This window comes from Orbicella faveolata, unplaced genomic scaffold, assembly GCF_042242905.1.
Source record: "Orbicella faveolata isolate gen_17 unplaced genomic scaffold, um_ofav_v1 contig_25, whole genome shotgun sequence".
Taxonomy (NCBI): domain Eukaryota; kingdom Metazoa; phylum Cnidaria; class Anthozoa; order Scleractinia; family Merulinidae; genus Orbicella; species Orbicella faveolata.
Window position 1 is genome coordinate 30231926 of NW_028301553.1, and position 142775 is coordinate 30374700.

Here is a 142775-nt window from a genome sequence, read left to right on the forward strand (position 1 = left end):
AGACACACCTTAAGGCTTGTTCTTCCAAGTCGGTTAGTAATATTCGTTCGAGAAACAGAGTGACAGTAGCATCACTGTTTTCATACAGAAAATAGAGTTATTGTTTCAAATTGAGGTAAGTGCCGTGACGGAGTACTATTTTCCTTCCGAAGGAATAAAAAGGGCTACCTTTTCTGTGAAATATGAATAAATGTGCGTGCGCAAAATAAATAGATAAAAGCGCAAATCAAGAGCCTGGTGCAAATATATTTTAATTAAGGGCAAGGGTTTGGTCCTCAAGGCGGACCCGTTCCCCAAACAAAACGACTTTGCTTATCGCTTTAAGGAATGCATAGACCTATAACTCGGTAGGAAATATGAAAATGAAAATATTTTGAACATTTTCAACCCCTAAAAAATGCCGACTTAGGGAAATAAATCAGATCCAGCTTCTCCCAATCGGAGTTTGTGTCTGGAAATATGTTGTCTGATTTATATAGGAAATACCATCTGTAAATGGGAATGCCACGGATAAACTTGCTGCTGTTAGCATGCTGTTATTGATATTGATAAGGCGGAACAGTGGTGATCGACCGTCAACCACCGCCCAACGGTACCTTTCGGAAAGCACAATATATCTACCGCAAAACATTAAAAAAGAAACAATTTTTTCCTGGGTAAGAACGGCTAAGATATACTTAGATTTTTTGAACCTAAAACGCTCTTAACATTTCTTGTGTTGCGTCTCACTGACGTGTCCTGGAACGTACAACCGAGCGCATACAACCCCAGATCTTTGCTTTGAAATCAGAACCGAATTTACAAGACAAGCTCAGTCTACGGTTATGTTAAAATATCGGTCCTTAAAGGCATTTGTTCATTAGCAATTTAGATCAGTGTAAACCTTCATCCAGCTTAGCTACCCGGGGGAGTTACTCCTCGACTATTGTGGTAGGGGTGTGTGGCCCGAATCTTGAAACCCTTGAATTACTCTATCTCAGACAAAAATCTGCGACTTTGCAAACCCCTATTTCGGACCTGAGCTAAAACTCGATACCCCATTCCAGTCTTCTAATCAATGATCATAGTTTATTGCTCTAAGATATGACCGAGTAACCAGAAAGGGCTTCTATTTACCGGCAAACAGCTTGAGAAGGATTACATATTGGCCAATGTTGATAAGGAAAAAAATAAGTTTCTTGTAGAGTGAATAACATACCCTATTTCACCAAAATGGTCAAATCTGTGTCCATTTTCAGATCAAAACAGCTCACTGAAAACCGTACCCAGTTAGGGCGGCACATACCTATATATAGCCCATATGGCCCATATAAGGGAGTTCCCTCCACCCCCCTACCTGGGCTTAGCTAAGACTTTCGACCATGAATTCAATACTCACCGTTGTTTATCCGAACACATGCCTCGGCTGAATATCAATTAGCTACCCTGCGACGCCCTTTCTTGCCGACTGGATTTTGACGGTGTACGTTGACGCCATTCCGCCCGTAACGCCGGTCAAGCTACGTCTTTTCCATCGGTCATGTGACTTAAATTAGTCGTACGTGGTTTTCAAGTTGCGCTCCGCTTGGAAAGTAAGATATGCAAAAGGCACTCATTTCATTTGCTTTTACATCAGTTCCTTTTAAATTCTCGTTAATTGTCGAGTGCTTTGTACATGAGCAGCCGTGAGCCTCTGGCTCAAACTTTAACATTAATAAATTGATTGACCGATCGATCGATCGATCGATCGATCGAACGATTGATTGATTGATTGATTGATTGATCGATTGATTGTCTATACTACGAGCTTTATGGTCTCTATTTTTTGTCCGTGCTTTTCGTGTCCTCTTTCGCATGAAACACTGAGCCTTTACCGAATTAATACTTGCCAGAAGCTAGAAGAGAGAGGAGAAAGGAAAAGAGAAATCTAGAGATAATTAAATAACAACAGCAAAAAAAAAAAAAAAAAAAAAAACAGTAAGGATAAGGAATAGATTGTTTTCGACATATTAAAATTCAGCTTGGCAGCGAGGCCTAGAGGACATAAACAAAGGAAACTGAATGACCATGTTTATTCATTTTTTTGTTTGTGTTCTCAATATCAAACTAAATTTTAATATACCGAAAGTGGCCTATTGCTCGCGTACCATGATAAGGCCTCGTCGTAATGTCCGCCGGTCACGTCTCAACTTCCGTAAAAAAATGTTTTCAACGATACTAAAATAATTTGACCGACATTTTAGGTATGATTTCTTGTTGTAGAACCCTATTGATCCGATCTTGTACAGCCGACCTCGTTGGCAAAGCAAGCTGATCGATGGAATCATGCAAAATATTTTCTTTTTACTTGAGAAAAAGAACAGTGATAACACAATTCTGTTTGCAATGGCCTAGGTCACTCCCAATCTCGACATACATGTATTGGCTCAGAAAGCGTCTAAATTCCACTCGCTGATTATGATTATTGAGTCTGATATTAGCTGATATTGCTATAAAGTATTTCCGAAGAAAAAATATCTGTTCAAAGGTCGTCAACTCTACCCCCTCTTGTGCACTACGTGACTCTGATTTTGACCAATGAGGTGATGTTGGAGTGTTTTAAAAACCTGGCTTAGTGCTGAAAGGAAACCAGCCATCTCTTTAGGAGTCCCAGTGCCGTCCATGATCATATGCATTGAGTTCTATACCAATGATTGGTGTTTATAAACGTTCCATCGGTTAACTTAGGCATAGTATTCCTCGGTGGAATGTCATTGCGGCTACCTCGGCCTGATCTGGTGGTAGATATATATTAACATCACTGCGTATTTAATAACCCGCTCAACCGGGACGTAAAAACAGCGTTTAGCCATCGGCGCTCTTTAAAGAAGAAGTAAGAATTCCTGCAGAGCCCTTGAAGGATTGCAAGCAGTTATCTCCAATGCTACAAACCTATCTGAGTTTCGGATTGTGCGACTATTTCAAAGACTATAGCCTCTGTTTGATATCTGACAAGGTTAGAAAACATAAAACTTTCTCTCTGAAATATCAGTTCTATGTTGATATATGGCACATGCATAAGACGTGATATATTGAAACATGCTTTACTGACGAGTTGTTACTTTTATTGACTTGCAGTGATTGTTGCCAACCGATGTGGAGAACTAAAGTACTGGTGACGCATTTTCAAAACGGATAAAATCTCACTGGAGCTATGGCCGCTTAAAGTCAAGGTAATGAGACAGTGTATAAGCATGCGCGGGTATGTGTTCTTTATTTGTTTTTATGCCTGTATCACTACAGAATAACACATTCAAGAATCATTCAATGAGCTTCAATGAGATTCCCTAACATGAATCGGTTTGGTTCATTTTGGGCCGCGAGAAAATTACCCGCCTACTCCTGGCTTTTTTATTAAAACCGAGATCAAACCAGCAACACAATTTCACGAACAAAGGTTTGATATATATATATTTCTGTACAGTACAGCTCGAAGACTGTTAACTCTACAGGCCTCCCGTGGTGATGCAGTGTACTTGAGATGACTGGAGTTAAAATGTGACAATTCGATTTGCGTGGGAAAGCAAATCAGTATATAACATTATTTTGATGCGTCACTGAACTAAACGTTATTTATTGTAAGGATCAGACTTTTCTGCTTCAAACATGCAGAATAATTTTTCAGCATTGCAAATAAGTCATTGTTCAACAAGGAGACGAGTATGTAACTTGAAAAGTGGAGTGTTGTCAAATTTTTCCGTTGCTTCGCAGCGATTGAGTCAGACAAGAAATACTGTAATTTTAAAAGGAGAGAAAAAACAAAACTATAGGGAACGTTTTGTCGGAAAAGTCAACATTTTACACTGTGGGACCAGTTATTTGTCTTTCTCGAATCTTGCACATATTTGACCTTCAATGGAATAGAATTGAACCACTGTTCCTCCTAAAAATCGTGATTTCCGATCAGAAAAAAAAAAAATTGTTCGGCTTTCAAATGTTAAGCCGACTCAATTATTTTGTTTTTGTCCACGCGCCAAGAACAGAAACTACAGATGGTCATAATAAGCTAAGCCTCCTATGGACCTCTAAAAAATTATAGCTACTGTAAGACACAAGACTGCTAAGGAACGAATTGTAGGCACATCTTTAATTGCTAGCAACTTTGCCTGCATCTCGAATTTAGAACTTTCACTCGATTTCAATAGCATATATTAGTTATGGTGCCTGTTTGAAAGGATACAGCATAAAATCTGCTTTAAACGCTATATTCAAAAGTTGCAGAATTTCCGAATATTTGCCTGAGAAAAAAAGCTCTCGACCTCAGGCCCACAACTTCCGGAAACATTTTACAAAAGCAAGTAACTTCTACGACAATTATCCTGTATTCCCCTCATATCTACCAACATATGCGCGCTTGGCAGAGTAAATTTTAATTGCCGTTCAGTCAGTATGCCAATGAGGAGATTAGGAAAATCGTCCTAAATTCACGTGTAAGAAAACTCTGTTCTACCACAAGAGAGAGCAAGCGGCCTCTGAATGAAATATTTACCATCCTACCACACATAACATGCAGCCACAAGCCTGAAGCCACAAAGTTTTCTATTCTATTCATAGCAAAAGTTCTATTTTGAGCTCATCAAGTAAAAATAAATTTTGTCGCACAATATCCCTCGTGTAATCGTGGTACCCAAATGAAAGTGTTCATTGAAACGCGTCTATGAAAATAAGCGAAAAATCTACAACTATATTTAGACGAACCTCTCCTAACTGACACCCTGATCATACGGTTAGCTCTTTTTTGCTTCCATTTTAAAGCCCAAACGAAGCCAGGCTAGGACTGTTTATAATGCGGAAGCATCTATAACAACGACTCTCTGTCTACTAGTTTGGCGCCTTCGGCGTCTGTGGTAAAATAATTGCACCTTTTCAATAATTTTAGTTTTCTTCACCAAATTGGCACTGGAGTAGCTACGATCAGTTCAGCTCAGTACGGCGTGTAAGTAGACAGAACTGAAGGTTGGAATACTAAATTTATTCAATCTATTGTATTACAACATTTCGAAGGAAATCTTAAAGTTCTCAATCAAATTTTAGATCCATTCGAGATTTATAGTACACTTTCATTACCTTTGCAGAAACTGGCTAGGCGACTAGTTCAAGCTTTGTGGACCATCTAGATCTTTTCCCTTTTTCAATAATATGGTTTGCGGTAACAGAACTTTGTCGGTGTTATGTCTGTTAGGCACGTCGTCTACTTAGTGCTCCAGTCCTCTTACGTACACGTGGGAAGAAATAAAAGCTTTCCCATGGATTGGCCAAGTCTTAACGCTGACTTCTTGGTAGGGTAAAATATTTGTCTGAAACAATTATCTTCTCCGCCAAAGGGGTGTACCTCACGTAAACAAGGTATGTCGTCAATCTCACAAGGTATTTGATGCTTGATGCATGCATGTCTTTTGCGAGAACCAAAAATCATAGTTTAACAATTTGGAAAACAGGTACATGTAAGATACGATACCTGGGAACAATTTTGGTATGCGGTGTTTCCTTACTCGGAATTTGTCATGTTTCCATAGCAGCTGTATTCGACAGTCAGGCTTTTCCAAAGTTCCAAAAATCTTCTGGCAATTTGTGCTGCTTTTAACGACTTTGGAGTCATATTTGGTGGTTTTCTGGAAATTGGTCTTCTGTGTCTCATCTACTATATTGACAATTATACACAAAGTATAAATAACATACAAGAACATCGACATAAAAATAACAAAATATATAGATTATGATTTACTGACAAAGAACCGGATATTTCTTAACCATATTTTGATTTCATTATCATAAATGTCTGTCTCTGTATGTTTTTGGTTTTCCTTTCCCTTCTCGACAATGTGTTTGAATGGCACTGGCCGCATTTCACCAGACTCAGAGCTATATATGCATATATCATATTAGTGCGAGGAACTAGTGACGGATTCTTGCTGCTAAGGATTCTCTGTTCTGCTCAATAAAGTGTTCTCAAATGACGTCACGGCAGCCATATTGGTGTCCCAAAAACAAAGAAACATTGGTTTCCAAACCAACTCTTTAAGGAGTTGAACTTTTTGCATAAATAAGCACTTTCGTTTGCTCCAATAAATTTGCATGTCTGCTGGCCACTCGATTGAAAACTCTCCATAACACCTGCTCTTCAATACCCCCAAAATAGTTTATCCAATTAAAATCTAATTATGGAAAGCGTTGATTTAGAATGCCAAGCTAGCCCCCAAATAACATTTCAACTGTTCAATATTTTAACGCAAGCATGCGGTATATAGAGAGACAAGATTTTGATAGAATCTGAGACCAAAAGCGACTAAATCTTAAGCTAAATATGTTAAATTTTGGTTCATCCCTTGAACTGCAGTAATTTAATCCCCAATGGAGAGAACATATAGATGATGACATATTGCTTTTGGATACTAGCCTTTTCAGCCTCCTTCTGAGCACAAAAGAGTCTCTTTTTCCTTTTTGAGCTCGATGAATAGAAATGGCAACGAGAACTATTATTTAAAAGTGCAACGTAAGTGCAATCTTTATAATAAGATGGAAATTCAAGCCTGTTTACCCCTCTTGGGGATCCAATCAGGATTTGCTCACAGCAAGGCTCTGAAACCACATAAGCCAACCACAATATAAAATTTTCCTTCAGCTGCTTACTTTACGAATTGATTTATCGGTTTACAAATAACATGCTGCGAAAAATCACGCATCATCACTTTTTAATAGCAGCAAAATTCAGTATTTTTGCGATTTGCTTTCCTTTTCTAACGCTTGCCTGGCTTTCCGAGTGAACTTCAAGAACCACATATGAATTATACTCGAGGTGATTGCGGCGACTTGCATGATGTCCGAGTTTTATCAGTGGAACCCTGGAAAATTTTAGTTCGGCTGAATCCAAGTTCAGTGCTGTCTTTCAGAGGTAGGTTGTTAAACGCTCAGTACAGATGCTTCAAACGTTTATACACCAAGCTTTCAAAAAGTAGTTTAACTGCTTTGATAATTCACGTTTTGTCCTGTATGCAGGGAATTTCTTGATTTTTTTTAGCAACATGTATCGTCTCAAATTGTTGAATTTCTGTTAACCGAAGGCGTCACTTAAACTTGTCAGAATACGCCGCAGTTTACACAACATTAAAATTATCAGAGTGAAGAATGATCATCGCAGTTAATTTTCCAATTTAAGCAACTGGAAAGAAGAAGCCTGAAAAAATCAGGGCTTCAACGTTGAAGCCCTGATTTTTTCAGGCTTTTTCTTTCCAGTTGCTTAAATTGGAAAATTAACTGCGATGATCATTCTTCACTCTCATCTACAACCGCAGTTCATATATGAATTATTTCATATAAACTTCACGTCATTAAAATTATCCTTGAAATTTTGAAAATTCAACTTGAAAAATGATAAAAAAAGTTATATTAGATCAATTGAGTTGCTATCGCAGAAAGTGTCAAATCTTACCAGGCCACGTCTGTCAATGAGTTTACTTCCGTAGAGACACAGGAAAATACTTTTTACCCAAATAATGTTTTGTTTTTTAATTTGTTAATATATTGGATGTAAACTAATAGGTGGAAATTCTAATTTTCCACACGTAAATAGCCGAGAAATAAAATCTGATATTGATGCAAGGAAAGTGTATAAAATGAATGGAGCAGCAATATTTTGAATTTTTGCCTAGCACAGTCTGAAGTAAACCTGATTGAGACATCAAGCCATCGCAAGAATTGTACAAACTACTATTCGCTTGATAGTAGCTAGACTTGAGATGTCGTTTCCTTATCGATAAGAACTGTAAATAATAATCAGTTCTTTAATTATTTCAGTCATTTACAGAGACAATCTACCGTTTGCCATAATCGCATACGGATTCTACAAGCATGCAGACTGTACAAGATGACGGCAAATTTTCAACTGGTTTTGATTACATATTTAAATTGTGGTTAGACCCATGCTGGTATTTTTATGAAATCTCTTAACAAGCTTTTCAAGACAGGTGTGACAGACAATTTGAGAAACTGTGAATGCTTTCTTGGCGAAACGGAGGTTTCAAATTAAACAAGGAATGTTTCTAAATATAAAAATCAAAGTGCTCTATGAACAAACTCGTGAATCTCTCAGTAAATAATGATTGATATGAGCTGACGTTTGTTTTGTATGGAATTATTCTTTTCATAAAAAAAAAAAACAACCCACTAATGTTAATACAACCAGCAATGATCCAAGCTTCTTTAACTGAAAATAATGATTCTGACAGTAAACTTTCGTAAAGATATTTTTTCTTGACTTTATGCCCACTGTAGAAAGGTGATTTAAACTGACTGCTTACCAACGACGTACGACATTGTTGGTAGATCTACACCAACCCTTTCGTGTCTTAAATTGACGATTTCCTAGTCTGCACAGCATAAAAATCACAGCTGGACGAGTGGTAGTTTTTATCAAAGGCAATAGAAATTCTAAAGTCTAAGTCGTTAAACTTATGAAGCTCTTTCCGCATATTATTCTCAAGAAACGTATGCAAATTATTTTATCGATGTAGTGCTTCGTTTTGCAAATGAATCGTGAACGAGTTTCTGAACTGTCCGAAGTGTTGATATTTTTCTATATTACTTTTTCTTTCGTTTAAGACTTCATAGCAGGTAAAGGTGATAGCTTAGTAGTTTCGTAATGGAAACAAATGAAATTGATGTTAGAATTCAATTTACTTCTGTCCATTTTCATTTCAAATAAAGAGGAAAATTTTAGAAACTTTAAGGTTACAGTATGCCTTCGGGTCGGCAATTTTCTTCAAATTTGGATTTTTGGGTCAAAATAGTGGTCGAAGAATAATCTCTAATTTCTGAAAAGAAAATTTGAAAAAGGCTAAATATTGGCGGAGAAATGGCGGTTTTACCTTTTCACCGGAAGTAAAAGTTTACCTCTTTATTGACAGCCCTATGGCGCGTATGCAATCAACCGAGACGATTTTCGCGGGAATTACCTATATTACCTATATGGATGTCACGAATTGACTACTCAGTTGATCAGCATTGTTGTTCTGACTACCCAGCATTTTTTATATTAGGCGTGTCTCTATTAAGTTATAAGTAAACATAAACCATGTTTAAACCATGGACCGGTTCGAAAATGCGAAAACAGCGAAGAACGAATGAAAATACATCAATCAGTGAAGAAGCGAAAGTTCGCCACGCGGATGAAGCTATAGTTATCGTATAAGGCGGGCAAATAGTCGTGGTAAGAGAAAAGAAAGGTTCTGTAAAAATTTCGGAACTTGACAGCAATAACAGGGATGCTGACAGAGACTCTTCTGATGAGTCCGATATCGACGAATCGTCGGACTCATTGAAACCATTTGAAATATTATCCATGCACAGTTGCCCACACACAGTTGCTCTCCGCGCTGTCTTTTGTTTGTTTCCTTCGCTCAGCCACTCTAGCGTTCGTATCCTTTTTAGTCTTCCCCATTTTACCAGACTAGCTTCAAGAAAAACCGAGCTACAGAAAAATTATCTCTCTGCCTTCGGTTCCTTGAGCGCATTGCGAAACACAAGAGTTTTTAGAGATTCGCGCGTAAATTTCACCAGGAGGTTAACGGTAGTAAAGTTTCCCTGCACTGATTGGCTTAGTTATCTGAGAACCCAGTTGAAGGCGTTTGTGGGCGGAGTTTGTTTGCGAAGCAGAAAATTTTTCTTAGCGCTGTTTTCTCGAATAAATTTTTTCACTTAAAGCAGACACTTTCAAGAGTTATAACTCAAAGGGAATTTGTTCAATTGCTCTTAAATTTGGACAGTGGCTAGTTTAACATATAAACTACAAAAGCGTGTCTGGGAATTGTTAATTTCGAAATACTTTTTCTTCGAGAGCAATTTTTGTACGATCACTCCACATTTTTTTAATCCTATTTCGAAAATGTTCTGTAACTTTTTACTGCAATCGAATATGCCAAAACGCAGACACATTTTTTAAGCGCTTTGGGCCCTGAAACCGAGGAAAAAATTAAATTGGCGAAAAACGAAATTCGCTATGACTTGTAGCTTTCGAAAGAAGATTCGGGTGCTCGCATTTAGTGGTCGTGAAAAATTCGACAATTCATTTTCTTTCAAAATTCTTGGTATAGTTTGATACCCAGCTCCATAAGCTTTAATTTGATATAGGGGTTTAGGTATCTACAGCTTAAACTGCACGCGCTACATCGCTTGCGCGCGAGACATCCCTGAAGGTATACTGTAACCTTAAAAAGTATTGAAACAGGCCGACACTCCCTCCCATAGGGATTTGAAAGAACACGAATATGGTCGGTGGCTGCATGCTAAGTATTAAAATTTTGTTCAAGTTTTTTTTCCAGAATTACTCGGTTACCAAAACCGCCCATAAGTTATTCTAACAACACTTTTTTTCCGCCTCAACGAAACAAACTGTGCAATGATCGACAACTCGTGGGACACTTTATCCATTTGCAGAGAAAAAATCTCTTTTCCTTGCCTTGACTCTTACGGGAAAAGCATGTCACATGTGGCGTACTCAAAATTATTCAGATAATAACATACAGGTCACTTAGTTCTCGCAGTATTTTCATAAACAGTCGACAATCAGCCGTTATTTGATGCTCTCTTCTTGCTTGCTGAAGTGAAATTCAGTATTCCATTTGATGTATGAAAAACGAAAACCGGCTGTCAAAAAAAAAAGCTGTGAAACAAACTGTTCGATGATCAAAAACTCATGGCAAGTTTCATCTATGTACAAGCAGAAATTCTTGGTCTACGGGTCTTCATTCTTACGGGAAAAGCATGTCACATCACGCACAGTTAAAATTACTCTGACAATGACATACAGGTGGTTCTATTTTGACAAACTCGTCCTGTCACTAAGTTCTCGCATTCTGTTCATAAACAGTCGAAAATCAGCTGTTATTCTATGCCCTTTTTCTCCTCGCAGAAGTGAGTGTTATTCCATTTGATGTATGTAAAATGAAAAGCGGAACCTTTTGGAAGTTGAAACGAGGCTTGGCAACTTGTTGGTGCAAATTTGCATGAATCAGGAAAGTTGCAGGTTACATCGAACAAACTGGCAATCAGAACTGGAACGATCTACCGCAAACTTTGCAGTGACCTCGTCAAAAGGACATCTGGTTCATTAACTGTAAACCTAAGAGCATGAATAGCAATTCTAACGGCTGAAAAAGAGTTCATTTTAAAATCAATATAGGCGGTTCTACCTATAAGGCGCTTCACGCTTATTGAATAAATTCATTCTTAATATTCATTTCCACCTGCACCTTAATATTTCTGCAAAGGCCAAAGAGTGACAGATCTAGAAGAGAACCCTTTTTAAAAATTATTGGGTGAAAGTGGTGGGAATCGTCCCTTCCTCTCGCCCTTATATTAAGAAGGATTCGCCCCCGCCAATTGAAGTAGCCGGTGAAGACTTTTTGCAGCTTCTGTCACTACTCTGTGCAAAATTATGAGAGCTGTAATCAAATTAAAATAGTAAGTGCAATTTGGAGCAAGGCTAGGTAACTTAACCGCATTAGACATCGAAAAAACTTGTGTAAAAAGCTTTACACAACAGTCACTCTATTTTTTCAATTTTCAATTTTGACAAATTGCTTCAAAACACATGATTTTCACAAGTTGGTCCAAATTAAAATCGACCCTTGATTAAACATAATTGTGTGGCTACATAATGCATCAGAGATCGATATGAAACATTGTCATTGAAGATAATTGCGCGAGTGTCTTTCTAACTTTTGTAGGGCATATACCAAATTTATCAAACGATGGCTTTATGTAGCATATAATTCACAGGCAGCGATGCGGAGAGCTATTTTGCGTTTTGAAAGCCAAAATCGACCAATTATTTTGCGTTTAAGATCGCCTGTGTCAAAGACAAGTAGATAAATGAGAATGCAAATCAACTAGAACTTCATTATGGTTTGTGTTAACTGTCTAACCAACTGTCAGGGATCCTTTTACAGTTGAAAGAAGAGAGTATAATTTAACTGCACTTTTTTTTTTTGAATTGTGTTTATTTGGTAAAATAAATACAAGATCACTTACTGATTGTCGTAAATCTTTTATTATTTCTCATTTCTGCCGGCGAGTAGGGTACAAAAAGGGAAAAATTATACATATACATTCTCCTTATCTCCCGTCTACAATTATTTTCTTACTCAGTTGAATTTTTTTGGTGGAAAAAAAAGTTACAAACACTATTTGGTTTTACTCCGGAAAAATTATAAACAGTATATAAAGCAGAAAGAATAGTTATTTACATTTAATAATACTCAGCTAGGTAGCAACGCAATATCTTTGCCGCACATGTTTAAAAGTGAATTTACATTTAAAATATCGTGGCCTCAAAGGGAGAGGTTTTGTTTGTTTGTGTTTTTGGAGAAATAGGGAACGAGTAATTGCAAGTAACATATTTATCTGGAGAACCAATTCTCTCTGTCCATTTGATCCCAAAGGAAGCTGTCACTTATAAGGTAAATTAAAAACAAAAATGAACAACACCCTATCTGACGACAGCAGAATATTGACCTAAACATTAATTACTTGGACGAGCGCCAAACTGACTACATAAATAATTTTAAACGAAGAACGTTTTTTTTTATACCTATTGGCCTTCTGTCACTGATGAAGCACGCAGCACCGATAGAGATAAAATATAAAAAAAATAGCGACTTGACGAACAGGTGAAATTTTAAGTCCCGTTGAAACAAGTTTTTGGAAGGTGAGTCGATCTTCATATCATCCTAATATTTATAAATAGCATCCGGCAGCTTTATTTTTCTTTCAAACCGAGAGAGCATCTATTTTGTGGCAAACATATATTTCGCCCATTGCCGCTTTGCATTTTTCCTTAGCCATTTAATTTGTCCTCGGTTTCGTGATTTAGGCCTTATGTTGTAGTTATATAGTTAGCGGCGACTGCCACAGAGTTTATATTCCTATACCTTCTAGATTTGGAATTTCATTAATACTTCAAATAGCTTGCACTGAGCTAAAACGAACGCCAGTTTGCTCGAAAAGGTAGTTAACAAATTGCATAAAAAATGAATAAAATAGTTAGCAACTTGCTCGTCCATTTTCTTTCATCGCATATTATACCGTAAAATATTTATTTATGTGGTTTCGGCTGCAAAATGTCTGGAGCTAGGCTAGTGCTTCGTCGTGGTTTTGCTCTAGACGCTATTTTGTACTGACAGTTCGATTCAATTAAATTATTCAATTATTCCTGAAAAAGAGAGTCCTTGGATAGACCAGAAATTGTAAAAATTGCATCTCTATTGTATTTAATATGAAACTATGAACCTTGTTTGATTGTTTCAATGTTGGCTATTCGTATCGAGCTTCGTTTACAGGAAACAGTTCAGTCCTTCTTGATGTTGTGAAATTGTCAATATAACTGATGACACGATGATTTTTAACTACAGGAAAGAATTGGTTGTCCAACAAACTGAATTAATGTTAAGTACCGAAAACTCTGAATAAGTTTAGTAAGGCAACACTGTTTCTTGTAAAATAACACTTGCTAGCAATTAAAACATTTCTTTTCTTGTGGCGGATCCATGTCACCTTTGGGGCAAGGAGAGAGGTGTCACATAAGCTACATCGTTAGGGTGTTAGAGGCATTCTCTTGATCTAAGGTAAAACAACGACAATAACGTAACGACAAAACATTCAATAGAGTTATTATTCTGTTTGATTTGAGAATGTCATTCAAGGTAAATATGGCGCCAGTGTTCAAGAGGCACAAATCACAAGGAAATGAATATAAGATTGCTTTCGCAGGCCGTTATAAAATTTCTCTTACCCTATTGACTCTTAATAAAAAGAAAATTAAGGTTGTAAGTCTGGCGACACCATCATACCATCTCATTAGCCGAGACCTAATATACACACAGCAATTATTATAGCAGACGTTCTCTGTCTCGAACTTGTACAAAATTATCTAACAATAAGTCTGAAAGACCGCACGGAAACTTAGTATTTGCATCACGTTGTATAAGTGAATTAAAGTCAGAACAATAGCTTATCTTTCTCTGCGGAAGTATCGTTTCAATTAATCTCAGAAACTTATGCTTCCCTTTCTCTAAATCATCAAAACAACAGGCTATTTTTATCTGCTATAAGTAGTTTACATGTAACATTCCTATTTTAACACAAGTGTACTAATGAAAGGAATAGCTAAACGCACGTTTGGGCAACTGCAATACATTCTAACTTAACTTCTCTTTAAAATGTACGTATTTCTTTTTCCCTGAAACAGAACCAATTTCTAGCCTTTCTTTCTTTCCTTCTTTCTTTCTTTCTTTCTTTCTTTCTTTCTTTCTTTCTTTCTTTCTTTCTTTCTTTCTTTCTTTCTTTCTTTCTTTCTTTCTTTCTTTCTTTCTTTCTTTCTTTCTTTCTTTCTTTCTTTCTTTCTTTCTTTCTTTCTTTCTTTCTTTCTTTCTTTCTTTCTTTCTTTCTTTCTTTCTTTCTTTCTTTCTTTCTTTCTTTCTTTCTTTCTTTCTTTCTTTCTTTCTTTCTTTCTTTCTTTCTTTCTTTCTTTCTTTCTTTCTTTCTTTCTTTCTTTCTTTCTTTCTTTCTTTCTTTCTTTCTTTCTTTCTTTCTTTCTTTCTTTCTTTCTTTCTTTCTTTCTTTCTTTCTTTCTTTCTTTCTTTCTTTCTTTCTTTCTTTCTTTCTTTCTTTCTTTCTTTCTTTCTTTCTTTCTTTCTTTCTTTCTTTCTTTCTTTCTTTCTTTCTTTCTTTCTTTCTTTCTTTCTTTCTTTCTTTCTTTCTTTCTAGCCTTATGTCAAAAAAAGAAACGTAGCAAAATATTCAGTCTAGCTCACAACAACAACAAATTTAAAAAGCAGACAAAGACCGGATGGTAATTTTAACATTGCTATCATAATAGCTTAGAATAACGACTTTAATTATGACTTCAAGTAATAAGTTCAAACATTTCTCCCCGGCGAAGTGGTCAGTGAAACCTTTGATAAGCATTTAAAGACGATTTTTTTATACACTGTTTGTCGGTGTATCTATGAACATGCCGACAAATTTTCGAAAGGATATCGAGATATGATATTGTCAGGATAACTAGAAAACAAATGTGATATCTCGTTTGATCGTGTCAGTGGCTTGTATGTCAGAGCATTCACTGAGGCGCGAATCTTTGTCTACTGGTGTAAGTTATATTTTGAATGCTATATCATTTTGATATTACCATTATTTAATATTGATCTAATATTAGTTTTGTCCTCGAACGTGGATAACAGTTTTATTCATTTACTTATTTATTTTCTTATTTTAAAGGCAGCTTCAGGAAATTCAAAATAACTCTGTTTTATTACGTTCTTGGAGCACTTTCTTGATCTCAGATTGAGGAACTGCATCACGAAATTCAAATAAATCTCTTTTACTACGTTCTTACAGCTTTTTCTTAATATCAAATTTCCAGAACAGCCGTAAAAGGAAACAGAAATAGAAAACAAAAACACTATGCTTTCCGTCTTTAATCTCGTGAACACTAGATAAAACTTTATTTGTTTTTAATTCGATTAATTAATTTTTTTATCTAAGTACCTTACATTTGGCGCCACATTATACTCTAACATGAAAAAAACAAAACTCACGTGTCTTCCTCGGGATAAAGTTACACTGACTTTTTTCCATTTAAATAACAACAATAAAAAACACTGATCATTCAGAAAACATTCGAAGAGTACATAAGTTTCCTTATTTGGCTTATCCTTGAAGACAAGATAACAGTTACAGAAAAAAAAAAAAACACACACACACACACAAGCAACTAAAACGGAATCGGAAACATAAAGGAAATAAAAAAAAAAGTTTCCTTGGCCTATAATAAGGTCACCCGTTTAATAAAGTCAACCAAAAACGCATTAATTTTCCCGGAACAAACAACTTTTTAAGATTAATATTTCCTGAGATATCATGTCAAAGGCTTGTTTGGATGGCAAGGAATACATGGAAATAATCATGGTATACTGCCATGAAATACTGCCTATGAAATAACTGCAAGAAATTGGTATGCCAGAGGGCCAACTTGTCAGGCATCGGACTTACACTATTTGTAATTAGGTCTATAGCAACATTTGGTCCTTTATTTTTACATTGTTTCGTTATTATTCAGAAAAATATAAGAAAGAAAAGGACAAAATTGAGCCGGTCACGTCTGTTTACACATAGAAATGTCCATCTGGAAAAAACCCAATTTTCAAAATAGCTGGCCACCTTTATGAATAGATAATTCTCGTTTTTTTTTTTCCCATCTGATATGAGTCACGTCTTTTCTGCGCACAAGCTCTAAAAGACATTACTCGTCCATTACCCGTAATGTAGGGTTTTTGCTAAATGGATTTTGTGTTACGAAACATGTAATAACTACATTATCTTTTGCAATACGGTATTTCTGCCTTTTGAGAGTATATAAAGGCCAGACACAAAAACAGTTTCGCCTAGACTTGTTGACTTACGTAAGTAAGCACTATCCTGACACTTCTGTACCACTGAACAATACAGAGTAACAAAAGAGAACGACGTTGACATTTCTTATAACCTAAGGTAAGGGCAATATATTAGTTTTTATATATATAGCTTGACGTTCAATACGTGAGAGTCAAAAAAGAACACCATCATCACGACGCAGGTGATAATTTTCTCAGGTCTTCTACAAATTGTCTAGGGTAAGTAATAACATGGCACTCTAAACTGATCTAAACTCATCATCAATCACAAGCAAAACAAAACAGCTTTAAAGTGAATCACAAAAAACAAAACGGTCGTGGAAAAAAAACTTAACATCAGTTTTGGATGTAGAAATTAAGTATTACGTTTTAGTAAAGCAATGAGAGCACTATCACAGCACTATTGAGATTCTTCAGAGTGCACTTGTAATTGAGACCTCTTTATGACACATCATTTGTTCCCTGTTCTTGATTATTTCTTGACTATTTTTGTATTATTTTTCTTCCTTTTTCGCTTTTTCGTACAAAAAAGTTACATCTAAGAGCAAAAACAAGATGGATGGCAAAATAAGGAGACAGAACGTAAATAGAAATAACACATTTTGTTTGCGCAATTAGCGGAAGAAATCTATATAAAGGTGCGAAAATAAATAACAAGAACAACAAAATAGTGCCATAAAGAAAAACTGTTAAAATTAGTTTAGCCTCAAAGGAAAAGAGTAATAACGTTTTGGTGTCAAAATGACCTACAGTCACTGGAAAAAAATTCCACTTGTGTTGAAGGATTTTGGTCGATGATGATTGGCAAACAACACAGGTACTTTCATTGTATACTGTCGATGGCAAAATTATCATAACTATAACGGGTACAAAATATTCACTTTGTGGGAAGCTATATTTAGATCTCATACTTTTGTACAATTTCTTCTTTGTTTTTCGCATCTTTCTGAAATTACCCTCGCGTAGAATTAATCATGCAGTGTTCTTTCGGTTATGTTACCTATGTTGTGTTTCATAATATTTCCATTTCCAAGGCTTACGTACTTCAATTTAGATTTACTGTCGGTGTGAATTATTCAACTCTTCTGTCAAATTGCGTTTCCTAAAAAGTGAGATTCCTACCTGTAGAAAACGTTTATGAGAAAATCTGAATCGATCGAAGTTGGGCTGTTTGAATTTTTCAACTATTTGGAATGTTGAAAAACAAAAGGAGAAAATAATACTGTTACTCTACCGACCCAAACATAAACATCAAACAAAAACATGTAGTATCAAGCTAATCTTGGTAATTCCAATCGGTGTTTTAAATTTTATTTCATCATTTTTTCATTTTTTTTTTGTTACCTTTTCAGAATATTGTCATAATTTTGGCCTCTTTTATTGTGCTCTAAAGTTACAATTTTGGCGGCAGACTTGGTAACTAGCTTAATTAAATTGACGTAAATCTTATTTTGCCGGCCACTTTAAATAAACTGAAATTGGAAATTAAAACAAACACTAAAGAAAAAAGAAATAAACAAGTTACAAGCTGGAAGTGTGCCGTTATATGTGGAAAGAACGTTGCTTTTTACTGCCGCTTTAAGGGGAAATTAGACAGTCCTCATTTGATTTCAACTAAAGCTGAAACACATAAGGCAATAGTAGTAATAAACAAAATAAAAGACACCATTATTTCTTTCGTTTTTTTAAAATTATTCATTGTTGATTTTGTAAACATGAGAAGTACAGTGTCAGCGAAACCTTTGAACAGCATAAACTTGAAATTAAATCACAAAATAACAAACATCGAGAAACCACTCATCACATACTAAGCGACTACTTGTCGCCACTAATATAATACTAATAAATACAAACCTGCCCGCAAGCTAGACAAGAGAAAAGAACATCTCAATCTAACTATCATCTGTCATTTTATATTCGTTTTTCCAACCACCTTCAAGCGAGTAGCGACTGATATTTTATTTTGTTGCATTTAACGCTTCCCCTTTAAGGTAGCAGTGTATTAAATAATCATTACTTGAATCGCAATACGTGATGCACTTAATCACAACAAGTACACACAACCGATCAATTGAGTTTGTACGTGCATGTCTTGTTTGTTAGGAGTCTGCGGGGGCTTTTCATAAAATACAACGTCAAAGAAAGATAACGATAAGTAACAATTGGACGGCGAAGACATGCACAAACAGACGATAAAAAAAACAAAAAACAAAAAAAAACCAAAAACATTGAACAGGAACTGATTAAGTAACAATCAAAATACTATACAGGCAAAAACTAACGAGTTAGTTTTTGCCTGTATATGTTTATCTAAATCACTGTTGATTAGAATCAAAATAATAGCGGCTAGTTCACCGTGAGGAGACTTTAGGGCTGAATAGAACTGACACAATTAAGTTTGTGTGCTTTTTTTCTTTCAGAGAGAAGTGACAAATTTTTTACAAGCTTATCACGAGATCATTGCTGTATGCAATCAGTGTTTGCATCTTAACTGAAGAAGAAAAAGATGAAAACAAGATTTAATAGTTCTGGTACACCGGGAGAATTCCCAACCCTAAATTCATCAATGACAAACTGGAACACGGCGACAACGCAGGATTCCGAATTGATGACGGCAGATTTGAGAGCGCTTAAGCTGACTCTGTACGTGATTATCTTCCTTGTAAGTGCAGTCGGTAATTCTCTTGTCTGCACAGTTATTTTACGAAGGAAAAAGATGAAAACAGTCACAAACTACTTCATATTGAACCTAGCCATTGCGGACTTGACACTGACTTGCATCTGTATTCCTTTCGATATTCCCGTGCAAGAAATGAACAACAAATGGCCATATGGGGCGCTGCTGTGTAAAGTTATATACCCACTACAAACGTCGGCACTTTTTGCATCCATATACACCCTAACGGCTGTCAGCTTATCGCGTTACTGGGCGATAAACCACCCACTTCGTCAGCAGCTTACCATCAAAAACGCCAAATGGATCATCTTCGGAATATGGATTGCGTCGCTGATTTCGGTCACACCGTACACGAGCGTCTTGAAAAAGAACGATGAATCAGGCCAGTGCGACGAGAATTGGCCTAGTGCGAGTGCAAGAAAAACTTACACGGCTTGCCTATTTGTCTTTGAATACCTCTTCCCGTTGACCGTAATTGCGGGTGCATACGTCAGCATCGGTTGGGAGCTTGCCCGACGCGCAAGGAACGGCAATCGTTACTTGCAAGATCTTCAAGCGGACGAAGCGAAGAAAGTCGTGCGCATGCTTAAAGTAGTGACGCTGATGTTTGCGGTGTGCGTTTTGCCAACCAACGTTATGTGGCTTTGGCTGGACTTTGGCAACGCTGCTCAATACGATAAATTCTGGGACCTTGTTGCTTTCTGCAACATAATAACGTTTGCAAACAGTGCAGCCAATCCAATTTGCTATACCATCCTAAACGAAAGCTATCGTAATGCGTTCAAAGATCATCTGTCAAAAATATTTTACAAGATCGTCGGAAGGCCTACTGGGGTTCGAGAGGAATTTGCGAACATCGCTGAGGGCCAAAAGAAAACTCGAACTGCTACAATGAGTTCTGCTTTGTTATAACCATAAAAAAGGTCTGCTTTTTCTTTGTCCTTGGGCCCTGCTATGAAATCCTCACATTCTGTAAGACACAATCCATTAACATTTGGCATTTCATGCCAGCCATCGGTGCTACCCTCTGTACACCCCCAGGAATTCTTGACTGCTGTACATTCAACTTATGAATATTCGTTTTTAACATCGTGGTGGACACCGTAAAGCGTAATTTGATGAGGTTGTTTCTTTCAGTCTTATGCATAATCTTACTTTATTATTTTTATTATTATTATTATTTTTTTAGATCAGCTCTGTAAAAAGAATACTGACCAGGGCGTCCGTACGACATTTTTTGGGGAACTAAGTCGTGTTGCCAAGCAATATATTGGCACTTAGGATTTCTTCGTGGACACAATAGCGTCAAATTTCACAAACATGTGCCGACCCAGTTTTAGGTTACAAAACTCCAAAGGCTTTACAATAGGGACTCGTACCTATCTCAGGAGATCATGGTGCGAACGAAGAGGGTTTAAAATTTGTGTGCTTAATTGAAAATTATGAATAAAGAGAGACTTGATAATTATATGTTATATCTTCTATTATCTCAGAGCTTTTAAGCTTTCAATAGTAACTAAAGTTTTAATATGGTAGAAAATGTACTGTTCTATTTACAAATTGATTGTAATTTGATGGAATTTGCGAAAAAAATGTTCTTTTCCTTTCACTCTAGCTCAATATTGTTATTTATTGTCCCAAAATATTGTCAGAATGGTTTATAAATTGAATCGCAGTACTATCCGGGATAAATTTGTTTGGTCTGGTAAGAAGTAACTGTTGAGTAGCAATCCATCTTTCGCAGAATTCGGTTACAGCGGTTTTCACTTGAGTGTTGAAAGTAATTCGCTTTTGCTTTGGTTTTCAATAACCTCGTTTAGCAATTGGCTAAAAACTCGCCCACTTTGCCAGCCAATCAGAAGTAAAACCAATCCTGACTCGCTCGAGACGTTTTCCCGCGCTTAGCGTCAGCTACATGTATCTGCTTCGATTTTTGATTGGTTCACTGGAAGCTCTGTCTTGCTTGTGTTTGGTTTAGCGACACTCAGTTAAAAACTGTTCTAGCTTTGTCTGACATTTTTATAGGTCTTGCTTTGACTCAGATGTATGGAAAGCGCAGTCAAACTTAATGATTAACACCAACCTTTTTCCTATTATATATCTTTAGAAATACATACAAAATATTATACTAACTATAATTACTGCTTAAAAACAAACAAACAAAAAAGAAAAACAACAACAACAACAACAGCAACAACAACAAAAAACACCTCCTAAGCATCCTAAGCATCTCCTAACCTCCTAAGCATCTCCATTTTGTTTTAAGTTTCTCAGTTCAGATTTTTCCTCCCTCTCATTCCTATTACAGTAACCTGATTTCTAGAATTTGTTTAAGAAGTGCTATTCATTTATATAACAACTAAACTGTTGATTGGGTTAGTTTTCTTTTCCGAGACACTTTCCCCTTTCCCTTCATTCACTGTTTGTCAAAGCAACTTGCCCCGACAGAAAGTAATTCAAACCAAATATTGAAGGTGAGGGAACGAGGCACTAACTGACGTGAGTGTCGCAATCTTGAGAGGAGGGTGTCCGCGTTTAGTTTGACGTGGATTTGGATGTGGATTTTTGGTACGTTTAATAAACCCCTCATTTAGGGAATTCCTATAAAATGTTTAGTTTTCAATTACACTCTTTGCCTCTCTCATAAACGTGATGTCGGCCGGTTGGAAAGAGTGAAACCGACTAAAGAAATATCAGCAAATTAACAAATGAATAACTCCAGGAGAGCCTTGATTACCGATGTCTTCCCTGTAACTGTCATTTTGCATCATAGACGTCGTTATAAGGGTTGATGTTTGATGTAGATGTCAGAGTCATTCGAAGATGTACACGAAGCGTAATCAACTTAGCAACACCCTGTTAGAAAGGCAACGGCGCCATTTTTCCGCCAAAACGCAAATGAAAATTGCTGCTGAGCACCTCAATGACTTTTCACGCAGTAATCTAATCTATTTCCTACATGTATGTCATAAATCGTATAGACCTCTCACTCCTCTGCTTTCATGCCATCACTTTTACGACAAAACTTGCATAAACAACGACAGCAAAACTTAAGAAACGTCAAAGTGCAAGTAACAATAAACAAAACAAAAAGTGCAACGTCTATTGAATACTCCCGGTACCATGGCATGTTGAAGGACTGGACTCGAAGGTGGGATGCTCCGTTATGCCTATGCACAAATTCTATCCAATCACCTGTCAGTTCCAGGGGGGTCCGACGTTGGTCTTTTATGAGACGAGAGACACGTGTAGCATTTTGCTTGAAACTGTGGAGAGAGCGACAGCATGTTAACATAAAAAAGAAATTTCTCCATTTTGTAAAACAGTTATAATGTTCGTTGATTAATGTAAATGCATCTACTGATGACGTTAAGGGGAATTTGACAGATAACTTCAAGGAGCATTGACGCAAATTCCAAACGCTTCTAAATTTTTGGAAACTATTCAGCCCCGAGTGCCTTTATAAAGGTTGGTTTCAATATTCTGAAAATCAAAATTTTCTTACTAACATTATACACAAACAAAGTTTAAACAACGTTAAAGCGAAGTTTACATAAATTTCAAGATAGCCATCAGTAGTATAGTAACACAACACCAAAGAGTCACTCTAAGAACTTGTCGTGTGTCATCAGTCAACAATGCTGGCGATCCGCCCAATAACGCTTATTACTTGCCGTCAAGGATAAGGTTTTGCATTCATTTGGTTGTGTGGTTAGTTGGTTTTAGTTGGTTTCTGTCTCATTGTTCATTACTTTTTATTAACAGTGTAAGGCAGCGGTGTCAGGCAATTTTAATTGGAATAGCTTTGACAACTTTCTTTGATAGCTAGTTTTCGTGGCTTTCCAAGAAGAGACGTAACTATTACACAGACCAAGTTAGACGACTCATAAACAAAGTCTTCAGGGAGGTGCGTTGGACGTTTGATATTAATATATATATTTTTTGGATAATATACCTCGGCTCAGACAAAACTCGTGAAATAGACGTGTACAGCTCGTCTTCAGTAACGGTATTCATATCTACCAAAGACCCATGCCCGCTCGTGTGATCTGCCCGGCATTTTCAGGTTGATCACTCCACAAAGGGAAGCCAACAACAGGTACACCATGGTAGGCAGCCTCATAAATGCTGTTGTGACCAACGTGAGGAAGGAACAACCTTGTTTTGGCGTGTCCAAGGATATCGTTCTGTGGAATCCAGTCGACAGTCTTGATGTTAGACAGTTTAGTGCTCAAAAGGCTCTCTGTTAAGTTGAAAAATAGTGAAATCAAGTGTAACATCCCTGGACGCTAGTAATAACAAAAACAAACTAGTAAATGTGGCTTTACTCTGTCTTGATGTGCAAACACAAAGGAAAATTTAAAAAAAAATGTTCAGAGGTTAACGAAAATGTGCTCTACTGCAATTCAGCCAACCTTTTTAATTAATTGTATCATTTTTTGACATAAATGCTGAAGAAATGTATTTTCCTTTTAAAGTGCAATTTTGAGTTAGTTTGTAAGGGAGGAAATTAAACGTTAACACGGCAGAAAAACTGAGCTAGAAGCATAGAAATGGTCCAGAAAAATGGACTACGATGTGACGTTTTGCTCTATAAGAAAAATCATACTAAGACACTTTCCGAGAATGGATTTTTCGCGACATACATTACATTAGGTAATCGAATTAAACATTGGTGATTACTAAGTTGATGTGATATTTTTTAAAGCAATGGAAGTGGAGGTTGCGCTGAAAGGTTAAGCCCCTGGTGTTAAGGCTACTATTTTGTCATGATGACAATCAGTCTTTATTCAAGAGAAGGTAGTTGGTGATCGTACATAGAAATGTCTTATCCACATACAGTCATCTGGTTACCAAACAAGAACTATCAAGTAAAGCGCATTGGTAATTTACTACTTTAAACTGCAAAAACAAAGCACTTTGATTATGCCAAACTATCTTATATATTTTTCTAATTTCATTTTCTAAAACTGAAAATAGAAATACCTTTAATCTTCCACAAGACCTTCTGCTTCATTCTACCAAGCACTATAGCTAACATCCTCAACGTTTGCGTTGGCAAGGTAGATACCATCGAGCCGAAGGCGACCACAACAACACCATCATCTCCAGAGTTCGTCATAAAGCTCTCCAGCTCAGGAGGAAGGGTTTTAGCAGGTCGAGGTAAAAGTGGTCCTGTTACTATTAACGCTGTCATGAGTAAAACAAAAGAAAGAAAATGAAAAATTACTTTGCAGGAGTAGCGGAAAGCAAAAGCGGTTTGTCAAGAATGGTTAGCCACAACCTCTTTTCCCAACACCTCTGGTGCACTCTGATAAGGTCATGCGACTTGTTTAAACACGACGTTCAGGTCATCAATATATATGAAAAATAACGTTACATTGACGACACTGGGCGATCACTTACTCTTCATCTCTCTCTCTCTCTCTCTCTCTCTCTCTCTCTCTCTCTCTCTCTCTCTCTCTCTCTCTCTCTCTCTTGCATAGAGTACGTCACGAAGACGCTACAGACGATGTCCTGCATGGTCGAATGTGGATGTACAATAGAATCTTCCCTTCCCCCCACCCCCAAATTCATGTCGACCGGTTTTCGTACTTGTATGATTTTGAATACAAGGAGCTTTCGTTATCCTTATCGATATCGCATCTCTTTCAGAAGATGTCCAGGCCAATTGCTCCAGCTTGGATTTTTTCGTTATGACTTGCAGTGTGAATACCCCAACTAAGGCCACCCAGGGAAATTCTTTTGACATTGACCACTTAAAAAAAGCATAATACGATTATATACCACTTTATAACAGCTGTTGAGAGGGACAATTTCTGGACAGCATGCATGTTATTTCTCAACCAAGAGTAATAGTATCAAATGTGGCCGGTTATTCCCCCTCTTTGATCGATTTTAGCCATGCCTGTATATTACTTCACTCTTGGAAAAGGAAACAAAAAGCAGAAATTAAAATAAATACTATTACAGTACTAACCGGGTGTAAGAGGCCTTGGGAAATCCAAAGCAAAATGACTTTGGACAAAAACCACTTCTGCTTTCCCTAACGACTCCCCCGTGCTAACATCTGGTTTAATATTATACTGTTCCTTTACTTTGTCCATGGTAGGAAACATGAATACTCGGCCAATGATATTAGCCAATAAAAACCCTGCAACGTTGATCAAACGTTCAGTAAAGGTCATGTTGTCGTCTAGACCAGTAAACGGTTGAGGGGCATACGATAAAGGATTAGAGCTCTTGAAAACTGGCAACATGGCGTGGGTTAGACCTGACGGGCAAACCAAGACGAGTTTCACATTGAAGAACTCTGCTACAAGTCCACTGCAACATTGTTCATTCTTAATTTATGTAGTATTACATATATCATTTGGTTAAAATGGATCCGCTTAAATCATAACGTGCGCCTTTGCACAACTTTCCTCCCTACAATCTCGTTGTATAAATATTGGCCATGCATGAAGTAATTTCTGCAACCTCGAAGAGATGAATTTAGAATTAAAATATATAAACAGTAGAAGCTGGCATTTGCGTTCTTCGATATGAAGACCTATCCAAGAGCTTTATTTTATTTACTCGTGATTTTTGAAGCTAAACTCTACTTCGGAGATTAATCGGTAGTTTCTACCGCTGCATTATTGTAGGTGCTTCCATTTACAATGTTTTTAGTCAAATGCTATTTTTACGCAAGTAAGCGAAGTTAACCCGGTGATAAAAGACGATTCAGATTAGGCAGGAGCGAATTAAGACACAGAGAATGTAGAAAATATTATGAGCACGATAACAGAGAACATCGGTTACTAAATGTGTGAACAAAATATCAAGCTATATCAGTGAACGGCCATACCTTGAGTCCTCGATTTGCAAGTTCTTCGCCGATGCGCTTGAACAAGAAATAGTGACTGCTTCCAAACAAAGGAGTAAGGATAACATCTTCTGCTTTAGTATAGCCAGGAAAGCAAAGAGAAGCGCACAGAAATGCGACTGAAAATCCTAGATTCATTCCAGTGGACGCCATTTTGTCATACTCTTGCAAATCACGCAATACGCCTGTGTTACGTATATGGTTTGTCTTACCATATTTGGAGTAAACATGTGCGTTCTAGTTCTATGTAGCTTACATGAAGTACGCATTAAACGAGTTGAGTTGCATTGCAAATGGCGTCTTGTCGTGCCATCCGTAACATGGTGTCAGAAGTGTTTTGTTGATCTTATGGCGAGCGGCAGCGCTCAAGATTACGTCTTCTGGTTGATATTCAGTCAAAGCAGTCACTGAAGCGAAACGAAGCGACAATTCCTTGATTTACGGTACATACAGCGAATTTCAACATCGACCACGTGCGTTGAAACCCAGCGAAACGATGTCAGACACCGAACAAGATCCTCCACCACCAGCTCCACCGCAAGCTCCACAGCCTACTCCCCCGCCTCAAGTCCTCAGTTTTCCTTCAAATTTTCCAGTACCAAGCGCTATGGTTTGTCGTGGAGATATCACGAGCAACTGGGAATTTTTTAAGCAACAATGGCAAGATTATGAGGTAGCAACGGGTTTGGATCAGAAGAGTCAATCGATCCGATTAGCAACCTTCCGTTCTGTTATGGGAAAGGAGTGTCTGCAAATTTTCCTGAATCTGAATTTTGGCACCGAAGTACTGACGATAACTTCAGCATTGAAGGCGCTGGAAAACTATTTCCTACCAAAGAGAAATGTCGTCTATGAGAGGTATGTCTTTAACTCTTGCATTCAAGTACCCGAAGAAACTGTTGATTGCTATGTCAATAGATTAAGAAAACTCGCAGCATCGTGTCAGTTTGGAGCACTTGCAGAAGAAATGATACGTGACCGGCTAGTTATTGGTATACAAGATAAGGGTACAAAAGCTAGATTGCTCAGAGAGAAAGATTTGTCTTTGGATAAAGCTCTTGACATGTGTAAATCAAGTGAAATAACGAATAAGCAGCTAAAGTCGATTCAAAAGGATGAGAAACAAAACAATGAGGAACTGAACTTAGTTCATGTGAAGCGTAAACCGATGCAAGGCAAGATGCCTTCTCATCCGAAGAAACCACCAAATCCAAAGAAACCTGACAAAAAATGGAAATGTAAATATTGTGGCCAACAAAAGAAGCATGCCAAGCAGACAGAATGTCCAGCTTATGGTCAACAATGTCGCAATTGTAAAAGAATGAACCACTTCGCCAAAGTGTGTCAGGCAGGCAAAGAGAAGGTTCATGTCGCTGAAGTGGCAGAAGGTTACGAGTCTGAGGAATCATTATTGAAGATAGAAGAAATTACTGCAATTAATGGTAGTGGTAAACAGTTGACATCCAGTATTACCTTTGTGATAGAAGAGCAGTACAAAGAGCAACTAGTATGTCAGTTGCACACTGGTGCAACTTGTAATGTGATCAGTCACAGAAATTTAGTTCAGCTGTTGCAGAATGGTGATCCCCCCTTGTCTAAGTCCAATGCCCAGCTAAAGCTATTTGATGGTAGCTTGATGAAGCCTGTAGGTGAGACCACACTCACAGCAGAGAGAAGGGGCAAGCGTCTGGACCTGAGATTCCAAGTTGTTGAGAGTTCTAACAAACCCCTCTTATCGGCTGAGGCTTGTGAGCAGTTGGGACTTCTCAAAGTGGATATAGATCCTGAAGAGTCCATTCATGTCCTGAAAAGCAGTAGTAACCTGACCAGAGATCAGATTCTTGTTCAGTACAAAGATGTTTTTGAAGGGTTAGGCCATATTGGTGATACAACCATTATCACAGACCCCAGCGTAAAACCAGTGCAGCATTCTCCGCGCCGAGTGCCAGTTCCCCTGCGTGATAAGGTCAAGGCCAAACTTGATGATCTGGAAAGGAAAGGAATCGTGGAGAAAGTCACAGTACCGACCGACTGGATTAGCAGTATGGTGGTTGTCGCAACACCAAATAAGATTAGGATTTGTTTGGATCCTAAAGATCTTAACAAGGCAGTCATCCGTCCAAAGTACCAAATGCCTACTCTATATGAGTTGTTGCCCAAGCTTAGCAATGCCAAAGTGTTTAGTACCTTAGATGCTAAAGATGGGTTTTACCAGGTTGGATTAGATGAGAGCAGCAGTCTCAAGACAACATTCTGGACTCCCTTTGGGCGTTACAAGTATTTGAGGCTACCCTTTGGTATCAACCTGGCTCCAGAAGAGTTCGAATGCAAATTGCATGAGAAGCTTGATAGTCTTCCCGGTGTAGAAGTGATAAGAGATGACATATTGGTCATGGGCTATGGAGAGAATGATGAAGAAGCAAATCGAAATCATGATGAGAACTTGATTCGTCTGCTAGAGCAAGCTCGAAAAGCCAATCTGCGTCTAAACAGCAGCAAGTTGAACCTCAAGAAGTCTGAAGTCAGATTCATGGGACACTTGATCACCAAAGATGGGTTACAGCCAGATCCTGAGAAAGTGAAGGCAGTTCAGGAAATGCCGAGACCTACATCCAAGAAGGAACTCCTGAGTCTCTTAGGATTCGTTAATTACTTGGCAAAGTTTCTCCCTAGGTTATCAGAGGTCGCCCAGCCACTGAGAGAGATGACAGCAAAGGATGCAAAGTTCATCTGGTCCCAGCATCATGAGACAGCATTTCAGGAAGTGCGAGAGCTTGTAGTCAAACACCCTGTGCTCAAGTATTATGACCTTCAAGAAGAAGTCACAGTGCAATGTGATGCGAGTGAATACGGGTTAGAAGCAGCTTTATTACAAAACGGCCAGCCAGTTGCTTTTGCTTCACGGTCCCTATCACAGACTGAGAGGCAATACGCTCAAATCGAGAAAGAGTGTTTAGCGATTGTCTCCTCCTGCGAAAGGTTCAGTCAATACCTCGCCGGTCGTAAAAAGATAACGGTTGAGTCAGATGACAAACCCTTACAGTCCATTTTCCAGAAGTCAATCCTCTCTGCTCCATGTCGACTACAAAGAATGATGTTGAGGCTACAGCGCTTTAACCTAGAGGTTAAGTACAAGCCAGGTGCACAGATGTATGTTGCCGATCACTTGTCTCGAGCCTCGCTTGCTGTCAAGAAGGAGATGACAGACAACTTTCAAGTTTTCGCTCTTGAACTGGAAACACTTACTCCCTTTGATTCCATCAAAGTGGCTCCAGAAAGGTTAACTCAGCTGCAGAAGTGCACAGCACAAGACCTCGTCTTAGAGAGCCTGAAGACCACTGTTCTAACAGGATGGCCTGAGAGAAGAGAGCAATGCCCAGTACAAGTTCGTGACTACTGGAACTATAGAGAAGAGATTTCACTCCACAATGGTATTCTATTTAAGAGTCAGAGAGTGATTGTCCCCAAAGCCATGAGGCCAGAGATGCTCTCAAGAATTCATTCAAGCCATCAAGGAGTCGCATCATGCCTAAGAAAGGCCAAAGACATCGTGTTCTGGCCTGGAATGAATTCAGAAGTCAAAGCCCTGGTTGAGAGATGTGCTGTCTGTGCCGAGTTTCAGGCTAGGAATGCTAGTCAGCCAATGCAGTCTCGTCAACTTCCAGACAGACCTTGGAGTAAAGTGGCTACAGATTTGTTCACTGTTAGTGGAAAGAATTACCTCACAGTCGTTGACTATTACTCAGATTTTGTAGAAGTTAGTGAACTTGAAGATACCACCTCACGTGCAGTTATACAAGTACTCAAAGAACAATTCAGTAGACATGGAATCCCGGACACTGTTGCCTCAGACAACGGATCACAGTACAGCAGTCAAGAATTTCACGAGTTCTCACTCAGCTGGGAATTTAACCATGTGACATCATCACCACACTACCCAAAGTCAAATGGGAAAGCAGAGTCTTCAGTGAAGACAGTTAAACTGCTATTTAAGAAAGCGGACCGAGATGGGAAAGATCCATGGCTATCGCTACTAGACTACAGGAACACACCTACTGAAGGTATAGGTTACAGCCCCGCCCAGAGGCTTATGTCGCGCCGAACACGAACTCTCTTACCAACAGCGTCAAGCCTTCTCCGTCCCAAAGTAAGCGCACATTCTACAGAGAAATTAGAGCGGAAAAGGCAAAAGGCGAAGTTCTACCATGACCGTCATGTGAAGCAGTTACCTGAATTAGAGATTGGACAAGAAGTCAGAAGTGCACCCCTGCGAAAGAACCAAACGTGGAAACCAGCTACTTGTGTCGAGAAACTGTCAGACAGGTCATATGTAGCCCAAGCAGGCAGTGAGACCCTCCGAAGAAACAGGCAGTTTCTGAGACCTGCAGCAGAATCCTCGACACCAGATAAGCAAAGCACCAAGGTTAGCTCACATGAGTCAGGAGTAAATCACAAGGAGATACCTTGAGTACCTGAGTTACCTGCTATACCTACTAGGCCTGACAAAGATTCCTTGAATGAAACTGTTGCTGAAGAGACTAATGTTCCATTGTTAGCACCTCAGAAGACAAGAACCCGGACTGTTCGTCCCCCTTCAAGATTTAAAGATTTTGACATGAAGCGTTAAGCAAAGGCTAGACCTTGAACACTTTAAGTTTGTTTTAGCAAGCTCGGATAAACTGATTTAGTTTGACATAGAACACTTTCAGAAACAAAGTGGATTTGTGTAAGTTTGTTTTAGGCTAGTTTTTGCCAGATATTTGTTTATTAGTTTTTCTTTTTTTAAAGAAAGGGAGATGTTACGTATATGGTTTGTCTTACCATATTTGGAGTAAACATGTGCGTTCTAGTTCTATGTAGCTTACATGAAGTACGCATTAAACGAGTTGAGTTGCATTGCAAATGGCGTCTTGTCGTGCCATCCGTAACAGCCTGTATCACGATGTGCTTTGTGTGCTTGTCACTTTGTAAATAATTTAAACGCGTAAAAAAGTTGGTAGTCTAGAGGAATTTGGATTGCCTTGTGCTTGCTACTAATATACATATCTTTTAATTGTTTATCTTCAGTTGTTAGACAGTGAACAAGATTACAACATCATCCTCCCTAAAGGAAAATGATCATGACGGCTGAAAGTCGACCATAATTTACCAACACCTGCATTAATTTCCTATCTCCACGACCTGCTCTCGTCTGGCCTTGTAGCACAGTCGGTAAAACAAAGATGAGCTGCCACACCGACAGCACCAACAGCTGCCACGAGTCAGCATGCTACCACGAGTCAGTATGGCTAAGATCTAAGAGCAGCTAGCTTCCTCAAATACATACTGAACGTTTTAAAAAATAGTTTTAAACAACAGGTTGTGTTTCGAATATAAATAAGCAATTTAGTTGTACCTTTTTATCATCAGTTTTACCCGTTTTGAATTTGTAAAGCGCTTTTTGGATAAATTCTTAGTCATTTTATCTTTTATTAATTGTAACACTTAATATGTATTTTTCTCCTGATTTTTATCAAATGAAGAAAGACATTATTTAATTATTTATTTTAATCCGAAGTCGTATTGAAGTTTGAATCCTGCCAAGGTCAAATATTTCTCAGTTTGTATCTTGTGGTCCTCCATTTCCATTTTCGGGGGTAGCACTCAGAGAAAAATTATTGGGTTGTTTTACTCTGAGTAACTCTGTGCTTTCCATCTTCTATTCCAGTGCTGACTAGCGCAACTTTGTGATCATTATGGTGCAGTTAAGCAAAAATCAGAGATTTTCTACTTTCTGTCCTTTTAAACCTTTTTCCCATCGTAACTTCTGATTGGGCAACTGGCCGTTTTCCACCTAGCTGACGTTATATGTATTTAAAATTCAAAAGAAAAAATATACATGTGTGTGTTTCGCTCATAAGTTGATCGTATTTGCATCTGCAAATACGACACGTGTAATGTTATTTCTTGAACCTTGTTATATCATATTGTTAGAATTCTCCACAACAGGGAGTTCACATCACATGTAACAACAGCAGGTAATTAACAATGGAATTGGGGGCATGGGAAAGAAATGCATTTGTTTTCTACCAGGAAACCGGTAGATATTATTTCCCTCGGATCTCAAAGTTTCCCTCAGCTTCGTCCCGAGAACCTGTCATAAAGTGCTAAATTTAAATTTACTAAGTTCGGTGATCCTGGCGAGTTGAATCTGAGAAGATAGATAATCTTAAACAAGACTAAGGCATAGTAAATAGCGTTTATTAAGAAGGCATTTGCAATTATTTCACTTTCATAAGTTGAGCACTTTCACAACACCTAAAACACCTAATGTTTACCCTGTTAAAATAATTCAATCCCGCGATATTTCGAACTCTTAAGGGAAACTATTAATAGTTCGAGACAGTCTGGGTTGTAGACAACGGATAGTAAATGACTGGAAAAGCCAGTACCAAGGAAAACGATCTGAGTTCAAGATAACCGCGCTTGAGATGACGAAGTTCAAATGTAGCCACATGGTCCAAAGCATTATACCGGCGCGCTCTAAGAACGTAGCTATTAAATTGCTAAGATTACTGACTTTTGTGTGCTATTTACAGACAGTACTTTGCAAAGGAACTATCAAATAACAGTCTCTTTGGCGTCAACCACTAATATCTCGCCATATTCCACAGCCTGTACGGATTTTTTGTCATTTCCGGTCAGACTGCGTAACCGGGTCCTGGTGTAGGTTATCGTGGTTTCCGCCATGCTTTGAAAAATCTTTGGATCGCAGGTGAAATACAGTTTGAATTCTTCCCTGAAATTCTCGTGGCAAATTGTGTACGCCAGGGGATTTGCCGCACTGTTGGCGAACAAAATGATGTTAGTAAAAGCAACCATATCCCAGAAGTGAGGGTAGTTTTGCCCATTGCCGAAATCCAGCCAAAGCCACATCACGTTATTGGGCAGAACACAAATGGCAAAGAGGAGAGTGACGACAATGAGCATGCGCACAACTTTGCGAGCCTCGTTTCGGTGTGCATTGTGTAGAACGGCATTTACCGCCAAAGCGTTTTTCACGCTTGAACAGGCCCTTAGCTCCAAACCAATTTTTAGATACGCAAGTGTGATCACGGTCAAAGGCAAAAAATATTGCAAGACAAAAAGCGATGCAGTGTAGGTTTTTCTGTAGCCAATTCCAGGCCAATATTCTCTGCATTCCATGGTAGCCTTATCCAGGTTTAAGACCATGACATAAGGTGCCGTCAGTAGAATACACACGGTCCAGATGATGATTATAACAACCATGGCGTGCTTTTTCGTCATCTGCTTTCGCAGAGGATAAACGATTGCCCAGAACCTATTGAGGCTCACTGCAGTTAGCGTAAAGATAGAAGAGAACATGGCCACGGTCTGAAGCGGGTATAAGACCTTGCAGAAGAACCGTCCGTAAGGCCATCTGTAGTGATTCTCTTGCACGGGAATATCGAACGGAATACAGATGCAAGTGATGGCGAGATCCGACGCTGCGAGGTTCAACACGAAGAAATTCGTGACGGTTCGCATTCTCCGACGTCTTGCGATCACCACGCAAACCAAAGTGTTACCGATGACACTTATAAGGAAGATGACAGCGTAGAATGACAGCTTTATTGCCTTGAAAGCGGGAGTTTCGCCAGAAGTCGCCACTGATGCGTTGTCGCCGTTAGCTGGTTTAAAATAAGAGCTGCTGTTGATCGTAGATGCGTTATTTTCCATATCGCCGAGCCCTTGAATGCTCGGAGTCAACGCCTGAACCGTTAAGCTATGGGATTGTTTAGGACTGTTAATGTCTGATCTCTCCTCCTTTTTCCAAGAAGGCTTATACGACTCTGTGCAGTGACAAAGGTCTGGAGTCTTGAGAAAAATTTAGAATTTCCGCAATGAAGAGTTCCGTTCAAATTCGCGCCAAAGGCCACCTCGACGAGCTGATCAAGGTTGCGTGGCACCTGTAAATTTATAGAGAAAACAAAAGAGAAAATCATCAAAATTATTCATCATCTGAAGAACACATGCAGATTGGCACATTGTGTGCTGCTTGGTTTTTCTATACCATCGCAATAATGAACAAAATGTTACCATTAATAATGAATGTTAAATCGAGACAAAAACCACACAACTCACGTACACATAGCTATTAAGAGTCACACAAACGAGAAACTATTGTTTTGACAGGGAAACCAGGTGTTAAGTATAGATAATAAATCAATTCTGACGTTCTTCTTTACTTCCTGAGGTGAAAATGTCTAGAAAGCAGGAAGCAGTATTTTGTTACAAGTTAATAATTCCAGAGAAAGAAGAGTAGTTTTAATTTTTAATACTCGCATGTAGGTAAAGTTAATTAAAATAATTAATATCAACCGGCAGACAGATTGAGATAAACAATATGGCTATTTTCAACCATTTGTTTTCAAATTAGTCTCATTACTAACTGTGCCAAACAGCTCAACATATGTACGTTTTAAATAGAAATTTATATTTAAATATAGCTTTGAACGCTACGAACAATATTATAAACTGAAATCGTGTTATATCTCACAACTGTGTTCAGGTTTTCTTTAATGGCTACTGCTAAAAGTTCTGATGACAACAAGGGATCAAAAAATGCATTACTGCACGGGTATGAATGTATAGATTAATTTCAAACTATTTCCCGCGAAACGTCATAACATGACCTTGAACGGGTATTAAAAATACTTGTTGGATCAAAACAAAACAAAATGAATGTGATATTTAAAATGAGCCGAAATTGATTGAAGTCAGTGAAAGAATCTGCTGGAATCCATTTAGGACGCGAAACCTCATAAATTGTCGCTGAACACTTCAACTGCGTGTTTGATAAAACTGGAAATTATGAGAAGAAAAGAAAGTTTCGAAACTAAGCGTTACATTCCATTTTGACGAACAGAAAGGTCCTATTGGAATCGCGTACCTTTGCTCCGAAATACATTTCATTTTCAATCTGGTTTGCTAAGGGAGGGGGTGGACTGATGAATTTAGGGAGGGGAGGCATACTAAAAAATATGGTTTCAAGGCGGAGAGGGCCTAAAAATATGATGTTAAAAAATTAGCATTATGTGTATTTCCGCCATCTACAATATTGCAATATATTCTGCCAGAGTGCCTAACGCCCTGTCCTCACTTGCGACGCAAGCATATGCATAAGCATTTCCATAACATGTGCCTTCTTCTTTTGCTTATGCTTATGTCGGTGTTACAGTGAGGACATTTTGGCATAACTGATAAAGTGCTCGCTGATTGGCTGAAAGTCTTTCGCTTATGCTTATGCTCCTGCTTATGCTTATTCCATCATGTCATAACTGGACACAATAACGACAGAGCAGAAGAAGAACGCAAGGTTTTGATATTCTTACGCTCATACTTATGTCCGGCCGTCCTCAGTAGCGCATAACACCTTAATTTACAGCGGCTGTAAACTAAAGCAATTAATTATGCTTATGCCCTGGTTATGCTTATGCTTGCGTCGCTAGTGCCGTGGTCTGGGCTAAATGTACATTGGAATCACGATTTTTCGAACCTTCAAGGGAAACGAAAATTTGTTCGCAAAATCCGATAGTTCGAGAAATCGGGGGTAAAATTACAGCGTTTGGCTGAGGAGGAGAAACGACTTTTGGTTCGAGTTTATCGGCAGGTTCGAAAACCTGAGGGTTCGAGAAATCGGGATTCCCATGTATAACCTGGCGCTCGTGATACATGTAATTGATAACATCGTTTCGTTATGCACCATTCATAAACAACTGTCGACAACTGAATAAAATTGCAAACACAACTGTCAACATTCAAGTTTCATAGGCATCAACTGATAGGCGAGGAAGCTAATTCAAAGAGAACTACGCAAAATGTAATCTTAGTATTAGAATTTCTATCAGACAACATCGTATTTTTCTATATGCACTCGCATGGCCCTCTTAGATGCCCCATCGAAGAAGAAGATTAAATTACACTCAGACTACCGTCTGTTGTTTGAAAGGTGGATAAAGCTTATGTGCGGGCTTATACCCACTGGGTAAATCACTATCAAGCGGATAGCGTGGTTTGTTTTGTTAACACGCACTTATCCACTGAATAGCGTTACTGATCCAGCCTTCCAACGACTGGGACCAGATCTCTACATGCAGGATTCTCACGATCAAGGAACTCACGATCAAGGAAATCAAATAATGAAACATCATGCCATCTAACAAGAAAAAAGTAGTACTTTGCCAAGATTCCCGAAACTAAGTGATATGCCAAAAGTTGTGTGGCTTAGCTCCACCTACATTTTTAAGTATCCGAAGCACGAAAAATGTTCCGCGACTTGATAACCTAAAATGAAGCAGCATAAAAAAGAAATAAGAAATGAAATTCATTGCTCAAAGTTATAACAACTTCCGTAGCAACTTCATAAGCCAGTGAAATAAACTTTGGGTTTAGTGTCGATTTGCGCTTACTATTTGGTATGCAGATTACCTAAGAACATTGGCATTCAGTCAGAATCAACCCTATTAGTGGCAAACCCTATTACTGGCAATGTGATCTTTTTGATGATAGCGTTCTAATACATGTCTGTCAATTTATGTGTCGATGAGCGCTCAATTTTAAGACATGTAAAGGCAGTTGCCGAAGATTATATGGAGATATAAAAAATAATTTTTACACCCTGGTTTAAGCTGACTGCCTCAGATTTATTCACTGTGGTTCAAGCTGACTGCGTCATATTTATTTGCTGCCGGAGGCTCGATATTACAAATACATGTGTTATCCCAAAAATAGCCACATCCAGGCGTTCAGTTGTTGGGGCGCAGCGCGAAAAACAGCGCGCGAAAAAATAACATTTTGCGCGTTTCGCCCCAACTAACTGAACGCCTGGAAGAGGCTACCCCGAAAAATCAAAGCATAACTAAAGCGTGATGACAAAACGAGAATGAATGAAGGCGACTCCTGTCCAGAGATAAGCCATTATTAACACCAGAGTGAATCAAAGTATGTACTGGCCAGCACCCTGCTCAGCAGCCCTCTTTCAAGAGGTTGATGAAAACGAATGAAGTAAAATAAATTGTATCTATACCGTACATTAAACTGATAAACTTATGCGAGGTCTTTGACAATGATCACTTGATCAACGTAACCAGCTGTTAGCGCAGATCAACAAAGTTTAGATCATTTTAGAATAGATTGCCTTCAGATATTTCACCTGTTTTTAAAAGGAAAGAATCTTCAGTTATAAAGAACGTTTGTAGGACTCAAACATGCAGCACTGAAAAATTTATGAGTAATTGCCGATATGTGATAGTCTTCGTTCGCGAAGGAGGCGAAAGCCAAAGAGAAGTTATGTAATCTCAAGGATTTTTTTTGTTGTTAATTATCTTGTTGCACCTGGTGAGATAGCCATGTTAGAAGTCACTGACTTTCGATCGATTGCCGGCAGAACACAACCAGCCGTTTGTTTAGATATAGTAAAATTTCCAGACTGCTCAGAATCGACTGGGGTGGTAGTCTCCTTAGTCGAGCACGCGCCTGAATTCCTTTGGTAAGTCCTAGGTACGTGACTCAAAAGCATATTCCACATAGTTTCTCTGAGCAATAAAATTGCATGTTTAGGGATAGTTACTGCCTCAAGCTACAGATGGCGAGAAAAACATGATCACCTCATGGCGCTCAGAAAATTTAAACCATACCCCTTTTAACCAGTTCTTTACATATTTCGATGTGTATTGTCAGCCATGCTTTCAGTGGCAAAAAAATACGCTATTCCGTTCCGATCTAAACCGCGTCCAACTTAAAGTACTTAGAAAAAGGAAATGAGTCGAGAGAACTTAGCGGGGACCATAATTAAATGCACTTGAATTTGACGCCATGAAAGAAAGAGTTATTTGTGGGAAGGCGAGCAAATATTTATATGGAGATGTAAAGTGTTAGTGCCAAGGGCCTAAATTGAAAAATAATGGAATCATCACAGCTGGTTTTTGCTCCGGTTCGTTGAGCAATTGCTAGATTTTCTATAATCAAGCTTAGCGTTAACCAAGGAGAGGTTTTCAGTAAGGAAACTCAACAAAATATATCTCTTCTACATATACAATCTTCACCATTTGTTGAGTAGCATGCTTTAGACTAGGCGAAACTATATGCTGGCCAAAGTGCCCACTTTATTTTTGCCATTGAAATACGTCACTCCATAGAATTTGCTTTTCAGTTTGACCGGGAGGTGCTGGGTGTTGCTTTGAGTATCAAAAGCTTGCCAATTAAATCGTTTATCCCGACAATAATCTATAGTTCTGCTGAATAAACGTTGTGGGGTCGTTACATAACGCAGTTCATGATGCAAATCAGTAAGTAATTTTTGTTATCGCCGTTTGGAAATCGCCTATGATTGCAAAAACGTGGTTTGCACCTGAAGCATTGTCCCTCTGAGCAGGAATTGCTTATTTGCGCTGGACTTGAGCAGAAATTTAGCCTTAGAAAGCAAATTTATAACTCACTGAAAGGCAATTGCAAGCCCTTTGAACTCGTCTGCCTAGCAAGCTGTCTCGGTTATGTTAATCAAAAACAGTTACTCACCCGAACTGGAAGAGGTAGCAAAGCAAGATATATTTTTTTTCTTTTTTCGGTTACTTACCGGTAAACAATGGTCCCGTGTGGTTCTTAGAGGCGTTAAACTGCAACAAAAGGTAGCGTATTCGAGTTGAAAGTCATGGTATTCATTGGGCGTCTAAAATGCCTTATGTTTTGACGTGACTGAAATAGCTGAACTCTCGACCAACTTTGAAGTTGTTGAAAAACGAATGCCATTTGATACGTACCCCATTTATATCGACGTCCATTATCAAGAGATCTGTGATAGAGGAAAACAAGATTGTGGTGGATACGTGATAATTTGGTTCGGAACTTAATTTCACGGGAATGTGGGCCCGAGAGCTTTGGCCACCTATCGTCATTTCGAGTGATTCCTGCGTTCATTTTACGATGTACAAAGTTCTGCTTGTGAATGCGTCATTGAGAATAATTATAATATGAAAATTGATTTTTGAAGAGTAGGTTGTGTTTACAAATACATTAAATGGAACAAGATCCCGTTTACACATGCAAGCTTCGTTGCTATTGTTGAACTGTTGGTTGATGTCTTTGGCTAATCCACAAGTGCCTGTGGGTTATGACGTCATTACATTGAAAGTAATTTTGGACGTCTTGTTTCAATTACTCAGCACTGAATTGGTATGCACAGGAATTTTACGAGTCAAGCATGTATTTATGACAAAAATCTATTTTCTTCTTTTTATTTAAGCAATTTGAATAGCATCTATCTGGGCGAAAAAGGTCACTGTAGACCTGTAACCGACTGCCAGGTAAATAAATCGTGAATTTTACCTATCATGCTCGTCTACTTTGAGTTCCGGGCCGGTGTGGTTTCACTTGTATCAGCGGATATATAATGTTATTTTTCTGCTTGATAATATCTAGTTAATTAGTAGGGATAACATGAAAATGGAGAGATCTTTTATTTGTTTCTAAAAAAAGAAACCCTTTAAGTAGGAATAACAACACTATCAAGATAGGGTATTTGTTTTGGCAATAATTATACAAATAAAAAGGCAATCAAGAACAATATGCACAAAGGGTAGAAAATATCACAAAACAGCAATACACACTTTCTTTCAATCGTGGTTCTAGTGATTTTCTTTAGTACGGGCGTGTAGCAGCACATTCCATGTTACATTGTCAGACAGAAAATACAAAATTACCCGCTGGTTCATACATGACTTAGGGTTACTGTGCATGTTTTTGATTAGATATGTCTTATATGTTCTTATAATATTCTCCGTGATTAATGTGCTAAAACTTTCAAGGTAGACTTTGTAAAAAAAATATTCTAACCTTTATTCCTTTCAGTTCGCCCTGTCGCTTCCTTTGAGGCGGACTTGCGCTCGCAAACTCGACGAATAACTGCCAAAGCTAAGTTCGACCTTGGCCAAACCTACACCAGACCAGTCTGCTAAAGCCTTGATGAGTATCTTTCATGATCATGATTAATTTGCAATCAACGGAATCCCTAAGTACAATCAAGTGAAGTGGTATCGAGTAAAACCGCTCAAGTCGTCAAGCTAAGTCGTTATTTCAAGTTAGTCCACTGGATTCATACTCCGCTAAAATAACACACAACTGCGAGACTCCGTGAAATTCGATGAAAAGTTTGCAAAGCTCGTGGTTTGTCAAGGTCAATTCGCTACCCCTTTAGTACAATGCAATCTGATCATACTGTAGAAGATATCTTTGCCCTTTAGAATATCATTTCACGCAATTGCAATACTGAAGACCGGTAGCTGTAACTTTACGCGCTCAAATTGGACTTCCCGTTATCCTTTTCGCTCCCGATTGAAAGAGAAAAAGCCCAGAAGGGATGAGAAAAGAAGATCACGCTGAATTCCATGGATGAGAAATAATGATAACAACTGACGGAACTAAGGCCAAAGTTTATTATATATAGCTGATATTTCATTTGCTCCTGTGGCATAAATCGACAAGAGTTTCTTTGAATTCTCATCTTCCTTAGTCCGATTCAAGTCTCGTTGCTCAAGTTGTGGCGTGCCAATGGCTGAACGAGGAAGCCTTCCTTGTTGCAATCTTGTTCGTTCAAGCAACTTACAATCGCTAAGGAAGAAGCTTGACAAAGATAACGTTTTTCTGTGTACTAATTTACCTTCAATCATGATCACTGACAAACACCCGATGCTTGTCCAATTTATGTCGCATTACTTGCAATCTCTCCCACAAAGTCTTCTTTTTTGGCATTATCTTCTTCAGGCTAATATTTTGTTCATAGGTGAAAGGACAGGTTAATACTGTTTTCTTTGTACCCAATAAAAACATATCAGCAGTCATTACAAGCAATAATTATATTTGCATATGACAAGGTCGGTTTTCTTTATACACTAATATCATTTTCAATTTAGTTAACAGGTTTTCGTTTATCATGATTGGCTAATACCGTTTATTTCAAGTACCGAGGTAAATATACTCTTGGTTCCCAGGATATTTAGCATACTACCAAAAATGTAAACTCTTCCTTTTTCAAGCTAAATGTCTTTTTTTCACACCTGTCCACCATATCGATGATTAAACCATAGTCCCTTTTAGAAAAAGTCTGAACAATAATGCGAAATGTCTATTCAAATACCCCTCAAGGGAGAAGGCTCCAAAGGACCGCATTAAAGATTGCTTTTAGACAACGATCATGAAACACAAAACTCTCATAAACCCAAAGCTTTAGAATGTTCATTTCAAAGTCTAACTTCTCTTATCATTTATATGTTCAAGAACACGGCATTATTTAATATTAATACTACTACTTGTACTTCTAGTTTAGACGCGATACAGCTAGTCCATGTTACTTAAGACTCAATTTTGGCCACTTCATACATGTAGCTTTGCATTCAACATCACGTCGGCAACCAAAGACACAATTACTTAAGCTTCACAGTCCTACCTTTTCTCTGCAACTTAACCGTTGTGGATTACATCGACGCGCTCTTAAACCTTCCTTTGACGATTCTCTTGCAGATTCGTGGCGTAACAATATCCCTGCCGTCTTATCTTTTAAACACTTTAAATTGACACAGGTGATTGCGCATGTCTTGTGAAACTTCATATCAATTATGTCAATTCAATTATCATCTTGTAAGAGTTTACTAATTTGTACCTTATGAAAGAGTGGGTTGTTATGACTACAAAGGTAACACAGTTACATGTACTTCTAGACGACAAAGATGTTTCTTCGTTATAAGTAAAAAAAATGGAAATAATAGAGAAAGAAAATGCTATATTTTCAGAGCTGCCTCTTTAAATTTTAATATTACTTAAAGACTTTTTTCTACCCTCAAAAGAGACCGACATAATACTATATTTACAGAGATGTCTCTATGCTTTTTAACAACTCTTTTTTTTTTTTTACTTCAAGAAGAGCGACAGAATACTATATTTACAGAGTTGCCGCTTTGAATTTTAATTTTCCGTTAAAACGCGGATGCATTAAAAAGAGAAACTACACAATTTTGAGCAAATTAGCCTGAATGTCCGCCTGCAGGTGAGTGATGAAACGAAAAAGCTTCTAAAAACGTGGCGCATCTAGCCCTTTATCCTCATTCATGTCGGGTAGCACACAAAATTTACTAATTAATTGCCACAGCGATAGTAAACACAACAATGATCTGAGCCCACAATTGTTGTTCCTTGCACGGAAGATTTCATTTAAATGCTAAATTTGGCTAAGTGACAGTCTAGTTCCATCGGTTTAGCTTAAATATTTATGTTCCGAAAGACGTTCATCTCATGCCGAAAGGGTTGAAATGTATTTCCCCATTCGCAGTGTCTAATTACTCTAATCTTAAAAAAAAAAAGACTGAAGTTATAAGTTTATAGTATCTTGCTCTTCTCGACAAGCTGTCTGAACTGGATGGCTTGTGGAAATTTTTTCCCGTATTTGTCTTTTGGTATTTCCTCAGAAGCACAATAGGCTTGATAAGTCGACACGCTCTCCATTTCCTTCTATGAACCATATCTCATTCCGCGTATGTGGTGAGCACGCTACTGACTCACTGGTTGTCAGAATTCCTTTCAGGTTGAAACTGATTTTTAGTAAGGCTACGCGGTCGGCTTCGTTATTCGACCACAATACATAAACTAATAAAAGAGAGAAAAAAATTAAAAAAATTAATAGTCATCGTTAACTAAAAGACGGCTTTGTTGATATGAAAACACAATTTGTAAACACCTGTCATTATCAGTAACGTGCATATAGTTAATATCGCAATTTCTTCAAAACATTAAAAACGGTAAAACGCTTTAAAATCATGTGTAAACAATATATATATATATATTTATCACATACGGGACAAAAATTACTGAATGCTGATTGGCTGAGACAGAGGGCATTTTTATTCCTCGATCACGAGGGCACAAAGAGGGCATGATTACTTGATGCTGATTGGCTGAGCGCGCCTGCATCAAGTTGGTTTCTCGCTTCAAACGGATTTTGAAAAGGAATTAATATTTCAGAAACGTATCGCTTCTGAGGGGGTTTATTTCATCATAAGGAGAAAGAACATCGACATGCAGCAAAGCGCAGTCTTTTGGTGGAAAAGCAAAGGATTTTCCATCCAAAAAATGCATGGATTCCCAGCCTGAGTTGGGATGGCCGGTGTCGCACGAAGCATAGGGTTACAGAGCTTCACGACCGCCAAACTGAACGTTAATTTCTTCGTTTCGCTTCGGGTTGCCTCATTAGTATCACAGGTTGCCTTACTGGCGCAAAAAACAGCGTAAATTTTGCTGGTAAGTTAAGTCGCAGTGGAAAGGCGATTGAGTTTTGGATTCAAGAAGTTGTTAGACCTCGTTTGGACACTTGTTTACGTCTTTCATCGATCGATGAAGAAGTTTCACGCCGTTGCAAGCTTCGCAAAAGAGGTGAATAAAATTAGATTGCTTAAAGTTTTATTTGAAAAGAAATTGCTTGGAGTGAATTGAACTTGCTGTGTTTTGCTTACTATAATAGAAGGCTTCTCCCGTTCTACTGCTAGCCTGTTCTTTATGAAAACCGGCGAACCTGTTTACGTAACGGCAAGACCTTGAAAGTTTTCCTTTGAACAGAATTTTGCCCTTTTATGTGATAAACAAGTAAACGCCAGTACCCTCGGGCAATTAAGGATTAATTTCATTGGTATTTTCAAAGTTTTTTCAATGTCTTCGTCGCTTTGCGACTCGGGCAATTTTGTGAAAACATTGAAAATACGCGTGAAATTAATCCTTAATTGCCCAAGGGCCCATGCGATTACATAGACTTACAACTCAAACGAAAGTCCTATAACTTTTATAGCACTTCTTCCCTCGACAGTCATGAAATGCCAATAGATTATGTTAAATATATTTTACAAATGTGAAAATTTCAGATCAGGGTGAACGAAAAGGGAAGAAAAAGGCCCTTTTATGTTCATAACAGAGTAGAACTCATTTTAGCCCTTCGACTTTTCTTTTGGCTTGTAGCATTGTCCACAAGTTCTATTTGAACCCAAGTAGAACTTCTGGAGATCTTGCAAAATATCTTGGACAGATGATCTTTGAACGCATTGCGATAGCTTTCGTTCAGGATCGTATAGCAAATTGGATTGGCTGCGCTGTTTGCAAACGTTATTATGTTGGAGAATGCGACAAGTTCCCAGAATTTATCGTATTGAGCAGCGTTGCCAAAGTCCAGCCAAAGCCACATAACGTTGGTTGGCAAAACACACACTGCAAACATCAGCGTTACTACTTTAAGCATGCGCACTACTTTCTTCTCCTCGTTCGCTTGGAGATCCTGCAGGTAGCCGTTCCCGTTTTTTGTGCGCCGTGCAAGCTCCCATCCAATGCTGACGTATGCGCCCGCAATGACAGTTAGTGGAAGCAAGTACTGGAACACGAACAGGGAAGCTGTATAGGTTTTTCTTGCACTTTTGCTCGACCAGTCCTCTTCGCACATGTCTGTTTCACCGTCCTTTTTCAAGACGCTCATGTACGGTGTGACCGAAATCAGCGACGCAATCCATATTCCGAAGATGATCCATTTGGCGTTTTTGATGGTAAGCTGCTGACGAAGTGGGCGGTTTATTGCCCAGTAACGCGATAAGCTGACAGCCGTTAGGGTGTATATGGATGCAAAAAGTGCCAACGTCTGCAGTGGGTATATAACTTTACACAGCAGCGCCCCATATGGCCATTTGCGGTTCATTTCTTGCACGGGAATATCGAACGGAATACAGATGCAATTCAAAGCCAAGTCCGCAATGGCTAGGTTCAATATGAAGTAGTTTGTGACCGTCTTCATCTTTTTCCTTCGTAAAATAACTGTGCAGACAAGAGAATTACCGACTGCACTTGCAAAGAAGATAATTGCGTAGAGAGTTAGTTTGAGCGCTCTCAAATCAAATGTCACTGATTCGGAATGCTGCATTGCCACCGTGTTGGAGTTTGTAGAAATTGAAGAATTTTCGGCAAGGAATCCTCCCTGTACAACAGACTCATTAAATTTCGTTTTCATCATTTGCTTATTTAGTTAGGTCGTGAACATCGATCGCACAAGGGTTAAATGAAAAACGTACAATTCCGAAAGACCACCTGGAAGCCAAAGAAAAACAAATATGTAAATAAAATAAAGTAAATAGGTGCTAGCCGCTAGTAGTTTGATTGTGATTGAAATAATTTTTATTTTTTTCTGTATAATATTCTCTGTATCATTAAATTTCCTATTCAGTGCCTTTTAAACCTTTTTCATCGTTTATTTGTATATTTCTTTGTCGTTCCCTTGTAAAGTGTCTATATCTTACTTTGAATGACATGTCATGAAAAGCTCCCAGCGACTAGCTATATGCGATAGGCGGGCAATTGGTAGTCTGGTTCCAATGATTTACTTTAAATATTTATATTCCAAAAGACAGTCCCATGTCACAAGCGTTGGCATATGTGTACAATTCCGCAGAGACAGTGTTTAATTATTTTCTTCGAAAGCATGTACGAAATAATTTCATAGCATCTCGCTTTTCGGAAGGGCTACCTGAATTGGCTTACTTGTAAAAAGCTTTTCCTCATCTTTTGTTATCTTCCCAAGTATTAATCCTTAGTCAGTACTATTCTTATTTCATTCTAGAAGCCATCTTTCTATTTAGTTTGTGTTAAGCACGCTATGACACTCGCTGGTTGTCAGAATTCCTTCCAAGACAAACTTGATTTTTAGTTAACCAACCCGGTTGGTTTTCGTTAGTCGACATACAGACGTACACCAAGCAAACAGTTAAACAGCGAAAAGGGGAAAAAAGCAATTAATGTTATTTGAAGGATGGATTCGTTTTCATGAAAATGCAAATTGTAAACACCTGTTCCCATGCAATAATGTGCATGCATGTAATCAACATCAGTTTTAGTTCCCCAAAACATTAAAGAGTTAAACATTTTACAATCATGATTACTACTCAAATTTACAATGAAAGGGGTCTGAAGCCTACAAATAAAAAAGATGTCGAGGCCTTTTATTATTTTCTACTCGTAAGGCGCATTTCTCTCGTTTTCTAAGCGACAGCGGATGTTACGCTGGGCCGATTGCTGGTACTTCATCTTTCGCGGAAAAAAGAATAGACGACAGGCAAACAATGGAAACGGATGTTAAATGAATATTCTGGAGAAAAACATCGCAGGTAACCAAACCAGCCTCACTAACTCGCTCCCATCCAGTGGCGGATCCAGACCTTGAGCTAAGTGGGGAATGGAGTGTTTTGCTTGCCCTGCCGGCTTTTCTTCCTCCTGTGATTTTTTTTCTTTTTTTATCCAAAGTAAAGGGGGGCGGAGGAGGCGGGCCCCCGGGTTCCCTCCTCTAGATCCACTGCTACTGCTATCGAGGTTCAGATGCGATGCTCATAGACACAGAGACAGCTTGGGTAGGCTGGAAGCGAAACAACCGTCTGACAGCAGTCAATGTAGAGAATTGTCATGGATAGTGATTATTATTATTATTATTAATATTATTATCAATGCTAGTATAAAAGACCAAATTAAATGCATGCCGGGTGGAGGCAATGATCGCTGTGTTTTCTTAACTAGCCGAAATAGCAATGAATACGCATAAGCTGCTTTACATGAACATCTGTACTGATGTCTCTTATACTCGCTTTGGTGAGTATCCCCGCGATTAATCAAATTCTATAAATATATATTATTGTTAGAGGCATCTCTATTCCTATGCCCGACACGCCGAACAAAATGCTGTAAAACTATAAAAGATAAAGGACAAATGAGGCATTGAATGATACAGGAAAACACCTGAAACAGATATTAAGAATCCGGGGGGACCCACTTATCCGACAGCTCCTTCCCGTGATAGCGTAAAGAGGAATACCGACATTGCAAATAAAACATGCATGTAGATGATTAAATTTATTTCATGTCTGATAGTAATCATAATCATAATCATAATCATAATCATAATCATAGTCACGAATATTTATACAGGATAGCCCTTCAGTGCAAGAGTACTGTTATCAAAGGGGTCTTGTCTAAATAACATAATATAAGGATAAAAACTAAAATAAGAAAAGAATGACTTCATAACTTATTAACTACAATATACAAAAAATTGATCTAAAGACTCCCTAAATAGTACCCTAATGCTAATTTGGTTGACTTGTAAAGGTAAAGAATTAAAAACTGAAGCGCCTAAAAAAGAACTGCGCCAGAAGCGACTGTATTCATTCCTAGAGCACGTACACAGGCTAAACCTAACGAACACCCAACCAGGCGCAAGGAAACAGATCATAGGACACGACAGAGGGTGACACCTGCTAAACGTAAATACCGTAGTTTCTCCCTCAAGCGTTGCCTTTCAGTTCGAAATTAACCGACTCATTCAACCATTCTTAAGAAAGCAATCATAACTGATAAACTTAGAGAAAGCGGAAATACTTCACTTGTCGAACCAAAAGTAAGATTATACAAAAATGAGGTTTGTTCGGTCACATCGATCGAAAAGAAACGAGTACCTAAAATAAAAATATGCGAATAAGAGAAAAAATATGGTATTAAAAGAACGAATGGAGCATCGGCCATGAGCTTACAAGCGAACTTAATGATATCTCATGTAAAATAACGAAGTGGCCGGAAAGAAAATTACAACTCCCGTTGTATACAGAAAAAGTAACAACTAGTTGAAGACTCCATGCTGCAAAATGTCTGGCTTAACAAAGTAATTTATACTTACAGTCTGTATGTTTGTGAGGCGTAACGACTGGAGGTAACTGCAAAGTGGTAAAACACTTAAAACCAAACATGAAGACGTTTACTTGAAAACAGGAACACAGATTATATAAAGATTGGCTAAGACAAAGTCTTAGCGACTGACTTGTGTTAGCATGTAATGTGATCGCAAAAAGTTAAAACGCTGTGAGGTGACAAGCTGTACAGCCAGGAACTGCCAACTGTTTGATATGCTTCATGTTAGAACTTCCAATTGTCAACGAATCTATTATTACATGTACTTAACAGCTGCAAAAGCGTACGCGACAATGTCGAAAAGTATTATGGGTAATGGCTGCCAACGGTTGCTTGATTGAAGCTAAAGGCATTTCACCATGACAGAGGGACACAGCACAAGCACGTATATTTATGCTTTTTCTTCCTGAAGCTCAAACAACGAATGCAAAACTATTACTACCCATAATTGGCATAATATTAATCGGTATTGTCGCATTCGCTTTTACGCTTGTGTCGGAACAACCTTTGTCGAAACAGCTGTATAAAACAAGAAGTTATTTTTAGTCTCAGTGCCATGATCGCGCAACCAATGCCCAATTAACGGTCATCGGATCGCGTCCGTCTAAATCCAAAATTGAAAATTTAGAGAGTTAAGAGAGAGAGAGAGAGAAAAGAAAAAACAAACAGTTTGTTTTGGACTACCGCACTGTGAGCACTGGAAATAGTTTTCAAAGCGCTGGGCCGGAAAATTGTACGTGCTTCTCCGAAGTTAAAATAGATGTCGTGCCATTTCCCTGCATGAATGATTAACTGAAAGCGCCAGGACTCGCATTTATTAACCCGCTTGAAAGTCGTTTCTCGGAAAGTGCCGAACGGATTAAAGCGAAAAGCATCTCTTTCGAAACGTATTTATTTAAAGCGCAGGACAGCTAAAATATTTGTCTCTCGTTTGTTAGAAAGTGCTGTGTAAAGTTGTCAGGTTTGTAGGTCCGCAACGTTTTTATCAAGAGAGGTCTCTTTCGAAAGCATTTTCAAAGCGCTGGGCAGGACAATTGTCTTCTATGCGTTTATCCTAAGTTTACTTCGAGAATAAGTCTTATCATTTCTCAGCTGCATGCATGACTGATGCACGTGAGGCGGCACGGCAGCTGACAAGAATTGCATTTTAACCCTGCTCTAAGACTATTTCGCGAAAAGTACTAAACGGACTAAAGATCTCTTTGGAGAGCTCTTTCAAAGCGCTGAACAGTTAGAATTTTCCTTCCTTTTTCCTTTCGAATTGCGATTTAAATGCGGAACATAAATAAAATGAATAAAAATCGCACTCCTGATGATAATAGCTGAAAAAAATTAATAATGGAAAAGATATAAATATATACTCGAACCTCCCGTAAGCGACCACCCCAAATGTCAACCCTAGGTGGTCGTTTACGGGAGATGGTCGCTTACGAGAGCTTAGACCATACTGGGTCAAAATTTTGCCTCATTAGCATATGGTAACTGCGGAGACTTAAAATGCTTTATTCATTGGAAAAGTTAATTTCGAGAGAAAATCCGATTCTTCCCATCAAGATATTTCCATCCCCTGTACTATCCGGATCGCGACAATGTTACAACACCTTATCATCCAGTCTCCGCTCTATTATCTGATTAGTGGTCGTCTACGGGAGGTTAAAAACAAAAGAAATTTCAAGCTTTTAGCTCTAAAGTTGGTCGCGGTCGCTTACGAGAGCTGGTCGCCTACAAGAGGTTCCAAATATAGTGATTTGACTCGGAAACTTTAGGTATTTTGGAAAACTGGTCGCTGAGTAGGGGTGGTTCCTTACGAGAGGTGGTCGCAACCGGAGGTTCGACTGTACTTAAAATACCTGCAGGTATATTCTGCATATCAAATTTTTTCAAATTTATTACACTGCGTGCAGTCACGTGTATTTGTGTCAAAAATCTGTTGGGGACAATGGTGCAGGATTAAAAATTTCTTTTTATTGTCAAGGTCTGACCGTAAGGGAGCCATATCAATGAGTTTGTAATTTAATGTAGCTGAATATCCAATGAAAGTTCTGATGTGGATTCTATTATCACTAGTGATCCATTCGCCCAAGCCAATTGATTATTAATATTATCATTTTCGAATACAGCTCTCTGCCTATTGAATTCATCACTTTGCGAAAATTTTGACAACCTGTTCACCACCTGCTTACCAATTGATTCAAATCATTTCCATTATGCAATATACTTTATGGGATTTATTTTCTACTAGAAGATTTCGGTTCTAATAGCCAACAAAAATGTTACATAAGTCTACAGTTCAAAACTACAGTTTATATTGTGCGAGTATAATTGCTTCCTCCCTCCCTCCCTCCCAAATATATGAAATTAAGGCTTCAATCACGGTACTGTAAATGCAGGCATAATTAACGGTAAGGTAGGAAAAGGTAAAGTCTGCAAACGAGCCAAGTTACCCACCAGGCCGATGCTTATCTCCAGCATGAAGCGACCAGGAGTATTCTAGTCCACCCTGTTTGAGATACTATTCTATCGCAGGGTTACCCCACAGCATCAAATTCTCCTGTACCCATATTATACAACTGGGTGGCCGGGAGGAGGCACTGTGAGAGTAAAGTGTCTTGCCTAAGAACAAAACACAGTGTCCCCAGCCAGGACTCGAACCCAGACTGCTCGATCCAGAGCCGAAGCGCACTAACCACGAGGCCAGCGCACTTCCCAATTAAGGTTAAGGAGAAGTTAAAGAATACAAAATCAATGGCGTAACATAAATATTGAGAAAGAAAAAGAAAATCAAATCAGATGACAATAATGACACAACATGTTAATGATTTGACAAAGGAGGAGAAAATTTCTTGTCTTGTTTATTTTACTCTATTTTTAAACACCTTAAAAGGACTTTCTTGATTTCCTTTCTGTAAGCGTCGTTCATCATCGTGTAAAACAGGGGATTCAGAGCACTGTTAGCAAATACTACAATGTTACCAAACGACAAGAGCTCCCAGAAGTAAGAAACGTTTTTGTCAGCTGCCCCGAAGTCTAGCCACAGCCACAGGATGTTATTAGGCAAGACACAAGCAGCAAACAGTAATGTTACGGTTGCCAACATCCTTGCGACCTTTCTGGCTTCCTTGTAGTGAACTTCGCGGATAACACTTTTCCTCCGCGTTGTCGTTTTTCGTTTCAGGTCTAAAGCAATACTGAGATGTGCGCAAGAAATAACTGTCAGTGGGATCACATACTGAAGAAAGAACAGTGACAGCGTGTAGGCCTTCCTTGACCTCTCACTCTTCCAGTTCTCTTCACAACTTAACGTCGTAGGGTTCAGCTGGAGGGTGGCAATATAGGGACACACCGGAATGAATGATGCAACCCAGATCCAAAGAATCCCCCACTTAACTCTCTCGACTTTCAGTTGTTGTCTAAGCGGATGTACGACGGCCCAGTACCTCGAAAGGCTCAATGCAACGAGAGTGTACACAGAAGCAAACAAAGTTTGAGTCTGCAAAGGGTATATAACTCTGCACAAAAACGCACCGTAGGGCCAATAATAGTCCATTTCTTGTACTGGGATATCAAACGGTATGCATATACAAGTAAACACAAGGTCCGCGACTGCAAGATTCAAAATAAGATAGTTCACGACGCTCTTCATGGCTCTTCTCCTTAATATAATGAAGCAAACGAGACCGTTGCCCACCGCGCTCGTCGCAAATATTGTGGAATAAAGAATCAAAAGCACCATTTTCCAGTACTTGAGAAATTCAATCTTTGAAATCACATCATCAGCTGATGTGGGAAAGGTTGAGTTCCTTTGCAAAGTCAGGTGTGTTGGCGAAATTTCTCCTTGTGAATCGGAAGTTTCATTAGCCATTGGTAGATTACCTCCAAATATCCAACCAGAGGATATCGAACCTGGGGAAGATACAACTTTTAATTACGTTTGCACCTGAAGTAAAATGGTATTTCTACATTATGAAAACAGAACTATGTAATTATGAAAACAGAAATGAATCTTAACATTAAAACAAGTTCCTTGCCTTCCAGGAATCGTTTTCATCCATTCAGTTATATTCTTTTACATTATTTTGCCCCCTTACTTTTCTTAAGCCTGTTCGGTAGTACTGTTCTCCCAATCGTCCAAATTGTATTCCTATGTTCACGCGCACCAAACAAGAAATGTTGTTAACTCAATGCAATACTTGCTGAAAACAAACAAACAAAAAAAAAGCGCTAATTGCCAATAAAATAGATTCCGAACCATTAACCTAATTTCAACGAAAGAAAAAAAAGATAGTAAATAATTTCGCAATTGACAACTGAACAATGATGTTGTACATTCTTTATTGACACAAAGCAAATTTTTGCATTCAAGTATTGCGTATGAAAAAAATAAAAGGTTAGAAAGAAATACACAGCTGAAGAAATCATTCAGCGATGACACCAATAGATCAAATTACAATATGGCTGTGCGGTTAGTTATTAGGCGGCATAAGGAGGCGCAGAAACTGATCCGAATAGATACGCTTGAAGGAGAAAACTGACAAATTCAGTGCGTTCAAGGTTCCTCTTGAAACGTCTAATGATTGATCACGAGCTGCACGCTCACTGTCCAAAACTCGGTTTCTGATTGGTATTTTTACCTGGGAAACTGACCGAGCCCAGTTTCGAAGCAGTGTCAATTACACTTGAAAACCCAATTTCAAAGAAACATCACATTTCCCATGGCCAGCGAAAATGGTTTCGGGATCCGTAACCGCGCGGCTTATGTTAAAATATAAAATATAAAGACGTACAAATAATGAAACTCTTCCCGTGCCCATTAGATGTCTGGATTTATTTTAGAGGACATACTAATTGTTGTCTGGTATCAACTTGCTAGAGAGAAGAGGCTTCCCGGGGGCTTGTAGTTCGACTAACGAACGAGAGCTAGTTATTTACTATTAAAGCAAACGAGTGCAACAATCTAGATATTACTTCTCATGTTGCTGAGGTAACAGGGTACGGTCTGAGGTAAAACTGCATTAAGTATCACTAGCGCGTTTTACCAGAAAATGGCAAAAACGAAGAAAATGAAAAAAAAAAAAAAAAAAAAAAAACGAAGAAGAAAAGAGGTTGAATTAAATATAGCATGGTCAACATTTCCCTTCATTCAATTGAAGATCGATAGTGGCAAGAGACTAGATCATAGCCTCTTGATAGTGGGAACACATTGACTTTTAAGGTCTTAAACGCAAAAAAGTCAGATTATCGTCGGCCGGTGTTAACAAGAAGGCACTGAGGTACATGTACTTGTATTGAAACAGGTCCAAACCCACAATGGCCTTCTTGTAATGGCGGATTTAAATGCTCTGAATCATGCAGCAAAGCAGCCGATTGCAAAACTTGTGTTTTCTTTTGAAATTCATATTCAACGCCGGTTTTGGTAACCGGGAAAATTTCTCACAAGCTCAATGGAGGACAATGGATAGGCAAAATATACGCCGTAAACCGTAACATGGCGGCTCACTCGCTCTTCGTCAATCTCAATTTCTTGAAAAGAAAAAAAAAAAAAGGACCAAATAAGAGCCTTTTTTTATGTTTGTGTCAGCTTAGTAAATTTGTTTTAATCGTACCAAAAAATATTATATATTAACATATTTTAAATTAGCGTGTCAGTTTCCTTGGTTTGGTAACTGCTAAATTACAGATTCACTCTGACCTCATTTCTCATGACCAAATAAACCTAAAATTCAGTTTGTTCAGTGAATAAACAACGGAAAACAAATTAAGCAAGAAATCTAATGGATTTATTAAGAAAAAAAGACCTGTCATTAGTATTCATTTCATCATTTATTTGACCACTGTAATCAGTAAACCAACGTTGTAATGTAAGATGCCTCGTGTTCTACTTATTGCCGTTTCGTTCTGTGCCACATATTAGGTAATAGATTATTATTATTATTATTTTTAAAAGTTTTACCAATATTAGGTTAGGATAAAAGGGATTAATTCCAAGATGTACGGCATACTAAGATTTTCTTCTCTTCGCCCTGTTTAATCAGCTGAGTGCGAATCGCGTTAGCGATCATCTTTGCCTAACCTTGCGGCCATCAATATTCTCAGTTGAGAAAACCTCAAAAATGATAAAATGAAGAGAGGAAACAAATTTCCCTCCAGTTCCTCCTAGTTTCAAGATGGGCCTGAGAGTAGGTTACTCTTGTAATGAACATCATTGAACTACAAATATAGTAAACTGATTTTAAACCATTAGTGACTCACGTGTTAAAGATGTGGGTGTTTTCAGAATTTGTAGAAGTCCTCCAGCGACTCAGTTACCAGTCAACACAGCACAACGGACTGGAGTAAGCCGATGTCTTCGCAATCAGCTGACTTTTCAACTCGACCTCTTAAGTTTAAAATGCTACGACATTAACGACTGGAAGCAACTTGACGTATTAAAAAATATCGCGTGTCAGGTTATCTCGTATTGCCATAAATGTTTGTGCTCGAGCTAAGATAAAGCGACCATTGTCAAACTAATGGAAAAAACTCTAATAGTCTCAAAGTATATATGTAAAAAGGCAAAAAGAACGTACAACTCCAAGAATTGATTCCAACCTGGATAGCCAAAAAAGTAATCATGACACCATTAAATTTAATTACTTCAGTCATGCTTTTCCTCTTGTTTTGACGACCAAAGTCTTAATAAGGCAATTTCTGAATTCCTGCCTTTATATTAAAACAATATCACCTGAGCTCATCTGATAATTATGACATGGCTATTTTCAAAATACTCGAATCCCACAAAAACTCGCTGAATAATTTCATGATTGAATATTTTAACAATGTTTTTATTTCATTTTGACAGAAAAAAAAAATGAAACTACATGAGCTCATTTCACATCTTTACAACTCATTGAAACGCTTTTCCCTGGCTATGAAACACTGGGTGATTTAGTTTTTTTTTTTTTCTTTTTAATCAAAAATCGACTGTTGTTACTTCCAATGTGGTTTCGTGATCCTGTTAATTGTAAACAAAGAGTAATTGTCAAAATATGTCAAATCATAAAAAAATATATTACTTTATGATCCAGTCATTTAAGATAACAAATCTCTTTGTTGAAACATCCGCTTCAATATTTGTAAAAATTGTGACAATAAATATTTGCGTTTTTATCAGTCCATCTTTATACATGCATTAGCTCTCAATGTCCGTTCCCTTTACCTCGTCTTACCACCTATGAGATCACTTAGTATAACAACTGCGTCTTGATACACCCTCTATAATTTAGAATTAAAGAATAATTATTCAAAATATGGTTAATCACACGGTGACGAGTGAAATGAGGAAATAATTTTACGCGCGTTTTGTCAAAATTCTACTAACTTTCCTGACCATTAGGCGAGGGAAATTATTATAATTTTTACACAACGCACGTGACATTATTTCTTAAATTCTCTATTATACCATTCGATTACCTTTTAATATTATAGGTGATAAATTACGCTTGCAATTCTGAGTTTCTGACTTGTTTATTTACTCTGTGTTGAGAAATTTCTCGCCAAACTTTGCCATGGCAATATAATTCTATAATTTCAAATGTGAAATTATAAAAAGAAAATTGCTGAAATTTTTCTCCAAAATTAAGGAGTTATTTGTCACCCATGATGATATGACAGTAATATAACTTAGTTTGAATTGTGCCATTTCATTCTCGCAACGAATCAATAATATGTGCCTCTACTGCACCCTATTGTAATTAGTTTGGCCGTAGGTGGGGATCGCTATACTTGTCATCGCTTGTAACGTGACTTAATTTGCCCTTTCTCAGGCTGCCTTACAAAATTTCCATACCTAAGTTGCTCTAACAGCATCGTGACTTATGGTGAAATTTTGTCCAGTTCTTATTTTTCTACGCTGATTTTGAAATACTTCAAGCTAAAGTCAAAAGAATACTTAACTCGACCAATCGAAAGATAGAACAACAATCATTATCAGGCTCAAAAGTTAAGAGTGCCAAAATGAAAATAAATAAATAAATAAATAAACAAATAAATGACAATAACCAAATGAAAAAAAAAAAAAAAAAACAATTATGTCGATAAATGAATAAAATAGCTACAATTTGCAAAAATCGAGCCCTTGTGCAAGAGGCCAAATTTGAAAAGAAAAATAAAGAACTTTTAAAAAATGAAATAAATGAATAAATAAATGGAAGTTCAAGTTGGAATCTTTTCAAATTTTTAAAATAGAACCTTGCAAGAGAAGGGTCATTAACGTTTCCAACATCAAAAAAAGAAGCATGATTTGGTATACCATGATTCGAGTTCTTGGATCACTGGAATCAATATGATCCTGATCCGGATAAAACCCAAACAACTACAATGACTTTATTTACTCGTACATTTACAGTTTTTTTTATATATCAGTGAAATGTAAAGGCAAAGAAAAAAGTGTCTGGAGACTCAAGTAACCAAGGGTTTTCTAGTCAGGCTCCAGTTATTACGTTTCTATGGAGATTTCAGAGAAAAAGGCTATTAAGAGAATGAGATATGTACATAAAATTGGAAAAAAGGAGCATATAGAAATATTACTTGTTTTCAGAATGTTGCTCAGACAGTAAATAAAGTTTCAGATGTTTCGAGATGTTGAAGGTATTGAGATCTTTAAGATGAGTAGGGATATTGTCCCAGAGAATAGTCGCTGTATAAGCAATTGTTTGTTTACCAGAATTGGTACGCACTTTAGATATGTATAGTTTTTGTCTAGATGCATATCTGGTGTAGTATCCATGTACTTCACTGACGTATTAAAGAAAGGGACTTACCCTCACGGTAGCACTCGAATATATAACTTGAGGTGGCCATTTCTCTTTAGTATTCACAAAAGCGTTTGGAAATATCGCTTAAAACAAGAATGCAAAATTAGAAATGACAAAAGTCTAGACATTTATTGTTTTTGTAAGATCGCACTCTCTCAGCAGATGTACTAATGTCATGTCATACTACACACGACGGCGGCACACAAATATCGGATACGGGTTTTCCATGTACCGCACTGAGTGTTCCAAAACTCCAAAAACGAAAGTCATTTTGACTTATTTTGAAAGACTTTATCAAAGAGTCTCAATACACTGTGTTGTCATAAGATAAATGCTTTCTGGCCAAGTTGATCCAAGAAAAGCTACTTGTGAATGATCGTCACGCCATCACATCCAGTGCTGCTGCGCAAATCGAGCCATACAAGTGGATGGTAAGCTATATATCTTAAAATCTGGTAAGAAAACCTTTCTTTTGTGGCATATTTTGTTTTAATGAGAGCATTGACCACCTTGCAGCATACGAAAAGCACTGAAGATAACCGTAAGTTCAAAGGCCATAACGCTTCATGGGAATACTGTACATGTGTTCAGAAGTCACAGATTGAATTTCCCCAAATTTCATTTCCCAGAATGACAGAGGAAGCTTTACGGTTTCTTTCAAATAACATTTTCACAGTGGAATCTATGTGCAGGTGTTATTTTTGTCGGGAAAGTTGCAAAAAACGAACTTTCTCGTAATGTTGATTAGGACGGTAAATTTGCATAATAACAATGGTTTGAGGGCTTCTCCAAGGGCAAAAGTTCAAATATCGCTTTAAATGAAAAACGTAACTCGAGATGCACTAGATTTTGCATTTTCTAAAATAGTTTAGAAGTGGCTTCCCTGTGACAAAGTTTGGGGACTCAATTCCGTCTTACACGCCAATCCGTGGTTTGTAAGTTGTTTGTAAGTTTGTAGGCTCGTAGTTTTTGTTTTGTTTTGTTTTCTTACTGTGACTAAATAAATAAGAAAGAAGTAACAACAAAAAAATCGATGATAACCAAAAGATCACCATCTCTATAGCTCTAAAATTCTCGCCTTACAATTATGTGGAAAGATGGGCATTCTGCTTATCAACATGTTAATTGTCAAAGGAACTTAGTCTGTCTTACTTTTCACGCAACGAGCAGACCATTACATCCCTCTAACACGTCGATCGAGACATTTTAGTTTTAGTCTTACATTCGGACGTCTGTGTCTCAGGGAGCTCGTATAAATAATTTTCTGCACTAGGTACACTTGTTGAAAAGATGGTTAAAACTAATTTAGGATGAAAAGTTGATGGAGGATTTTCTTTTTGTACATATATCTACATGAGGACGTGCAATAGTGTTTCCCAAGTTGAAGAAAAATTGACGTATAAAACTAGGAGACAGAAAATATCAGCAAAACCCCAAAGAGCTAAATACAATTCGAAATAAAAGCTATTCCTGAATTAAGTAAATCGTGCTCTAAACATGCGGGCCCTGATTGGCACAAGTTATTTTTGAGAATGTGCTTCAAATCACATATTCTTGTGGTAGTTTTCTTGATTTTGGTTACACTGTATTTTGGATTAGTCCTCGAGAGTTAAGGGTTATACATCGGTTTCTGGTGCGTTTTTCATCATTTTCTTTAATTCTCTTCCTTTCATCGAGCTTATTCGAGTCCATGTAGTGGTGTAATAACTTGCGCGTTGGGCTCTCGAAAACGAAGACCGTTCCAGTATTGATTTAAAAATGTTACGGTCGCACGAGACATAATGTCGGAATTCCTCCCGAAAATTATCGTGGCATATCGTGTAGGCTATTGGATTCGCAGCACTGTTAGCGAACAGGATAATATTGGTGACCGCGACCACGTCCCAAAAATGTTCGTATTCTTCACCATTGCCAAAGTCTAGCCATAACCACATAATGTTATTAGGCAGAACGCAAACTGCAAAGAGAGCTGTTACAACAATTAGCATGCGTACAACTCGCTTCCTCTCGATCTGATGAGATTTGCTGAGGTCTCTGTTAATACAAGATGTCTTCCTCTTTTTAATACATTTGCGCATCTCACGTGCAATTTTCAAGTAGACCAATGTGATTACTGTCAAAGGGACCACGTACTGAACCAGGAAAAGTGACAGTGTGTACGCCTTTCTGTAATTAACATTCACAGGCCAGTGTTCTTCGCAGCTCACCGTCTCTTCGTCAAGTCGCAGCACTAAGATGTAAGGAAGCGTGACCAAGGCCGATAAAAGCCATATTACAGAGATGAATCCCTTTGCATGCCTCTTTGACATTTGGTTTTGCAAAGGGTAGACAATGGCCCAATAGCGGTTTAGGCTAACGGCCATCAGGGTGAAGATTGACGCGAACATAGCCATTGTCTGAAGAGGGTAAAGAAGCTTGCAAAGAAGACTTCCATACGGCCATTTGTAGTTGTTTTCTTGGACTGGGATATCGAATGGAATGCAAATACAAGTAATGGCGAGATCGGCCACTGCCAGATTTAATATGAAGCAATTTGTCACGGTACGCATTCGATGCCTTCTAACTATTACAATGCAGACAAGAGTGTTGCCAATAACGCTGATAAGGAATATGATTGCATAAAAGAACAGTTTGACGATTTTAAACTTGGCACTCTCGGTTGACGATAAGGTGACTGACGTCGAGTTCTGCAAATCATTCGAAGAATTTCCTCTGAAGTTTATATGTACCATAGTGTTTGTAAATATTGCTTCCATGTAAGGACAACTTTGACTCTGATGTGGACTTTTGTAAAGCGAACTTTCGCTGACGCTGCCTATGACAAATTTTGACGGCGTGGACTTTTGGAAGGGGAGCTTTCGCTGACGTTGCCTGTGATAACAAATTGATATCCAGTGCTTGTTTAATTGTTAAAATGTTGGTCCAGTGATTTTCCAGTTTATGCGACTTCACCTGCTCTTTCACGAAGTATTTAAAGTCTGAAACAGCTAAAAGAAAACAAGAAGAACTGTAAAATAATAATAATAATAATAATAATAATAATAATACAAAAAACTTGTAAGATAATAAGCAGAGGTCATTATTTCATTTCCTAGTGTTTAACTTAAACTTCGGAAATGCGTAGATTTAACTGATTATTTCAAACAAGTTATCGGCACGTAACATTTCAGTTATCTCGATCGGTTGATTTAACGCCATTAGATAGCAGAATTAAGATCACGCAGTCAGGGGATTAAAAACAACTGACTGTATTCCTTGAGATCTCTCCCTATTGCTTTTAATAGCGGCTTTAACGGTTAGCATCAGTGCCAGTTACATAGAATTGCCTTGCGCAGTTTTGGCCCACTTGCTGGAGTTTCAGTAAACTTTTGCGAGCACTTTTTAAAATGACCTTCTGTTTGTAAACGTCCCTGACACATATAACAAGTTCTTTGTTAATCTTGCAGCTCCAACGGTATGTAAAGGACTCCTCCCGGACTAAGCAGGTTTTTTGATTGGCTGTGCATGCATCAGCTAATCCAATTTTACGATGTGGGAATTGTGTGGCAGAAGTTAAAGTTTTTCAAGCAGCGCAGCTCTGTTATAGTTAATGGCCGAATATAAGCTTATTTATCTTGTAAAATCCGTATTAAATCACTCTGATATCTGAGCGTGACATCTGTAACCCCGGCCTATAATGGAAACAACGCGTCCCGACTTTTCGAATTTTAAGGTCAACTTGCAATGCCTTGAGCGTTAACATCTTGCATAACTGATTTGATGCCAAGGCTTGTAATGATATGCGGAAATCCTTTCTAACACTTTGCCTTTTCAGTGGCATGAATAAACTTCAGACAAAGCTTTCTCAAAGATCTGAAAATGCACAAAAAATATATGAAAGTGTGTTTTTTTTCTTTCTTTCTTTCTTTCTTTTTTTGCCATTTTGGACTTTTGCGCTATTGATAGCGAATAGATTGACATGGGCGTTGCTGATGAAACCAGATATTAATTCATTTCCACCTGATTAGCATCATCCTGCCTTCGCGGGTTCTATTTCTCGCCGCTTATCGGTGTTTTGGCTGTTTGTTTCTTTTAGGTTTCGGGCTGCTGCGGTTTTTTCTTCATTTGGTTGTTATCTCCGCAGTGGCACGTTTTTGAATCAAGACAGTAAAACGATTAAGAAATTAGGACAGTTCCGAAAATACTCAACAAGGTTTAAACCGACTCAAATGGGTTGCTTGCGCCAGCCTCAAGTACTCCGTTTGCTGTGTTGGGTACAACTCTGTAAGTAAACGGCTTTTTCGCTTTGAATATACTTCAGGGCTTTTAGCATCGCGAGCGGGGGGTCATGGCCCAGTTTTCATAATGCCAAGAGGACAAGACTAAAAATGGTCGAGTTCCAGCAAAATTTTATATCTAATTGCATAGAACAGAAACAGGAAACTGTTAATCGTGAAATCATGAAAAGCCATATTACAAGCGATTAAAACCTCAATGCTGGAAGATAGGAACGAGAAAAGCAATCGGAAAATGTTTGTCAGAAACAGTGAATCAGTTTTCCTTGTTGTTGTTGTTGCTATTGTTTTTTTTTTTTTTTTTTTTTTCAAAAAAGCCATGGGCCATAATGGCTGTTTTGAAATGCTTTCTGTCAATTCTCTCAAAGAAAAAAAAAAAAATAATAATAATAATAAAAAAACAATATTACAATATGGTAAAGCGAGTTTGCTGGACTCAAATGTTATATCAGTGCCGAAAATTCGCGTTAAGACATCTTTTCTTAGCATTGCGTGATCGCGAGGAAAATCACTATGTCTGTTGGCCAAACGTACCCAAATTTACTGCATACGAGATATCTACAGCCATGATTAGCTTTGAAGTTTAGTTAAGTATTATCCTTCATTCGAAGGCTCAATAGGATTCCATTGATTACCCTGAGGTAAACTGATGCAAGCAGAATGTATTACTCGAGACTACTTCATATAAGCGTAAGTCTCTTAGACTGACATTGGATCAAGTGAAACCAAGCAGGGAAGGAATAAGTAATCTCGATATCCATGTTACTAGTTGAAACGCAATTAATCTCTATATTTAGTTTTCTTACTATTGTTCTACTTACCTTATAGACAGCAGATCCATTAACAGCCAAACTTCACCGTCAAGGAAACTCTTTCTTTATCACAGTGATATACTTCTTTGTGATTCTTCGAGAAGATAACCTGTGAGACTAATGTTTCGTGATTTACGTTAGCATTGCTGCAATCAATGACACTTGGTGATGCACATGGTATGTCGGTTGAAGGGAAACCTGGGTGCTGATTTATGTAAACAGCATGCGAGATCGAAAGGGCAACCTACAGATATAGTATTCATTTAATTGGTATTTGAATTTGAGCCACTTCTAAATGGGAGGAAAAAAAAAAAAAAAAAAAAAAAAAAAAAAAAAAGAAGAAGAAGAGAAGAGCAATCAAAGCCACAAACCGAATTTTTTTTAAACACATTTACAGTTAATAATAAGCTGTAGTTTAACTCTTTTTTCTTTTTTTGCACTTCCAAAGCATTCTTGAAATGTCTTTAATTAATTTCCACTTTAGCTTAAAATAAATTACAATGCTCGCTTTTAAAACATTTTTATTTGCTGTCCTTTTCCGTTCCATACAACGAGTTCAAAACAAACCCAAAACAGAGGCTTTTTTTTCCTCTTATTCAAGAATAATCATGACTCTGAGCTCGACAAAGTATGCGGAGTGATTTCGGGACGGAGTTTAAGTCATCTTACATGCTAAACGATCTGACGCAACGAACAGCAAACAACTGAATTAGGTGAACGGGTGCAGCTAAAGGTTTGATAGCTGTCACAAGGCCAACAACAACAACAACAACAACAACAACAAAAACAGGGAAAACAAATTGAGGGAAGAAGACGGCTTAATCAAGATCGCGACTTGGCAACATGGTTCATTAACATAGAGGTACGGATTGATGATAGAGAAGGAATGCATTTTTGATGGCTAATTAAGGAAAGCCATAGTTTATGAGAGGGGTTATCGCTACAGTGAATGGAAAAGCTGGAGATATCTTCAGGTTTCAATTAGGATCGCTAAACAAAACAGGTAATATTTTCGTCCCGTCGCCAATGAGCCTGCGGCGCAGCATTTGAACTGGGCTTAAACGTGTTTTTCACAAAAACAACTACAACGCTGACTTTATTAGACGAAACATTTACCGACCTAGTGAAGCTGCCGTTACGAACAGGAACCCTATACCTGTTACTACAGTGACTATACCTTACATTAAGGGCACTTCTGAGACCATCTCACGGATCCTAGAGCCCTACAACATTCGTGTAGCCCACAAACCTACAACTACGTTACGACACTTACTGACCAACGTGACAGACAGAGACGAACCTAACAACAGACAGGGCGCAGTTTACAAGATCAAATGCTCCGACTGCCAGGCTTCCTACATTGATGAGACTGACAGAAACCTCAACACGAGACTGACTGAACACAAACGAGCCACGAGAAATGGTGATGCCAACAATCACATTGCTGTACATCATCAACTGACAAACCACAACATTGACTGGGACTTTGCTCAGTGCTTAACCTGCAGCGCAAACTATTTTCAACGACTGACTCTGGAAAGCTGGTACACTAACCCAGAACAAACGCCTCTTAACAGATGTCAACAACGGCCGGCGCCTTACAGACGACTTATCCATGACGGAAACGAAACCGACAAACGGACTTCTAACAGACCGACTGAACAATACACGGACCAAAAACCGACCTATTTGACTAACAATAGACGGATCGAAGCCCATCAATGACTGATGACAAACTTTACACGAGTCTTTCAGCCAATACCATCATGGCTATACTGACCAATCATGTTCAACGAACCACACTTATAACATCATCGATTGACAAACAGTATTTACTTGACTCTAAAGATGACTTCCGCTCAGGTTGTCGAAACGTCAGTCACCAACAACAGTTCTTTTCAGAACTACACTCACCCGGACGATCACACTATACGATATCCTGTTTGTTTCATTGATATACATACCGGATTATCCGAGAGATGTCGATGATTATTATTTTTTTGTTTTTTACCCAAGTGCATGAGTTGTCCTTTTCGAAGACATTATCGTTTGTCTTTTTTCGATCTGAGAATTACACGTATCGTCCATTGTTTTCTTCAATCAGTTTCTCACGTCTTGGCATTTTTTTCCCCTATATTTTAAGGTTAACCGCAGCGTAAATGTAATACTTCTTTAACAAAGAACATTGACAGTGATCAACATGACTTCGCTGTTGGACGAATATACAAATACCAAAGCTGTCTATTAATCTATAAATAGCTGACCGTGTGATTAAATCAAGTTCATCCGTAGAACTGGAAAGCTCTTTGAAGTTAAAAATAAAAACAGGGGTCATGCTATGCATAGCATGACCAAGTTACCTGTCACTATTACCCGTGGCGCATAGATAGTATCAGTTCGATTTCATTGTTCGGATTGCTAAACAACTTTTCTCTTTTGAGCGATAGGATACTCACGTTACGATATTTATGAGTCAAATTCAATCGACATCGATAATGAAAATCACCGAAAGTCATTATAAAGCTCTTAAGTCTCATTCCTTCAGCATAAACTGTAAAGGACAGCACTTTCTTTCTTGCATATAGTTAAATCAGCTCAGTCACTGTATTGGAATATTTTGACAACGTACAAAATTACCTTCAAATTGAAGAAAAGCTGAAAATAATAGTCTGCCAAGAGAAGAAATCCCTAAAGAGATAATAATAAACCCTAACGAAGCAAGGATTGTAAAGGATAGAGAACATTACAAAACGGCAAACTTGAAAAATTTGGTCTAAACTTTTTAAGATGAGTAAACCGTGACCAAAGACCGATTTTCCAAAATGTCCGAGGACACTTGAGAAAATAAGCAAGTTTCTGTTTGTAAGCCTTGTTTGCGTGCGATTTTTTATCGAGGATCCCATCTATCGGGAAAACGGTCACGACCTCTTAATTAAATCTGACGAAGCTCTTGCCATTTTGGTAGGAAGTGTATTAGTTCTAAATTAACTGAGATACGAAAAGAAGTCGATGCCACATGCCACACAATTTTGGTGACAACCCTTCAAATTCGACTCCCCTTATGACAAGTTTTCTTACAGTGCTTATATAACAACTGGTGGAAGAAACACAACAGAAATCGACCTTCTTTGCAAAATTAAAACACATACATTCACGTTCTACTTTTTGAAAAATGTAATAAAAAATCAATCCTCGTTATGAAAACTTCACTGTGAAATACAGTAGCTGCACTTACAATCTCTTAATACAATCTCTTTGCCTTCCGTTCTTATCTAAAGTGTTCAGCAAACCTCTGAGGAGAAATGGTCCAGAAGGAAAAAAAAAATAAATAGTGACAGGAATTTGACTCCACTCTACGGTGCAGTGATAAGCCACTGACGGCAAATTTTGGCGCTGTTTCTGGCATTAAATTTACACTCTCCTATCCACTTCAGTTTCCACGTGCACTCACTCATTCGAACTTACGTGTTTATGTCGTTTGACTTACAGTATCCCTACACGCACAATTCTATAGAATTTCAGGGCAGAATTGCTTTCCCTCTTTCTAAAAGACAGGGGTTCATAATTATACTATATGTGTCCTGTTGGTCAAGTCAATTAATCTCTCCCACTGAAAGCAGTGAAAGCATCATTTGCACGAAAGTTCTTGACAGACATTTACAACTTTGCATGCATTACCTCGCGTACTATCATGCGTAACGAAACATACAAATATAACTTGGAATAGTATGAGATATAATTGAATGAAATGGAAAACAAGGTGTAAGTGAAAAGTCACAGTGAAATGAAGCAAAATAAGATATTAACAAGTAGAAACATTATTTATACACATAAAACACAAAAAGGTTGATTTGAAACGCAATATAAACATCATTGTAAATGACATAAAATTCAATGTGGTTACCTTTCTTTGGCGCCATCGAATTCGAAGTCAGAGTTCTCAATTTTTTTGCAGTAAATTAAACAGAGCAACTAGTGCTATTTATTTATGGAGCCGATGTGTTGAAAGAATTTCTCGTTGGTTAACATAAGTTATAAACTAGCCTGCAGGAGTGTACGTGAGAAGAGTCACTTCCTTGTTATCTGGATTCTATTCAATTCTCACCTTATGATACCGGACACAGGACAAAGCATTAATCCGCGACAGTTAATTACCAAAGGTGTAATTATCACGTTTAAGTTTCCATTTTTGTTCGTTATTAAAAGTGCAGCGGTTTTATGAGGTGCACGTATTTCCGTTAGGGTCAGGGGAGTGAGAAAAAAAAAGTTTTGTCTACACGTCCACGGTCGGTAGTGTAGAAGCTGTTTGATATGAATGAGACTTCTTGTTGTGAGGGAGCCGTTTTGTAACCTATGCATTTCATTTCGATAACGAAAAAAAATTTTTTTTCCCACACATTTTGCGGCAAAAAGTCGATATTCAAAACTCCAGGACTGTTTGCTAAACTAATCCATTTTTTCATGCATGCACTAGGCAAACAACAAACAAAACCAAACCAAACACGAAACAAAACAAACAATGAAGCCTGATGATTGAAAATAATATAAAATAAAATAAAACTGGAACAAAAGTAAAATGCAAACAGCAAACGATCAACAAGAAGATAACAAAAGCAATGATAACATATCCTTGAGGCTTATTATTACTTTTTTTTTCCTGCACGAGGGAGCAAGATATCGATGCGCACATGGTTTTCTGATAAACGGTAATTTTAGTTACAGGTCAGGGCACAGCTATGGCTATCAGGCGCACTTTTCTTTGTAATTGAGGCTCGTACTGGCAACTAAACACATCGTTAGTTTTCTTTTTTTTTTTTACCCTCCTAATTATAATGGCCTTTGACAACTTTGCCGATAAATTGATGCATCTATTGTCGGCAAACGAGCATGTTAATCAAGTGAAGCAAAACGAAATTTTTCCAAGCCGCCGTCTGTAGAAATTTAACCCTGCTTAACCAAAACTGTTGACCGTCGTCGCGGATTTTTAATTAACTAACTGATTTTTAATTCTTTTTTCTTCTGTTTTTATTTCTGACAACTCTCTAATGGACACTGCGTTTTTCTTGTTTGCTTTTGTTTGTTTTGTCTTTTTTTTTTTTTAACACAGAGCACAATTTACACCACAGTTTTTCTTGTCGGCTAGTGTTACTTTAGTGTATTTAATTATTACGTAACTATTAATTCTAAACCTGATTTTTATTACTACTACCACATAGTACGTAACCGTAAATCTTCAAAAAAACCATTGCAATTTGTCGACTTCTGTTCGTATAGTGTGATCGTCCGGGTGAGGGCAGCCTGAGAGAATACGAAACACTTTGGTAATTCGTAGGTAGGTTTTTGTACAAACAACGTGATTCCAAAGCTATAATTCGCTCCAAGGCTTATAAAAGTGTTGCCCTTATCAGAGTGAATCCCATTATGCAGATTATTATTGTCCTCCGATTCGGATCTCATTTCACCGCGTCATTTTTCGTTATCTCGTTGAGAGCCGAAGCCGTAATGCTTAAAATATTTTGGAGCGGAACTGAACAAAGACAATGGTGCAAGATCGCTTTTTAGATTGTTGAGTGGCATTACGCCATTATGAACTATTCGGTGCTTTTCATGTAAATATAACCATTGAAGCTTCCGATTACAACACGTACTTTGATTTTATAAGTGCAATACCTGCCTTGCTTGTCCTTTAAGAAATCTATTATTGTGAAACTGGTTAAAGTACTCTTTTTTCGACAACTTGCTCACGTATAAGCATGATGGCAATATTGTTTAGCACAATTACTGAAATCCACTCATATATATACCCGTCTGTTTAATAGCTGAAGCTTTGTCTGTGCATTCTTTCATGAACGGAGTGAAAACTGCAATGCGCTCAGTACGATAATTGGTTTTCAATCTCCACAACTCTATTTTTTTCAGTAAACGTAGAGTACTGTTCATTCTATAATGCTATCATGATCTTTGAAAGCCGTCAATGTGAGTGGAAATCATTATTATGACAATATCAATGTTTATCAAAAACTGAAGCCGAGCTTGTTATCAACGCAAACGCTTCATGATCTTAACATCCTGAAGCGTTATCAAACGAAAAGCCTTTCGGCCCGCGATACTGCGATGAGGTGAAATAATACTTTTTCCTATATTCCATAAACTGACAAATGTATAATCCGTTTATCCTTGGTGCATACAGCAGTCCCACATTTTCAAGTAATGATAAAGTTACACTCACATCGTATTGCGGACATGCCTTCTCCTTAAAAGAAGCCGCACCATTCTAAGAGTCCATGCCAGCGCCTCTTCTGTACAAAAAGGTAATATGTGTTTATCTGCATGATGTTGGAATAGTGTTAGATGGCTTCGAATAATAATAATATTATTAACGAGAGAGACACGAAGTAGCCGCGAGAGATTACAGGAAACGGTTGCAACAGAGGCGAAGCGGAGTATTCAAATGTTAGAAAAAAATAGAGAAAAAGAAAGCAAAAGCTGCCTGAAATAAAGAAAGAAGAAGGAAGAGAAAAAAAAATTACCGAGTGGAAGAGGAGAAAAATGACTCAATGGGAAACTCGTCCGCCATAAGAATTAAAAAAATTCCTGATTGATTTTCTCGGAACTGAGCCGTCAATAGATATTCTGTGTTTCCGTTACGCCTCAAGTGAACCTTACTTTTTCTTTCTGTCCTTTCTCTTTTCAAACTTTTTATCACACTTTTATTTGCATTTTAAATGAACTGTTCAGTTGTGTCCACCTTAACAAAACTGTTGGGTATTTTGTTTATTTCTAAACCATTTGAGCCAACGAAAGAACCGAACCGAACCGCAAAGTATAAAAGTTCACTTATTTCTCCTTAAGTTTATTTTTACTAAATACGCTTGTTAGTGTCCTTACTTACGATCGAGTAAAGTAATAGACGGATTCGGTTAACGGGTATCTATCCTTCTTTTCCAACCAATTCAGACCACGTGATGATTCATTTGGAAGGTTACTACAGTGCAATTTGTCACACGCAACTGATAGTATGGGAGTATATATTTAATCAGAACTTCCCAAACTTCCCAAATGAATCAGTCATCACATGATTTGAGTTGATTGGCTTCAAGGATGTAAACACGTTAGCGAAATCCATCTATTCCTACTCCCAAGCTCTAGAATGAACCAGGTACATATCGCGATCTTTGCGTTTTTTTGTTCAAAGAAAAAGTCGACTGGTTTCCATGGCAATCATGACACCGAGTTTTAATGAGTGACCCAGTGGCTCAGCACGAGCGTTGCAAATTGAAGTACATTTCTTTTCCGTCCGATGCTAAAACAGAACGAGAACTCAAAGCATTTCTTGCTGATATTCCATTCTGCGAAACGTGCGGTCGCACTCTCTAAAACCTGCGGCTAACACGTGAATTGATTGTTTGGTAAGTTGCATGCGAAAACCTCGTTTTGCAAATGTAGGTACTAAACATCCATTAGTTGCCCTTCTGACCCAGAGCTTCTTCGAAACAAACTCTAATCAATAACAAACGAGGAAGTTCTTTTTTTTTGACGAAGATTTTTAACGAAAGATCAAGGATTTACAACGCTATATTGCACTGCACATACTCAAACGTATTATTATCAGCATTTTTATTTTTTGGGGAAAGCAGATAAACTTTTATCTTGCATGGCCGTTAATCGTTATGTTTTTTTTTTCAATGTTCATTTAAGCTTAACTCACAGAGCATTATGTCATCACATGAACCAGAGTCATCTGTGATGTGGGTCGCATATAGGGCCGGGGAAATATGATCATATGTAATGGTTTTGCAAATTGACACGGAAATTGCCAATTGACTAAAACACAGAAAAAAAGCCGACTAAGTGACAATGAAGAATAAAATCCCTAAGTGACTGTTGTTTCCACGGAAACAGACGTTAATTGACCTTAAGCCAGCTGTATTGGTTTTATTGGAAATTTGTTTTTATGTTTAGTGTGACGTCTCTATTGTCAAGTTAGCGAGATCACTAAAAGCTTTATTTCCATTAGTTTAAGAACTGATCTACACTTGGCTAGAAAATAGAGACAAAAAAAAAAAAAAAAATGCTCAGCGATATCCTCTTCCTTGTGAAAGTCTGTTCACATTAAAGCACGTTCAAGTCTCCCAATCGACCGGTTGACTGTGCAAATGCACTGCATTATCGAGTAGACACGATCTGTCTTTCAACTTCAACGACGACCTCTGTAAAGTTAAACAAATTGACAGGTATCAATTTGAACGAATAAGTTAAGACCATGTTTAACAGTCTTATTTTCAGAACTAGGAGACGGAGAATCAACACACAACGTTCGTGAGAAAGGGTGAGTTGCCACCAAATTACCCATTTAAACAACTTTTCCTATCTAGTGCTCGTGGTGCTTTAAGTAAGCCATGAAGATGGCAAATTTTTGATATCCTTGTGTGCGTTCTTGCGCTTTTGATGTCTTCTGGTTTTTGACGAAGGTAGAATATTAAGAAAAAACGAAGCAAAGTCAATTTTCCAATATATACATACATTACTTACATACATTATTTTATTTACCCTCATATTTCAGAGTAGCTTATGTAGCTAATATCTCCGAGATGCGCATAGATCGCTGACAGTCAGTTTCTAAGACTCTATGAGTAAATTGCGTGTGAATTAGCTGCAAGGAAAAGTGAGAAAAAAAGGAAATGTAAGGACTAAGCTATTCAAACACTGAAGTGATGTACATGTATTGACAAAATGGGCGTGTTGATATAAACCGTGTTTAATAGCGTTATCCTCAAATCTGACTAGAAGAAGAGGAATCAACACACGTTGTATATTTTAAAAAAATGCGAGTTGCCACCAAATTATTCCTTTAGACAGCTCTTCTGATCTAAAGGTGCTTACAGTGAGCCATTAATTTAACTGATGACTGGACGTTTGATCTTTTTCGTTCCTGTCTTGAATTTTTGATCTCGCCTGGTTTTTGGCGAAGGCAACAGGCTATGTTTCGCTCGAACGCCAATAGACCCTTTTCGACTGGGTGACTTGTTGCCCCATTCAGACCATGTGATGATACTCTTCAAAATTCTTCCTTTCAAATTTTCAAATAGTCGTGTGCATATCAATAAATAATTTTAAGATGGATAAAAGAGCAATTCTCTAGAGATTATCACGTGGTTTGTAATAGGAAAACAAACCGCCCAAACAAAAAAAGGTATATTGATTTAGAAAGGAAAAGTTAATTTCGATTGCTTGGTGGTCGTTTTCTTAGAAAATAAGATTGGATAACGTGTGAATAAGTGCAAGAGAAAGAAACTAAGAGTAAAAAGAGTAATGCAGAGAAATAACTCCGTACAAATATTGAAGTGATTAACTACCAGAATTAAGGCAAATTGAGCTCGCTCAGTGATATAAACCAAAGGAAACAGAAAAAAAAAAAAAAAAAACACGAAGTTTTGAATGACTGACTATTACCACGTTACTGTCAGTAGCTATTAAGAAGAATTATGTACAAGGCTTTATGGTCACAACTAAAAACTGATAAAACATATGGCCACCTTACACGGAGGTTCTTCCATGTCTGATGCTGTTAAGTTAAAGTATTGACTTTGCAAATGAGACATCATAAGTTCGTGTTGTAATTTAGCTTTTAAGCTTTTTCAGAATGACCAAATTTCAACCAGTTATCATCAATTTGCTGTCAGGGCTAACTTACAACAGATGTTCACTGCATTACTGTCGCTCAATATACAATGTTTCGCATTTTCGTATATCCTTATAATTCCCACGAAAAAGTAAACATATTAAACGAGATTAAAAAATAAATAAATAATAATGATACTGAATCACAGGTAAATGGTGATAGAATCAGAGGGGACTTTCCAGTGTATTCCGTCAGTTTTGTCGTTAAAAACAGGAAGTGGCGATGTCATATCCAGCCAAATAAAAGCGGAAGTGTGGCTTCAGGCGTAACCAAGGGCAACCATGGCATAACGAGAGAGTGGCAAATTAATGATAATATTTCCTCAACTGAGTAATGAAGTCGCATCTTGCCTCATTAGTATGCAATATTATAATTCGCGTCATTTAATTCTCGTCTGTAGTTGATTGCTTTCATCCCCAATTACATCTAGAGGAATCATCAGTGAAATTTTGTTTTCCTCGAAGATGACCAGAAGTTTATAACATCAACTGTCTGATCCATTTCGGTAATGAATGCTTGGTCGACTTTCCAAAATTTCTTAGCTGTCTTTCCAATTACTACGAAAATAAAGCTCCAAGATTTTCTATACCCTTAAACGGCAAAAGCGGAGGTTTATTTCCTTGTTTCTCTTAGTTAATTAAAATGAGATCAAGATATTAATGAAGTCAAAACATATTAACGCCTTGATTTATGAATTTAGCGACTTCTATGTCAGTACGTCTTATTTCCATTTTTGGGGGGTTAATTAGAAGCTAAAGTTTCTCAATTGTTGATATTACATAATACACCACGCGACTCCTTGCCTTTTTATGGAAGCTAACATGGTCTTACTATCTATTTATGTCAGAAGAAATAAGATAGTATCAATAACCTATGGAACTCTTTCATCTCTTTCAATTGACTGTACATGTTGAAATAAGCAATTTTCTTTTCATGGGAACACGGTCGCTCAATAATACTGTGTAGTCTATAGTGTTACGCCCCTGGATGTAAATAGATAATTCTAGTTAAGAACACGATTATAGCATTTAAACTAGTCACTGAAAAAAAAACTAGAAATCGCGGAGCATATCATTCTGAGGTTCACCTTTCTAAATGCTTGCTTTTCCACATGAGTTTTTCAAACATGGAGCTAACATCTGCCGAAAAAGGGGCAAATGGAACCAAATTTAATTTAAACGGCGGGCGTTTATGAAAACAGCATCATGTTCTGTCGAGCTTTGCTTGTATTAATTTAACTTCCTTTTGAATTCATCTTAGCCCTGGTGCTGTGAAATTATATAATTAACTTAGCGGTATTTGTTTCTAAGTGGACAAATACATGTGCTGTTTCCAAGTCGTAAGTTGTGTGATTCTGGCACAGAGTTAATGGACTCACATATTTTCTAATCATTGAGGCGCTAAGGTTTTTCTAGACAAAAGATGATGAATAAACATTTTGAGTAAACGCTTCATCCTGACAAGTTGACTAGCTTGCGCAGGCGGTTTTCTTTGTCACAGTTGTTTAATTTCACGCTGCCAAAACTTAGGTAAACAAATTACTCCCAGTTCTGGTGGCTTAATTCCCAATATATCGTGCGCTTTCCCGACTATTCCTTCAATTTGGCAGACGCGCCTTTTCTGAAAGGACAAAGGGAAGAATATTGTGGTCGAACGACCAAAATTGTGGGAGTCCTCCTTCGAGGTAAGTCATTTTAACTGGAAATGAAGTATCACTGAGAAATATTCAGCCATGAGGTTCGGTGGTTGCCGTTAGTTTCGCAAAATAATTATATATCCGGAGGTTTTTATTTTATTAAATATCAAAAATCCCAGCTATGTGTTTCTTCAGTGAATGCCATAAATTTAACGACCTTGCGTGAAGCGAGATATTTTTAACTCAAACCAAATACATGTGTATATAAACGGTTGGGAGGCATCAGTTTCAATTCAGGTATCTTTTTAGATTCCCTACGATTCATAATCGAAGGCCGCTGTGACTGCATTTCATAAATTAAATTTATCAAAGCGCACGTTTTTATAGAACAGAATGATACGTTTTACATTTGTATTTTGATCTGAACGTTTTACTCTCAATGTTTCGTCTTCGATTTGTGAATCAGATAAGAACTGATAAATTTACTAAATGAGGAGCTTTTTAGCACGGGTTTTTGTTGATTTTTTGCCTTGTACTGAAGTGTCACGTGTTTTTATTTAAAGTCAAATTTAAAGTCCAACTGAATGTCTTGTGGTAACAAAAAAGAACGTGAATGAAAAAACGGCAAAAATATTGTTACCACTTCCAGTTAAAGCAAGACTGACGCCCGGCTAATTTCAACATTTAACCACAAAAAAAGGAAGTGATGTCAAGATAGTTGTTTAGTAGTTGGGTTCAAATTTAACGGAAACTGAGTAACAAACTACATGATAATCACCTCGAAATTCCAAGGTTTTGAGTGTACTTGCCTGTAAGATTATTTCAGTAACATTTTGAAGCCAGAAAAACCAAACCACAGGTAGAATACCTAAAGGTGAAGTTGGATAGATACATGCTTTTATTGCAGGAGGAGTTTGGCCGGCCCCGGTTAGCTAGACTAATACCAAGCACGGATATTAAAGAGAATGGGATGATGGATTAGATCCCGGATTACAACAACTTTTATGAAGTACTGAATGAAGCACAAATAGACCTAATTTACTTCTTAATGCGCGAAACCATACCGTTGAGGAATTTCCGTTTCTATTAAAATCTTTGAAAACTAGTAAGCGAAACAGGCAATGATTCATAAGGGGACTAAATTCATGATGATATAGAATGTAGCGTTTTCTGGTAAAAAAGTATTAAAAACTGAAACTTTCCTTTCCTTTTAAATTCATTTTATTTATTGCTTCACGGGTAACGGCTTGTAGTCAACTGGCTGACTTTCCGGTATAACAGCATCGGACAGTGGAATTAAATAATAAAGGTTTTATGACAGGTGGCTTGGCTAAAATGGAAGCTTATAGACAAAATTAATAAAATCAGATTCTGGTGTTTCGGGGGTAGACAGTTTCTGCCAATTTGTCTTTCATTTTAAAAAGATTATTCAAATTTGGGTTTTTTATCTTCGTTAAATTGAGGGGGTTATGTTTTGCTCAAAATCTTGGATAGAGACATTTAAGTGAAACTAATAACAAACGTTGCTCTTTTCTGGACAATTATACACATTTAGAACGATATTTTATTTAGGTCAAATGTACGAAAACTCAAGGTTTTCCTTTTTTCGTAAATAAAACATTCAAATAGTTGGCAATGTATGGTGCAAGTTGCGATTATCGCTCGAACGTTACATTCAGTTTTCTACCACATTTAGTACTTTTATCTAAGTACTTTACATTAATGCGGCTTTCATTAACACTGTAATGGCCCGAAACCAAGGCCGTTTATGGCGGAGGATAAGGTGCATACATCGAATACATTTGATTGAAATTTTAATTTTCTTGTAGATATTTACTAGCAGGAAATTAGCACAAGCTTAAAACTAAATTTGAATACCTGCGGATGACAACTCTTTGCGGCTTTAACGACTTTGTTTTATATAGAAATCTACCCCGAATCGAAACTTGACCAAAAAATGTATATATGTCTCGGGTTGTTTTGTAGGAGCGTAAAGTTGTCTCTCTTTAAACAAAAGTGCTGGAATAAACTGCTAAATATCTTTGTACTAGCTAGGTTAACGCGAATCCCCGCGGTTGTCAATTTTCAGAAATTATTTACAACGTTTATTTTGGCAAATTTTTAATTAGAATTAAGGACCGCTTTATTTGTTTTGATTTTAAAATGACTGCCGCGATGGCGTAGCTTCTAACGTGTTTTGCTTTCAGTTATAACCTTATAAAACAGCAAGAAAATATACAGTGAATGTTCAGAGAAAAATCAGTCGATCAGTATATTAAAACTGACGGTTTTTTAATTAACGTACGCAGAAACATCTACCCTGTTTGGCGCCGGTGAAGCTTTCTGCAGCGCCGCATTTAATCATTAAAGGATTCCCATTGCATTCTTTATTTTGCAATTTGCTTCATGCGGTTAAATGCGGTGCCGTAATTATGGTGACTAATTAATTTAAGGCTTAGAAAGTGGGAAGAAATCCCCTTAAGTGCTCTGTGTTTGGCCACTTTATACGACAAATTACTTGTTACTTTGAGCGGATAAAAAATGAAATTACTTTCATCGATAATCGTTAAGAATCAACTCTTGTAAATTCCAAGTCGAACGTTATCAGCGAGAGGCTTTGTTCTTTGTCAAATTTCCAAGAACATAAATAATGTTTGGTATCCTTTCATTTGCTTTTTGTTGGTGAGACCTTTATTTACAGAAGATTTGTTGCCGTTGCAGAACCTACTGACCGCCAAATTGACAGCCTCGGGCGATTCTTCGCTGTAGTCGGCCATCGAAAATAACAAAAAAAATGTCTTCTTCAACCCCGAGTGACATGTTTTCGAATATTACAAGAACCACAGCTGGTAACCTCACTCAAGAATCGACAGAAAGCAACATTAAAGTCTACATGAAGTCCTTCAAACTCGCTCTGTACGCCATCATCTTTCTCGTCAGCGCAATCGGGAACATCTTAGTTTGTGTTATCATTTTCAAGAAGAGGAGGATGAAGACCGTCACAAATTATTTCATCCTGAACCTGGCTTTCGCCGACCTAACGCTCACACTGATTTGCATCCCATTTGACATTCCCGTGCAAGAGATGAATTACAAGTGGCCTTACGGATCTTTCATGTGCAACATCCTCTATCCACTCCAGACCATGTCGCTTTTCGCGTCGATTTTCACACTAACCGCGGTCAGCTTGACGCGTTACTGGGCGATATTGCACCCACTCCGTCGACAGCTTAGCATCACCAACGCCAAATGGGTGATTGTAATCATCTGGTTGCTCTCTATAGTACCTGTGTCCCCTTACATTAGTGTTTTGAGCCTTGACGAGCAAACGGGCTGGTGTGATGAGCACTGGAGTAACAAACACAGCAGAAAGATATACACAGTAGCCCTCTTTGTTGCAGAGTATGCCGTTCCTCTAAGCATCATCGGAGCTGCGTACATAAGCATTGGAAGAGAACTAGGAAAGAAAAAGTCAGCACAGGAAAACAAGTTTCTCCAAAACGCCCAAAATGAGGAGGCGTCGAAAGTAATTCGCATGCTTGTTGCTGTGACAATTTTGTTTGCTGTTTGTGTTCTACCGACCAACATCATGTGGATATGGTTGGACTTTGGCAATGCTGAGCAGTTTACCCATTTTTGGGAACTGGTTGCGTTTTGCAATATATTAACTTTTGCCAATAGTGCTGCTAACCCGGTGTGTTACACCATAACCAATGCGAATTACCGCAAAGAGATCATCTTCCTTTTAAAAGGGTGCGTTAAGAGGCAACGCCATCTACAATCTGATGAGATGAAGATGCTTGAAACGTCCAGAGATCTGAGCGGTCGTCGATCAACTGGATACACTTCAGTCTAGGAAACGACATTTTTTTGCCTGCAAAAAATGGTCGTTCACAAATGGCATTTAAAAAAAATGTGCATTACTGTTTTAGCCTTAGGTGAAATCACTCGTAGAAACCGGCCACCGTAGGTCCACATATTTACTGATAAAGAACACAATTAATCTGACAACCGATCTGACTACCTAGCTTACGCGTAGAAGCTCATTAGAGGAACTTCTCTTTTACAAGTGAAAACATGAATGATCATATGTGATGACACTGTTGGTAGAGGACTGCATCGGTATTGCAGAGGTCATGGCTTCCTGTTCAAGCCAGAATGTCGTTTAAAGCTTTAATTTGACAACCGCTTTTAATTTTTTTGTATATAACTGTGATGATCATTCATGTCTTCAGAACGTTTTTGTGTTATCCATTAACATTATAGTCAGCTTGCTGTTGCCTAACTCTTATTAGATAGATCGCATCTTGGAATTGGACTAGAAGAAAGAACTGATAATAAATAATAAATCTGATAAACATATTTTCTGTTCTACCCGGATTGCCCTCTGGCAATGACGGTTGCAATTTCCTGAAACGTGGAAATTGACAATATATTGTATATTAGAGATAAAATGCGTGAACGCATGTGGAGACACATGCTTTTTCATCATTACTTTTTTTTTCTTTTTTCTTTAATAAATTTTAAAATTATCTAAAGGGGGAATTCTGTCACCTATCCAGTGTCACTGTTGCACGCTGGCTATGTGTTACCGGATCAGAAGATTGTCTCTGATTTCATGGTCACTTGGTTGGATCTTCTGCTTTGCCATTTTTGGGTGAGTCTCGCGTCAATTTTCGCGTCAATTTGACAATGTAACTACATAAGTGGATAAATAAAGTTCACTAAGGGAAGTTATACCTGCCACTGTCAGTAATAAATAAATAGCTGTAATTGGCAAATAGGCCAATTTTCGGGCCTTCGTGCAAAACCTTTCTTATGAAAATGACCTTGATTTGCATGAAAGTGAACCTGTAGGGGGATCACATTTTCATATGAATGGTTTCGTACTTAGATTTGTTTTGACACAGAGGCAAAAGGCAACTCGGAAATGGCCTATTGATAGGTTGACGTGATATGATATGATATGATGAGTAGTTACACTTGTAATCTTCTATTTTAATAAAATCGTTTATAACATGTATTTCATCCAACCATCACCGTCAAATATAAAATAGCAACCTAGCTACAAACAAAAAAAAGATACGTTGTAAACAACATCAACCGACAAGGGACAATTAATTTCGTTAACAGTTAAATTTACTGTTCGACCGATCGAGCGACCGCTCGCGACTGACTGACTTGCTAGCTGACTGGCTGGCTGGCTGACTGACTGACTGACTGACTGACTGACTGACTGACTGACTGCTGACTGACTGACTGACTGACTGACTGACTGACTAACCAACTGACTGACTGGCTGGCTGACAGACTGACTGACTGGCTAATTGACTGAAAGGCTAATTGACTGAATGGCTGATTTACTGACCGGCTGATTGCTTGATTAATCGTCTTCTTGATCGATTTCGCTTGATTCTGTTTGATTTGTCTCCGATTAGCCGCCCTTTTTTGGATCTGGTCTCTTGGATTTTACTATGTTTATAAAACGTAACGCGACAACAAAAACAACAGTGGCTGCGATAAGCTAAGAAAGAAAAAATCCAACTCAACTAAACTAAACGTTTTCTAAAGCAAAATTAAATTGAATTGTGCTAAAAATAGGTTTGACAGTCTTAATTTCACTGATTGGCTTTCAGGCGTATTGACTGTCAATTAATAGAAATCTCCAGCTCTAGTTTTAATGTTAGATAAACGAGATTACAATCTCTTACAAATTTCAGTTGGACTAACACTAACAGCCACTTCTCTACAACGGCACCTTTTTTTGGTCCCGGTGGCCACCTCTCGGCAACGGCAATGGTCGACTGACGAACGGTGTATACAACATCCAATATATTTCCTTTGTTGTTAAAGGTTGCCAATCTAGATCTGCATTGCGCGTCGTTGGTCTCTGTTTCTATTTAGTTTCTCTCTTCTTGATATGTTTTATCGTGTTACGTATGTATTTGCTAAAATGAGCATTTTCGGGAAAAGAAAGAATTTCTCACCCAGGGGAAACAAGAAGGAAAAAGAAAGTGTCAGTTTACACCCTTACTTCCCCATAACTTCCACCTATCTACAAGGGCAACTTTCCTCCCTCCCCAACGAGGCCTTTGTGGGGAGGCTCAACTGTATTTGCCATTGATTTTTTTTTTCTCATTTTCCATTTCTATTATTGCTTGTGCGATTTCAACTAGGTATCGTAGATTTGAATGAAATAAAATAGCTTAAATACAATAGATGACTTAGTTGCTTAGGGATATTAAGAAACTGTTGACAAAATGTCCTTGTTATTCTGGAAACAATAAACGGCACACGAAATAGGCCGACAGTGTGAAGATAAAAATATAAAATTGCTTAAATTTAGTTAACCCTTTTCGAATCGCTCTAATTACACTCAACAACAATAACTGAACGAAATAAACATGATTACAAAATGACATATATTTTTTCTGTATTATTTTTGGTATATCAGTTGCTAATGTTTCTGTCTTCTAAAGCACGCTGACTCCGATAGAACCCCTACAATTCTCTAAAAATCAATTAGTTAATTATTTTTACTCCAAGGAGATGTGATAATTACGTTTGGGATTAATCACAGTGGGACGTCTCGCTGTTCTGTTTACAATGATATAACCTTTGTTAGTTGGTTAACAATTAACGGAGTTCCCCGGACATCTGGTGTAGTCCTCAATTTAGACTGAATGTTAAACATTTGTTGCATTTTCCTCTACATGTATATTTATAGTTTCCATGTAAGCCCAGATTTTAAACTTTTATGATTCTTGGGACGGTCACTTTGATCTCCAGTTTGAGCTGAATTTGATGTTGTAGCGCAGTGTAAATGCGAATGCAGGTGGTATCAATTAATTGTTGAAAAAGAAAAAGGCGATTTAAATGATAATTAAAACTTTCAGTTTTCCTATGGTCATTGCGTTATTATTAAACAGTTGACCTTTAATTGCCAAAGTCTGTTTAGATTGCCATGGAAATAACCACTGTTAAACTCGTCGCACAACTGATGTAAACAACTAATACAAAGTCTTACTGGGCGGTGGACTTGACTTGACTAGAAGGATCTTGCAGCTCAACACTCTTGCAGCAACATGGATAAAGCAATTGACAGTAGAAACATCGGTGCTGACACAATTGTCAAAGACAATCCTACATCAATCAGAAGGTTGCTACGAGAATTTTGTGGCTATACAACCGCCCATGGTCTCGGTCGACTTTCAGAGAGCAAGAATATGATCAGCCTTTTGACATGGAGCTTGTTTTGCATCGGAGCGTCCACCATGTTTGTGCTGCAAGTGTACAATTTATTTCTTATATACTTAAGCCGTCCCGTTTCCACCGTGGTCAAGGTTGAACATGAAAGTGTAAGTATTTAATTCTTTACTTACCGTTCATCAGTTTAAACAAGTGCGTACGTTAGCTGAGATCTTGAGCCTACCTTCCGTCAATATCAAACCTCTTTATGAAAGAATACTGTGGCAGACCAGCTATTCAAGTCGAAGAATGAAATTGTGAGCATCCTGTAAAAAAGAACTCATGAAGACTTTACAAAAAAGAAAATGCTGCCGCGCAGAAAAAATTGCAGCTCATTAAGTATTTTTATTATTTAAAGTAGGGTTATCCACAAAAACGGATCACCTTATCAAGTATTGTTTTTAGTTAACATAATCCAATTTATTTTACATTCAGCGCGCTCAGTTTCCCGCTGTGACCATATGCAACATGAATATGCTGCGAATTGGAGAGCTTCCTGACAGTTACATAAAGGATATACTGGAAGCTTACACGCCATTCGGTAATATAGTCAGACCATAGGGGAAAGTAAGAGGTGGGAAGGGGTGGATGAATACCGGCCAGTGGGGATGTTTTTCAATCTAGAAATTGAGTTGCCATGGGTCAGCAAAATGGAAAGGTTAAGAATATATGGAATATATACTTCAACACAAGTAGAATATACACTTAAGCACAATTCAATTCAATACAATTTTAATTCAATTCATAAGGTCTATCTTTGGGAGACACCTACTTTCTAAGCTGTTAAATGTAAAAAAATATATATTTCTTTACCCGTTCAATAATATGGCTGGTTTGTTCAAAAATAGTTAATACTATTAAAACAAATATTTATATAATCATCACTTGACGTATATATTTTGACAAATCGTGTGCAAGAAAAATACATCTTTGGTTCACAAACAGTCATAATGGCGACTGGTTTTTTTTTTTTTTTGGTCAATTTTAATTTTGTTTTAAGTGAATGGATCACACTGGGATGAACAAACTAGCAACACATCAGCTAATGCGAGCTTTTGGGAAGACGATTTCTCCTTTGAGTCTTCTGGAGAGGAATATATCGTCGATGACGAGGAGTCTGTCTATTTTGGAAGTTCAGCTGAGGAAGCCAAAGGGCTTCAATATCAGATTGAAGAAGCTCTACTCGCCAAGGTAGCAAAAGAGAATGATTCCACGCTGTTTGCGACGGGACATCAGTTCAAAGATTTTGTGTTTGATTGCTCATACAGAGGATATGATTGCAGGTAGTTTATTCATCTCTTATTTTAAGTGCAAGGGTTTTAATGTTAGTTGTCGTACCTACGAAACGATTCCACCTTTCTTTTTCTCTCCCCCTCACCCAATTGTTTTGAGGTCCCCTCCTTCGTTCCTTGCCAACAAGAGATGATTACCAAACATAATTTTCGAAACTTAAGAGAGTTGACTTTGTCATACCGATGCTGAGTTGTATCATTGAAATAATACCAACACATGGTCTATTATACAGTTAATCATTGTTCCCGAGGAAAACAGCTAGTTATGTTTTCCCAAAAATCTCGATGCCTACCGAGAGGAAGTCGATGGAAACATCGAGAGAGATTCAAAGGAAACCAAACTACCAGTGATTATAGCTCGAGTTTAGTGCAAATTTATAAGTATTCCTCAAAGGCACTCATGGTTGGTAAGATTGCTATGTTGCCCGCCGGGCATTCGCCGAAGTCACTTAACCATAAGCCAATCAACGAGCTTGCGCGCTAGATTCAACTTAACTCTTAGCTATATAATAATTTCAGTTATTTATCCTTATAGTAACTACATAAGATACTGGCATACCTTCTGGGACTTTCGCTTTGGCAACTGTTTCACTTTTAATGGTGGAATCAACGACTTTGGTGAAAGCCAGAAAGTCTTACATTCGTTCAACACTGGACCTGCTGGAGGTAACGTGCGATCGGTGGTTTATTGAGGTTACTCCATGGAAAATGTGTATAAATTAGTTGAGCAGTATCCGAGCACGAACGATCGAGAAGCGCAGCTAACGAGTGAGTCTTCTGATACAGCTCAATGAGTGGATAGAAATCGTGTTAAGCATTTTATTTTTAAATCGTGCTTTCCCCTTACGTTAGGTTTTTCCCTTTTTGATTTAAAAATAGCTTGAGTAATAAAACACAATGAATATTGCTGTCAACTTCAAATATATCAACAGAAAAAAGTGATCAGTTCAATTACCGCTGGAAGAAGTAAACTCTACAACATCATAGGGGTAAACCATTTGACTTTTGAGCGGGAAGGGTGGATAATTTTGAGCAGAAAAAAAAAACAAAAACAAAAAAACATATGTTGCAAGCATACTTGTATCCAAAAAGTCATTTATAAGACCACTAGCAAATCAAAAAAGTTCACGTACGTTCAGTAGGTCAAAAGTGGCATGTTAGACGGAGGAAAAAAATATCATGCGTACAGACGTCCCGCGAAAAACATTTCCAGGACGCGGAAAGATTTAAAGAAAAATTCGTGCCTATACCCAATCACCCACATCCCCTCCCTCCTAATTTTATGGCCCGATGCCATGCATAAGGAATCAGATATGTTCAGCTAAGTAAAGGTAAGCTTTTGTTTTCTTTCTTTCCTTCGTTTGTTCGTTAAACTACCTGCAGGTCTGAAGTTGCAACTGTTCATAGAACAGTCACAGTACATTTCAGAATTGTCTCACGCGGTTGGAGCAAGAGTGGTCATTCACGACCAAGGACTGATGCCATTTCCAGACAACGAAGGCAACGATGTTTTGCCAAGCCGTTCCACTTCATTTGCGATACGAAAGGTATCACGTGATAAACGCAACTGATCGGGAGGAACCCCACATCAACCTCCTCTGTTCTCTAGCCCTCTATTCCGGTCAAATTGGAATTTGAAAATGTTGCTTTTTGTGGAGGGAGGAAAAACAAAGGACCTTGAGAAAAATGTTTGGAGCGAAGCGCGAACCAGCAACAAACTCAACCCGCATTTGGCAACGGGCCGAAATCGAACCCGGGCCAGATTGGTGGGAGGCCATCGCTCTCTCTACTGGGTCATGCCTGAGAAAGCACGTATAAATTCAAATGAGGTGGGGGAGGGAGCATTAAATTTGTATTTTGAAAAGATATCTTCTGAAGGTCAAAATTGCCAGTACAACAATTATTTGTACTTGAAGCATCTGATCTCACACAATTATATTGATACCTGTCGAATATTCTTCGTTCTAGAGTGTTATTGAGCGTGTGGACCCATTTGGCAATGGCAGTTGCATTTCAGGGGGTGACTTCAGAGATAATATCTACGCAAAGAAGTTCAATACCACATTCTCCAGACAGGTAAATATTTGGAATAAGGGTTATTGTAAAAACGAAGTAATTTCTTCTAAGATTGCATAACACAGTGTAAACCAAAATGTAATTAGTAATTAGTTTACGGACCTAACTTAAAATTTGAGGATAGAGAGTTTAAGCATGACGTTACGGCAGACGGCAAACGGCAAAGATTACCTCTGATTTTTTTTTCTTTTCTTGTCATAAATCACACAAAAATTGAAACACGTCTTGTACTATACACCGCAAATAAAAATATTTTCACTCTACTGTACAGACAGCTGAAGACAGACGGCAAAAGTTTCATTTTTGCCTTTTGCCGTTTGACGTAACGTCATGCTTTGAAATCTCTCTATTGGTTGAGACATTCACTTATTAAAATTTACAAGAAAGTAAATAAAGCAAAGGCAGCAAGTTCTTGTAAATGACTAATATGCATATGACTGGATTTATTTTTTTTTTTTTAATTTTTTTTTTTGTATTTATTTAATTTTCATTGACTTGAAGTTACTTACATTTTTTTTTGTAAACACACATAGTTTATAAACAAACAGGTACATCATGGATTTACATACGTACACCTCAGTTCCTCTTAACTCTCTTCTCACCTTCAGATACACCGCAGCAACAACACGAGACTGTCTAAATATCAATCTAATTGTTTTCGTACGTGCCCCATTTCATACTGTGAGCTTTTAATTTATTAGCTGATTTTGCGATCATTGCCTCAAGCAGGTGAATCATTTCAATTTTGGAATTAAATACTGTATTTATGAAATCCGTGTCAATACCTGCCATATGCACTTGAGGACGCCATTTCTTCAACACTGTTCTCATACATCCAGACATATATGTGTCTTATGTTAATTATAGGGCTCACACCCTTCGCCTTAATTCTAGAAAGTATCATTAATTAAATTAAATTAATTAATTGATTTACTAATTTATGTATGATGTATACATAAATCATGATTGCATGATTCACTTGTTTCTTTCAAATAGGCTTGTTTGAATTCATGTCTTGCTAAGAAGCAGATTACAGAATGTGGATGTACAGAAGCTCAATTTCCAGCTGACGCAGATGTATGTGATATAAGGAACACTTCTACAGGTAATTATAGTTAGACAGTATAATAGTATAATATTATAGTAATATAATACAATACAATATATAATATATGGGTCTTTTATAAGCTGAGCCTGTTGCTTGTCGCTGTTGATTTGAGTAGTCTGTCTAGTATAATCATGTATTTGGAAAACATGAATGTCTCAACTAGGAAACGTTGTGTTTCTGTTAGAGCTAGTTTTAGAGATATATATCAAAAACTATGCGAAAGTATTCAAGAAGACACAACAAATAGAACAAGGCATCTTTAAGACATTAATTGATTGTGCTCGTCACAATGTCGATCAATAGAGCGTTTCAACGGCGCCGTTTTGGTGTTCCCATGCGATAGGAAATGAATAGGAGATGAATTTTCCACGAAGAGAACTTAAGAGGCCCTGCACCTAAGAAACGACCGATGATTTCCGGCTAAAAAATAAAATCGGCCGATTTTTATCTCTCAAGTAGAGGTTACCGAATACTATTTAAAAATGAATTTCTTTTGTTTCAGTTTCGCTTTAAACCAAAAATATCGAGCCGCAAAGTGTTTCCGTCTGAAAGCAGCAAAATCAGGCCGAAAATAAGCCCCCGCAAAAAACTGTTTAGAAATTAGTACCGCAACGCAAAATAATGAGAAAACTACACAGTGTTGAAGAAAAAGGCCTTTTAATGCAATATCATTCGATAAACATAAAAAAACTGCCGAAGCGATTAACAAATAAAGTTTCAAATATTGCATACTAAATTAGATGGAGCGTTGGAGCTGATTTTAAAATAAGTATTTCTCAAAAGTTCAACGCTTTTGAAAGCAATCACAGTGATGAATGAGACATTGGAGGGATACAAATCACGTTTCTGGAAAAACATTTTTCGGCCAAAGTATATTGACCTTGTACAAAGCGTTCAAAGTTACCGTGTTTACCGTTATCCTGCTACTTCGGCGAAACGCTTCTCTTTTGCCAATACAGCCGTGGATAGCGTGGTAAACGCCACTTTAAACCTTGCTAGGCATTCAGAGACTATCCTGAGTAGAAGGATGTAGAACTGAAAGAGAAAGGAAGATGAAAAATACGCAGAAAAAGAAAATAACTCGAAATTACCATCTACTAACGAAAGTTGAATCTCGAAAATGTCGTCGCGTAACAGCGGCCAGTGACGTCATTGGTCACGTAAAGGTCGCAAGAGCGTGGGAAAACGAGTCTGCAATGTCCTTCGGGCGGTCAGCGGCTAGAGATCCAGTCGTGACCCCATAACTCAGATCACGCTGCGACCAAAACGGTGTGGCGGTTGGGGAAGTTTTTCTTTTTGAGTGACCATCATTTGTGAAAAATAACATAACATTGTTCCACTAAACGTTTTCTGGCCGGGAAAAATTGTTTTCCTATTTGTGCATTCGTTTGGATTCCACCGCTATTGATACAAATAACGTCAATGGCCGCTGTCACGCGACGACATTTTCCAGATTCAACTTTCGTTAGCAGATGGTAATTTCGAGTTATTTTCTTTTTCTGTGTATTTTTCATCTTCCTTTCTCTCTTAATTCTACTTCCTTCTACTTAGGACGGTCTTTGAATGCCTAGCAAGGTTTAAAGTGGCGTTTAACACGCTATCCACGGCCGTATTGGCAAAAGAGAAGTGTTTCGCCGAAGTAGCAGGATAACGGTAAACACGGTAACTTTGAACGCTTTGTACAAGGTCAATATACTTTGGCCGAAAAATGTTTTTCCAGAAACGTGATTTGTATCCCTCCAATGTCTCATTCATCACTGTGATTGCTTTCAAAAGCGTTGAACTTTTGAGAAATACTTATTTTAAAATCAGCTCCAACGCTCCATCTAATTTAGTATGCAATATTTGAAACTTTATTTGTTAATCGCTTCGGCAGTTTTTTGATGTTTATCGAATAATATTGCATTAAAAGGCCTTTTTCTTCAACACTGTGTAGTTTTCTCATTATTTTGCGTTGCGATAGTAATTTCTGAACAGTTTTTTGCGGGGGCTTATTTTCGGCCTGATTTTGCTGCTTTCAGACGGAAAAACTTTGCGGCTCGATATTTTTGGTTTAAAGCGAAACTGAAACAAAAGAAATTCATTTTTAAATAGTATTCGGTAACCTCTACTTGAGAGATAAAAATCGGCCGATTTTATTTTTTAGCCGGAAATCATCGGTCGTTTCTTAGGCACAGGGCCTCTTAAGCTGTTAAAGAACACCAATGTGACGTCATACCAAAATGGTCAATATTTCATAGTTGATTTAAATTTCAGAATGAATTTCGTAAAGCGTCAGTTTTCCATTTGTTGGGTCCAATAAGTTTAAATTGTTGGGGTATTCCACTTGAACCTATATCAGTATTAACTTATTCTGGATATAAGTATTAACTTATTCTGGACATTCAGAACAAAGAAGGAGTAGTTTTTGTAATCGAGAAATGTGATTACTCTCTGTTTAATTTTATGGATAATTCAAAGGGATGCATCTTTGTGTTTAAGTCTGAGGAAATACACTCTACTTCATTCTTGAAAACTTTAAAAAATAATCGCTCTGAAACTTTTGTAATGGCCCCTACAAACTTCTCTCTTAAATCTCGGGTTGTTTTAACAAGTAGAGTCTTATTCGTTTGTATCATATTCTTAATTTTCTCTTCATTCTAAACCTTCGTTACCTTCTTATATCTTATGTGGACTAATAACTTATCCTTCTCTGTCTCTCGTCTAATTTTTCTAGCGAAGTGTTTGGATGTTTTACGGCGAGATCTATTATCAGGAGAACTGAACTGTGAAGTAACTTGTCCAACACCATGCACGTATGTTGTCTACATGTAAATCATTAATTACCTTCACATTGTACTAAGCTCATTTATACGTTTTGCAAGACATATTTACTCTAAGATCCATTCAGCGCAGAATGCAAAGCATGGTTTGATAGCGTGGGGCAGAAGCCTGTTGCCACAAAAGAGCAGCCGCACTGCCGTATAATGCAAATTATAAACCGAATTGAAAGCTCTTACTGTTGCACTTTCAGTTGTTGTTGTTGTTGTTGTTGTTGTTGTTGTTGTTGTTGTTGTTGTTGTTGCGGCTGCTGCTGTGTTGAGATGTGCTTTTTTATATGTGTACCTACTGTAAAGCCTACTGTATTTTTTTTTCCAGTGAAGTCATATTCAGGACTTCGCTATCGATGGGCCAATGGCCTTCATTTGGATATGAGGTGAATAATTGGTGGTATTACGATAATGATGATAAGCACGATGATGATGATGATGATTTAAATTAAACAGCATTGCACGTTTCCCCTCCCCCCCCCCCCCCCACAGGAAGTAAAATGATATTACAGTTGTTTTTGCTTTCTGTGTTTGACTAGAATAAAGCGTCAATTCTGATAACACAGAAACATAAAAACAAACAAAAAAACAAAACAGAACAAAACAAAACAAAACAAAAAAAAAACAGATGAAATTAAATGATAAGCAAATGAAAGATGGGAAGGAAGAGGGCGGATAAACTTGGGTGATATGAATTCATGGTCACTTGTTGCACGGTTACGTGTCCATAGAAATATCAAACCATCTGAGTTATTTTATTCAGGAAATTCTTGAGCAAAAAGTCCAAAACAAAGAAGTGTACACATCAGAAGGAGACTTTGGATACTACCTCAGGCAAGTTAAAACACTTGGTTATATAGAGACTAAGTAGCAGCCAAATAACGACCTATTTTACTTATACTGCGAATCTTCTTTTTCAGAGAGAACTTTCTCGAAGTAAGAATATTTTTCGAGCAACTCAATTTCGAAAGAGTCGTCGAGAGAGTTAGCTACAAGGTAATTTAATGACGTTCCGTATTTCAGAATTTGTAATTAACACTTCTGCTACGCTACCATGTAGCCACTTTGTTGAGCTGGTGGGGTATCTGTTTTATCGGTCTCTATAATCAGTTACAACAATCACATAGCGCTAGTGTTATTTCGGTTTGGCAGGAAGTCAACCTCGTGGCAGACATTGGAGGGCAGCTGGGACTCTGGATTGGCATTTCAGTGTTGACATGCTGCGAGTTGCTGGAGCTTATTCTCCTAATTATCCAAACTGTTTTTAAAAGGATGTTCTCAACGAACATTATACACGTCAAACCTGCTTGACAGTGATCTGACGGAGACATTTCCTGATATCTACCCCTTTTACATCGTAGCAGGCAGCTCAAGAATTGAATTTACGCCCATGCTATTTTAATTAGTCAAGTTTTCTGTACAATTTATAGTGGATTCGAGTCGACTTATGGCTCAAACTGCATGTAGAGCCTATTACCTGGCTAATGCATAAGAGTTACTTAGTAAGCTAGTGGTACCGAATTTGTGATCAGTAAGTTCCCACCAGCAGTTCCAGACACGTGCTTCTGATTTACCTCAGCTCTTGCAAAGGCGGAACAGCCGCTTTGAAGTTTCTGGAAATAAACAGTTTTAACTACATTAGCAACTAGTAACTTGTCGATGGACGGCAAAATTCCCAATAAAACGTTTTGGTCATTGATGTATCAGATAGTCAAAGGAGGTTTACTTATTTTATTTTGTCACTTAGTTTAGGTGATCTCGAGGCGACAATTATTAAGCTGTTGCATACACGTATTGTCATGAACGATCGTCTCCAGGGTTTTCAATTTTTAACTTTGTAATTCGGGGTCAGTAGGGCGATAGTTCCAACATATACAGAAAATAATCCAGTAGTATTCATTGACCAAGTGGGAAGTCTACAAAGAAAACACATATTCTTTCAAAGGTAACCGTGATATTGTGGCTTAGAATTTTTAAAGAAATGTGAAACGTCATTTTATTTGCTGTTTTGCAACTCGTTGGACACCAAATAAAATCTATTATAGCTTCTGTGTAGTTTGTCTAAACGGGCTCTCTTGGTTACGCTACTCAAACCGCGTATACTTTTCTTTTCCCTTGTGTGGTCGTGGCAGAGTTAATAGTGCTTGATGGGAATGATTATGAAGCCCAACGAAGTGCTTTGCTACATGTATATGTTCTTTTTTTATCTTTTTTGTTTCTTTGTTTTTTTGTTTTCTGCAGTGCGCAAAACACAACAAGCGTTTCCTTCTGCCTGACCAACCAATAAAAGCCTTTCGGTTAGGCAACTCACGCCTAATGTATGAACGCAAAACAATAGATTGTGGACCTACCAACACAAACCCTTCTTCAGATCAGTTGAAGTGTAAGGGGCTTTATAGCTATTTCCCTTTAATAATTATTGCCAGGGAATGTGAAGAGAGGGAAAACATCTCATGTACTAATATTTTAAATCAATATGATAAGAAATTCATTCTTAGATGTATGTTAACAAAGACAATTTTTGTTTGTGTTCCATCATGTTGTAGGCTACAACAATCCCAAAAAGTTGAAACTTGAGGGCTAACAAAAGGCTAAATTGCGAGAGAAGCGATGCACCCATTTTCACAAGTCGTGTCCTTGGCACTGGCAACTTTGATTTGAAAGATGTGAACTTCGAAAACCACCTAGGCCTGACTCGTCTTGGGGGTGAGAGATTCTCGCCCATATCAACTTTCTTTTCTCTCTCCACACTCACGTTTTAGGTGCAGGATTCCCAACCAATGCTTACCTAACTTTTCAAAGATGCTACTCTTAGCCCTCCCCCAAATCTACTCACGTGTATTCCACTTGTGGAAAACTATCGATTTGCACAGTGTTTAGGTTGGAGATTCTCGCCCATATCAACTTTCTTTTCTCTCGTAAGTTCTCGCGCGTTTAGATATGCGCCGCACTCGCGTTTTAGGTGCAGGAATCCCAACCAAAGCTTACTGGACTGTTTAAAGATGCTATTTTTAGCCCTTTCCCAAATCTACACACCTGTATTTCACTTGTGGAAGTCTATCGATTTGGATAGTGTTTTGTTTAGAGATTCTCGCGCATATAAACGTTCTTTTCTCTCGTAAGTTCTCGCGCGTTTGGAGATGCGCCACACTCGCGTTGTAGGCGCCAGGATCCCAAGCAATGCTTACCTAACTTTTGAAAGATGCTACTTTTGGCCCTCTCCCAAATCTACACACGTGTGTTTCACTTGTGGAAGTCTATCTATTCAGATAGTGTTTGGGTTGGAGATTCTCGCGCATATTAACTTTCTTTTCTCTCATAAGTTCTCGCGCTTATAGAGGTGCGCCGCACTGGCGTGTTAGGTGCGGGAATCCCATCCAATGCTTACCTAACTTTTGAAAGATGGTACTTTTAGCCCTCCCCCAAATCTAAATACGTGTATTTTACTTGTGGAATTCTAGCGATTTGGACAATGCTTGGGTGAGAGATTTTCGCCCATATCAACTTTCTTTTCCGTCGTAAGTTCTCGCGGGTTTAAAGATACGCCGCAGTCGCGTTTTAGGTGCAGGAATCCCAACCAAAGCTTACTGGGCTTTTGAAAGATGCTACTTTTGGCCCTCTCCCAAATCTACACACGTGTGTTTCACTTGTGGAAGTCTATCTATTCAGATAGTGTTTGGGTTGGAGATTCTCGCGCATATCAACTTTCTTTTCTCTCCTAAGTTCTTGCCCGTTTAGGGATGCGCCACACTAGCGTTTTAGGTGCAGGGATCCCATCCAATGCTTACCTAACTTTTTAAAGATGCTACTTTTAGCCCACCCCCAAATCTACACACGTGTATTTCCCTTGTGGAAGTCTATCGATTTGGACAGTGCTTTGGTAAGAGACTCTCGCGCATATCAACTTTCTTTCCTCTCGTAACTTCTCGCGCGTTTAGATATGCGCCACACTCGCGTTTTAGGTCTGGGGATCGTAACCAATGCTTACTGGACTTTTTAAAGATGCTACTTTTAGCCCTATCCCAAATTTACACACGTGTATTTTACTTGTGGAAGTCTATCGATTTGGATTGTGTTTGAGTGAGAGATTCTCGCTCATATCATTTTTTTTTTCTCTCGTAAGGTCTCGCGCGTTTGCAGATGAGCTACACTTACGTTTTAGGTGGCGGATCCCATCCGATGCTTACCTAGCTTTTCAAAGATGGTACTTTTACCCCTGCCCCAAATCTACACACGTGTATTTCACTTTTGGAATTCTATCGATTTGGACAGTGCTATGGTGAGAGATTCTCGCAGATATCAACAGTTTTTTCTCGTAAATTCTCGCGCGTTTAGAGATTCGCCACACTCGCGTAGTAGGTGCAGGAATTCAAAAGAATGCTTAGTGGACGTTTTAAAGATGGTAATTTTAGCCCTTTCTCAAATCTACACACCAGTATTTCACTTGTGGAAGTCTGTCGATTTGGATGGTGTTTGGGTTGGAGATTTTGGCGTATATCAACTTTCTTTTCTATCGTAAGTTCTCGCGCGTTTAGAGATGCGCCGCACTCGCCTTTTAGGTGCCAGGATCCCAAGCAAAGCTTTCCTCACTTTTGAAAGATGCTACTTTTAGCCCTCCCCCAAATCTAAACACGTGTCTTTTACTTCTAGAAGTCTGTCGATTTGGACCATGTTTGGGTTAGAAATTCTCGCGCATTTCAACTTTCTTTTCTCTTTTAAGTTGTCGCACGTTTAGAGATGCGCCACTCTCGCGTTTTAGGTGCTAAGATCCTATCCAATGCTTACCTAACTTTTGAAAGATCCTACTTTTAACCCTTCCCCAAATCTACACACGTGTATTTCACTTCTGGAAGTCTATCGATTTGGACAGTGCTTGGGTGAGAGATTCACGCCCATAACAAATTTTTTTTCCTCGTAAGTTCTCGCCGGTTTAGAGATTCGCCACACTCACGTAGTAAGTGCAGGATATCAAAACAATGCTTAGTGGACTTTTTAAAGATGTTACTTATTTACTAAAGATGTTACGAAATCTACACACCTGTATTTCACTTGTGGAAGTGTATCGATTTCGAAAGTGTTTTGGTTGGAGATTCTCGCGCATATCATGCGATCAACTGTCTTTTCTCTAGTAAGTCTCGGACGTTTAGAGATGTGCCACACTCGCGTTTTAGGTGCGAGGATCCCAAGCAATGCTTACCTAACTTTTGAAAGATGCTACTTTTAGCCCTTCCCCAAATCTACACACGTGTGCTTCACTTCTGGAAGTCTATCGATTTGGACAGTGTTTTGGTTCAAGATTCTCGCGCATATCAACTTTCTTTTCTGTCGTAAGTTCTCGCGCTTTTAAAAATGGGCCGAACTCGTGTTTTGGGTGCAGGAATCCCAACCAATGATTACTAGACTTTTGAAATATGATACTTTTATCCCTCCCCCAAATCTACACACGTGTATTTCACTTGTGGAATTCTATCGATTTGGATAGTGTTTGGGTTGGAGATCCTCGCCCATATCAACTTTCTTATCTCACGTAACTTCTTGCGTGTGTAGAGATGCGCCACACTCGCGTCTTAGGTGCGAGAATCCCAAGCAATGCTTAGCTACCTTTTAAAAGATGCTACTTTTAGCCCTCCCCCAAATCTAGACACGTGTTTTTTTTTTTTGTTTTTTTTTTTCCCCACAAGTTAAAACCTGTGGAAGCCTATCGATTTGGATTGTTTTTGGGTGAGAGATTTTCGGCCATACAAACTTTCTTTTCTGTTGTATATTCTCGCGCGTTTAGAGGTGCGCCGCAATCGCGTAGTAGGTGCAGGAATCCCAAACAATGCTTACTGGACTTTTAAAGATGCTACTTTTTGCCCTTCCCCAAATTTACACACCTGTATTTTACTTGTGGAAGTCTATCGATTTTGATTGTGTTTGGGTTGGAGATTCTCGCGCATATTAACTTTCTTTTCTCTTGCAAGTTTTCTCTCCTAAGTTCTCGCGCGTTTAGAGATTCGCCACACTCATGTTTTAGGTGCGGGGTTTCTATCCAAGGTTTACCTAAGTTTTCAAAGATGCTACTTTTAGCACTCCCTCAAATCTACACACGTGTATTTCCCTTGTGGAAGTCTATCGATTTGGACAGTGCTTGGGTAAGAGATTCTCGCCCATATTAACTTTCTTTTCTCTCGTAAGTTCTTGCGCGTTTAGAGATGCGCCACATCGCGCGGTTTTGGTGTTGGGATCTCAAACTATGCTTACTGGAGTTTTTAAAGTTTCTAGATTAGGCGCTTTTTTGAATCTTTACCCGTGTATTTCACTTGTGGTAGTCTGCTGCTTTAGGCAATGCTTGGGTTGGAGACTCTTGCACATTTATATTTTTTTTGTCTCGCGTGTTTTCGCGCGTTTAGAAATACGCCAAACTCGCGATTCGGTGTCAGCATCTCAAACTACGCTTACTAGACTTTTTGAAGATGCTAGATTTGGCCCTGTCTTAAATCTACACACGTGTATTTCACTTGTGGAAGTCTATCGATTTGGACAGTGTTTAAGTTGGAGATTCTCGCCCATCTAAACTTTCTTTATCTCGTAAGTCAGTGGCGCCTGTAGAGATACACCACACTTGCGTTTTAGCGCGGGGATCCCAACCAATGCTTACCTAACATTTTAAAAGATATCACTTTTAGCTCCCTCCCAAATCTATACACGTGTGTTTTACTCGTGGAAGTCTATCGATTTGGACAGTGTTTGAGTTGGAGTTTCTCGCCCATATTAACTTTCTTTTCTCTAGTGAGTTCTCGCGCTTATAGAGATGCGCCACACTCGCGTTGTAGTACGGGGATCCCAACCAATGCTTACCTAACTTTTTAAAGATGCTACCCTTAGCCCTCCCCCAAATCTACTCACGTGTGTTTCACTTGTGGAAATCTATAGATTTGGACAGTGTTTGGGTTGGAGATTCTCGCCCATATCAATTTTGTTTTCTCGTAAGTTTTGGCGCTTTTAGAGATGCGCCACACTCGCGTGTTAAGTGCGGGGATCCCAACCAATACTTACCTAACTTTTTAAAGATGCTACTTCTAGCCCTCCCCCAAATCTACACACCTGTATTTCACTTGTGGAAGTCTATCGATTTGGACTGTGCTTAAAGTCGCCGAGACCGGGCTACAAGCAGCGTGATTTGAACCAACTTTGGGTCTATTTGCAGTATTTTGGGCAATATTTAATTTCCGAGTCCCAGGGACTCTAACTAAATCCAGAACACTTTGGTTTTCAGTGAAATACAAAGAGGAAAAAGTTTTGAACGCTTGGTTATGAGCAGTCTGGCCGAAATATAGCCCCGCTTTAACTTATTTAGTGACTAGAAAGTCGCCGAGACCGGATTTTGACCAACTTTGGGTCGATTTAATTTCCGAACACATGGGCGATATTTCCGAGTCCTAGGGACTCTAAACTAATTGGAAAAGACTTTGGTTTTCAGGGAAATGCACAGAGGAAAAATATTTGAACGCTTGGTTATGAGCAGTCTGGTTGAAATATAGCCACTTGGTGACTAAAAAGTCGCCGAGAGCAGGGTACGCGCAGCGTGATTTTGACCAACTTTGGGTCGATTTACAAGAACTTGGGCGATATTTTCGAGTGCCAGGGACTTTAAACTAATTCGAGAAGATTTTAGATTTCAGTGAAATGGACAGAGGAAAAATTTTTCAACCCTTGGTTATGAGCAGTCTGGCTGAAATATAGCCACTTAGTGACTAGAAAGTCGCCGAGACCGGGCTACGCGCGGCGTAATTTTGACCAACTTTAGTTCGATTTCCAGGAACCTGGGCGATATTTACGAGTCCCAGGGACTCTAAACTAATTCGAGATTTTTTTGGATTTCAGTGAAATGGACAGAGGAAAAAGTTTTGAACGCTTGGTTATGAGCAGTCTGGCCGAAATATAGCCACTGGTCTGTGCGCATATTTGCACTCCCAATAGAACGGAATGTAAATCAAATAACATGACAGAGTAAGAAATGCAGGTGTCATCCTTGAGCAAACCTAAAAGTTCACTTATAAGACTCGAAACTACTGTCCTTGCAGTTCTCATGTGAAAGCTCTGATAAACTGAGTACTAGATTCCAATTCTATCGCACCAATAATGAGAACGTTCGAGACTTGTGAAGAGGGATCTTTTAAATAAATTTTTCTAGAAGAATACCTATATATCTCCCATAGTTGTTGTTGTTTTTGATTATTTTTTTTAGTTTTTTCGAAACGGGGAGAATGAGTCTGTATCTGGGTGTCAACAGCAAAGATTTGAAACGCAGCGAGAGAGTCAGAATTACACTGGAAACGTCTGTAGTTCACTTTTTTTGTAAAAATATTAGCATTTGATGCGCGGCATGTTTTTGTTGTGGTACGCAAATTTTAATATAAAACATCACTTCATTAAAAATGGATAGATGTAAGAGACTAGACTAACAAATTTAAGTATTTTTTTTTTATTTTGTTAAACTTCCAACTTCTGATGTTACCCGTCTTGCGTGGTTGCCAAAGCCTCGCGGTCCCAAGACATCAAACTTTAGAAGTTGGATACCTTAATTGTAAAAGCCATTTACCTTTGTACCTGAATTCATCGTTTTCACTCGTCAATTTTTAATGAAGTGATGCTCCACATATATATTTTTTTCTCTTTCCGTTTTGCTATTCTTTTTTAGGACATTAAATAGAGAACGTAAAAATAATTGTAAAACGTCATTTTACTGGTTCTGCATCCGTCTGATAAAAAGCACTGACAAAGTTGACTAAATTTACTCAAAAGAACAAAATCCTCATATATTTCTTTTCTCACGCTGAGAGGTACAAGGCGATTTAATTGGTTCCTCCGTCACTTAAAAAAATCGGTTTATTATTCATCTCGTATGATTGGTTAAATTTACATGACTCTTTCATTGAATAACATAACGGTGAATAAACGCAGCATTTGCTAAAAGGTTCTGCAAGATGCTGGCAACATTGTTTGTGTCAAACCGCGCAAAACAGTCTGTAACCGTCTGCCTTCCATCATCTAACAAGGTACTTATCTTTTTAGCGACCTTTTACTAATCTTGACTTCTTGTGTATTAACCTGTAAAAACGACCATTGGACTAAGGTTTAAAAAAGCGTTGAATTATAACATTCTTTAAAGAGTGGCTGAACGTTGTAAATTGCTATTAATTATTGACACAAGGCAGTTGAAGGTATTTAGTTACGAAAAACGTGCTAAACAGCGGTATCCTGGCAATACGTTTCCTTTTACTTCAGTGGATCTAACAATCTTGAAAGATTATAAAGAGGGCATAAACAAGGAATATCGACATACCACTTAAACTTTACAACTCTCAAAATGCGTGGACCAGTTTATCTCATCTTTATTAATTTTGTTGAGGCATGCTTTGAGATGGGATACGTGCATCCAGTAACATCCATATTTCAATCATTTTGGAGATATCGTTAAAATATAATGGAGTTGTCTAAACTTAAAAGTTACGCAGTTTACGTTTAGTGTATATCTATAACTGTAACAACTTTTTGCGTGAACAAAAAACTCCTATTTACAATTATAAAATTATGTTAGTTTTCCGAGCTGCCAGAAGCTTCAAACACCGAGTTTTCGTATAAGAATAGCACTTATCGTTGAAACAAAAAATAACTCTATGTAATTGTAAATCGTACTTATAGTGGTCATGCACTTAGCTATACAAGCACTAAGCTCAGCTAGTTTACAGCCATGCCGCATCCGAACTATCGCCTGCGATAAAGAGCTGCTTAGACGCTATTCGTCCAGCTGTGAGTTAAGTTGTGTCAAGTCATGCTTGTAGAAATAACCCGCTGTTAACTACATAAGAGACTTGCTAGTAGTCTTAAATCTGTCTTGCATCAGTTTAACAGCATCCCAATTACTCTACCCTGAAAGAAGCCAAATTACATATGCGAGAAGCCTGTGTCTTTCGCAGTCAAAGCCCCATAATCACTGGCTTGTTTACCGACTTACCACTCCGAAGCATTTTGATTATGGCTCCTGGTATCCCATGAGGGTTGTTAATGAATTACTGAAAATAAATAATATCGACGATGCTTTTAAACCATTCCTTCCCCAGGTTTTCTACCAATTTTGATAGTTCTCGAAAATTCTTTAGCCTCATGTCCTGAAGAGGCTTGAATAAAAGAAAAAAAGAAAGAAAAAAGGAAAAAACTTATTAAAGCACCCACTATCTACTCGAATGGATTTTTTTTGTTGTTTTCCAGTCTTCTTCAGTTTTTCAGTCTATGTTAATAGTTGTTCTCAATTATTTACTCTTGTGTCTTATAGAGGTTTGAATAAAAATAATAATAATAATAAAAAAATAATAAAAAACAGAAAAGAAAGAAAGAAAGCAAGAAACAACGAAAGAAACTTATCTATGCATTCACTATCATTTATTATATGGCTAGCTCTGTGATTGGCTACCCGAGTAGGCAAGATGGAGCTATCTTGCCCGCTCGGGACTACCCGCCGTGTCCCGTAGGAAAAATTTCCCCGAAAGCCATATAATAAATCCTTTATTGACCAAGCTTGTTCGGTCAAGATGGCTTCATTTGGTCTCGTTCTTTTTTTTGCGAGTTTATGGACCTCGACTCCGTCTCGGTCCATAAACGCGCAAAAAAAGAACTTGGCCAATATCCAGCCATCTTGACTGAACAAGCTTGGTCAATAACCCATACATATTGAAATGTCCGTTTATCATGGATGTTAATCGCGGGATTTTAATGCACATATATTGTGCTTCCTTGGACTAAGGGGGATGAATCAATGTACGTTCTTAATTTTTTTTTCTTCTTTCTGATTCGCTGACGTTTATTTCGAAATGAATACAAATTATAAAGAAAACTCTAATATACCACCACCTCCACTAAATTATAAAAACAGCAAATGAAACTTGTCCCAGTTTATGTTTTGTTTAAAACATTACTTACTCAAGCAAGAGCAGACGAGGATGTTCGCCTCTAGAAAATTCTAACCAAAGGTCATTTAATTTATTTTCCTCAGTAATAGTATCTAAAGAACACATGGCCAAACTGGCAGCCGAAAACGACAAACAAAAGGCGGTCGCTTCCAAAAAGCCTTCAGTCAAAGAAGTGATATCTACCTTCTGTGGGTACACTACCGCTCATGGTCTTGGGAGGTTGGCAGATGGTGGTGGTGTTTTTCGTCGAATAGCATGGAGTCTGTTTTGCATTGGCGCCCTTACCATGTTTGTAGTGCAGACCTACAACTTGTTTGCAATTTACTTACGCCGACCTGTGTCAACTGTAGTTACCGTCCAACACGATAGTGTAAGTATTCGACGTGTACATTGCTGTTTTACATTCACTTATTACATAGTAAGGAATTGGGAAAAGATTCGACGATACATGATCGTCATTACAAAATAGTTTATTTTATGTGATATTTATGAATACTAGGCGAGTCTCTTCAAAATGTTAGAACACGTTTGGTATCAAAACGAGAAAATTCCACTCAGCGTAGACAAGACAATGAACTCTTTATTGTCGGGAAAGCCTTCAAAGGAGATCTTTCCTTCAAGAGGGGAAATTGGGAAAAATGAATTTATTAACAACTGATCGAACACTTCCAAGGAGATCAGTCGTAAATGGCCTGTCAGAGGATCTTTACCTTTGTTTTGTTTTATTTTGTTTTGTTTTGTTTTTGTTCACTTGTGTGTTTGTTTTTCGGTGACAAAAATGACACTGTAAAAAAAGAAATGAAAGTTAAAGAAAAAAAAAAAACCGTCTCGGTTGGCCATTCGGTTAGTTAACCGGCCCAGCCATTGTCACTGGTCAGTCCACCGATATGGTTGCTTGGACGCGTTTGCACCACATATATACAAAACTGAACTTACTCTGTTCAGTACCTTCATAGGTAAAAATAGTTGCCGTGACTTTTGTTCGATATCTGTAAGTTCAGGATTATGAAATATTGTGAACTTCTCCTTTATTAGCATGTCAGATTTCCAGCTGTGACCATATGCAATTTAAATATGATTCGACTTGACAAGCTTCCGGATAACTTCATAGATGAAATTTTGGAGGAACTTAAGCTAGAAGGTATGGATATCTCTTACTTAATCAATCATGTTATGTAAATAACTATTTTTACATAAACGTGAACGTGTAAATTTAAATATTAGACCTGATTTGGATTTGGAAAGCTTTACGGAAAGTGCTGTTTTAATGTGTTTCCCTTTAGATGCCACATTTCTCACTGTATGATCTTTACATAATTAAAAAAAAAATCGCGGACAACTTTTAGAGATGTACTGACAGTTTTCCAGAGAGTGGAAAAATGGCAAAAATTTGGAAAGTTGAACGTAGCAAGTTATTCTGGCAGGCGACCATCTGGACATATAGATGAGAGCTTTCTGCAATTCTCTTGCTCACCACTATCAATGGATCTTGATTTAATTTGACTGCTATCGTTGACTTCTTTGATTGGTCCTTCACTTTAGTCCTTCTATTTCATTCTTTCACTTCTGTTGCCAAAGCTTCCCCCCTTCTCTTTCCATTTCAGCACTAAAGCCAAACAATGATTCCGAAGCAGCTAACAGTACATCCGGACCTGGTGCCACTGCTCCCACCAATTCAAACTCGGCCCCTCATACACTTCCAACTGATTCGTCGACCCAAGAAACACTGCAACCTTCCTCTGATGGAAGCAACACCACAGATGTCCCCACTGGTCCCCACACAGATGGGACTACCTATCCTCCATATGACTACGACTATTACGACTATGATTACTTTGACTACGATTACTATGACTACGATTACTGGGATTACGACTACGATTATTACTTTGGCGGGCTTGGGGAGGAAACCAAAGAACAGGAATACGAAATTGAAGAAGCTATCCGTGCCGAGCTGGCACTAAAAAACGATTCAATGATAGTCGAAATGGGGCATCAGTTTGAGGATCTCGTCTTTGAGTGCTCGTTTCGGGGATATGACTGCAGGTCAATTCATAGTACTAAAATGTTAAAGATAATGCAGGAATATAAATATTGATATAAAATTCTAATAATAAAGGGCAAATAATCCCCTACTATCAACATGAATTTGAGCGACTTTCGTTTTGTGTTAAACTTGAACTAAAATATATCCTTTGATACATGGGGTAACTTAATTGTATCATTGTATTTAATTAGCATTGCTTCAGGATTTCAAAAGTACACCTAAAGAGGAAAACTTGATTTTCAATTTAACGAAATACAATTTAGCTTCAATGAAAATACCGAATTCGCAGTAGAACATTTAAAGTAGAACACATGGTCGCTAATTTTGAACCATTTCAACTTTTTAGGAACTATTCGCGGTATTGGCATCGTCTTTGGGACTATCGCTATGGCAACTGCTACACTTTTAATGGTGGTATAGATGACAATGGTGAAAAACAAAGAGTTCTGTCCTCCCACGTCACTGGGCCAACAGGCGGTAATAGTTTCTGACTTGAACAGTTAGGGGACGCAAGTTTTTTGATAAAGAAAGGGTTTGACCCAGCGAAGTAAACCGACTAATATCCGGCTTTGAATGGATATAACTCTGAACTATAATTGTGTGTTTCTTACTTTGGAGCTAGATATCGAATTTCGAACTGATTCTGAACATTAGCTTGACGTCAGCTGGTTACCTGAATTAATTACTGATTAACCTACCAAACGTTTCTTAACTTGCAATAATACTATACAAGAACGACAAGCAAATATACACGCAATAATCGAGTCTTTGTTTAAAATTCACCCAAATAAGCCATAATCTTTAGATTTTGTGTTACTTTTTTTCAGTTCGTTGTTAACAACCCTTTGGTGCTCTCTTGTTGATAAATTTTGATACTAACTATTGTTTTCAAGTGCTGCAAACAATAATTGCCACGTTTTCTTTTACTTCAAAGCGTACGTTATTTAATTTTTAACTGAATGCGTGTACATCGAAAGTTTTGAAATCTTTTTAATCATTCTGTTACTTATCTTCATCTTTTATTAGGTCTTAAGTTGAATCTATTTATAGAGCAGTCGCAGTACATCCCAGAACTAAGTGATACAGCTGGGGCAAGAATTGTGGTTCATGATCAAGGGCAAATGCCATTTCCTAACAATGAAGGTTACAGTGTACTGCCAAGCCGATCCACTTCATTTGGGATAAGAAGGGTAAACCATAGAGCTGCTATATTTGGATAAAAGGCCTATTACTTACTGTAGTAGAAGTGTTTGGTTTAATCTGAAAAATTAATGGGACAGGCCGATAGAGGACTGATGATAATGTTAGAACTTGTGATGTTGTAATTTTGGTCTGATTGTTCTTATATAAAAGGTACCATATTTTAAGTGTGTCAAATGCATCATGTTCTGAAACGGGGCAAGAAGTTAAATTTGAGTGTTTCAAGACTCATGGATTTTTGCCTTTTTTACGTCGAAGAAGAGAAGTTGTTGTACCTGACCACTTACAGCAGCAACTCAAAAAATGTTTATATATTTTTTTGGCCCTCAAACTAACTGGGTATTATTTTTTGAGATTACTGAATTCCTTTTATTCTTCCCTATAGAGCATTATCGACAGGGTAGATCCCTTTGGTAACGGGAGCTGTGTGTCAGAGAAGGACTTAAACAGTGACAACATGTATGTCAAGAAATACGGCGCTTCTTATTCCAGACAGGTAATACATATTCCATGTATGATTCTGTACCACTGCCTCTAAATTTTCGAGTAATAACATGTAAGTATCGTTTCGGAGCGTATCTGGCAATTATTTTCATCTAAATTCTATTACTATAGAAATGTCAAGCCTATACACATCATAGATATTGTTTTTAAGAAGCTGACATGACCGGTAAATATTCTTGCAATAACTTTTCCCCATGAGTTTTTCTTCGTTTGTAATTTTGTTTGTTTCTTTATCTGTTGGTTGTCGTTGTTGATACTACTTGTTTTGCAATATCACATTTAAACTCATCACCCATTTACAATTAGTTGATGGGCTAATGTGGTAAAAAATATCTTCGGTAGAGACATATCTTAAACTTCTTCGCTTATTTAAATAGCCATTATTTTTATTTCTTTTAAAGACCTGCTTGAACTCGTGCCAGGCCGAAAAACAAATCTCAACCTGTGGATGTGCCGCAGGCCAGTTTCCATCTGATGCAGAAATATGTAACTTGCGAAATTCGTCAACAGGTGAAAACGATAGAAAAGGGATAAACTGAAAACTGGACGGACCGACAAACAAACGAACATGCGACCTACTGGCTGACTGACTACTAAAGTGATCGAATAGCTTGTAATGACTGTTTTAAATACATCATACAACAGTGCCTATGCAACAGCGATTGCATATTTCAATACATTACGCAGTTCTTCAATCAACAACGATTGTCGGAATTAACTGGGGAAAAAAATGAAGGAAAAAAAAGAAAAGGACAACAAAAACAACACCAACGACAGTCAATCAGTTACTCCCTGCGAATTTTTCCGTAAGCTATGTATATATATTTTTATGTAACTTCATTCAACAGAATTTTGAACGCAGCTGATGGACAAACGCAAACGCAACCGAGACCAATTCTGCATTGGTCAGTGTATGTACATTTTATTTGTATTTCCCATTATTTTCGCAAGTTGCTGAGTCCACCATGTCATCCCTTTCCCAGCAAAATGTTTAGAGAAGATACAACTGAAACTAGTCACTGGAGAGCTGGACTGTGAGAAACTCTGTCCTACACCATGCAGGTAAATTGGTCTTATGCGTCATTGCGTCAAACTTCACCACCAACCCCGGTTTGAACGAAATTTTTTCGAGCCTCTCTCACCGCGTTATTTTTACGTGGGTATTCTTTTCATCTTAGCTGCTTTGGAAATTTGTCCATGACAAAATTTACAATTTGCATTTTCAAACTGAGGCTTGGTGGTGAAATTAGCCATTCTGTTGACAGCGTGCATCAGGGCTATTTCGCATGTGCATATGCTATTTTTGAAGCGAACCCTACTATAATTATAACTGCCTTAATCCTTCTGTTTTGGTTCATGGCGGATTTTCCTAGTCTAGAAAAAAACGCTTATAACTCCTCGAAGAATCCATGGTACTGATAAGATTGTTTTAAATAAAAATACATATCAACGGGGACAACACCACAACACCATGAGCATTAACTCCGCTGAATATTTTGTTCCCAAAGAAGTGCCAGATTTTTAATATAATATGTAACGGTTGCAAATTGATATTGTTTATGTGACATTAGTAACAAAGATATGCGTTGCTCGTTGTGTCCTGTAAACGATGTGTGTGCTTATAACAACTTAATGTTCTTTAAGAAGTAAATATCGCAAAGAAACATGTTTTGAATAGTAATAATCGATATATGTTATTATGTGGTAAAATATAAGGCTTACTAATTGACAACCGTTTTTTTTTTCTAGAGAAGTCCAATTTGTTACCACACTGTCAATGGGAAATTGGCCTGCCTCTGGATATGAGGTATGAGAGTTTTTGTAAATCTGTTCAGGTTTGTCTGAGATATATTCTAGAGTGAAGTGATCGTGTTAATGATGTTTTATAATTTTTTTTTTCTCTTCCTCAGGCAATCCTTGAGAGCCGTGTGAAGGAAAAAACCGTCTATGCAAATGAATTGTATAGAGGATATTATCTGAGGTACATAAGCTAGTACTGAAGCACATTGAAATAATATCTATCAAATAAGACCTACAGTACCGTAGTATCTTTCCGTTGAGGCATTTAATGATATGACTATTAATTGGCACTTTGCTTTCCTCGTCTTGCAGCGAAAACTTGCTTCAGGCGAAAATATTTTACGAGCAGCTGAACTATGAGAGGGTATCTGAAAGAATAAGCTATGAGGTAAGGCATGCCAGTATATCTGTATCCCTTTGCCTTTCCTTTACGAGGCTATTATTTATACTTGTTCTTCTTAGTGGATTCCAACCACTTAGTTTTCATGGGCATTCCATTGCTACTTAACTACATTATCTTGAAACTTAACTATGTGATTGCAACTTACTCCTCTTAAGCCGAGCCCCATCAACTTTCAACTAGAGCAAACGCGGCGCGGGGGAATTAGGTGGAGGTAAAAACCTAAAAGCGCTGTGGTTTATTGTCTTTTGCAAGTATTTTTAAATCTATTGCAAAAAAAAAAAAGTACTGAAAAAAGTATTTTAATCATCGTCTGTTCAGTCCGACTTACACGATGATTGAGCGATGTGTTTCGTTGTTGTTGTTGTTGTTGTTGTTGTTGATGATGATGATGATGATGTTTTTAGCTCTTTAGTGGTTTCAATTTTTTTTGTATGCTTTGAAATGAATTGGGCTTACTTATAATAGGCTTAAGTAAATCAAAGGTGAGAGTTATGCATAACCAAAGTTATATCACTCTCGTTGATAGAACGTTCGTTAACTTCTTGCAGACCTGAATAAAAATGGTGGAGTAAGGTTTGGAGAGGAGAGAGGGAGGAAGGGAGGGGAGAGAGGGGAGTAGGGGGGTGTAGAGGTGTGGATAGATAGTTATGAATTAAATGTCACCAGCATGTACCTCTTGTTTTGTCAGGGCGTAAATCTTGTTGCTGACATCGGAGGCCAACTGGGACTTTGGATCGGCATCTCAGTGCTAACGTGCTGCGAGTTTGTGGAGTTAGTTGTCATGATAGTGCAAACTGCCCTTGATCGTATTTCAAGACGAAAGATAATTCATGTACAGCCCTAAGGTGCAGAAACAGAAAAAGAAGAAATTAAAACCAGTGTCAACTACGTGGCGTTACCGTACCCAAATTCGCAATTAGCCAATCAGAAACCCTGTCTGTCCTGATATCCTGCGATATTTGATATGACTACGATATCATGCTCATTGGGCCGAGTTTGGGTATGATAATGCCTAATTGTACCTTTTGGTACGCTTCAGCGAAATATCAAGCTTGTTTTGTCCCACCATGGGTATTTTGGCTCGACTACTTCTCGCCAAAATACGAACCCTGGCTCGACCAAACTTGCCCGATATGTCGCCGAAGTGTACCAAAAAAGGTACGATCGGGTATAATTATAGGTGTTATGTAGTTATTTAATAGGCAATATAGCGCTTTTCATCTGAGTGTCGAAAGTAATTTGCTTTGGCTTTGGCTTTGCATTTCAACGCTTAGCGATTGGCTTAAAAACACCTACGCCACTTAGTCATCCAATCAGAAGCAAAACCAAAACTAATCGTTACTCTCTTACCCACGTTTTTCCGCGCCTCGGGTCAGCGACATGTATTTCTATATGCTTCCAGTTTCGATTGGTTCACTGGATTGTCTGCGTCTTTTACGATTCGCCAAAGTAATTACTTCCGTTTTTGTTTTACGACATTCATTTTAGGATTTTGTTCGTCTGTTTGTCTTTTCTTTTTCCTTTGTTAATCGCCCACGTTCTAATGTTTCATTATTGAACAGGCCAATAATAACCATCCATATAAGCATATAGAAAACGATTGTTCCAAAAACGACTGTTCATATATATATTTATAAAGTTCAGTTCTGAAATGTAGTTGATGTCTCCTTGTGTATCGTTATAAATGAAAAGGTTAACATACATGTACTAGGTACCAGGGTTCTGCGAATCATTAAAGTATACAAATAAAACAAAAAAACCTTTCTGTAGTCTGTTTACTTTAAAATCGTATTCTGTCCGGAATTTATGGGATAGCGTGGCTAGAGGGAGTTATAGTAGTGATCACGATATGCAAATGAATGGTCAAATGGAGAAGAGGAGACCTATTTGACCTTAATTCCAGTCAAATTCACTGTACAAGTGCAGTGCAAATCGTATCCCTGTATGCGATCAAAATGATTGCATGCGATCTTGTTAGACGTCTTTTGACCATTGTTGCTCATGGAAAGTCAACAGACGCGTAGCACAATCGCAGGTATATAGTAAAGTGATTCGGATCAACATTCGATGGGATACTAATCTCGTTAGAGAGTGATTCCCTCAACGTTTTATTCGCCATTACTCTTTTATACACCTGTATTTGGTTAATGATTAACTGATTTCGGCATATTTGTGAACAAATTAAGTACAGTTATCGCGTTACCTTTACTTTTGGGCGAACATAGCTTTCTTTTTTTTTTTTTCCAGAATTTTGACAAAAGTATTCAATTTTTAGTGTCCAAGGGTCTTGTAGCTGTTTCTTTATCCCTTGCACAAGTTTTGATGGGTCAACTGTTCCTCTGCGCTATTTAGCACGACCGTAGCAACCGCATTTTGACATCCAGATACGCCTAATTTTCTGTGTTTTAATTCTTCTTATTTCCAGTTTTCTGAAGCAGCATTCGAGAATTAACACTTATTTTTATTCCATTGCCTTTTGGGATTAATTTATCATCAGTTTGAGTAATTGGTGGTATTATCACGTTCCGATAAAATGTTAGAATCCAAAATGATTGACCTTCCAAAATGGTGGAATTAACGACGTCTTATCAAATGACGTCATACGACCCCAAGACCAAAAGATAACATCACACTCAATCTCCTTCGCAGGCCTTCTCTATTCTTTGTGGAGCTGTATGATAGCTAACCATTAAACGCAAAATCACTTTGATAGCCCTATGAAAATTGCATTGGAATCAAAAATCGACTGGTCCGGTCGAACAGTTTTTTTTGTTTCTTTTTTTAATATTCGTTATTGTTTTCCCCCAAAAGCACCTAGGCTTATCAAGGGGGGATCACAATATTGGAGCATTTACTTTTACTGCAATTTACAATTCCAGCCTTTAATGCTTTCAAAACTAAGTTATTGACGAAACAACAGCATTCGACTATGTCTGTCTGCCAAAAATAAGATTCTCGGATGGCCGACTAAGTGACATAATTCCCCCGCCCTCGTGTGTTATCATAACTGACATAGAGCTCTTGTCTTACACTGCAAGTTAAAAAGCTATCTGCTACACGCAAAAAGATAATAGTGCGGCTCCTTGTTCATTAAATATTGTATTGTAGAGTTGCTTCCAAATGTTCAATGTAAGGTCTGCTCGTAGCATGTTTAACATTGCACTTTTTGTGAGTTCAATTATGCTCGAAATGGTTCAAAACCTTCCATTTCCGTGTCATGTAATCATAGACATGCAGGCAGACCACAAAGAACATGATGTGGTCATCCTGGAAACAAGACATACAATGTAAACGGGAAAATGAAACAGGTAAACAAATTTGGCTTATCTCAAAGATAGGACTGCGGTCATAAATAAGTAAAATCTCATATTTCTTTAAGAACGACGCGATTGGCCCGTTATCGTAATTACGGAGAATCGCTGTGATAGCCTAAATCAATTCATTTTCAACGGGCTAGCGGTCTCATAAATGCTTGAAATTACTTTTTCTCTTTTTCTGTAAAGGACTATTGACAGATCCCCCTTACTTACTGGTAAGCAAGCTTTATGTAATATCGACTGAGCTTTCATTTTGAACTATCGTACCCTTTTGTCAAATGCATCCGTAAGATTTAGTTCTTTCGCGGGGCCAGTAATACAACAAGATTTCTTTATCACGCCAATCGTAACCCTCGCTTAAGGACGGATTGTTATTTTTTTCAACAAATACGTCAAGAGAGCATCATTTGAAGACTTTTGCATGGTACAAGTAATAAAAACGTGTAAGATTGTACGTTCCCATTCCAAACAAGTCAGTAAAGCATGGCATTACTAGGATACTTGTATTGAAACAGTCAGTATGCCTGCAGCTGATGTCATATTTATTTGTTAACATTTATTTATGTACACGGAGAAATGGAACTGATAATGACGATTTATTCAAACGTGATATGTTTTAAGATCTAGATACTTACGTTCCTGGTGAAAACTGAAAGCCTAAGACTTTTTGTTCACATGTACTTAGGCTGAGATGTATTACGCAACTTTCAGATTTAAAAGGTGTAGAAAACTTTAATGATCGCTCGATATTGCACTTGACAACAGACGACGAAAACAGCTTCAAGGAATGCATTATTATTTTTATTTTTTATATATATAGTTTTAAGTCGAAAGAAAGCGAGAACATAAACGACTTTCGAAACCCGCACGTTTTTTTTTTTTTTTTTTTCTCGGTTCTCTAGAACATCCGGTTTACAAGCTCTGACACTTCGCAAAAAGCCTGCGGCATGGCAGGTGACGTTTCTTATGAAGTCAAAAAAGACAACAAGGAGAGGCAAACACCTAAGGAACTGGTAAAAGATTTCTGCAGCTACACAACTACACATGGAGTTGGAAGACTGGCTGAGGCCAAAACGCTGTTCAGCCGATCGATATGGACAGTTTTTATCCTTGGAGCCTTCGCCATGTTCTTCTATCAGACGTACGGTTTGTTTACTTTATACCTAAGTCGTCCTGTATCCACGGTGGTGAAAGTCAGGCATAAAACGGTGGGTAAACACATTATGCAAAGTGGCTCATAACTTTTTTAACAGTTATTACCAGATTAATGAATTGGCAAAGAACACATTGGAGGCAATTAGAAAGAGTTCACATGACGTCTGGGACACATATTAAACATTTATTCGTAATAAGTATACTGCATTGAAAGGTATTGATGTTTAAAATTACCCGACCTTTACAACAATGTGACTTTCAAGTTTACTTTTCAGTCACATATTTCTATAAATCTAGCTGCGAGGCGTAAATTCAAAACAGGAGCATTAAAGGGCCCCGAAGTCAGCGACACTTTTGTTTTTGTTCACATGCGAAAGTTTGGCTATTATATTTAATTCGGAACATGTCGAAACGAAGAAAACAGTCACTGTGGAAGTCTAAAGATGATTAAACATACCTTCAGAAACACAACTTACAGTAAAGCAATAAGATCTCGCTTCATCATGTAATGTCAATAATTTCGATGGCATTGAAAATGGGGGAGGGTGACTTGGGTCCTTTAACTTATAACTTGGCACCGAACTCGACTCGACAGTCCGAGAATAAACTCCAGAACTGTTGAAAAACATATACTATATATACTGTCCATACTTTTCTTTATATAACTTTTTGTCTATTCGAAAATGTTGCCAATTAATGGCGACAAAACTCGTATACGGAGTCTTGCTGGGTTATTTCCCACAAACGACTTGCCCGTATCGCCAGGCCTACGGAAGGGTTATCGCGGAGTATTTTCAGCAAATAAAACATTTAAACCAGTCTTCCTGAAATGTCCAGTTTTAGCCCTTTTTAAATTATTTCCGGATATGACTTATTTCCTCAAAGGAGACGAGATTTTAAAGCTCGATCAGAGAACAAAGACACTTACTATACTGAGTAATACAAAATAGTAGTCTCAAAAGTAAACCGAAAAGATAAAATGTACTACCGTTTACTACTATACTACTTTTTTTACTGCGTTGCTCGTTCCTAGAGAATGATCTCAGCCATTAATTTTTTTTTTTCGTGAATGAATGCAAAAGCCAATGAGCTAAGCGTTGTTTACCCTAAAAAAAGGAAAACAAAAGAATACAAAGATAGATCGTAGTAGGAGTCTAACAAAATCGGCGCCCTTTATTGATTATCGGCCAACAACGGGCGACAAAAGCTGTTGTTTTGTTGAAATAAAACAGTAGCAGTAGTACAATGACATAGCCAGACTCACCAAAGGCATTTTAATGGGAGAATCGTTGCTGGCATCATTGTTTACACTTACGACTTTGCACAGAGAAGGCATCATGCTAGACGCGAATTGACTACAGAAATCTGAAAAGCTCATGAAACTTATTAAAGGGCCTGTGAAAGTTCTGGCTATTAGGGCGTAATATTCGAGAAAAAATTGGCTTTCAAATAAATGCAAAATTTCTTGGTGGCACAAGCGATAAAGAGCTCATACACTCCTTGTAAAATTTTGAGTTTTTAACCCGCGTCGCACAAAAATTATTCAAAACATCTGGCCAGCTTTAATTCCTTTGGACAGTTAATCGTGCTGTGCCCTTTCAATATTCACAACTAATGTTTTTGTAGCTCCATCAGAAACTATATCGCTTATGCTTATGATGCAAATATTGTCAACAAAGATGCTCTTATTTACACGTAGGCTCTGTTTGTTGTGTGAGTCCATAACGAGATATTTGACTAAGTGAGATTCCTATATTTATTCTCTACAAAGTAGATTTTTTTATTATTATTATGTACACCAACAGGAGGTAAAATTTCCGGCTGTTACCATTTGCAATCAGAATGCCATAAAAGACAATGAAATACCGGACCATTACATAGACGATATATTCAAGGAAATTTATGAGGCTCTCGATGAGGAGATGAAAAGCGATGAGAAAGATGCAGGTAATGTACGACGTCACGATTGTCTTGATGTTTTGGTCCGCTTGAAATTGTCGTTTCATGTTCAGTTCTATTCATATAGAACTTCAAATTGACCTTTTCATACATGTGTAGTTTCAGATCAATTTTGAACATTTCATTTGTAGGCGATGATGTCACACCTACTCCAGATTTTCAGAATGATATCGATGACACTGAAAACAATGGCACCGACGAATTATTTGATCCAGAGGAGGAACTCAGAATTGATTACCTTTTTCAAGAATTTCTCCTGTCCTATTTAGCTTTGGAGAACCAAACAGCGTTGTATAAGATGGGACACAAATATAAAGACTTTGTGTTTGACTGCAACTTCAGAGGGATTGATTGCAGGTATGCCATAGAGTATGACTCTTACAGTCTCTTAACCCATTGACGCCTGTGCCGACCATGACCGGCCGTGACGAGCGTTGGCCTTACAGACTAATAGTTCCTCCGTAGTAAAAAGGGTAGAGATTAGTGCACCCCCTCCAAGTTGTGTTCAAATAGGAAAAACAACATTTTTATGTTAATAAATAGACAGTACCGGCTTTCTATACAAGATAGACTGCTTTTGATTTAAGTGGCTTCTCATGTAGTCATTGAATCTGCCTCTTGGATTAACAATATTTCTCAAGAAGTCAGAAAAAAAAATCTTAAATTGACATAAAATTATTACAAAATGTTGAAAAAAGATGCTACATGTGGCTAAATCAAGAATACTGGCAAAAAAAGATGTTATTTGTATAGACGGGGGTGTCAAGATGTCGTTGCTCTCGAATGTAAAATGACGCGGAGATCACAAACAAACAAACCATCTTTCCATTGTAATGAAAATCCAAAGCATTGTTACTCAAAAATTGCTTTCTGCTATCACTGGCACACATTTAAGGCAGCCGAAGTAAACAGCTTTTTTCCTACGATTCAGGAAAAATTACTCCAAATACTGGCATCACTTCTGGGATTACCGTTACGGGAATTGTTTCACTTTTAACGGTGGGATGGACGATGATAAGAAAAATCAAACAACCTTGGCTACTCACAGCACTGGACCCTATGGAGGTGAGAAAAAAACAAACAAACAAACAAACAATCAAGGTGAACTCGTAATTAACAATAGATACTAACTTAACACGTTTTAACGTTAAAAATGTTAACGTAACTTTAAGGAAGAAAAAGAAGATCATCTAATAAGCTATTGCCGAGTTGCCTCTTTTTCATAACAAGTCCTGGTGCACAACTTCATATGGAGATGAGTTTGATTTGCAAGACAATGAACGTGCAAGAAAATCTCAAAAATTGAGAGATGAAAGGTTGTGCACCAAATCTCATTTTGAAACAGAGGTAACAGCAACCCGAAAAAAGGCCTATTGTTGGGTATCCGTAAGTAATACCGTGGGGTGAACGTAACTGCGTAAACCTATTTCAAGTGTACCAATCACCATTAATATATTGTGATTTTTTTCCCTATATAGTAAAAGGCAAATATTATATCTAAGTCAGTGGTGACCGTATGTTTCGTTATTGTTGACACGTTTTGGTTCATATTTCGTTAGCGTCTTTATAGTGTTATTCTTTTTAGCAGCATTTTACTGCATTGGAAAAATGCACCGACGAAACACAATCCAAGAAAAGGAATCCAGGATGTTTGCTTTTATTTTCTCATTTGGTGTCAAATGGAGCAACTTACTTTCAGCATATACCTTTGAAAAACTAAACCTAGTGGGTGCGCTCACGTCGACCTTATACTTTCATTTTGTTTTGTTTTTTATTGTTTTTCACGTTTCTCGACATAAAATAACAACATTGTCAGTTATAACGCATAAGCCCAAAAGCGCTAGAGACAAGTTGTCCACAAACCCGGTCTTCCCTCAATACACCTACCATCCCTATACAAAAAGTGATAAGTCCAAATAGGACGAGGTTCTTTAATCTTGTTTCTCCTTGTTTCGTATATTTGATTGATTTATTATTCTCTTCCCAAATCCCATAGGACTTACCTTGAACCTCTTTATCGAGACCGCTCAATATGTACCAGAGGTTAGTCAGGCTGCCGGGGCCAGGATTGTCATCCATAACCAAGGGGAGATGCCTTTTCCGGACGAAGATGGAATCAACCTCGTTCCGGGATTTTCTACTTCTGTTGGAGTTAGAAGGGTATATATCTTAAAATTGTTACCAAAAAAAATAAAAAATAAAAAAATAAATAAATAAATGAACTCACATATTGAGTGACCGTTCAATTGCGATCCCCAGTCTAGCCCATTTATGTACCAGTCTAGCCCAGTATGTGCCAGTGCTCTTCGAAGGATTTATATTCGTGCAAGTCTAAATACTTAAGTCTAAATACTACTATCCATACTATTTCAAAACTCTAATTACTTTCTAATACCGTTATAATTACAATATATTATACTAATAATTCAGACAAAATAAAATCAATTAAGTGAATAGAGTGAAACAAAAATGCCTGCTTTCCATGAATGCCATGTGTTTATACTATTTGCATGCGTTAAAAGAGACCGCTGCAGCCGGGTTTAAAACTGCTGAGAGTTTAATGAACTGAATGATGAGAACTGATGTCTTTGTAGCTCGAGCAGAAACTGGTTCGCTTATGCCAATGGGGAAAATCGCATCGTAAACAAAGATTTCTCTTTCGAATCATATATACTCAGTCTGGTAAATAACGGGGACTCAGATATTTTCTTTGTTCCACGCCCGTGTCATGTTGATCAGTTCACTTTTCACAATATTTTTCGCGATTTCCTCTTATACAGAAAGAAACGTAACAGTGCTAATTCAAAGGACTAATGTATGCAGTATACACTTTTGGTGTTTTTGCTGAAGATGGTGTTAATGGTGCTCTTTTGTTGTTTGTTTGTTTATTTGTTTGTTTGCTTGGCTTTCTGGCCGAGTGCTTTTGTTGTTTTTGTTGTCGTTTTCAATGCAATTTTAGTATAAATTAAACAATGTGTAATTTCAATATTTTTATCGAACAATAAGTTGTCATAGCATAGCGCCGTTTAGAGTTCGTCTGTACTATACCGATACAGATTCACTGTACGGGTGTTGTTATTTGATGGTTTCGAATACTTCTCGAGCCCTAGAATTTCCATAATAATTGTATTAGGTCCGGATTTTGTTGTGCTTTTTTTCTGCCTTAAGTTGTTTCTTTATTGTCATGTTATTCCTTTTGTTTTTAGGAAGTCATAAAGAGAGTGGATCCTTTCAATAATCAAAGCTGTAGAGCATCTAATAGTCACGATCATGAAGACATTTACCACAAGAATTTTGGATCCTTTTATTCACGCGAGGTGTGCACTTTAATACCGATTATTTGAGTTCAGTATTGGGTCAACCTAGAGACCTTTCTTTTCCTTGCTTTTTTGACGCGCAAGAGTTGGGTCAAAGCATCCAATGAGATTTCTTTAAAACTTAAGAAAGAGTTTAGCACAGACTATTTATTTCAGTAATAACTACGTGCCACTCGTGAAGCCATATCACAATTGAAAATAACGTCACGTGTCAAAATGTCTGCCGTCTCAGATCAGTCATCTCGGGTGTCCAAATATTTGCAGAAATGTGACAATTGCTCTAAAATTAAAGGACGTTTGCACACTACAACCTGAAGGCTGTTTACGAACTAAACGTTTGAAATGAGTACCCAAACCCATTTCCCAACTCCTTCTCCTTCTCCTTCTCCTTCTCCTTCTCCTTTTTTTTTTTTTTTTGCAGTCTTGCATGAGGTCATGTCTGGCAATGATTCAAATCAAAACATGTGGCTGTGCAGAGGGTCGATTTCCGATCGACGATCGCTATATCTGTAACACCATCAAGAAACCTGACGCAGGTTTGGAAGTATATCTTGTTGAAAGTTTAATGTTGCGTCTTATAAACTGTAACATTTTCCCCCTGAAATACCATAGAACCTCGGCTAAAGACGTTTGGCATAGTCAATGGGTCCTCTTACACGCAGGAAAATAAACCTAACTCAATTTCGTTGGGACAATACCAACGTGGGGTCACGTCAGTGCCGTGCCCGAAGGGTTACAGGAGACATAGATATAAGATAGATACGATTATTATTGTCGAGAACAAATTATCGACGGATTCTGTTTTGAAGGCCTCCATTGTGTTGGGCTCAAGTTTAAGTTTAATTCCTTAACAATATTTTGTCTTCGCTGTTCCGTTTTACTAAATTCCGCAATTGTTCCCTTTTAAATACCCGAAAGATATATCTTATGTTTTTGCAATAGATAACTATCGTTACCTTGTTCCCACTTATTCTTCTGAGGTCCTAGATATTGTCTCATCTTTTGACCATGCATCGTGGTAGAGCGCAGTTACAAAACCAGGAGCAGCAATATAGCAATAAGAGCACACGAAGACTCAATAATGAAACTTGGGCATGCAGTTTGCAAAACTCAAGACCCTTTGGCTCAGTTGACGAGGCCTTAACTTTTCCAAGGACTTCTAGTTCGCTCGAATTGCAATTTGTAGGCGACATATCCGAGCTCAACTCTGACAACTGCCATCCTTTCTAATTAATTGCTAAATATAAAAGTCTGTGGATGGTCTGCATACAAAACAGCATTGTCTGTGCCTTCAGATTTACCCTTTGGATTTAATAATATACATTTTCTTGTTTCAAAATTGCTAGGACATTGCTTGGACGACTTAATTGCAAAGTTTGATGCGGAAGGTTTAGGTTGCGACCCAGACTGCCCTGTTCCTTGCAGGTAAATCTGATTGACGGTGCTTTAGATTTTATGAATATCTTTCATCAATCTGGTTGCATTTTAAAATTCTAAAGAAATGTTGCGTTCAGAATTTGATTCCTGCACAATCTGATAGCACTAATTTCCTACAAATTTGCACGGAATCACTCCAATCGGATAATGCAGAGGAAAAGAATAAAGCAGTAATTACGTTGATTGTGTAATAGATTTTTGCTAGTCCAGAAGCACTTTTCAGGACAGCACATCAATTCGATGCTTTCTTTACACTTCCAGTGAGGTTGTTTACAAGACTACCATGTCGATGGCAGAGTGGCCTTCCGAAGGATATCAGGTAGATATCTCTTGTTCTGTTTGCTTGCTTGTTAGATTATTCCTTCTTTGCTGTTTGCGTTATTAAAATCAGCTGGAAATGCTCTAGCTCAATTCAAACATATTACTGGGAAACAGATCCCGCCTGAGGTCCGCCTTGTATCAGGGAAACGTTTCTTGTCATTTGAGGAGCTATGAATTGCTGTTAAACAGGTTAACCCCAGGTTTAAATACTTCCATTGATATACGTGTATAACTTTGAGCTAACTGCCACTAGGGTTAAGTTTGCCCATTTGTGAAACTACAGGAATCCAAGAAAGAAAAAAAAACTGATTTACTGACATTTGATGATTATTTATCAGGAAACGCTATTCAAACGTGTTCTAAAAAGACAAAATCCAGCGTATGAACAGCAAAAGGCTGATGGTTCTGGTTCATTGCAGTAAGTACAAATTTTGCCATAGGAAAGAAATAACATAGACTTTAATTAAGTATCGATGCTTGATGTCGTCTTTCACATACGATTTATAGAAATGTGTGATTTTTAGCTAAAAGACACAAGCTGGATAAAAGTCTTCAATTACTTGACGTTACTTCTGTGATTAAATTTTGTAGTCGAAACTTCCTCCAGGTCAAAGTGTTTTTCGAACGGCTGAATTTTCAGGAAGTGAAAGAGCAATTAAGCTACAAGGTAATGATCATATTTTGTTTATTTAACTGCATACAAAGGTTGACAACATTTGAATTATGTTCAGTATGTTAAAATTTGCGATGATTTTTAAGTTATCTTAACCCTAGTCACAAGGGGGAAAGAGTGATAGGGGGTAGGGGGTGATGGCACCGAACCAAAGCTTTATTTATTTATTTATTTTCTCAGAATAATTATGAAAAGGAGATTTACTTTTTGATGCTAAAATGTTTGCATTGTAACCGTTTTTGACGTGAAATAAAAAATCGCCTTACGGAAAAATGTTCGCTTTTCCTCTCTTTACCAGCATTGCAGAATAAGGACCCTTTTTTCAGTTTCAATAATAATTTTGCACTGATTTTTCATTATTTTGCGTTATTTATCGAACTGCTGAGAAAAAAAGTTGCGTCCAAGATGCTGGGTGCAAGATGGAGAAATCAATTTAAGACGAATGATTCAGCTACCAGAATATAACTAAACGGAACGCTAGTCAAAAAAGAGCTAGAAATATAATCAAGCTGACGAGGGTCTTTACTTCCAAAAATTTAACGTAAACGCTTGTTTTATTATCAATAATTTCGCTTTGTTCAACGACTCTTGCAGGGCATCAACCTGATTGCTGACATCGGTGGCCAACTGGGGCTTTGGATCGGGGTATCGGTCCTGACCTGCTGCGAAGTCCTGGAACTAGTTCTGCTACTAATACAGAGCTTCGTTAAAAGAATAACAACTCACGCTAGCAGAGTGGAAGTACGAGAATAGATTTTGATGAGAACCTCTCGAAAAGCATCAAGTTTGTTCACATCTCGTTGAAAAAAACAGTGGTTTGCACATGTTACCAGGTCTTAGGACTTGTTACATCAAACTTGTGTACTTACAGCGTAATCACATAATTATCTTTTTGCAGAAAGACAATAATATTTTTTTTTAACGTTAATTATTCACAAGCGTTCCTAGGTTGATTATTTTAGACTAAGCAGATTTTCTTCTGAAAAGTAAGTAGTCAACGCATTAAAAAAAAAAAAAGCAAAAAAAAAAAAAAACAATAATCAATTTGCTGCGCATTTTTTTCTTTCACTTTAGCTTTTATATCGGTTTTTACTATCTGAAGCCTATTTTGCTGTTTATCTAGCGTATTGTACGAATCATTAAGTCCAAGATAGACCATAGAAAATGGCAGCTGTCGTGAAGCTGTCCGTCATATTACGTCATCATTCCATGCATGTAAAGGATCTTGATTTAAATATGCTATAAGTCCTCCAAATTTCAATCTTAGCTTAGACACTCTGTGGCTTACAAACCCACAATTTCTAAACATCATCACAATTATGGCCTCATATTCATCACGAGGTCAGATGCCATTTGTTACAGGACACGAGCAGGGCATGTTGCATGGCAACAGGTCCCATGCGACAAAAGTTGTACAGTCTAAATCGTCCCTCACAAAATGTAATTTTAAGGTTTCAAAGTAGGGTTGCTCACCAACCACATACTCGCTCAGGAAAAGCTCTGCCCACTTGCATGTTGAAACTTGTAATGCTTAACTAAGAAGTTATGCGTTGAAATTAAAACTCTCAGTTTTCACCCCGACTATGGTATTATTAAACGATAAAGGTTAATAAAATTACTTTGTCTATGACAATTATATCATCTTATACTTCACTAAAATGTCAATAAACACGATTATAAGGACATGTTTTTAAGATGTCGTGTTTTAACTGTGACAACACAACTCCGCTTTACAAGTTCTAAGGAAAGGTCCAGGAATCCCGAGTGACACTGCCGTCCCGTAGAGTTTCGGGTTCCAGTATTTAGAGCGACGTTCGTTGTAGAGTGGATCAGAATTTAAGACAAAAAAAAAAATGTTTCTACCAACAGAAAGTAACAAACCGGAATGAAGAGGGTATCGTAAGAAACTGTACGGTGGAGACTGTGATGTTTAAGGCTCCTTGAATTTATTCCAATGTATTAAGGAATTTTAAGAAAAAGACCAAAATTCCGTGTTATAGTTATCAGTAGTTCAAGGCTTTGATACTTTAAGCCGGATTTTGGTACAGCATTGAGAAGTTCGAACTGCTCCAACACAAAAGCCCTTTTATTGCTAGAAGTTGCCCCCAAACTCAGGGTTATTAGCATTGGTATGAATCACAAATTTGTCAAGTCACCACGTAGCAAGCAATTCAGATCTGCCTTTTTTATTTGCAAAATTAAGTAAGGTGGATTTGCTTATAACATTTTCAATAACATAACTTTAATTAAAAGCTTAGTTACGTCGCATTTTTTAATGTTACACAGGAGTCCTTAACATGTAATCTTTGACTTACCCTTTTTTAAACTCAGGAAAATTAAGGCATGGGTCAGCAATTATTTTCCTCAAAACAGTTAGGGGGTGGTCTACGTTCTGAGGCTTGGTTCATAACAACATAAACTTTTGGGAGACAAATACACATTCTAAAGTGATTATTTTTGACTTGTCAAACTTATGCAAATTAGGTCACGTGACTTGATACGGCCAAAAAATCGTAGAAATTCTTTAAGCAAAAATGGGAACAGTTTGCAAAAAGAAGGTTTCAACAGAACTGGTACAGGACAAGTCCTAATGACAACAGCAAAGGAACTGTGCTTGGCAGTTGTTGAATAGTTCATTATTTTTGGAAATAAACGGTTTCCTCTACTAGTACCCAGTCCTCTGATAAAAGTGATTTGTCTTTTTAAAAGTTTCTTTTTAAGTATCTTAACTTTTCCAAGCGCAGAAACGATTTATCTAATGACCCTTAACTCATGAAACTAACATCAAAGTTAAAGGACATAAGAAAAGTGTTCCCATTTAACAAAAGAGATTTTTTGGTTTGAAGAGGTCACGTGACCTAATTTACATATTTTCGACATTCCAAATTGACACAAACTGTCAACCTTTTGACCTGGCAAAGTTTCCTGTTGCTACAACTGAAGCTTCAAAATATACACTACCCCCTAACTTTCCGGGTGAATAACTGGAGGCCCTTGCCTTAATTTGCTTGAGAAGGCTGCAGTTTTTTTTTTTGAATATTCACCTCAGGAAAGGAAATAATTTAGCATTTGACCAAGGGCTTGTTAATGTTTGACTATCTTTTTTTTACGAAAAGGTAGCAGAATTCTTCGTCATTTGTAGCTTTCCAGGACACATGACAGATCTAAACAAGGTTGATGTTCGAACCGAAAATGTACATTGTTTCATTTAAGGTATAGCTAGAGAGTTCCCTGTATAGAACTGTTTCTATAGAGGTTGTCTTACCAAAACGTAAAAGCGCACGCGACAATGTGAGAAAGTATTATGGGTAATGCTTCCTAGTCACTGTGAACTTCAATCAAACAACGCCAAAATATTAGTACCCCTTGTACCATTTGCATCGTTGGGTGCGCTTTTACGCTTTCCTGAAAAAATCTTTTTTGGGAACGGCTGTATTCTGCCACTGATTGTCCTGTTTGTTGTGATTTCCAGCACGCGGTGACCTCATTTCTCTTACTGTATCTCTAAATTTAAAGGATTTTAAAAAAAGGATTTTAAAATAAACGCAGGGATTGAAACAGGAAATATTAAAAACAGCTAGCGTGCTAAAGTTCATTAAAAGAGTTCTGATGAGACTCCTTAACTGCCAAGGGTCCTGTTTGTCATCTTTCCTTATAACTCATATGCGCCTAAAAAGTTGACGGTGTGGTCACCTTCTACAGTCCCGTGACCCAGGAGTCTCACGGTTACCACGCTTCCCTTTTTCATTACAAACACCGCTCCAGAGTATGTGGCTTCTTCGCCCTTCACAACTTTAGAGAGGTAAATATTCCCGTCGACTAGTATCTCAAATCCAGTCCTGTCGTTATCGGTTTGAAGGAAATGGAACTGACAGTAAACAAAGTAGCGGCCATCTCGTGGTATTTCCAGTGAGTCGTTTGTTGATTTCACTCCTCCAGCGAGATGGGAAGTTGGACATGTGGAACACCAGCGAGAGAATTCTGTACATTAAAACGAAAAAAAAAGTATTACGTTGTAAATAATTTAATGGGTAAATCTAAAACTTATTATAACTTATAACTCTTATTGAGTAAGAGAAAATTCGATAAAATAAAAAAAAATGGGGGTCACCGTGCTGTTCATGAGTTTCAGAAGCGCTTAAAGCTAAAATTAAGGGTTTTTAAACAGGTCATACTGTTGCTATGGTAACCAAATCAACATGTTAACCAATGATAAGCAAGTTTTTCGATACCATGATTGTGGCATCAACCGATGTAGTGTGGTTACAATGGCCCATCAAAATCTTCGTCTTGGAAAGTGCTGGAAACTGTTTTGAGTCACCTTAAGGTGAATCTGAAACCACTATATTTGCATCACTTGTCACACAGTGGTAGCATCCATCTTTCAAAGTATATATAGCTGTTAGAAAAGTGCTGGAAACTGTTGCCAGCCTCCTTTAGTATTTGCAACTGCCATTTATACAACGCAATGATAATGTTAAAAGCTAGACTCACGAAGACCGTCTGAGAAACGAAATGGTCCTCCATCTCCAGTCAAATGCCCAGAAGGCTTCTGCTTAAAAATAATAATACCTCACATTAAGAGACTTCAGTATACCTTTATGTACATTTTATTTCCGATCCAGTGCAACCCGGAAAGAACGATCAAATATGATCGGTCGTTACCTTGAATTTTCTCTAGTTTTAAGTGCATCCCATGAAAAGTCGATTAGAAAATTAGTTTTACAACTCGGTATTCAAAGCAGCAAAGCATATTACGAGTATAAAAGGAGTAGAAACAAATTAAATATGTCCGTCAATCAGTCAATCAATCAATCAATCAATCAATGAGAAACGGAGAATTTATTATCGTTCCTGGTAATTTTCTTTTCTCCCAACATTTGATAATCAGTTAAGCTTCAATTCTCTTACCTCACTGCCCTGAGAAGCATCGTCACGCATGCCTGAGGCTTCGGGACACTTCTAAAATAAGTTAATAATAAATTAATATACTAACTGGCCCGAAAACGCGTTAAAATTGGTAATGATTCCATGTTAATCACTGAACAAAGAGGGAAGACTGATTAGCCGAAGAAAAACATTTGTCTACTAAGCGTTTATGTTAATGATTTTGCCAAGCATTTTTTAATGCGTTTTGCTGTTCAGTCGGATATTTTAGTGAGGTGAAAACATGACAGAGCGTTCATTCAACAGGGTAGATTTGGAAAAAGTTCGCTTTAGGCAAGCTACAATGTCAGTGATCTTGCAGTGCCTCTTACCGAACACCATGTTTCCATGCACATATGCCTTGTGAACTGTTTTAATTGATGAAATATCACTTATTGTGACTATATTTTATTGGGTATTGAGTCCTTGTAGTGTGCTTATTTTGGCTTCCAGAGAGGCTCACTTGGTCGTAGTTCTGGATAACAAACTTTGAAGCAAACTCCCTTCTCGGCTAAGAATGTGAAAGCAACTAAGTATTATTATTTTTATGAAACATACCTTTGATCCCGAGAATCCAGAAGGTCCTGGCGGACCAGGATATCCGGGATCACCCTAAGGAAAGAAAATGTACTACTTTTTATCATATTGTTCTATCATCACCGCACAGCGAGCTGGCCTCAGTACGACTGGACAGTTTGAATTCAATCGGTCTGCTAAATGCAATCCCACCCCGCGCAAAATCATTAGTTCATTCAACGAAATCAACGTCTTTATAGAAGATAAATCCTCAAATAATTCTTATCAAACAAGCGTTTAACTTGTTAGACTGAGGCTTACTGAACAAAACATGTCTATCGCTTTTTTACCTTGAGACCATCTCTTCCATCTCTACCGTCTTTTCCATCTTTCCCATCTCTGCCATCTTTTCCTTTTAGCAGGGGAGCCATCTTCCTAACAAAACTTTCAAGCCACATTGGATTGAACTCCAAAGGCTTTGCGTCTTCAGACTTTTTTGACAGTGATATAACATCCTATAAGAAAAAGAAAAAAAAAAGAAAATGAATAAAGGGAAGGTGTTGAGTATTTTCAGTGCTGAAATACGTCAAACTCGAAAGACTGTGTTTGACCACATTCGAGTCAAAATAAAGTTAAGTATTATGTCTTTCCACAAAAAGAGAAGAGCTGTTAAAAATACGACGCACAGCGCAGTATTTTTGACGCACTCTGAGGTGTTTGGAAATGTAGTCAAACACTGTTTTGAGTGTTTGATACATCTTCTCAGTGGAAACTAAAGCTTAGGGAAAAAAAGGTAGAATTATAATCGTAACAATATATATCCAAACACTGTCACGGTCATGATTTCCTCTGTTTAAACTTTATGAATTATCAATAAGTTTAAGAATTTTTTTCCTTTTCCTCCCTGATGCATATAGCGTACTGTTTGTAATATAAGTAATACATTTTGTTGTTCCACTTACTCTTTCCTTTACATCGTTTGATGTTCTTTTGTGCACCCTTTGTTCATTTGGAAGTCCAACCATGGCTTGCTGTAGCCTGACTGGACTTGTGTCAACACCCATGTAGTCGTTTAACATACCCAAGCCATCAGGAATCTGACGTTTGTCGATTGAATGTTCTCTCTCCTCTCCAGATGATTTTTCCTCCAGTCTTCGTTTCCTTGCCAAACTGGCAAATTTGTCGTGGTAATTCTCATTCATCTGGTCGTCGTATCTAACATCAACGCTTCGTCGCCTCCGCACAAGGTGCAAAGCTTCGTGAATTAATGCACTTGGATTGGCTGCAAGTTCTCTAGCTTTATGCCTAGTCAAGCGTGAGGCAGCGGTACTTGCACTGTCGCGAATTTTGTCCCCTTGACATCTCACCACAAAAATTGTAGTGGCTATCAGAGTTAGCAAAATCGTGGATCGCCTTGAAAATCCCATCGTCGTTGTTTAGTGCAGGTTTAGGTAAATACTAAAGGAGGGACAGAAAACAAAATTGCGAGAGATGAGCTACAAATTTCAGTTACTACCTACCAGTTTGCTATTCCTGCTACCTTGTTTAAATGTCTGCATAGTCCCTACAGGCTTACTGACTGAATGATGGAAAGAACCCACTGTTCTTGAGACACCCACCGTGAACCAATTGACTACACCTACTGACCGCCCCGAACGATTTAACAACAATTACTTTTATTTATTTCAGTAACCATAACAGTCTGATCATCACCCAGTGGCTTCCCATGCATGACTAACGATGACCTGAAATGACGTTGTTCTGCTTCTATCCCTTCGTGGGATATACCCGTCTGTTCATTAAAGTAGAAAAAGTTATTTAAGAATGATGCTAAAACTTATCTTCTCAAAATACAACTAGAGAGACAAGGCTAGGGTCAAAGCCAAGCTTCCCGATCAGCTTATAATGCATAATCTATAGAGGTCACCGTACCTTACCGAGACAAGGTCACACTTCAAGTTAATTGAGTAAATTACGGACTACTTGGAAAACCTCAGGGGAACCTTTTCGATCGTATCCGTGCCATACCTGTAGTATAACACATGTTCATTTATTGCACCAGGTTATTCACAGCGTCGCATGTAACGGGGTTAAATCAATGGAAAAAAAATATCAATATCCAAAAATATCAAATATTTTGGTTGGGTTCATGATACGTACTTGAAGCAATGGCAACAATTGGTTTCACCAGGCTGTTCACAGCGTCGCATGTAGCGGGGGTTATATCAATAGAAAAAAAAAAAGCGTATCTATCAAATCTTTTGGTTGGGCTCGTGACACTTGAAGCGGTAAAGCGGTCTTGACAAGGGCAACAAGGGGTTCACCGTAAATTAAGAGACCAACAGAGTCAAGAAGCCGTAGAACCACCTGCTGTTGGTGATTTCAATTAATTCAATTACAGCGAGGCCGACGTTTACCCGCGTCCAAACAATAGCTGATAGCAAACAAAGACCTTCGTTGAAACTGAGAATAGAATAATTTTTCGGTGCAAATGCTGATGCAATTATACAACAGAGACTAGCATTGAAATATTGTCACTTTTAAACCCCTTCTGTGAATCAGACAGCCCTTAAGCAGGTTGACCACGGGCGGTCAACGGATCATTTGAACAAAATAATATGGGGCGAGCGCCATATTGGTTAATGTTAGGTTACTATTTAATTCATATAAGGGGCAGTTTTGAAAAACAATCTTACTTAGTTTTCCAAAAATAAGTTCTAAAAATTAAGACCGTTTACAAACTTTCCACTAGTTCAGTAGCAACTTTAAAGTAACGCGCCATTTCCAGAACCTTTTTAACTCTTGTGTAAAAATATTTATATCTCAGCGCTAGATGAATAGCGTGAAAGGGAGGCGATAAAAGAGGTATCACAGTAAGGCTACTCGTAGTTTACTGCTACTGCTGTGATAGAATAATCACTTTTTGATTTGGATTTAAACCTCTGAGTCTAGCTCACTTGCAATAATGCCGTTCGACTCCGATTACCTACCAGCCGAGAGAACCATGACAACGCGCGCAACTCCCACATCGATAAGAATGAACAGGTGTTTATCTTTAAGGTCGGGGTAATGCTGTAAATGTCTTACATCTTTGATATCGTTAACTATCGGCCCTACAAAACTGATATTTCCCCTGAGGAAGGAATTTATGCCAGCATAAAAAAAATGCTAATTGGAATCAGCTCTGGTGCCAATCACATTAGCTTCTTTGGCCACTGCCGTCTTCTGAAGCAGGTACTCAAGTGTTAAATCAAATTTAATAACCGGTGTTTTCCGAAAAAAAAGCGATAGTCAACTCCGAGCCTTTTGTAAAATTAAACGAATGAAGACTTACCTGGACATTACCCCGTCACGTTTAGTCCGGATTTCTGCATCCTAAAGAGTGCTTTGGAGCATTTTACAGTCGGCGATATCCACTGCGTGCTTCGTTAAACTCGAATGTACTTCTTTTGAAGCATTACCTATTCTTACACAGACTTGGCAGGTGGCTGTCAGCCTTAAAGTTGGGAAATTAACTCCTTAACCGGGTTTACATTAAGCATTTTCATCGAAAATAGTGAACATGTTGAGGTTTTGAGGTGGAATGAACACAGCCTTTTACAAGCGAAGACGCAATGCAGTGACATCTGGCATTTCCATTTTTGGGGGGTTGGATGTAGCGAAAAGAAGACAAGTTTTCATGCTTGATCAGGGCTATTTTCTGTCATAATCAAATGTTTTTCGATTTTGCTACGCAAGGTCAGATTCTTACAATTGCATTGCCTTCTTTTTAGTGTTTTGTACGACATTTTCCAACGGTTGAGCCAGCGGTCCATAACATGTTTGAATACGAGGCAATTTAAATATGTAATTCCGACTAACTAAAATACAATGGAATGTCTATAAACGCTCAAAGGCTGAAAGGAATTTTGAAAAATTTAAACAAGCTTCGTTTAAGACGAGTATGTGTTTGTTTGCCTGTGCTGTTCCTTTACCGCAGCAACAATCCGGGGTTTGGAGTTCAGTTTCGATGAAACCCCGCTAAGAACGTAGGTTCTGCCATTGTGCTTGTCACTTTCGTTTGAAAAGCTGCCACTCTCACCTAATTGAATTGACATGGTTCGTTTGCATAACCATTGACTTAACCCATCGACATGGAACTGCGTGTGAAACCACCGCGAACCACATGTGGATACTATGTTTCGGAGGTAATGATGTAAATAGACAAACAATCCTTAGGGTTTGAGAGTTCGATCTTACCTTGATTGATCAAGCTCACAACAGGTTTTCAGTGTCTGGATGTGTCTTGTTAATGTTCCATAAAACAATCTCAATAAATTTAGAAAACTCGTGTTCGTTCTTAGCTACATGCCTTGAGTCGTATTCTTAGATATACCTGCTGTGTAACTTGATTCGTATCATAACTGCAGTTAAGATGACTTAACACATTTTAAGGGCTATCACTTTACTTTGTAAAGTCATTGAACTAAACAAAAGTTTATTACATGTTTGTGTTTGTTTTTGTTTGTTTGCTTGTTTGCTTATATTTTATCTTTTCCCACACGGTATTTCCTTATCAAAAAATCAAGAAAAAAGAAGGTCGGTCAATATAATCAAATCAACCAATCAGAATGTTTCATTGCCATACTATATTTTGTACATATTGGACCTGATAAACCTTGTACAGCTCTGTTTAAAATAAATATGAATTCGTACAACCGCAAACATTTATAAACCTATGGTGGTTGAATATCTGTCCATGGTCATCGTTTTTAGCTGTGCAGGCCTGGCTTTGAACGAGTCGTACTGTTAAATAGCTATGCGGTGACCAAATATCATCGGTCCTTGTTCTTGGTTTTTAATTAATTAGGGAAAATTTAATGTATTGACACTCACAGGAACGCAGACCGCCACTACCAAAATACTGCATTGGAACTGGTGACTGGAAGACTCCAACGCCTTGTGGAAGCTCAGTTTGTAGACCGAATTCAATCGGTTTGCTTTTGGATCTCTCAATCCTGAAAGTCGATTTCTTCGCAAAATTACTTTCAATCTGACTTACTAATGAAGCTGATGATTATTACTGTTTTCAAGGGCGCTTCTCTTGCATTGATAATTAAAAATCGCGCTTGACGAACACACACACAGTAAAATTTACGTTACGCTGAAATAAGTTTCTTTTAACCATCTTGTTCAAACGCCCTGATGAAGTCTTTGTTATCAGACGAAACCGGTCGGAGAAAATAAAGCAAGTTGACAAGTTCTGTTGCTGTGTGCTGCTTACAAGCGTTTAGCTATTTAAAAAATGGCTAATCATTTCGAATCAGATTTAAATAGACTTTTGGTTCATTGTGAACCAAGGGAAGTGGAGTCATAGTTATACCAAATACAGGGTGCAATCTTTCATAACTGGACCTATAATTTATGAAATGGCTCAACATAATCCAGCAAGGCTCGTCGCCAAAGATGGATTTTGCTGCAACTACCAGAAATGCAGTTTGTGTTATATACTTACCTTATGTACAAGACAAACTAGAGAAATAATCCAAAATGAGTTTCGTTTGATCGAACTGCATTTTAAGAGGTCGTTGCTTTATTTTAATTGTAAGGTAATTTACGCCACGAGGTACCATCTTGTCGGAAATTTATCATCTTTCTTGTGGTTGGAGTAATTACATTCAGGGAACAAAGTAAGCACAAGCAAGGGACAATGATTAGCAACTATAGCATGCAGGTTCCCATGCATGCGAAAGATGATAGATGTTAACCTGCTCTGTATCCTGAATTTGGATTTTAGTGGGAGTCAGAAGCTGCGCCGACCTATATCTCTGCTTGACTTTAAAGTATATTAATACTATTTTAAACAGTAGAGTCATTTTCGGGACCATGCGGGAAACACCAACTTAAAAAAATATGTGGTGCATTTGTGTTAATAAATGCAATGACCCTCTCCCCCTCCCCCCTCCTACTCCCCCCCCCCCCCTGGAGACCTTGTCTTATGACAGATTATTCTTTCACTTGGCGACTGAAGCAGAAGGAAGATAAAGTTAATACAACGCCTTATCGACGCCCTAACAAATAGAAACAGAAACTGATCGAGACAAGTGCATCCACGAAACTTCATGCATGGGATTTTTATTTTGGAGCCTCCACCTCGCGATTAAAATGCAATCTAGGCATTATACCGTACGCAAGGCTTTGCAACTGTCAACTCTGAGTTTGATTTATAGTGTTGGCCCTAGAGAATGAATGACTGATTTTGTACCAGGGCGGGAATTTTAATCTAAAATTTTTCCACTGGAAGTTGAATGCCTCCTATGTGTGGGGTTCCCCCCCTCTCAAGTTTAATATTGATAGGTGCAATAATAGTCAACACAAATCTCACCTAGTGGGACAAATTTGTCGTACTTGATATTCCAACCTTGTCGTTCAGACAGGAGGAGCAGACAACGCTCTGCAACACAGCCAATGGTCTGTGACGGGTTGATTCCCACATCCCTCTGCGACATAGAGTCAATCCAGTAGGTTATCCGTCTCAATCATCAAAACAAACGAGTCTTATAATCCTTAAAATCCATTTGGTTTTTAAAGGAAGAAGGGTGAAGACTATCACTGACAGTATCATTATGAAATTTGAGTCATTTGCCACGTCATTAGCCACGCCCCAACTCTAGCTAATTAAATTTAAAATATTTAGAGAGGAAGCCAGGTCAGCCTTAGCTGGTTTTCATTCGGATCCTCTATACTGGTCAAATTGACATTTGGAAATGTTGGTTTTTTGTGGAGGGAGAAAAACCGGAGAACTTGAAGGAAAACCCTTGGAGCAAGGCGAGAACCAACAACAAACTCAACCCACATATGGCACCAGGCCGGAATCGAACCAGGGCCATATTGGTGGGAGGCGAATTCTCTTTCCCCCACGTCATCCCAGCTTCCGGCTGACTTATATGTACAACTGTACAAGACAACTAAATTAGCCTGACTCGAAATAAAAAGCAATGTTAGAACAAACGATATCAGGGTACGTTGGCGGTAGAATATATCCGTTTAGTGTCACAAGGATTGTATACGGAAGTAGACAACTAGGTCAAAAAACAGAGAGCTATTGAGTCTACTGGCAGTTTTGAGAGCCACTGACCTAAATTCATTCAGCCAATTAAAGCGCAAGTTAGGCCCAGTTCAGACGCCGAACTTTTCATGAGCCGAACTTAATTCGAATTTGGACCGACCCAAATTATCAAAAGTACACCTGTTGATTCAGACGTCGAACTTAATTCGCCGAACTTTATTTAGTTTAAACCAAAACACATCGAAATGTCAGCGACTTTCAGGCAAAGTAAAAACTGCTTGTAAAATACGTTATAATAATTTATACATTAGGTTCGGCTCATGAAAAGTTCGACGTCTGAATCAAAGCCGTTCCAAAGCCAAAATTCCCGGCTGAGCTAGGCGGGAAGAACGGCTGGGCCGTTCCAAATTCAAATAGCCGTTCTTAACTGATTCAGACGCCGAACTTTCCATGTACTTAATTCAATGTATTTGGTTCGGCTCATGAAAAGTTCGGCGTCTGAACTGGGCCTTAGGAACAAAAGAATCTACACTTATTCACGACAATACCAATCTTGGTGAGAACTGTATTGATAACTACGAACAAAACTTCAAACAGTCCAGAAAGAAAAGTTCATCACTCCAGAGTTATAACTCAATTTTAATGGAAGTAACATTTATGTATTTTGCACTGAGCATTAACCTTTATAGCGAAGAATAACACATTCTAATAATACGGGACAAAAAATTGTGCGAACTCAAAGGAATTGAACACGAGTACAGAATCCATAGAAATCTAGAGAGCGTTTTCACATGACGTCATGACAGCCAAGTTGGTGTTCCAAAACAATGGGACGGCGGCCGTGTTGGTGCACTTAAACAATCCTGCGGGAGTTGAATTTTTTTCTCATGTAAAAACGTTTTTTTGTTAGCTCAAATTTGCTTGGCTGTCATGACCGCGTGAGTGAACATGCTTATCGCATTTGATGAAGCTAGAGGAAGCAAGAGGGACGACAGGAGGGGGAAAACGAGAGCACGTGGGGAATGCTGCGAAGAAAAAAAAAAAAGAGAGAAGAAAGATAGCCATTTTGCAATTGCCTATCTTTCTAGAATGTGAGATTTTACCAAAATCATTGTCCTCCGCGCGCCCTCCCATTCGAAGCCTCCGCAAAAGGTAAAAGACTGAAGCAAAAACCCTATTTGGCTCTTACGAAGAATGTGAGAATTTATACGAAACGGACGAAAGAAAGGTAAAAAAGATAAATAAGAATGGAAGAAAACACAAAATACGAGGTTTAAAAAGATATTAACCGGGCGGCCTGAGGACAGTCCGGTTTAAAATTCACGGAGTATGTTGTTGTTGTTTTTTTTTCTTTTCTTTTCTTTTCTTTATTTTTTTATTTTTTTATTTTTTTTCTGAAATGAGAACAAGGGAACCGAGAAAAGAAAGGTTAATTCCATAAAAATGTATGTACATATAGATGATAGGAGACTGACGAAAAAGTGATTACAAATTTATTCAATTCGCCATTCGTTACATACAAAATAAGTAAAAATTGCCAAGTACATAGTAATGACGTTATTTTGACGTCGACAACATACTGCGGTGTATTTCAATCGTGATCACTCGTGCTCACTCATATTCACTCGGGGTCTCTTTGAGACATGCCCTGCTATATCCATTGACTTATGAGTCATACAAAAAAATTATAACTAAACCATGCGGTATGTAAGTGCCCCTATAGCACGAGTTAAAATCGCTTATTTGATTTTGTTTAATATCTTTAAAGTCACACTAGGTGGCTCGTCACGCGCTCTTAACTTGTCTCACGTTTCCATACGGAACGCATGTTGCGCTAGACATCTATTATGTAATTCAATATAATTTAGGAAAAAAGGACCTTTGATCAGTTTTGGCAAGCACTCGTGCTCCGAAGGAAAGAAATTACTTCTTATTAGTTAGTCATATCGAAGGAAGGAAAGGTTCTATTGATGTCAACTCTCGCCAGATCCGATCCTGGAATATTTCTTAAGCTATTTGCTTGGCCCTAATTTCGTAAATCAATTGTTTCTAGTTTCACGATACGATACAACAATAAAGAAGGCGTTTCAAAAGAAGTTTGGTACGAAATAGGTTGTGTCTATCCGTGGATTTTGTGCGGTCCAGCTAGCGGTGGACAAGCGCCGCTATACGGTACTTGTATTAAAACCGAGTTCGAAAATCACTTTTCGCCAAGAATTCTGAGTGGTGCATGTTACAGCAACCAAGAGATAATAAAAAAATAAGCCCAGTTAAACAGTTTTTGATTCTTTTAGAATCTAATTTAACAACTAGTTTGAAAGAAAAACGAAAATCGTTCGTACTTGTGACGCCAACGAGATAATTCGAAAACGTTTCCTCTCCGGTGTTTGTCAGTGACAAAAACCCAACATTTTATTTAGAAACTTGTCACCAGCGCTTTTTGTTATACGATATAAGATCAAATTTACACAATGCCGTCTGTCTCCAGAAAATCGCTTCTGACTTGAACAGATCCCGGCTTGGATTTTGTTGGAGGGACTATGCTTGCGTAGGAAAACTGAAAGAGAGGAAATACAATTCAAAGTTAGATAATGTTTTATTATCGTTTCTTTACGATTTAGTAATTTTCCATGTAAGGGATTTATAGGTGACACGACGCAGTCTGAGACTCGAAAGTATTTACATTTCTTCTCAGTATTATATGTTTTGATTCGTCCCTAAATAACCAGCCTACATAAATGCAACAAAAGTTCAGAGCAAGCTTAGATTGTCGAGTTAAAGGCGACTTTGCAAAAAGTTGCACGTTATCATACTTGCCACAAAAGTTGTCACAGGACACGTTTTTGAGTTGTAGGCACTTCAGGGTAGAATTAAAGGTGTTATTAAAAAGTTGTCATTTTCCTATGGTAACCTGTTATATGGAAGCGATGTCCGCAACTTAATAACATGGATAGCTTACGATTAAGATTAGCAGAAATATTATCGCAAATAAACAATATTCCTGAAAAAAGTCATGTTATTCCCTTATTTGTGTGATCAAATGTGATGTGGGATCAAATGACAAACTGTAGTAATATTGAACCATCACGGAAGAGGGGATGGAAAGAGCTAGGAACTATTGTCAGCCGCGTTATTTGATGTAATATCCCAAAAAGTTTCTTAATTTGGTTATTTCTGCTAATCTTTATGCTCACCGAAACATGAATTATGCCGATCAAAGGAAACGTCAATTAACAAAACAAATAAATATCACTTATTTTCCAGCCTCGCCTCATGTGCATAATCTATCCAGCATCCGGTATTGATGTAGATTGTTTTTCCTGTTCTGTTCTTGATTCTGTGATCTCGCCATACATGGGTGTGTCCCAAAACAACGACATCCTCACCACACTGACATATAAAATCGTCAAAGTTTCCTACTGATCCCTTCAGCAGGCTGTATGTGTAACTAGAGCCAAACTGGTGGCAATTAAACAAGAGAAACGCATTTAAAACTCTTTTAGGCAGAAATCACTGATGGAACGATGAATAACCATGAAATTGCGGCATTATCCTAAGGAGACGTACTAAATCAACATCAGTTCTGGTTCCGAACTCGGTAAACTGAAACTAACGACTGTTGCGTGGCTTTTTTTGGACGTTACCCATTCTCTACATGCGAAATAATACCACCACCGTGGTACAAGGGGGGCAGTGGAACCAATCCCCTGGATATTCGTAGTCATAAGATTTTGGTTTTTTTGGTTTTTTTTTTTTACATTTTTCATGTTTAATAGAGAGTCCTCAGGTTGCTATACAACATGAGATATTTGTTTTTGGTCATGTTGTTGTTGTTGTTTATAGTAGTCAAAGCGCTTAGCTATACCTAGCTAGTTGACAGGCATGCCACTTAAAATGATTGAAACAAATATATTTAAACTAAACATAATAGGCTTAAAAATCCCAACTGAGTGTTTTAAATTATATTTAAATGAAATATTACGCCGCATAAAAACATGTCTAATGGGTAATAAATAATTTACCCTCTAGATCTCTACACAGTTTTGTTAGCGATTTAGCAAGTATCATTGCTCCTGCATGCAAGGAGTGAATTATAATTTGTTGACTACTTATCTAAAAGAAATTAATTATACCGAAATGGTGACTCTACCTTTTCGATTGCTCGTTTAATGTACCGATATTTGATGACGTTTGACATTTTGATCCACTTCCCTTCTTCAAGAAGGACGTACTCATCGTCGTTGACGTCACGACCCAAGCCTCGCTCGATCATGGACTCGGTAAATTTCTTTTGCAATGGAGCCTTCGCTAACATCTCAACGACAAAAGATCCCAAATCCCCTCCAAGCGTCCGCATCAGAGACGTCGTCACTTGTCTCAGAACCTAACAGCAAGGTAATAAGAAATTCATTCCAAAATACTCTTAAAATCAACAAATATTCCTCAAGTTTAATTGAGGGATATCTTAATTGTGACCGTGTTTGGATATTTGATCTTAATTAACCTAAGTTTTTACGACCTTATTTCTTCGTTCTCTCCTTATAGCTTTAATTTTTGATTGAGAAGTTATATCAAACAAGAACGACCTTGTCTTACCACATTTTCAAATTTCTCAACGCTCGTCAATACCCGGCCGGTGGATCGTATTTTAAGGTCTATTCTCTTTGTCTACACAATGTAACGTGGCAAAATACGGTCTCTCGTGTTTCATATATTACTTTTATACCCACCTTTCCAAGCAAAGTTATCCGCCACCCTCCCCAGAGAAACAAATCTGGATATTCATAATGTTGTCATGATGAGTAGGGTACCCAGCCGTTGATCCCCAACGGCATGTAGTAGATATATATTTTATAGTAGCAAAAATGGTATAAATTGTATCATATCGATATAAAGGACATCATATTTGCCAGTTCAAATTTACCATCTTAAACTGGCCAGCTCGGGTTCGCAATTTCAGAGTTTTTGTCAAAGCTTAATATATAAACTGATTCTAAAACAAGCCTAGTAAAATCTTACTAGCATATTTATATTTCTTACGTCAGGAGCTCAAAATATGATGGCCATGGAAACATCAAGTCAAGGGAAAAAAAAGAAAACCTCTTTTTAGTAAACTATTGAGAAAAAATATTCAATTATCATCGTCTTACCTAATTAATGTTTGATATGTGATAAATCAGTAACATTCAATTTCTAAATACCTAGAAAACTGCTGAATAGACGACTCTAGCGGTGTATTGTAGAAGAACTTTAAAACGTTTGGAAATGTGATAAAACTCCGATTGCAGTGATTAACAATTAAAACCATCCACTAAAAAGTTTCTTATCTCACAACGTTAATTGAAATAGTGGCGTACACTCACTTCTTCGGTCTCGGTCACAACTGCATCTGTCGTAGCCACTGCCCTTGTGACGTAATACCCTATGGGTCTGCCACCCAGGGGATCGTCTGAATCAGTTAAAGAGTACGTGTTAAATAGATCCCAGTCATGGCCATGCGCAAAACGTATTCTGTACTGCTGCCCGTCGTCACTGTTGATGACGTAGATGAGGGTTCCTGCAATAAATTCCACTTTCTTTCCCATGAGCTCCGCCACAGCCTCGGCAGTCATCTCATGGTCATGATTGCCTCTTATGTAAAACACTTTGACGCCGTCTTCCTCTGCCATTTTTCGCACAACTTTAAAGAAGAGGTCGCAAGTAACGTTCGACTTCCATTTGGCGATACGCTCCTTGAGAGTGAGAGGCGAGAGTGTCATTGGCTCCAGCCACATCTCAACGACATCTCCGAGTAGAACCAAGGTATGTAACGAAACCTGTAAATAGAAAGACAACGAGACTATTTCTTAGCTAGAAATCCGAGGTAAGTTTTGTACTAAGAAAAAAGTGATATTGTGAAGGTATGTTGCTGCGGTCCCTCGTTGTTAGAGAATGATTATGTCTTTAAAACCTAGCTGACTTCAAAAAGAGAAAGGACCAGAATGTTTACTAAATTATTGATTAATTAATCAGGTAATCTCAATGTTCAATGTATTTAGGAGGCAGGGGTGGCGCGGTGGTGAGAGAGCCAGCCTCCCAGTAGTGTGACCCTGGTTTGGATCCAAAACAAGGCTTCGTAAGTGGGTTGGGTAAGGTGTTTTGCTGTTATTTTTGTTGTGGAAGTTCTTCTGGTTCTGCGGTTTTCCTCCCCACACAAAAACCATCAATTTCCTTTGATCTGTTCTTACCTCAGCTACACTTGCCAGTTTGGTGATAAAACTGTTAAGTCTATCGTACATATTTTTGCTCCATTCACAGTCAAGATGAAGATCGCTCATTGATAAAATCTTGTTCTTCATTGGGTGGCTGGGGTTAATCATCTCTCGAACTTCGACCCTTTCGGCATCGGTGCCTTTGGGAGGATAATAGCTAAAAGTAGAAAATAGTTCAATCAATCAATCAATCAATCAATCAATCAATCAATCAATCAGTCAGTCAATCAGTCAATCAATCAACCAATCAATCAATCAATCAATCAATCAACCAACCGATCAGCCCTAACTACCATAAAGGTCAATTCATCAATGAAATAAATCAAAAAGAGCTACCCTCCTACCATGGCCTTACACGCGTATTATATTATCAATAGATACGTTTCATACCTGGGTTCCTTTTTCACTGTGTTCTTTCTGGCAGCCTTAGATGGCCATTGTTGCGAAGCCTCCAAAGGGGTGATATCGTGCAGCTTGTGCCAAATACTTTTTACTTTGCTGAGTTCGAAGACGTCTTTGGCTTCAGCAGGATAAGTGAGTTCTTCTTCATCATCCGAAGAATCAATATCCCGATGTTTCACTTCTAGATCTGTCGACAGATCTGGTGAGGTCGTTGTAGTCTTTTTGGAGTCATCGGTTTGGCCTACAATATAACGTTCTTATAGTTAAAAAGCAATGGTTTATGTGGCATTTTACGAGCAGTAACCTGAAATGTTCAAGGAATCTCTCTCCCTTTGCATATCGAATGTTGTTACATATTCTTTTATGTTCATTTGTTGTTGTTGTCGAATTAAGGTTTGTTGCTGTAGATGTCAGAAACGAGTGGAACCAACTACCTTGGCAAAGAAAAAACAAACTTACAAACTTTAGACTTCAGGGATGCTACTGCGTGTGTTATAGAATTGCATGCATTTTCATCCAGGAGAAGGTCATCCTCGGCATGTGCATCTAAAGCTTTCAAGATATGTGGATAAACATCGTGGACTGCAGCCTTTCCAATAATACAATCCAGGTGACCATAGCCAGGGATCTGGATCCAAGTGTATTCTTGTGCAGGATGGGCCTCTTTAACAAGGTTGAAAGTTTTAAAGGTGTTTTCAGGCAAAAAGCAACTGTTCTTCTCGCCTATTAAGGTAAAGTCAGCAGCTCGCTTAGCAATTTCAGCAAGGGAGCTGTATGTAAATTGATTAGGCATGTACAAAAATGATATATATGCTCAATACAATGTTATAGTTTTATATACGGCAATAAATGAAATTTAAGGGAATTTTTGACATTTTTTATGCACTTTAAGGGGTATCCCTTGGTCTTTGTAAGCATTTGCGAGCACACGAGCAGTGCATTGCACGATTATTATTGCGAGCACAAGCAGAGTTCAAAATTTGTCTTGCGATCAGCGAGCACTTTAGAAAATAGAGATGGCGTGCAGCGAGCAGCGAGCACTTTGTAAATTCTCCGCTAGCCGGAATCTCTCTTTCATTAAAAGGAAACGTTGTTTTGTCCCATGTAATCGGCGTGACACCTCCAAAACGGGACAATGGTTGCAAAGCCGGGCAGCATGTTAAGATTTATCGCTATTCAACCAATCCCAGCAGCTTACAGCCAATTATGCCTTGTCTGATGTAGCTTCACCTGAGTCAATGAGGGGACGCTCAATTGATCAATGAGATCTATTAAAATCTTTCTAACCACACTACGAAAAGGGACTTAAAGCTACCAGACTCCAGAATCCGAACATATGAGCAGTTGCAGACATTTTGCTAGCACGAGCAAACGAGTACTCATCAAATTTTTGCGAGCAATTCGAGCAAAGGTCAAATTTTGTGAACACTTTTCAGTTGAATGGGACCATTCGATACCCCTACTATTAAAGTCCAAGATAGCGGATTCAAAACACGGAAAAATTGATAACGCCAATTTGACGTCACTGACGTCATCTGACGTCATCCGTCATCGATTCTTATTTAGCTCCTATTTAGCCTGGGCCTTCTTTTCGTGACCTTTTTGTAACCCTTCCCCCCACCTTCCCACTCCCTTTGCCTAGTCAATGGCAATACATCTTATATTATGTGTAAAGCACCCGAGCCTGTGTACTTTAGTGATAATTGCGTGTCAATCATGCCATTACATTAGGCGAAAATGACCTCACATATTTCAAAATGTTGGCCTTGCCGATCGGATACGCCATACAAGAAATTGTTGGGAGCTCGAATCCTCATAAATTCCAAACTCGCACTAAAACAGAAATTTCAGGTTTTTAAAACCCCACAAAATTTCTATAAAATACTCTTTGAAAAACAAGGTTGCAATTGAAAAAAAGTCACGTGATTAAATAATTGACAAACGGTTTGCGATTTTTTTTCGTGATAACTTTTAGGACAGGTCACAAAATTCGACCACTTTTGCTGAAATGGTGTTTAAGGACAAAAAGATTGAACCTAGAGAAGTCCTTCAGGCGCCCATCCTACTTCCTAGGTTACAGAGGGCTGAGAAAGAAACATATGATTTATTGCTCAAGAGACCATTTAAATTTGACTAATGTGGTGTGAATTCCTTTGAACTCAATAGGCTCGCAGAAGAGAAAAATTCACGTATGATATTGCCATTGCTGAAACACCGCCGAAACCACGATTAAGACGATAACAGTGGCGGTGGCTGCTTCGGAAGGGGCGGTTGCTAATGTTGCTCGACTAGTTATATTACTACTACTACTGCTGCACGTAATTATACCGCCACTACCACAGTATACCTTCAACTACCACTCACCGACAATGAAACATATGGGTATGTTCAGTCTCCTTATATGTTTCTTGTATGCTGTCGATTCTAGACGATCGTTCTTCTCCATGTCTGGTAAGTAGATGTCTTTGCCTGATGCCGAGACCAGCTTTCTTTTCCGCATCGTTAGGGCGATCTGATTCGCTACCTTGGTTGACAAGTAGCCAAAGAACTCATGCAAGGAATCGTGTGTGAGAGGATTCAGATTCTCGTGTTCCCAAAGTAGGCCATAAAGAAACGTAATTCTGCAAAAGTTTGTGATACCAGTTACAAATGTAAAGAGAAAAGGTTTTTCAGCTGCAAGTTGAAAAACAAACTTTGCTACTTCTTCTCCTCCGTTAGTGGCACATTTTGTTGTTGTTTTAATTGGTGCACACTGGTTTCTGATGTGTGCAGGACCCATGTAAAATGCATCAATATAAAACACTAGTTTTAAAATCAGTCGGATAATCCACCAATTAACCATTTTATAGTCCTTCCAAGTTCACAATAGCGTGGTTTACAGTTGAGCCGTGGTAAAATCAAAATCAAAATAATCACTCTGGCCAACTTCAACAAACGAAGTCAATCCAGTAAAACAATAGAAACTTGAAGAAAATACACTTTCTGAGAACTAAGTTTACCTTTTTTCACATCCAAGAACTTATATAACTCCTAATGTTATTCAAACGAATTGAACAATTACCTGTGACAAACGGGATTGCGGCATAACTCATCATAAGGCAAAAATATACTTGTGACGCCTTTCGCGAACTTGTTAAAAAGTTTATCGCTGAATGAAGCAAAGTCATCAGTGTCTGCGGTGAGTCCATCTACGCCGAGTGCTTCTGCTGTTCCCGGAATATATAGGCCTGCTTTCAGCTTGTTTAACAAGGCTGGAACAGGGTTTGCAGCTAACTGACTGCAAACCAGACTTCTAACCTTTCCCTCAAGTGCACCAGACAGAAGGGAGGCACAACACACCCAGGATCCAACGCAGTGTGCAACCACTTGAACAGTTTTCTAGGAATATGATGAATCAAAGCTTTGTCGATGTTGCGTGAGCGTTCTCTTAATGTAACATTAATGAAAAATACCGAAAAAAATGAATGAAAATAAAAGGACGACGCTCGATTGATCAATACACTTCCGTTGGCCTTTTTGACTTCACTACCATGGGCATACAGTGGAACCTCCGGCTGGGACCACCTTTCCTCAACGACCAGCTTTTCAAGATACCAAAAGTTTCCCCGTCAAATCAATACACTTGGAACCTCTTGTAGGCGCCCACCTCTCGTAAACGACCGCGACCACTTTTAGAGCTAAAAGTTTGAAATTTTCTTTTGTTTTTAACCTCCCGTAAATGACCATTTGACAGATAACAGAGCGAAAATTGGATAATAAGGATTTGTAATATTATTGCATTCCTCGGTTGTACAAGAGACAGAAATTATCAATGGGAATTACTGAAATTTTTACTCGAAATTGACTTTCCAAAAGGAAACACCGTTAAAAATTTAAAGAAAAACTGCACATACCCTGTACTCTATCAGTCTTAAATGAGGCAAAAGTTTGACTCAATATGGTCTGAGTTCTCGTAAGCGACCACATAGTCTTGACATTTTGGGTGGTCGCTTACGGGGGGTTCGACTGTATTTTTACCTCAACATTCTATATCTTCTCTAAAAAACAGTTGACAGGGTTGGGAGGGAGTGAGTTGTACATATGTCCGTGTTTAGTTATGTGATTAGCACTACGTGTGTGCCTGGGTTAGATGTGACTCTCTGAAGAACCTTGAAAACAGTCTTGCTGGCTATAGAATGCCTCCAGAAATACCTGCTTGGTGATTTCAAGGACTTTGTTTATGGCTGCAGGGTGATCGAACGCGGCGCAGTCATCCAATGTGTAATCCTGGTATACAGCCCACGGGAGGTCACAAGACAGCCGCAAATCAACGAGCCACACGTCATATCTAAAAAGAGGAATAAGAACCCAGGTATGACACTATTTATGCATTTTTCAAAAAGACGTCACAAAAAATGCACCTTAAAACGAAAATCTCCACTTTGCAAACTGACTTTCGAATACTGAAAATCACTAGCGTGCATGTACCATACTCCCACTGCAGCTTACACAATCATAGTCACCCCATCGTTAGCTGCAAACCCTGTTCCAGAGAATGGTAAATGCGAGACTTTGCGCTAGGGCGAGATTGGCGTTTTTCTACAAGTTCAAGGCATTTCGACTTAAAGTGTTTTTATGCTCGCTTGCGACGTTCGGTGCCTCGAAACTTTTTTAGCCTGGAAAAAATTTAGACTGCGAGACAGCTTCGTGAAAAAATCGAGACTGCGAGAACCGCGAAATCTGAAGAATATTTTGCGAGACGCATGGTTGGTTTTGAAGGACAATTTACCTCTCCTTTTCACTGAAGTTAACATCCTAGAGATGTATCTCTGTATTCTATCACGCAGGTGATAATGATAAAGAAGATGAAAACAAATAACAAGCAAGACTATGCATATGTTACCTATGTTCCACAAGGAATTCAACGAGATTGGTTTCAATGGTGTCCAAGCTATAAATTACACTGCTCACACCAGCTCCGTGAAACATTACCACAGGACCCTTCTTCCCGCCTTCAAAACGCGTCAATCGCAGTTCAAACTATAATAAAAGAATAAATTATACTCTTACCACCGTGTGTGTGAGAGCGCCACAATAAGAACACGTACATTACATGTATATATTACAAGAAGCTCGTGAAGATAAAGTGCCACCTCATGATGTTGCAGAGAGTTTCTAGAGATCTGCTGTCACAAAACCTGCGATCAAGCCAATCCTTCGTGTTTCATTTGTCAATCCGAGAGTGAGTTAAAACTCTCAATTTCAATTTTCCCGAACGTATGTTGGTTCATATTACTAAACGATTTGTTTCAGAACAGTACAAGAAGAACAGACAGTTTAATATTTTTTAGTCCGGCTCGTGCACTTCGCTCGTGTCTCAGTGATTACACACCAGCAAAAGTGTTCATAGAGTGTGTTCACATAACGTCACGGCAGCCATATTGGTGTCCTAAAACCATTAAACGACGGTCATGCTGTAAACACTTTGTTTTGTTCCAATAAATTTGCATGGCTGTTGACCACCCAAGAGAAAACACCCTATTGGTTTATCAGTTCTTCAACTTCTACTAGCTTGTGTCACTAATGTCCTCAAACCGTCTGCCTATACTACATGTAGTCTGTATGTTTTAGCCAGTAACTAATGAGTTGTAACAGGATGGGTCCCAGCTACTTTTTCTCGTGTCGGTAATTTCCTTATACCCTTTGCTATGTCAACGAGCCGTGAGTTTGGTTTGCTAATTACTAATGAGTAAACAAAGGATGGATTACAGGTACCTTATCTTTAGTGATGCACTTGTGGACTTCTGGATGTTTCCCATTCAGTCGAAGGGGCCTTTTCATCCTTGGCGGTGCGTTAAGATCAAAGTGGGTCTTCTTTGTTGTAACAGGACTGTAAATGTCCAAAAGACTGCCAGTGAAAAAGGCACAGAACCGTGACACCCACTTTAACTTCTCCATCTTGCTTTCTGTGTGCGTAACTTCGGTCGCGGCCAGCTGCTTCATGAAATTGGGGAGTGTAACAAAAAGTTTTGCTTTTCCCACGGGCTTCCCAGAGAACTTATTCCCGTTATAAATGGTAACGAACAAAGTCGTAGTATCTCCAAGTCCGATCTCTCCAAACGAGTCGTTCTTTACGTACTTGATGCCATCGAAGGAAAATGTTTTGCCACGAATTCCAGTGAGAATCATTTTGTAAACCATTTCCTTGGTGTCTATGTGCTCAGTACTTTGATTTAAGAACTGAAAATGACCTTAAGTGACCAAATAATAATGTAATTTAGAACAGCTAAGAATTGAAAAGGCTAAGCAAGTCTGCGTTATCAGTAATTAAACTTTTATCGATCGGGGAGGATCCAGGATCTTTCTTTGGAGATTTTCTAAAGCGCTTTAGATTCGGCGCTGCTTTGGATCATGATTTTTGCCACAACTGGCTCCGTATGTAATTCAGCGTATTAGGAGGCTCGTCCAGTGGGAAAGCAATAAACGCTAGCGGGAGCTGAGGAGTGCTGTGAGCGAAAGGCTGAGATTGGCGACGTGTTACATTTTTATTCCCGTCCTTATCGTCTTGCCCTTTTTGCTTCAGCTAGTTTTTCTGGCGCTTCTAATCACTGGTTTTCTTGTAGTTTCCTCATAATTGCCTTCTAACATATTTTAGTATAATTCTACAAGTGTTCACGAATGCCGTTTTCTGATTGGCTACGCTACTCAGCATGATTCTGTGATAGATAGTGAGTAGCGTAACAGTCTGCTCTTGTTAACAAAATGACGGCCGCTTCTTGGCTTTTTCGAAGTGTCTGTGAAGAGGATTTAGATTAAGTTTTGAACGACTAGTAGCTTTATACTGAAACGATTAGATTATTCGCTCTCGATTTCTATCGCGCGATAGTTCACGCGATGGAAATCTCGAGCTCATAATCTAATTGCTTAATAAAGCTAACGCTTCGTCATAAAATGTAATGAGCTGAACCATTTCTCAACTTTAATTACCTGCCGTGACTGTCATTGGCGCCATGGACAATGCTGGACAAGTAACCGTGCCGCTTA

General features: G+C 38.1%; 11 protein-coding genes, 1 long non-coding RNA gene and 1 pseudogene across 19 annotated transcripts in view; 6 read left to right on the forward strand and 7 right to left on the reverse strand.

The window, feature by feature from the left end:
• Positions 1-17387: 17387 nt before the first annotated feature.
• On the reverse strand, positions 17388-26218 carry LOC110059192 (UDP-glucuronosyltransferase 2C1-like; annotated as a pseudogene). The gene is made up of 5 exons (XR_016208758.1): positions 25994-26218; positions 25124-25487; positions 24130-24333; positions 23099-23386; positions 17388-22409 (listed from the first exon to the last, which is right to left on the reverse strand). The product of XR_016208758.1 is annotated as a UDP-glucuronosyltransferase 2C1-like (transcript).
• LOC110059220 (orexin/Hypocretin receptor type 1-like) lies at positions 18973-20611 on the forward strand. Its single transcript, XM_020765917.2, has one exon. The coding sequence runs from the start codon at positions 18973-18975 to the stop codon at positions 20053-20055; it is 1083 nt and encodes a 360-aa protein (XP_020621576.1). The 3' UTR covers positions 20056-20611.
• Positions 26219-32230: 6012 nt separating the features above from the next.
• LOC110059277 (neuropeptide FF receptor 1-like) lies at positions 32231-40308 on the reverse strand. Of its 2 annotated transcripts, XM_089293563.1 has the most exons (3): positions 38812-39044; positions 38628-38667; positions 32231-33960 (listed from the first exon to the last, which is right to left on the reverse strand). In XM_089293563.1, exon 3 carries the CDS (start codon positions 33728-33730, stop codon positions 32612-32614), a length of 1119 nt encoding a protein of 372 aa, XP_089149689.1. In that variant the 5' UTR covers positions 33731-33960; positions 38628-38667; positions 38812-39044; the 3' UTR covers positions 32231-32611. The 2 variants fall into 2 exon arrangements, with proteins under 2 accessions (XP_089149689.1, XP_020621636.1); XM_020765977.2 differs by lacking the exons at positions 38628-38667; positions 38812-39044 and adding an exon at positions 39884-40308.
• Positions 40309-41828: 1520 nt separating this feature from the next.
• LOC110059193 (neuropeptide FF receptor 2-like) lies at positions 41829-48015 on the reverse strand. Its single transcript, XM_089294632.1, has 2 exons — positions 47784-48015; positions 41829-45154 (listed from the first exon to the last, which is right to left on the reverse strand). Exon 2 carries the CDS (start codon positions 45078-45080, stop codon positions 43992-43994), a length of 1089 nt encoding a protein of 362 aa, XP_089150758.1. The 5' UTR covers positions 45081-45154; positions 47784-48015; the 3' UTR covers positions 41829-43991.
• A 2613-nt stretch (positions 48016-50628) lies between these two features.
• LOC110059149 (orexin receptor type 2-like) lies at positions 50629-51996 on the reverse strand. Its single transcript, XM_020765837.2, has one exon. It carries the CDS (start codon positions 51654-51656, stop codon positions 50652-50654), a length of 1005 nt encoding a protein of 334 aa, XP_020621496.2. The 5' UTR covers positions 51657-51996; the 3' UTR covers positions 50629-50651.
• Positions 51997-56689: 4693 nt separating this feature from the next.
• On the reverse strand, positions 56690-61787 carry LOC110059147 (neuropeptide FF receptor 1-like). Of its 2 annotated transcripts, none has more exons than XM_020765834.2 (2): positions 61682-61787; positions 56690-59573 (listed from the first exon to the last, which is right to left on the reverse strand). In XM_020765834.2, exon 2 carries the CDS (start codon positions 59340-59342, stop codon positions 58203-58205), a length of 1140 nt encoding a protein of 379 aa, XP_020621493.1. In that variant the 5' UTR covers positions 59343-59573; positions 61682-61787; the 3' UTR covers positions 56690-58202. The 2 variants fall into 2 exon arrangements, with proteins under 2 accessions (XP_020621493.1, XP_020621494.1); XM_020765835.2 differs by having other exon boundaries at positions 56690-59564; positions 61682-61745.
• On the forward strand, positions 60374-61968 carry LOC149109835 (uncharacterized). Its single transcript, XR_016208448.1, has 2 exons — positions 60374-60849; positions 61689-61968. It is a non-coding gene; the product is annotated as an uncharacterized LOC149109835 (long non-coding RNA).
• A 7219-nt stretch (positions 61969-69187) lies between these two features.
• LOC110059173 (neuropeptide FF receptor 1-like) lies at positions 69188-78013 on the forward strand. 2 transcript variants are annotated; one of them, XM_089294082.1, is made up of 2 exons: positions 69188-70001; positions 75712-78013. In XM_089294082.1, exon 2 carries the CDS (start codon positions 75785-75787, stop codon positions 76844-76846), a length of 1062 nt encoding a protein of 353 aa, XP_089150208.1. In that variant the 5' UTR covers positions 69188-70001; positions 75712-75784; the 3' UTR covers positions 76847-78013. The 2 variants fall into 2 exon arrangements, with proteins under 2 accessions (XP_089150208.1, XP_089150209.1); XM_089294083.1 differs by lacking the exon at positions 69188-70001 and adding an exon at positions 72787-73038.
• A 57-nt stretch (positions 78014-78070) lies between these two features.
• On the forward strand, positions 78071-89579 carry LOC110059195 (epithelial sodium channel subunit alpha-like). Its single transcript, XM_020765894.2, has 12 exons — positions 78071-80348; positions 80674-80779; positions 81239-81521; positions 82066-82196; positions 82914-83077; positions 83499-83606; positions 84603-84711; positions 87431-87509; positions 87853-87910; positions 88288-88362; positions 88449-88520; positions 88677-89579. The coding sequence occupies exons 1-12, from the start codon at positions 80076-80078 to the stop codon at positions 88833-88835; spliced, it is 1617 nt and encodes a 538-aa protein (XP_020621553.2). The 5' UTR covers positions 78071-80075; the 3' UTR covers positions 88836-89579.
• An 8456-nt stretch (positions 89580-98035) lies between these two features.
• LOC110059196 (epithelial sodium channel subunit alpha-like) lies at positions 98036-105761 on the forward strand. Its single transcript, XM_089294949.1, has 12 exons — positions 98036-98846; positions 99512-99617; positions 100081-100522; positions 100870-101000; positions 101550-101713; positions 102109-102219; positions 102629-102737; positions 103211-103289; positions 103977-104034; positions 104138-104208; positions 104340-104415; positions 105119-105761. The coding sequence occupies exons 1-12, from the start codon at positions 98580-98582 to the stop codon at positions 105272-105274; spliced, it is 1770 nt and encodes a 589-aa protein (XP_089151075.1). The 5' UTR covers positions 98036-98579; the 3' UTR covers positions 105275-105761.
• Positions 105762-108505: 2744 nt separating this feature from the next.
• On the forward strand, positions 108506-118463 carry LOC110059197 (epithelial sodium channel subunit alpha-like). Its single transcript, XM_089294867.1, has 12 exons — positions 108506-108955; positions 110708-110849; positions 110993-111218; positions 111793-111926; positions 112858-113021; positions 114068-114178; positions 114600-114714; positions 115525-115603; positions 115877-115934; positions 116275-116354; positions 116528-116603; positions 117204-118463. The coding sequence occupies exons 1-12, from the start codon at positions 108695-108697 to the stop codon at positions 117360-117362; spliced, it is 1605 nt and encodes a 534-aa protein (XP_089150993.1). The 5' UTR covers positions 108506-108694; the 3' UTR covers positions 117363-118463.
• Positions 118464-118779: 316 nt separating this feature from the next.
• Positions 118780-127613, reverse strand: LOC110059151 (uncharacterized). Of its 4 annotated transcripts, none has more exons than XM_089294549.1 (7): positions 127546-127613; positions 123014-123509; positions 122402-122566; positions 122094-122147; positions 121521-121571; positions 121104-121164; positions 118780-120590 (listed from the first exon to the last, which is right to left on the reverse strand). In XM_089294549.1, exons 2-7 carry the CDS (start codon positions 123476-123478, stop codon positions 120262-120264), a joined length of 1125 nt encoding a protein of 374 aa, XP_089150675.1. In that variant the 5' UTR covers positions 123479-123509; positions 127546-127613; the 3' UTR covers positions 118780-120261. The 4 variants fall into 4 exon arrangements, with proteins under 4 accessions (XP_089150675.1, XP_089150674.1, XP_020621498.1 ...); XM_089294548.1 differs by lacking the exon at positions 127546-127613 and adding an exon at positions 126291-126515; XM_020765839.2 differs by lacking the exon at positions 127546-127613 and adding an exon at positions 125386-125509 and having other exon boundaries at positions 121104-121161.
• A 2886-nt stretch (positions 127614-130499) lies between these two features.
• LOC110059198 (uncharacterized) overlaps positions 130500-142775 on the reverse strand; it is a 19332-nt gene continuing 7056 nt past the window's right edge. The window contains exons 7-19 of the mRNA XM_089294167.1: positions 142719-142775; positions 141507-141982; positions 140635-140771; positions 139944-140079; positions 138814-139130; positions 138117-138373; positions 136212-136475; positions 135741-135993; positions 135327-135507; positions 134463-134915; positions 133250-133483; positions 132370-132558; positions 130500-131656 (exon numbers count right to left, since the gene is read on the reverse strand). The exon at positions 142719-142775 is cut by the window's right edge and continues 174 nt beyond it. Coding sequence (XP_089150293.1) covers positions 131564-131656; positions 132370-132558; positions 133250-133483; positions 134463-134915; positions 135327-135507; positions 135741-135993; positions 136212-136475; positions 138117-138373; positions 138814-139130; positions 139944-140079; positions 140635-140771; positions 141507-141982; positions 142719-142775 — 3047 coding nt within the window. The 3' untranslated portion in view covers positions 130500-131563. The remainder of the gene's footprint in view (positions 131657-132369; positions 132559-133249; positions 133484-134462; positions 134916-135326; positions 135508-135740; positions 135994-136211; positions 136476-138116; positions 138374-138813; positions 139131-139943; positions 140080-140634; positions 140772-141506; positions 141983-142718) is intronic.

Excerpts from the sequence above, each read along its gene's own strand:
- LOC110059220 (XM_020765917.2), top strand. The coding sequence starts at position 18,973 with ATGAAAACAAGATTTAATAGTTCTGGTACACCGGGAGAATTCCCAACC.
- LOC110059277 (XM_020765977.2), bottom strand. The coding sequence starts at position 33,730 with ATGGAAAATAACGCATCTACGATCAACAGCAGCTCTTATTTTAAACCA.
- LOC110059193 (XM_089294632.1), bottom strand. The coding sequence starts at position 45,080 with ATGATGAAAACGAAATTTAATGAGTCTGTTGTACAGGGAGGATTCCTT.
- LOC110059149 (XM_020765837.2), bottom strand. The coding sequence starts at position 51,656 with ATGGCTAATGAAACTTCCGATTCACAAGGAGAAATTTCGCCAACACAC.
- LOC110059147 (XM_020765834.2), bottom strand. The coding sequence starts at position 59,342 with ATGGAAGCAATATTTACAAACACTATGGTACATATAAACTTCAGAGGA.
- LOC110059173 (XM_089294082.1), top strand. The coding sequence starts at position 75,785 with ATGTCTTCTTCAACCCCGAGTGACATGTTTTCGAATATTACAAGAACC.
- LOC110059195 (XM_020765894.2), top strand. The coding sequence starts at position 80,076 with ATGGATAAAGCAATTGACAGTAGAAACATCGGTGCTGACACAATTGTC. Across the intron at positions 84,712-87,430 it reads TATAAGGAACACTTCTACAG|CGAAGTGTTTGGATGTTTTA; the intron begins GTAATTATAGTT and ends TAATTTTTCTAG. Across the intron at positions 87,510-87,852 it reads ACTTGTCCAACACCATGCAC|TGAAGTCATATTCAGGACTT; the intron begins GTATGTTGTCTA and ends TTTTTTTTCCAG.
- LOC110059196 (XM_089294949.1), top strand. The coding sequence starts at position 98,580 with ATGGCCAAACTGGCAGCCGAAAACGACAAACAAAAGGCGGTCGCTTCC. Across the intron at positions 102,738-103,210 it reads CTTGCGAAATTCGTCAACAG|CAAAATGTTTAGAGAAGATA; the intron begins GTGAAAACGATA and ends TCCCTTTCCCAG. Across the intron at positions 104,209-104,339 it reads TATAGAGGATATTATCTGAG|CGAAAACTTGCTTCAGGCGA; the intron begins GTACATAAGCTA and ends CTCGTCTTGCAG.
- LOC110059197 (XM_089294867.1), top strand. The coding sequence starts at position 108,695 with ATGGCAGGTGACGTTTCTTATGAAGTCAAAAAAGACAACAAGGAGAGG. Across the intron at positions 113,022-114,067 it reads CTTCTGTTGGAGTTAGAAGG|GAAGTCATAAAGAGAGTGGA; the intron begins GTATATATCTTA and ends TTTTGTTTTTAG. Across the intron at positions 115,604-115,876 it reads GACTGCCCTGTTCCTTGCAG|TGAGGTTGTTTACAAGACTA; the intron begins GTAAATCTGATT and ends TTACACTTCCAG.
- LOC110059151 (XM_089294549.1), bottom strand. The coding sequence starts at position 123,478 with ATGGGATTTTCAAGGCGATCCACGATTTTGCTAACTCTGATAGCCACT. Across the intron at positions 122,567-123,013 it reads CAAACGATGTAAAGGAAAGA|GATGTTATATCACTGTCAAA; the intron begins GTAAGTGGAACA and ends TTTTTCTTATAG. Across the intron at positions 121,572-122,093 it reads CTGGATTCTCGGGATCAAAG|AAGTGTCCCGAAGCCTCAGG; the intron begins GTATGTTTCATA and ends AACTTATTTTAG.